Here is a 121,896-nt window from a genome sequence, read left to right as displayed (position 1 = left end):
CATCCATTTGATTTGCCCAACCTAACCCTATCTCTTTGGATGTACCACTGAATAGAAAACCTTTAATTTGTGATATCAATGATATTTTTTTATGTATTTTTTATATCACTATTTTAATTTTGTTTTCTGTTGATTTCAGTCATATGTGAAATTATTGGACAGAAATTTATACCACCAATTGCTATTGAAATTGGTGATCCATTTTCTGAGATCATTGCTCTTTTTGAGGATATAAGGAAAGTTTTACAAAATTGTAGTGAATTACATAAACTTCTTATATATTCCACTGTGACTCTGATCCTACAAGCTTTATTTGTAATAAATGGTGGTCATTCTCATAAAAGTTGCTCGGAAAACCAGAGTAATGGATGGATAAAAAAAGTGCTGCAAAAGATTTCTTCTAAAGTATCATGGTTTGTGAATTTTCTCAAAATGGATGAAACTGAGACTGAATCGTCATCGATGAAGAGAAGCCCTGAAGTAAAAAGGTATGCCTATGTTTAATTATAATAATCTGTATTTATGATTGTCCCAATTTTCACCGACAAATTGAGAACAAAATTAGTATAAATTCCAAAGAAACTGCGGGAGATGCCGCAACAGTAACTTTTAACGGAGTCATCCGCTAATGTGCATTTCAATGCAACAGTTTCAGAGTGTAAAAATCATTCGCCTTGACTGGGATTCGAACCCAGATCCCTCAATATCCAGTCGAGTGCTTTAGCCTCTTAAGCTACCGAGGCGTCCTCTTAAACTCTGAATTCGAATCCCAGTCAAGGCGAATGATTTTGACACTCTGAAACTGTTGCATTGAAAATTAGTATAGTTATGACAGGTAAATGTACATTTTGTTAAAAGGTATATAGACATGTAGCCCTTGCTTGAAAGCTCTATTTTAGTGGAGCTTCCCATATCTATTATAATTTGTGAAATACTTTAAATGTTAACCTATGAACTATTGCTTTTGTATGTAGGCTATTCCGAATCATGTCAAGCAGAGATAGGATCTTGGTACACTATGCAGATCCCAACAAGTCTTTCAGATTTCCAAAAATAACCCTTATATATAGTATTTTGTCACAAAGACATGTTTTGTGGGTTAGTGTAAAATGTGGCTATTATGTTTCAATTGCACTTATTTGCTTAGTTTTGACATCTGCTTATATTTAAAGGAAAATACTAATACAAACAACTAAGTGCCTGTCAGTATTTTTTCCTGTGATTTCTGTTTTTATGAAACCATGAGCATTAATTTAAAAGTACATATAAAAGTTAATTTAACCTCTTTACCTGGAACTACTTCAGTTTGAACTGTCATGAGGTCTTCCTTCAGTCAAGCGTCAAAAAAGTGTAGACCAAAATTTGCTGGAACATCTGACTTTGTATGTTTGAAAATTAATTTTCTAGCATCAAAAATAATTTTTGGCTGTGCTCTCTTTTTAGCTGGGTTTGACACTGATATTTAAGAGCCTTATGTAGCATAAAACAACTAAGTGCCTGTCAGTATTTTTTCCTGTGATTTCTGTTTTTATGAAACCATGAGCATTAATTTAAAAGTACATATAAAAGTTAATTTAACCTCTTTACCGGGAACTACTTCAGTTTGAACTGTCATGAGGTCTTCCTTCAGTCAAGCGTCAAAAAAGTGTAGACCAAAATTTGCTGGAACATCTGACTTTGTATGTTTGAAAATTAATTTTCTAGCATCAAAAATAATTTTTGGCTGTGCTCTCTTTTTAGCTGGGTTTGACACTGATATTTAAGAGCCTTATGTAGCATAAAATATGCATGTATCACAAAGTTTGCTTTGGGATAAAGTGAGGAAATGAGGTGTAAAAATCTGACTTCTGATTTTACAAAAAGTAGCAGAATTAGGCATCTTCAGTCATTGGTTTTGGCATGTCTTGCAAGCTGTATTGCCTAGAAGAAAATATTTTTCCTCCCACATGTCATAATCACAATGCATATGTATATTTGTTGCATAAACACAAGTATGTAAGCATAGGACATGTCTGGGTAAATAAGGGCAGAATAAAAAGGGTAGGGAAAATAGGGACCTATTACCAAAATTTATGGAAAATGAGAAATAGTTTTAGGAATTATAGATGAATAAGTGGCAAGTCATTAAATCATTAACATTTTTAACCCTCAAGTTTCAATATTTTCAAGAAATATTTAATTTTTGTTGTACTTTTCATTACATTTTTATTACACATATTTAAAAAAGGACCCTTTTAAAAAATTTCAATGCATCTATTAGCTAACTATGTGATTAATGCATGACTAAGTTCTTGCCATGCATTCCTTGAATTCATGTATGTCACTTTGCTAACTGGAAAAGTTATCGAATGTGTTCAGAATTAGCCCAGAATGTACCTAGGCCTAATCTGCGCTGACTTTGCTGTCTGTGTTACCACTAACTAATGAGTTCACTTATTTTTTGGAAGACCAGAAAAATATAATTTTGAAGACTTTTATAACAGGAGTCCTTCCTGTTGAACCTCTTCATATGTGATGTGTTTATTTTACATTTGATTTTTATAAAAACTATGCTTAATGATTCAATGTATGCTTTTAAAAAGTTAAAAGTCAAATTATGTCAGCATACATGTGCTAATAGTTGTTCAATTTTCCATTATAGTGAACCCCTTGCAATGGAAGTTGACATTGACAAGAATGTCTCTGGCCAAGAAAACCATGACAAAGATAATGTTTTAGCATCCATACCAGTATTCGCCTGCAGTGTGGTTGGTGGATGTGTAACATTGCAGGACTATAGGGATGGTGGAGTGAGAATTGATGTAAACCAGTGTCTTCTATTTACACTTTGCCTCATCCATCTGACTTTTGGTGATTCTCCTGCAAATTCAGAGGTTGTAAATGTTGGGAATGGAGCTTTCTCAAATATTTGCATAGTTGCAATATGGAAATATTTCAAAGGTTTTTTAAAATCTCTTTGAACTCAGAAATTGATTGAGCCATGCATGTTTAATTTAAATAAGAGTTAACCCTTTTCTCTTTTATTATTCAGGTTATTTGAATTTAAAGGTTGGGAAGTTGAAGGAAGCATTCGATGAAATTGAAGAAGCAGATTTTGCCAAATTTCCTGTTCATTTCAAGAGTAAGAAAGCTATTTTAACGGCCATCATTCTTTTGAAGATGAACAAACCAATGATAGCATTGACTATCTTGAATAAAGATGCTCTGGAATGTGAAGATTGTTTGCCACATTCTTTGCTGCATATTTCAGAAGCATACGAGTGTCTTGATTATGATGAATCTCTATTGGGAGTGCTTCGGCAGTTAGTCAAAGTATGTATGTAACCAGATAAGGTGATAAAATTAAAGAATACATTTTGACAAGAAAATTATATGGAATTAGCAATTTTGGCATTAGTTTGCACAGTCCCCGAAGAATTTCCTTAATATTTTGTGGAAGTGGCAGGAAATAAGTCTCAAGAAAAATATCTGTGTGCTCTGTGACCAGTAAACTCTTTATAAGCCATTAGATGTTAAAGTGTGTCCCAACGCTTCAGATGGCTGGATGTACAATATATACTCAAATATATCTGCTTCTAAAGGAAAAAGTAATAATTTTTGCCGTTCAACCTCAACGTTTTCGCCCCAAGCAAATCCACTTGAACAATTATCAAGATAGAATTATCCATGGTGTAAGCAGGAGTTGAAATCAGATAGTTTGGGTTATGCATTCAGTAACTTTGATATTATCTTCAACTTCTGGATTCTGCCTCATACTAAGGAGGCATTCATAAAATTATTTCTCTAGTCCAATATGTCACCTAGATCAAACTGGTCTTTTTTTGTACTGATTTTGTTGATGAGAATGAGATTGCCATTTTTTCAACATTTATTTTAGGTGCTGAAGCATAGAAACTATATGGAAAATTTACATGCTCATCAGCATTCCATGCTTTTAAAAACTTTGGATTTTATTCATCCACCATGTAAAGTAAACCTGCAAATGGCACTGGAAAAAATGGCATATACATTATGCAAAAATAAGGTATGTTTTGCATGCAACTTGGAATCTGAAAATATGTATAATATATTTATATAACTTATGTAATGTAAATTTCATTGAGGTATGGTAATTTAGTCTTGAAATATTGAATCACTGTTTTCTTAACATATGCTTGTCCTTAAAGTTATTATTATATTTAATTTTTGGTCAGAAATCATGAAAAAAGATTTTGGTTTTCCAAAACAGCTTTATGAAGAATCTGCAGAATACTTCCTGGATCTTCTGGCATTATTGGAAATTAATGGCCCTGCTACAGTATTTCGTTACCATCTACATAATGCAGTGGCAGTGCTTTTATTACTAAGTGAAAATTCTGACATTGACAGAACAAAAGAAGCAATTTGTCTATGTGATAAAGCTGCTAAAATTTTCCAGAATATTTCTGGTATTCAGGATATACCTAAGTTTTCATTATATGAATCTGATGAGGATGGACCAAGTGCAAATAAACGACCCAAACTAGAACTTGAAGTACAGAGCATCTTCGCAGAACTGGACAGAGAAAGAACCAATGCAGATCAGATGAATCTCACTGGAAATTTGGATAACTGTGATAGCATTAGAGTGACAAGTTTTGAAAATGATGACAGCACTGATGAATTACATTCAGATTCTATTTATGCTTCATTGATGTTTTCTGAACATGACTTAATGTCATGCATCCTACTATCAGAATGTGCTTTTAGAGAAAATGATTTCTCTAGAAGTCTGGTGCTTTTGAATAGGTAAGTAAATTATATTGACTGGTGTCGGTAAATTATATTTTAGCACTAAATATATAATTAACTAACCACTAAATTATATGTTGGATCGTTCTTAATTCTCAATTTACGATTGATGTTTGATTGGATTCCTTTTTTAATTGGCTTGGCTGCTGTATAGAAATCCTAACTTTGCTCTTCGCATTCTTCATCACAGCAGGACTTGAATTTTACTGATGGGTAATGTGCTCATTCACAGAAAAATAAATTAAAGTTGTCACAATAGAACATAATGGTCACAGGCAAGGTGAGTATTATGGCCTCCTTCCCTTTAAGGTACTCATGGAATTTACTGAGTTAGTGGTGTACAGAATCATCTCACCTGCTAGACTTCTTTTCCGAGTAGATTTGCTTAAATCATGGAAATGACAAGCAAGAACATTAAAAACAAAAGTATGGTTACTTAAGATTTTGGAAGAAATAATCATACCAATTTGGGATTTTAGATTTTTATATTTTGTAACATACGCCATACTCATAGCTGATAGAATAGTAATCACATAAAATTATCTTTTAAATTTTGTTTTATATAAGTAATCCCGATAGCATGGTAATTCAGTTTATAGTGTATACACTAAAAAGATGTGCGAGCCTGCAGCAAAGAAACTTGGTTTCATCTAATGAGTAGTGAAATAATAGTATGATGAGAGGGAAGGAACTATGCCTTTTTTCATTGGTGAGGCTACATTAGAAAAATCAGGCAAGTACATGTATGGGATCCGAGAAAGTGTTAATTAAGGATTTTAGGCTATGTTCAAAGGAATTCAAATTCATGAAAAATTGGTATGAAAAAAATGTGATGAGGTTACCATTTGATGGTAAAAACTAGGCTGGGAAATGCTCCTAACAAGAAGAGAGTAGAAATTTACATGACTACATATTGAGTACTATTGTAACACCAAGGGTAGGGGTCGAAATTATAAAAAAAACTGATAACATTTGGACAATGCTCATATTCAGATATTCCTTCCCTCTCACAACTTGTGATCTAACAGAAACTTGGTTAAGTTCTCCAGCAATCTTGCAAAACAATTATAATCGATAGTCCATGCTTTAAACTCATAATATTCAGCTGAATTTATATGGTCAAGGATGGTTTTCCAAAACCTCCTGCCCCCACAGTGGCTTGCAGGCTTAGCATGAGTATATCACAATGGATCAAAAGCAGAGGTGGCGACAGGAAGGTGGGGAACGTACCATTCAAATCCATTTTTATTGTTAAATACTTTCAATTTCAGTTCAAGTCAGAATTATGATTTGAAAGAGTGGTTCAAATCATGATGTGCAAAGTGATTGTTTAAATCATTTTCACGCCGATTTTGTCTCATGGATCGAACTGCCTCCTTGGAAACAAGGTTATATTTTCCAATGTGCCACTTAAACATACACTATCGAAGATAGTTTCAGATTAAAGAAATTTTTCATAGAAGTGCATACATGTTCCCAGTCATTTGTCAAACTAATAAATTCTCTCCCCTATTATATCTGCTTACCTTTTATCTACTTGGAGTAACGTCAACTTTTGTGCATCATGGTAATGTGTTTACCATTTGACAGTACACTTTTGACTTTTTGACCAGTCTGAACAATCTGACCACTGTCTGAGGGATTTAAGTACCTACCTATTTAATGCATTCGAATTTTGGCAACAATTATATAAAGTGTCGATAATTTGAAGAGCTTTTACCAAAATATAAATTTATGGATGATAGATAAAACTTTGAATGTTACTGTACTAAATTAATGCAACATAAGATGCCTGAAATCAAAGAATGAGCATGTTTAATTGCAAACTATGAAATTGATTTTTGTGAATTATGACCTCTGGAATGAGTAAATTTACTCAACTATGGAAATTAGCAATGGCATTCTCCAATATTTAAGATAATGTTAAGGTTCCACATCCTGCTTGGTACATTATTAGCCTTTAAGTGGAGCATTGAAATGAAGTAGAAATAATGCTGTATGATTTCTGTAGCAGTAGCTATTTCTTATTTTTTATGAATTACTAATTTTAATGTTCATAAAAATAATTGAATTAAATTAATTTTACAGGTGTCTTCAACGCATCTCCAAACATCAAGTACTGGAAAGAAGCAAAAATCCATGCAGAGATGGTTTCCTAAAAACAACTGATTTTATTTTATCCAAGCTCTGGCTTAAAAAGGCTCAAGTGCTAATGCAGAAAGAATCAGTGAGTGGCATCAATTTTAGCAGAGATATTGAGCATTGTTTCAGAAGTGCCCGCCTTAGGAATCCTGGTAAGAATACCTATAAAGTAGTTACAAGATGTCATACAACTTATTTGGACTTTCAGAATTAAACTAGGTATCTGCTTGAATGATGGACTTTGATGTAAAGACCCTACCTAGGATGCTACTGAAGACATTTTCAACCTAAAAAAAATTGTACATATGTGGTGAAACTTAATAGCAAGCAGTCTTCATTTTAAAATTGAAACTTAGTGAGAATGTCTGTATCTCAATGAAATCTAACAGAATTGAAGGATAGGGATGATAACTGGCAATGGGACTTGTCACAATTTTAGTCTGATATGAGAGTGCTGCTTAGGCGAAATATATCAATCTGTTCAGCCTCATAAATTTCCTTTCTTGGTAGCTTATAAAGCAATTGTCTTTTTTCCCTTCTATTTTTATGCCATCCTCCCCAAAGTGACCACTTGTCTTTGGGGCATTGAAACTCGGATATTTTGGTTGTTTTCAAATTTTAAGTGGTATACGTACATTGGCTCTTAAGTATTTTCATTTTTCTCTATTTTCATGTATCTTATGCCGTTTCATAAATGTATCAGAGATTGTTTTGGTATTGGACATTATGAATTTCAAAGTAATTTTATTTGATTGAAATTCCTCACAGGCATTAATGATAACAGAATGAAAATCAGTAATTTGAATAATTTCTTTCCATAGATAATGCTGATATTAAGTATCACCATATTACATACTTGATGAGATCGGAGAAGAGAGAAGAAATAGATATGAATGAAATTTTACCCATTGTGGAAGGAAAAACAAATTTTGATGGCATAAATCATATGTCAGCTCCCAACTTGGCCATTTGGTTTATATTTCGGTGCCAAGTAACAAAGGAAGAATTTGAAAATCTTAAGGATAAAGTAAAACAACTTGAGTAATTTTTAACAAATATATTTCATAATATATGAAGATGAATAAATTCACCAACACTGAACAAAATGTTTCTGTGAGTCACTTTCATTGCTGGAGCAACTGCATTGCCAATGCTTCCTCTTCTTGTAATGTCAGGCTTCTATCACCAGCTATTTCTGTCGCGAAATCCTTCTTGTGCCTTTTCCTACCACTCTTGGCCAAGTCACTAGAGAGTTTCCTTTTGTTTTGAAGATGGCTAAAGTGTGAACATGGAAATATTTTATATTAATCAACGATTATGGCCATATGGAGAGATTTTAGGTTAATCAATAATTATGGAATTATGCCCATTAGTTTTCATTCGGATATAAATACATACATAGATATAAATTGGTGAACAGTTAAATATGCACACATATATTTTATTAATATACAATACTTTAATCAGGGGTAGACTACAAAATATTTCAGACTTATAAACTATTTTTTTTTGAGCGAGTATAGGCATGACTCAAGGTTATGGAATTTTGAAATCCTGAGGAATAAGCTGGGTTATGATGTGGAATGGAGAATCCTGCTGACTGAGGGACTATCAGAAGGAGAAGGGAAAAATGATGCACGGAGAACTTTCAACATTGAAATAACAAGCTCTGCTGTATAATTACCAACTGTCAGAAGGAAATTTTTAAAGGACAATCCAAATATATCTCAAAAAGTTAAACAATTTGTTTATTGACTCAAAGTGCTGCTGCATGTTTCCATTATTTCTAAAGAGTAGGACTTGAGAATCCTGTAAATTAACTCAACCCACAGATATTGCACATAGGTACTAACCAAACATGACACATTCGTTACAGTTGAAAAATCTTAACTCTACCCAAGTTGATGTTTGAGAAAAATGCCTGGTGGAAACAAGCAGCTTAGCCTTAACCCATTGTAGGACACCAGAGAATCTGACAAGGAGACCTCAACCATCAAATGGTACAATTTCCAAAATGGGTCTTTTCTATCATTGATGTAAAATTGTTAAAGAGCTTTCCCAAAGAATGAAAACATATGATTGCACAGATAACCACCGTGATGATCGGTGGTTGAATGAGTCAAATGCAGCACATTCACTAATTGAACTGTTCCAAGAAATAATAAAACTGAAAAAGGGCCAATGAAGTGGCTCAAAATTTGATGAAAAATATCACTGAGAAAAGCTTTGCAGAAATAAAATTTCCACTTGAGCCTTGTCTCTGATGGAGTGTACCATTTCCAAAGTGAAATTTTTGCTGCAGTCAATAAACAATAAAATTTAGATTGCATTAAGTGCACTTGATTCACATCTTCCCAAACGGTTGCCAGATATATGCAATCACTCATACTTAGCATCATCACTCCACTGCTTAGCACTTATTTTGCAGACATGTTTTATACGCTATTAGTTTTCCCACCATGCTATTATGAAAAAAAGGTGTGTGAGCAATATGGCATTTCCCTTTCACCCAACATTGTCACATCAGTTACCAGGAAGTTCCCTAGGACAAAAAAGACACACGGGCAACTAATTTTTAAGGTAGTAAAAAAAGCTTGATTTCCAGAAAGGGTTTCAAGAGGTTATGGACAGCATTTTTTACTAGTGCAGACTTAGCAAGTGAGTTATGCAAAAATCAGACTAGTTTGACTAGAACAGAAGAGAACAAAATAGAACATTCCCAGTGAAAATGTATTGTACGTGAAAAAAAAATACTACTGAAGTGGTGAAGTTCTTTTTTAAAGACAATAACACAAAAAGTCCCTAAAGAATCCTATTCTGCAGCTTTCCACAAAACTAACAGCAGCAACATAAAGTATATATAAATTACAATTAATTTAAAATAAACATATCTCGGACTTTTACCTGCACACACAATCAACAATATGGATTAGTTATTAACATTCACCACTTATGGAGCTAAATAAAAGGTTTATCTTACCTGCTCAGATCTTCTTCAGGCAAACTAGAGCTTTCTGCTTCACTTCCATTGGCACTTTCATTTTCAGATTCTTCATCACCACTATTCTTCTTTCCAAACACTTTATCAGGATCAGGTAACCAAGACATATCAGGACCGTCACTCTCTGAATCACTGAATTCGTCTTCTTCTTCTTCATCAATCTTTCCCGCTTTTAACTTCCTTTCGTTCATCTTGGCCTCCTTCAGCTTCTTTTTCTGTTCTCTGAAAGACAAACATTGATATTCTCCACTAAAATTATTCAAACTCAAAAATACAATAAAAAATTAAAGAGTTGCATTTCTGCACATATGAAAAGCAGCAGTCAAAAATCATTACATGGAAATAAAATATTACTGGATTGATAAAATTAATGTATCTCCTTTTGTGTGACCCTGTGCATTTTTCTTAGCAACAGAAAAACTACAAAAGTACATTTATGAATTCCATGAGAAAACCATCCTATGCCTGTTGAGTACAAAAAGATACCTGAAAATTAATGAATTTTATCCATCCATTAAGCAAAGTGCAGGGGAGATGGATAATTTTAAAAAAGACCTGTCAAAAGGTCTGAAATACCCCCTGTGAACATGCCTCTTGTTATTCACATTGGAATTACTTTATCCATGCAATATCCCTCATTTCGAAAACAGGATTAAATGGAAAACATAACAATAAACAGTGGTAATAACCTTGATAGGTGAAGGCAGTTAAAACAATAAATGTTCTTCAAGTTCCTGCTGATGTGTTTTGCCGAGAAGATTAGAATTTCAACCAACAAAGGAAAATTAGTAAAATATAATGTGGCTCAGTAGCCTTGTAGAGCTTAATTAGTATGGAATTATTAGTTCAGCTGGTAAAAATTTGGAAGCCAATGATTGATAGTAGAGAAATTAAAAATTTAAACATGGAAATGTGATAAGAAGAGATTAGGATCTGAGAAAATTATGGTCAGGAGATCTTCAGATCACTTTGACTTGAAGACAAAATTCAAGAATGGAGTTGAAAGTGTGGTCACAAAAACAACCTATATGAATGACACCTCCTGCAAAGTAGAATGAAATCTTCACAAACTAGACATCGAGGATAAGCCTTCAGAATTATTTCAAGATAAATAACTACTTTTAGAAAACTCTTACCAAATATCTGGCAAAAAAGGTGTAGGATATTGAGATGCCATTTTCATAATACAAGATAATAGTTTCAAGAAAAAGGTTCAGTATTAACATGATGAAAGATGTTCTAAGAAGAAAGAAGTTTGTGAGGTGTAATTGACATTTAAGTCAAGCTAATATAAGACGGAGAGGAGACATTTTTTTTGTAAATCATTAGAAGACCCTGTTTTGGGTATTACATCACTGCTTGAAATGTATCACAATGACAGACATCCCGATACATGTTTAGGTGGAGCCTAGCAATGGAATATTGCAATTGCCAATGCATTCTTCCATCAAATTGGCAAAAATGAATTATGCTATAATTTCTCACCTGTGCTTGGCTTTGACCCTTTCTCGGAAGAGCTTCCTGTCAAACTGATCCTCTTCTTTCAATGCTATCTTGGCTTTCTCTATATCGATGCCTCCCTCTGGAGTCTCTTCATTTTCATATTTAAGAGCAGCTTCTGAAACTTTTTCCTTTGCATAATTCTTAATTGCCTGCAATGCAAAAGCACAATGTGTTCAGGGATTGTTAGGTTTTAAGGGAGTTTTAAGAATTAAATTAGCAGGTGGCACAATTATTATTACTAAATAAGGAGCCTAATAAGAAAAATAAACCTTAAAATTAAATTAAAGATACTCAATTTTGTGATTACATAATGCCAAATCCAAAGAGGAGGCACCACTACAGGATACTTGGGCACAGTTTGTTATCATTGGGTAGAAATTAAAAGAAAATCTACACACACACTGCATATATTCCTTATATATACACCATAAACAAAGTTATCAACCCGAAGGTTGGTTAATCCAGTACTAAGCCTGATGGTATGCAAAATTCACACATGAGATTAGGGGCAGTTCCTTTCCCTGTGCCGGTTATGGTTTCCCAGGAAAATCTAGTACCCAAAAAATCACAAAACTTAGGTGGAGCTAAGGGTGCTCAGAGAGGCTTGCTTGGGGATTGAAGCCTCAACCCTCTGGTCAGTAGTTAAACTCTCTATCCCAGGGCTACTGTGACCCCACCTTATACCATAAACCATCAAATATATCAATTTAAGAAATCACAGTGTCAAAAAATGCTGATTTTGCCTTACTATCCCAAGTCAATTATTTTAATTTCATAAATTTTACACTGTTTAATGTAAATACATATTTATCATTAACATTCACAGGGGATAAGATGCCTTTTAGCTAACCCAACTTTCTCAGATTGATGTCTTGCCTCAGACTTATATTTACTGAAATGAGGAGAGAACATGGACCATCAAAGGTATATAGAATAACAACAGAATAACAACAAAATCTGCACACATGAACTGAGTGAATACTATGCTATGAATTCTGCACATGAAATTAGCAATAATTAGTAATATTTCATGCCCAAGGCCAATAATGTAGACTGAAATGAATTTATGCTGGGATTTATACAAGTAGTATTTAGGGATGTCAAATACTGAGGTCACTTCACCAGTTAACACTCCATAAAAAACATGACCGCACCCATACTGAGGTAGGATGGAAACAAGGTTTGACAGGACCATCCACAGTTATTCACAACTTGGGAAACATAACTATCACACTAAATACTCTTGTTAATGAATTTTGCAAATAAATATATATCTCACATACACATATATATCACAAATATACTCAATATGAATAATAAAATATAACGCTAATGGCATACTTGTATCAACTGTTAAATATTAATGTATGGAGGCAGCACTTACATTCCCTTCTTCATCAAAGACAGTTTTCTTGTTGGCCACAATCCTCTTTTTCAGGACACGTTTAGCAATTGCTGCTTTGGTCAACACCTTCTTCTTTTGTTTTAGGGACAACTCTTCCTCACTTTCAATACCATTCTCTTCCTTATCATTTAAATCATTCTCTAGGTCATGATTTTTCCTTTTTACTACCAAAATATCTTCTTCACTATCACTCTCAGCTGTAAAGCAAATATTATTATTTGGCATTAGTATTAGCCACTGATGAGCTGATTAAATGTTAAATAAAATAAGTAATGCTAATGAGATGTGCAGTCCATAGAGAAAAACTTCTATTTTAGAAAGTGGTAGAGTCAAAAGATTTCGGCTTGTAACCACTGATCATCAATTTCATCGGCAAAAGCAGACTGTTGGTCTATACCACAATTATGCATCCCATTTTGTTAAGTATACACCCAAATTTATTTGACTTGGGCTAGATTTGGGATATTTAGGTACAAATATGAATTTCCTGCAGTACACTTGGCATTTTCATTTTCCAAGATGAAAGAGATAACATGTCTAGGATTTCTTCAGCAAATGTTTTTGTGGTACCTGCAACATAAATTACCCCCAAAATGATTATTTTATAAATAAATAAAAAAATAATAAATTACTAACCACTCCCAAACTTAAATGGTTTTTGAAATCTGGAAACTGGATTTTTGCATTCCATAGATTTAGTTAGAGCATCATCATCACTTTCATCCTCATCATGGCTTTGACTGGAACCATTATTTTTAGATTCATTTTCTGATGATTCTTCCTCATTCTTTACAACAGCAGCTTTTTTCCTTTCCATCCGTTGTAAAAATCTTATTCTTGGTGGTATGGCTAACCCTAAGGAACTAGAAGCAGCAAAATTATTCATTAATGATATGAAACATTATGAGGTGCATAAAAATTTTAAAGTGAACAATGCTAACAATCCATGGCAACAAATACATTTCTTAAAACTATCACCACACTGATGGAAAAATATCATATTTCCCAGCCCATAAGATGCACTTATTATACTCGAAAATGTGCTCCAAAATCAATCTGCCTCTAATGGGCCAGCAGTACACGGGTATAACCTTGACCAATAAGCGCAAGCAGATTTTCAGGAAAAATAATCATTATTCAGTACTTTTTCCAGCATCAGGCATAGAAATTGATTGCTTTGATTACAAATTTCAGTAATATCACTGTTCTGAGACAGTAATAAGCAACGGAGTTTTAATATTTTGTTGAAAGTCCTTCGTAAATAAATCACAAATGTATACAATGTAGTGCATTTAGTTTCATCTCACATGTGATGCTGCCACAAAACTCAATATGAGTAACTTTAACGGGGATCTTTCCCCTCTGTTAATACATGCATCGTATCATTTTTCCCGATAAACTCATGAGTCAACAGGCATTCAACGCTAAGTGGTATGAGAGTGTTGTAAAGGCATAGAACATATGGTCCCTTTGAACAGAAATTTCAATAATATCAAAATAATAACAGAAACTAAGCATTGAATGGAAAGTTAAAATGATAATAACCTCAGAGGATCTTAAGAGAGAAGATTGTCTTGCAGTATTGAATTTTCACTTAAATTTGTGAATTAAGTTTCAGAACATGGAAACAAGTTGACTTAAAGGCATTTTGGCCCAGTGACAATGAATTTCTGGAATTCTTTGATGAATAAAAGTTGACATAAGTGTGGCTGCTTATTTTTAAATGTAACAATTCAATTTTCTACATATTTAGTGTTAATATCAAAATACTTTGATTGTCACACTTTCTGATCCAAATATCTTATCATCATCATAACTTCATCCCTACAAATCAGGGTGCATCTTATGGGCAGGGTAATATGGTATGAATAAACAAACCACATATGTACATCTCCTTAGAACATATAATAAGTACAATTAAGTGGACCTCTAACAAGTATATGTTTAATTTTTTGCTGTTTCCATTTGAGTGCAGTTTGACTGATGAGAATACCTAACCTTTAAAATCATCGCAAAAAAGGCTTGGGATAGGCAAAATTATACTGAATGTAGAATTATTACACATATTTAGTCAACTTCACATGTTCATTTATTATAACCATATTGCCATCCAGGATATGGGTTAGATACATCCTACCCTTAGAATTTGTCATTCCACCCTGGATAGAGATTCAAAATATTTTCTCACTCACTACTATAGTTAGCACCAAAATAATATACATTTGATAATCCGTTGATAAAAATTGAAATTAAAACGTTGGAAAATTAGCCGGTAGATTGACTTAGTGTTACCCTGAGTCACTATGTATTTTAACATAGTATGCAGTGTGATAGTTTTTGTTGCCCAAATATTGTTTATGGGATTGTACCAACACATGTTGTTATTGTGGAGGACTTGTATTTTGTGAAAAAAATAAGGAAGATGAGGAAAAATAAGTCTGTGGGACCGGACAGTATATCAATTGACATTCTAAAACTGGGTGATTCCGAAATAGCTTTGTACCTGAGTCATCTATTCAAAGTAACTTTAAATAATGATGCCTTGCCCAATGATTGGAAAAAAGAAAATATTACACCAATTTTCAAGAAAGGGGATAAAACAATAGCCAACGATTATAGACCGGTAAGCATAACCTCAGTTGTTTGCAAAACAATGGAAAAAAAATCGCTGACTACATTCGGGAATGGTGGGCAAGAGATAGATGGCTATTCAAACACCAACATGGGTTTAGAACGGGATACTTGTGTGAAACGCAGCTTTTGGGATTTAGCCAATACATCGGCTATGCAATAGATGAAGGAAAGGATGTTGATGCAGTAATCGTTGATTTCTCGGCAGCTTTCGATGGAGTGCCTCACGATAAATTATTGTTAAAGTTGGATTCATTACCATTGGATTGGATCATGTAGCAGTCATTGCAAATATTTAGGCATTTACTTAACTAAGGATCTTGGGTGGGGAGTCCTAGTAGATAATGTGACAAGGAAGGCATTTAAAGTACTTCATTGGGTAATGAGAAATTTATTTCAGAAGTAGCGTAGCCACAAAAGAAAAAGCATATAAGGTAAGATATATTAAAAAAATAGAAAAAGTTCAAAGAAAGGCAGCAAGATATGTACTTGGAAGGTACAAAAGAACAGATAGTGTCACAGAAATATTAGATATACTGAAATGGAAGAGTTTGAAAAATAGAAGAAAAAGGAGTAGGTTAGGCACAATGTATAGAATTGTTAAAAATGATGAAGCGTGGGAAGATTGATGGAAAGGGACAGAAAAACCTAACTTTAAGGGAAAAAAAGACCATAGTTTCAAGATAAAAATAAGAATGCAAAAAACAAATAAGAAAAAATACTCTTTTTTAAATAGAACTATTTTTGATTGGAACCAGCTGCCTGGAGGTTTGTTTGTGCCCTTTCCATCCAATTTTAGGAGTTTTAAGAATAAATTACATGTAAAGCAGTCACTGGGTGATAAACTTCACTGTAGTAATTAAAATATTGTTTGTATGTTATGTGGACGGCATTTTGTAGGTGATGTGGAAGTGTCATTGTATGTAAGAATATTTTGTCTCCTATCTGTTTTTCTAGAGCGTGTATATATGTATGTTCGTTGTAAGAGTGATCATTGATCAAATTGACCGTTGCCACCAGGACAATTGCCTAATTGCAACGTAATTCTTAATTAATAATAATAACTGCCCATTTGAGACCATATGACAATCAATACTTCTTTCTACAAGAGAATTGACAGTTGCTTGTTCTTATATGTGATTAGAATTTGCTATGACTTCTTAAAATGATGAAAATATATATGCTCATAATTAGCAATATGTCCCTGATTCTGTTTCAAATATAGAAAGATTGTTTAGGATGATTAAAAACTATTTACACAAGCTTTTATAGAAGAAACATGAGATTTTTAGCTGGAAAACTTTAACAAAGCACAGTTAAAATGTCACGCACAACCCATGTTTTTATGCTTGATCACATCATTGATATGCTTATACCATAAATTGTAATATCCTACCACACAGTTTCAAAATCACATGTTATAGTAATAGAATTATGAGTAAATGAAAAGTATTTGACAGTAATGTTTTGTTTTAAGATGGGAGAGACTTCAGTTGAAGATGTAAACTTTACTTCTCGTAAGTCATTATTCATAGAGATATATTACTAATGATAGAATTTAAAATCACAACATTGCAATTAGTGAGTTATCTCTGACCATACTTTTGCTTGGTTATAGCATTTTGATTTGCTTTACAAATTACGGGGGAAATTACAACACATAATTCACCTATATTTCACAATGCTTTAATACTACTAAAATGGAAAATTGTAAATTTGCTATTCGCAGTTTCCCTAGAGATTTAAATGCTAGTTTCAGGTTCTTTTCCCATTCAAATTTGTTCAGAAAGGATCAATGGAATAGGGAGCATATATATCATCATAATGACAACATTCTCTTTGGAAATGGCTGAAATTTAAATACTATATCATACATATCTACATAAAGATAGGTGGTTAACGGAATTCAGTATGGTTTTATTAAGAAATTTTGCCTAGTTAAACGGATCCCCCAGAATTTCTAATAAAATTATTTATCACAACTTCAAGGTAGAAAGATCAAATTAATAAAATATACTATGCATCATACCTGGAATAAGCATCTGTCTTCAGTGAATTCACTTTGAACACTTCTTTGTCTTTCATAAGAAATACAGATTTAACATAGGCAACAAACGCTCGTTGAGCACTGGCTTTTAGTTCACAGTCTCGAGCCAGCAATGCCTCTAATTTTCTTTGCGGGGATTGAAGTTTATTGGCACTAATCCTGTAATAATACATGAAGGAATATTTTGAACATCAATTAAGGCAAATTAATAAAACGTCCATTCACATACATAATAAACTTGAATTCCACACATTACAGGATTGAACAAAAGATAAGAAGGAAAGTTTAACAGTTAACTTACTATGTATAATTTGCTTATTACAAAGGAAAATAAGTGTCGTCAACACGAAAAACTTGATTTTGTATAAAAATTGAAGTATTTCTTACATTCTAATCTTTAACATTCCCTCTCATACAAAATACATATAAAATTGCAATTGATTGTCTACCTCTGTTTGACAAAATAGAAGAAATAATCTAATAACCATCAGAAAGTTGGCATTGGTAAAAATAAGTCATGCATCAAATTAAAGTATTTACAATACTGTGTGAAAAATACTTCAAAAGGCCAACACTGATTAACTTAAAAGTGTGTTTGTCATTTAAATAAACATTCATTATCATGGGACATAGATTAGCAAGAAAAATCAATGAAAATGATACTGAATAAGCAATTACAAAAAATGAACGTTTAACTTGAGAAATATTAAATATCTTACATAATTTGATTGATGGGTACTTTGGCCGTTTCTAAATGTTTCACCATTGCATCCTTTTCTGATGGCAAAAGTACCAGCAAAGATTCTCCTCCTTTTTCATAACGAGCGGTACGGCCTGCCCGGTGAATGTATGTAGCTGCATCCTCGGGGCAGTCTAGCTGAATAACCCAATGCACAGCTGGGAAATCTAATAAAAATTAGGTCAGGATTACAAAAAAAAACCAGAATTGGAAAAGAATTAAGTTGAAACGGTTTTACATATATTTCAAAACTGACCAAGTCCTCGAGCAGCAATATCAGTGGCAAACAGAACAGCATGCTTTTTTCGACAGAAAGATTCATAAATTGCCATCCGCTTCAGTTGATGTAGGGATCCATAAAGAGCAAGGAGACTCACTCCAGGGCGTAGCCTACAAAAGGCTTCGAACATAAACTTCACCTTGGTAAAAGAATGAAGGACACAATGAGTCTCTTAAAATAAAGGTATGGTGAAGCTTTGAATACACAAGAAAATATTAATATCAGGTGAGATTGGTAAAGCACACTAGAGCGAGTTCTCTTCAGTCAGTATACTGGAAAAAGAGGAGTACGGTGGCAGGATGTCACACCCAACATTACTTTTTCCATTCATAAATTGGTTCAATGCTTAAAATTTGCTGATTTGAGCAAGATCTTATATCTCAGGCCAGTGCTGAGAGTTATATATCTAAGGTTGCCTATGGTTTTGTTGACCAATTCACAGCAAGCACAAGCAAAGTCAACCTTAGATACGCAGCTCTAGGTAAAAGACTTAGCCACTCCTCATTACTTACAATTAGGCAAAATAAAAACTTATTGAGAAGGGTGAATGGATCAAAGGAAATAATTGATCTTGATTTTTGGCTAAACATAAAATCTTTTGCATTGGTATATCTGTTAACGAGAATATCTCTAACAACAGCATGCAATAATATCAAAATTTGTAATTCCATTCAGTTATTACACTTAAATGCCAAAAGTTTAGAGAATAGCTTGTTAGTGGGTGCAATCAATTAAATTGCTACAATGAAAGATAATCTGTATTGATTTTGAACAATTATATTTTTACTCCCTCCTTAAATATGTATGCATTAAATATATGTGAAAGTATTGCATTTATAAAAAATGAGACATAGGACTTTTAAGGGAACTACAGGGAACCTGTATGTATATGTTTTGAAGTGAAAACATTTTGACCATCCTTTCTTATAGCTCTGTGAGTGCAGGTGATTAAAACTTTGTTGGTATGACAGCTCAAAAAGTATTAGTTATAGATTTTGGCTGAACATTTTAATTTAAGTAGATTGCTTAGAATTTGACAAAAACTGATTTATCAGAAATAACACTTTACCAAAGATCATTTTTATTATTTTATCAATTTTCATGGTTATAACTTCAATATCAATGCAAGGAGAGGACTTTGGTAGAACAGAATTCTTTTCAACTTGTGAAAAAATGTTGTTGAATACTGAGATTACAAAAGTATTCATCCCCATCCTACTTGTACAAAAATAACCCAGATTCCATATTAAAAAATAGATCAAAAACACTTTAATGATAAATTATATAAGACTTCATACAAAAGAATGTAATCATACATACACTGTAGAGTGCTAGAAGAAGGCACCAGCAGATAACTGAAAGTGACATTATTCTAAAAAAATATATGACAAACCTATGAAATAATGTTCATGTGCCAGACATTTCCATTTGTATTCTAGGAATGCTTTTTGAAAAGTGATCATACTGTTCCAGAAAAGCACTTCATGGAAAAAATAAGTATCCTGCATAGTCCATGAACAAGTGAACATGCATTTCCAAGTGTTCAGGGAAGGCTCAAGTCACATGAGCATTCTAAGAACAGTCTCAAGAATATAAAAAAATGGAATGTTCAGCGTGGCTTTACTTTTATGAGTATTGCTTTTGAAGAAATGTTCTTCATATATGTATCCCATAAAAAATTCAAAGAACTTAAAAAATTCAATTAAAAGAGCAACAAGGAACCTACATATCAGAAATGTAAAATGAACAGCTTATGCCTGACTACAATTGCTAGAAACCTCCATGAAGAGGGAAACAGAATTTTTCCAAAGTAACAATAAAAAGACATGAATAATATACTAAAACATTCTAATTACATAAACTATGGCAAACAGAAGCATAAAAATCACAAAATTTACCTGTTTACAGCTAGACATGAAAACAAGTATTTTGTGTTTCTTGTGGTTTCGAAGGAAAGACCATAGCATTGAAACTTTCTCTTCTAATTCCACAACAAGATAACTTTGCCTTAATCCTTCAGGTGTACTGTGTTTGGCATGCTCATGGACAGACACATACATGGGGTCCTTCAAACTAAGCCGTGCCAAATCTTTCACTGACCTGAAAATCATAATGGAAATTCCATGAAAAATCCTCAGGAGTATGAGAGAAACACTACTATGAAATTTAACATTAATTAGTTTAACCCATGGATCATATGTTCCAACATTTCCCAGGGTTAACTGAAACCTTGGATGGTGGAAAATGAACTTCTGTTCTTGTTTTCATACATGTAGTCAGTTTATCTTGGAAGGGAAGGAATCTTCCTATTACTCTTATTAATTGCCTTCTTAGAACTTCCAGCCATTTTTTTTGTTTGGGCTAATATTGAGAATATAATGGGAATGAATTAATTATTACGAGGAACTCAAGAGGTTTAGCATGCTTAATTATTATTACACAATGGGCCATAGGAGAGGCAAGAGATTTCCTTTTGCTTTCTCTTCCTGCCTCTCCATCATTTTAAGGGTAATGCAGGATAGAAGGGATACAGGGACTAGCCAGAGATGATTGGGCTTCATTTGGTTTCCTTGATGAATATAATAGGGCATCAAAACATGGGATGTCATGGGGTCTGTCTGTGCGCTGAATATCCAGAATTAACCACAAAGTTGTCACTGAACAGGCCATAAGGATGTGGTCACCTGGGGCCCCTTCTCATATGGTCCAAACCCTCTCCGAGGCCCACTGTTTTTTTTAAAGCACTCCATTTATACACTGCCTCAAAGAGCTCTGCCCAAGTTAGCTTTGAGGAAAACCCCAGGGACAACAATTTGTAGGTTATCTACAACTTCATGATGCCACATTAATTGAGGGACCTTGATCCAATTGTCCTCAAGACTGATGCTACTGATGACAAGGGAATTAGAGCAGCCTGACTTAGGGACTGTAACCAGGATAGTTGAGAACAGTTGGAGAGGGGGTGGGCTCAAAAAGGGTTGTCTACCCCTGCTTGGAGATGTGTTTCCACAACACCCTTCCAAAAAAAACCTTCTCTATGGATGAGAACTGAGGAAAATAATACCAATTATTTGTGACAGTAGTTTGGCTCAGCTACTTGAGCAGCAATGTTAGTTAACTGGTGCTGATGAAGAATGGTTTTAGAATTTTTGTCACACCACTATAAGTAGATCGACTATATACTTATGAATGTCCAAAACATAGATGAATCAAAAATAACAAAAAAATGCCATTCCTACCTTGTCTGCGTGGCAGAAAATAACAATGTTTGTCTCTCTGTGGGTAAATTTTGAATAATGCTATTCATTGTTTCTTCAAATCCCATATCTAAGCAACGGTCAGCTTCGTCAAGCACCAATATCTTGATTTAAATAAAGGAAAACATGACATTATTCTTTTTACCATTATCATTAAGAACAAGCAGCTTTGATGTTGTTTCATTAATAATTCAATTACCTGCATGTTGGAACATGTGAAGAGATAATTCTCATCCATGTGCTGCAACAGCCTTCCAGGTGTGCATATCACAATATTAACTTGGTCCATCCTCTTTCTTTCAAAGAGCCAATCTTTGCCACCTGCGGCCAGTTTAAAAATACATATTAAATGAGCAAAATTAAGTAAATTATTTGAAATATTATACAGAAGAGAAGAGACAGAATTCGCAATTACATATGCACAAACTAGACATATTACAGTGAAATAGCAACATAGGGCAATAATGAAAATATTTAAAAATTGTATTTTCCAGTTGAATGAAGTTTTTTCTGATAAATCATATACCATAATATCATTTTGTAGAGATAAATAATTTACTTTGGTATTCAGTATTGATGAATGTATAGCATCTCATACCAATTCATTTATTATTAATAAAGAATTTTGACGTAAAAAATTAATAACACTGCCAGAGTAGACAAAAACTAACTCAGTTCTCAGTATTGATGAATGTATAGCATCTCATACCAATTCATTTATTATTATAAAGAATTTTGACGTAAAAAATTAATAACACTGCCAGAGTAGACAAAAACTAACTCAAGTCAAGTCACGAGAGCCAATGGCGCTTAATGTATTTAAAATGTGGAGATATGTTAATATTTGATAGCTATAAAAATAATTTATGGATTGAGCATATTTTCCTTCAAAATTAAATTAATCGTCTATTTCCTTCCCTTACTAAGCATCTACAATAACCAAGAATTTCTAAACATACCATATCCTACACCAGGAATGAAGTACCAGGCCTCCTGGGTTGAACAACTACAAATGTTTTGCTCTTTGGCCAATGTAAACCTATAGTTATCTGAGGATATTAATCAAAATGCTGCTAAAACCAGCTCACAAATTATCAGATATCATTATTTGACCAACTATACATGCCCAGTTACACTTAAGCATTGTTCAGGTGGTGAGGAAACTAGGGCAACCGTTGTTGTTGATTGCCCTGAAGTATGCTTAAAGATTTCCTCCAAGATTACTTACATTCCATCAGTTCCCAAGCCTCTGGCAATAAATAATCCTAGTTTTTCAGTACTACTTCTGAGGCGATTGAAAATTGTGTGAAATATATGCTGAATGGCAAACAATGTTACAGCATTTAAGTGAAAGAGCTAAATGCCTCTTTCATTATAATTTTTGACAGCCAGAGTTAAAAAGTGCTCCAGACCCTGGCTAAATAACGCGAACTTGAGTTCTTTCAAATCAAGACGACCAACATGGCGGAGCTGCAGGCAATGAGTCGAATAATTCAAACCAATAACTGGAGAAAAATTGGGACGAATATAGAATGAATAAAGGACAATCTTAAGGAATTCCATTTGAGCATAAAGAGGCTACATCATAAACTGGATAGAATGCCTAGTTGCTTTGTTGACTAATGGTGACTTTTATGTAATTCGTGTCTATAAACAACGGTTAAACGAGGAGGAAGGAGTGACAGTGTTCCTAAGAGGTTTTGCCAATGCTACCATATATTGCCATTAGAATAGACAAACATGGGGGTGTCATGATATTTATTTGGAAGAATTAACAGAATAAAGGTATTTATGCATCTTGCTCTGCCTTGAACCAAACCTAGAAGCAGTAGCAATTGAACTGGTGACATATAAAACAGTCATTCCCTTTTTCTACTAATTACTTAATGGTCATGAATCCCTATTTTTGAACCCACTTAAAATTATTTTCAATTAGTTCCAATTGAACAATCATTTAAATTCATAAAAATATTGATACCCTCAAAAGTATAACTTTTGCTTCAATTAATTATGGTTTGCTATTGAAAATGGTATTTTAGTTCAAGAAAATTAGGACATGTAGTTTTAAAGGCTCAAATAAACATACTGTGCTACATATAGAGTTTAAGAAAATACTTTGACATTTTCAAAATGCAGCCAGGCATGTGGAGTTCAATGTTAGAGGTGAGGAGGTAAATAACAAAACTGGAGGAATGCTTGACTGATTCAGGAAGTATTATGAATGAAAGTAGAAAGAGCAGTAGAGGAATTTGAAGACTGTTATGGAAAAAATTTAGTTTAATAAAATATGAAATTATTATGCTCTTCTTCCTTATTGTTGGTAAAATTGTCCCTCACTTTTGTTTTAACTTTGCTCTCATGGTCAAAGTGTACTGATGTTTAGTCGATACGTAGCTCGCAGAGCTATAGGATGCTTATCGGAGAACAATCAATAAGCAAAGAAGAGTTAGAGGAGGATATTAGAATTCACAGGCAAACTGATCAATAAAGTATTGTTTTGCCATTGCCTAATGGATCTCAATCCACATGTTGAAGAATAAACAATGTGACATATTTAAAATATCCTATCACTTTTGATGCAGGATACATGATTATTTTGAACACTTGATAAGTCCCTTCACATTTTAAGAAAAATATTCATGAAAGAACAGTCTAGGCTTTAGAATGTGTATCAAATAAAAAAAACAGTTATTCTTCCACGATTTTGACAGCGCCAATATGGCAATTTCATGACAATTTACTCCTTATGATTTTGAGCCATCAATGTAAAGATTACTTTTTAAGAGCTCTCCGGAATATCCTGTTTCCTTTTAATCCCTTAATTCTCTTGTAGCGCCTCTAAGTTTCCTTCAGTAATGGTCTGCAGTAAACTCTTGTGCTTCAGGATATGCCCACACAATTCCCCTCTTCTTTTCAGTATCCTTCTCTCTTTAAAGTACATAATTCTTCAATTGTTACTGTCCATTATATTTCCAACATTATTCTGCAGCACTACATCACCATTCTCTCCTATTTTCTTCTCTCTGCTGCCCCCATCGCCCAAGTGTCACATCTGTAGAAAAATACAAGCCATCGAATTGTCTTGCTATGTTTTTGCTAGTACTGTTAGCTGTTTGCTTGTATAATATAAAACCATAGCAGCTCTTCCTATCCATTCCTGTCAACTATCTCACCCTTGATTCCTCCATTAGCCTTACTATCTAAGTAGCAAAACTCTTATGTTTGTCCCAGTGCATCTTTCCCTAACTTTTATTAGGAGATTTTCTTTCCTACTCGAATAAATTTGTTGAATTTTGTTTATCCGGAGGTTGATTTTTTTCATTCCCTTCTCCATATTTGCTAGTATACTTGAAAGGCCCTTTTCAATCTCTGCCAGCCTAGCTACGTACGTTTGCATTCCTCAGCATAGTTATCCTTTCTCGCTGAATTTGTACAACACCTCTTTTCTTTTCCTTGATCTAGTTAATTGCCTTTTAAATAGACAGATTAAATACCAATGGCGATAGTGAGCAGCCCAGTTTGACTTTTTTGACACCCACAGAAAAACAATAACAAAGGATGTACGCAAAATAAATTAAATCGCAGAGTTTTCGGAACACACACAATTAAGTGAATATTTACAAAAAATATTTTTTAAGATGAATTGACTCAAGGGTTTGACTTACTTCTTGCTTAATTGGAATGACAGCTAACATAATTGCCGAAATAAAATTTTTCAAATTGCAAAAACCAAACACATCCATTCTAAGGTTTGCTATCATGTTCGAACATAACAAAAATCACTTACCAATTATCAAACCTGCTGAGAAATCGTGATATTGTCCAACCTTTTTCAGAGCTTCAAAAATCTGGTAAGCCAGTTCTCGCGTCGGTGTTATTATCAGGGCACCTACGCCATCTAATCTCGTCCACTGACTGCAATACAGTTTTTCGAGGATCTGAAATGATTTTTTCAATTGAAAATTAGAGTAGAATGAGATGAATTATGGCACCGAAGCACAAATACTTACTGGAATTAAAAAGGCTAACGTTTTCCCACTTCCTGTTTTTGCTGCTCCAAGAATATCCATTCCTCTCAAACTTAGCATAAGACTTTCTCTTTGAATTTCGGTAGGTTTGATGAACCCATGCTCTTTTAACCCTTTAAGCGTCTTCTGAGAGAGAGGAAAATCTCGAAAAAACTTTCCAGTTGTTTCTGTGTTAACCTGAAAGTAATTAGTATTAAATTTGCTGTGATAAAAGATTCAGACAAAAAACTATGTACTTAATAATACTTTGTCATATAGGTCCGTCAACTTCTTTATTTCTTCTCTTTCGATTACACTTGTGCTGGGCTTCGCCTTGAACGCTTTAAACTTCTTTTTAGTTCTGTTAAAGTTTTTTTTATCCATTTCGATCGATGGCAAGATCTTTATCGGATTAAATGCAGAGAGAATTACATTAAATAATCGACAACAGGAACCAAAACATCAACAGCGGCGGACACAGTACGTCAATTTCTCTTGCCATGCGGTTCTTTCACGTCACTCCACTATAAACATGTGACTGAAGATAAATAGTAATCTGGGCTGCCAACATCATAAGTTTGTTTCGCTACGCTCTGTTGTTGTGGATAGGGGTACTGGAACTACGGTGTTTAATCTAATTACTTAGGGCATCTAAAATGAGTTACGTTAAAACCTATTGTTATTTTATGCTTATATATTGAATAAGTACTTCTTTTTAACGAGAGTTATGTGTTGCTGATCTAGTCTTGCGATGGCTTCGAAGCTCAGAGTGATGTTTGCTTATAGTTAGTAGGTCTTTTTGTCCTTAGTCATTTATTTTAAGTTACGAATGAATAATTATGTTTTACAAGAGTTCATGCATTGCACTTGTATGCTATTGCCAAACCCAGTTGTCATTTCAGTAACTGTCTAAATGTCATGGGAAATTAAAAGTTGACATCAGCCTTAGTCACTTTGGATTTGCTGTCTATTTAATGTGGCTCTACAACACTTATAATTCATACCCTTACATGTCGTCTTACCAATTTCGTTGGAATTCACTTTACAATTATATCTATCCATCAATTCCAGGCGGATGCTTTGGAACTTCACAATGGCAAGGCATTTCTTACTCTTGCGTCATTAGAATATAGTTTCACTCTGTATAAGATCTAATGATTCTCCTATTGGAAAACTAATTTTCCATGATGATGAAAACTCCGGTGTCAGGACACAATGTTTTACCAATGCTTAGGACCAGAGAAATAAAGGTAATGACGTTTGCCCACCCATGGCACCCCAGTTGACTAGTTTATTTGTCACACTGTTGTTTCATTTTTTTGTTTTAGGAAAATGTCTCGTACAAATTCAAGCAGTCAATGCATGTCACTGAAGATTTTGTTAATCGTTTGGGTTTGGAAAAAGAACTAGAAGGTCATTCTGGTTGTGTTAACTGTTTAGAATGGAGTGAGTCTGGAACGTAAGTATCAGGCAGAGATTGGTACTACTTCATAATTAATACTTAAGATTTAAACTGACGACTTTTATCTAGTGTTCTAGCATCGGCATCAGATGATGTCTTAGTTATACTCTGGGATCCATTCAGATATAAAAAAATCCATACAATATCAACTGGGCACCTTGGGAACATCTTCTCAGTGAAGGTGAGTAATGATTTGCTTATGCTTTGTTTCAACTCTAATTGCAATTTACAGTGTGTTAATATAGATTGCATTATTTTAAGAGCTTTCTCGTGGGTACTTTGCTTAAAAGGAAAAATAGCAATTGGTTATTGCCATGTAATGAAGCAAACCGAAGTTTTTTGTGGGAAGATTTCTTATTAGCACTTTCTACTTAGCGTAGTTTAATATGAAATATAAGATTAAGTTTACTTAAAATTTTCGATGTTAATTGTCCTTATGAAATATTTAATCGGTAATTTGCACATTTGTTATCGTAGTAATTGGTCAATACAAGAAATTTATCCTTTGCGAATGTATCTACACTTTTTATTTTAGTTTTTGCCCTCAAATGAAAACACCCTAGTAACAGGAGCTGGAGACTATCGCATTCGTGTGCATGATGTTACTGCTGGAGAAGCTACTCAGTGTCTTACATGTCATACTGCTAGGGTAAAACGTCTTGCTACTGCTCCAAACTTACCCTATATGTTTTGGAGTGCATCTGAAGATGGCACTGTTCGGTAAGTTTCTTATTCAAACCATACACATTACATTATTCTGATTTAGAGTAATAAGTGGTTTTCTGATCTATTGCCTCCTTACTGACCTCAAATCTTCTGTAGTAATCTGGTTGTCATAATAGCATGGTTTGAGTAGAGCTCTGAATGTGAGATTCCAGCAGCATTTCCAAGAGTACATGAATGAATCTCACATCATTACCCAGAATTGTTGGGCAGAGGTCATGTAATACCATGTTACTTAATGGCAGTAAAAAGATACACCATTTTGTTTACTGAATAAACATACCAGCCTGCATACATACTTGTTATTTCAAAGTGTTTTGGAATTATTTTTAATGATTCTGCTGATGGGGAAATTATACAATATGCTTGTATTTACATGAAGTAGTGTGATTAGGTAGCATTTGAAATGGTAATTCCAGCAATCCTAGAAACCTACCGTGGCACTATACTCGCAAATTTATTGGTTTGTAAGACCAATATGCAAAATAAATAAAAAAATTAACAGGTTTGGATTATATAGATTTCATATCCTGACGTCAGCACATATGTCTTGACAGTGAATTTGCATGCAATTTCAGTTTTAACACTGAATGAAATGTTTAATTCCAACCAGCATGGTAACTCAAACAGTTTTAAAAACGTGTGCCTATGCCTAATAAGTAAAAACGTTTAATATATATAATCAACAAGATGTCCCTCACGAAAAATAATACTTCTGTTGACTTTATTCTTAAATTTCCATGTCTTTAATCATTTTAAAGTGAAAATCAAACAGTAATACAAATTAGATGTAAGACACTATTTTTTGCCATTTTTCCTACCTTTGACTGGTGCAAAATTATTCAAATGACATGGTATTTAATTGCCTCGAAACTGAACCACAGTTTTCAACCCAAAGGTCCATTTGATAGGTGAGAGTGGAGCTCACCTAGTACTAAACCCAATGGTGGATGAAATTTTCACATCAGTGTTGTGGAGGACAGTTCCATTCCCTCTGCAGCATATGTTTTCCCAGGAAGTTCTAATACCTGAAAAATCACACATCTTGGATGAAGCTATGGGTGCCCAGAAGTGTGCCTAGGAATCAAACCCAGGCCCTACGGTCAGGAGTCAAATACCCAACCCCCTGGACTACCTTGGTCTTTTAATTGCCTCTGACAGAAGATGTAAATCACATCTCAGTGTATGAATCTGATACCATAAATGCCTCCTAATATTGATTGCAGTGCCAGAGTAAACCCACCATGTCAAACCATTAGGACATGACAAATACTATTTCAAAACCTATCTATGGCCAATTATTTTCTCTTAATCAACAAACATGTCATGTAGTTTGAATGGTTGTTCTAATAACGCCCTGAATCAGATGGCAGGTGGCATTTGCCTTACCTCTGCCAACGAGCCTGAGTGATAATGAATGATATTCGATAAATGCCTGATATATTGCATGCATTGTATAATTGAGGCCGATTTAGAAATTTTTTTGCCTTAGAAAAAACACAATAGAAATGACAAATGAGGCTTGGGAGGCCAGAGAACCCTTCTTGTATGCAGCGGCAACTCAAACATGTAACCATCACAGAAATGTTGTTGCCATGGGGATTCTTCCAGATATGATTGCGGCTGGTGTTGTGCCTGTCCTTGATGATATTCATGTTGTTCCACTTGGCACATTATTCCCACTTGTGCGTGACAGTCCACTTCCACGAAGTTATAACAGTTATTGAATTTGAGTTTCTAAATTCCAGCCATTTACAATTCCTTTGTCCAGTCTGCATACCAGCTGTCTGAACTGATGATCAAGTCGAAACTAAAATTCATCTTCACACCACTTTATATATGCCAACTCCTCCCTCCATCAATATAAGAAGCAAATAACTGTCACAGACATCTTGCAATTTCAAAAGATTTAGGTTCCAGTATGAATTTTAACTTTCTTGCAGCACATTGACTGATGAATTTCCAAAAATTGCATTCAACCTTCTTCTTCACATTGTGATCATTTTGATGATGTCAGTCAGCTATTAGCACACTCTTGTCTCACGGCAGATCAACAACTTCTTTTATTATGAGGTTCACTAAAGACATTAATCCCATGACTATAATATGACATACATTAAACAACACAAATTACTGTATTTTCCCATCGATATTGTGCACCTAGAACTTTGTAGTGCTCATGAATTTGTATAGATACTACGTGCCCAGGGCTTCATAGTTATCTTGAACGCGTATAGAGGCTGCACATCTGTTTATACATATATATATATATATATATATATATATATATATATATATATATATATATATATATATATATATATATATATGAGTGTAAAAATTATATATAGTGTGTGTATAAATATGTCTATGTTTGGGTTATTTCAATTTGCATTACATAATGTGCATGGTCATTTTTTCAATCATCTGGACATTTTTGTATAGATAACATGCACTTTATCGATGGGAAAATACGGTACATGAGTGAGAAGAAATGAGACACTCACTTAAATCAGACTCCATGGAGGGAATGGGTTATCACTGTGAATTCACAATGTTCTTTAAAAACTTGCCTAAATTAGTGTAACACCACATGTCTAAAGGAGTTTCTTATAGAAAACTCACACCTTTTGGAAATATTTATCACATATAATAGGAAAGGTATGTGTGACTAAGAAATGCCTTGGCCAATGTTGGTAGTTTCTTTAATACCTGAGGCACTTGTTTCAAGAACGTGATAGAGTTATCATCAATACTCTCACCAATTTATTTTACCGAATTTTTGGTGTGATACCCCTATGTTAATGATGTAACTCTAGTAAACTAAAGTTGGAGACTTATTTGCAAACAAAGCATTCATTAAACTTGTAAGACGACGTGCCCGTGTGAAAGTATAAAGAATGGATGTGGTACTGGACACAGAAACAACAAAAATGGGAATGTGAAACCGGGAGAAACATTTTGCTTCCTTGTCTTTCATTTATGAGAAGAAAAGGACATTGAGGTGCTTGCTAATCTAAATATTTTATTGATTTTATTTAAACACTATAAACATGGTTCAACTAATTTTCAACAAACAAATTTTTTTAAAGATTCTTTGTGATGATTACGGGCCATGGTGTCTTGGTAAGGAGAGCATTCTGCTACTTCTTAATATAGTCACAGAGTTAAAGTCCTTTGTAATGCTTTTGGAAAATCCTATCTAAAAATACACGCAATATTTTTTGCTATCATCATATTATAACTAAGGGAAGGATTTAGTCTCTAACCATGAATGTGGGAATTTCACTCACCTTAATGCTTTGTTCAGATTAATCTCTACCTTCACATATCAGGAAAACCTTCAGGTTGAATACAGTGGAAGAATTTTGATCAGTAGGTGGTATTTTTGTTAGTGCGTGATGGAACCAACCACAGTGATCAACCATAAGTTTTAGTAAGTGTGGGCAGAGCACAGCTTAGGTGAAGCTGAGGGTACCCAGATGGATCATCTGAAATTAAACCTGGGTCCTGTGGTCAATAGCCCAGCACTCTACCCACTGGACTACCATGTCCCATACGTAATGGTAGTGCAGCAAGGTTTTCCCAAAAAAAGTATAAATATGTTGTGGTGGTTTTAAGCACAATGTAAACGATTAAATTATAATTTAGATTGCTAAGTAATTGCTTTTGTTCCAGTTGATATTAAGGCTTGAACTTTTTTAATTTCAGTCAATTTGATCTACGCTCTCCTCAGTCATGTTCAACTCCTGATGTAGCAAATGTGTTAATAAATCTTTTGGACCATTTGGGGCACTATGCAGAAGCCAAGTGCCTCGCTGTAAATCCATTGCGCCCTGAGCTTATTGCTGTTGGTGCAAATGATCCCTATGTTCGCCTCTATGATCGTAGGATGATTAAGTTGACAAGTGTTCAGGTCAGTATCTAAATTTTAATATTCACTGGATGATCATAATGTGTTACCTAAATAATGCCCCATATTGTCATTTGACTTGCCTAATTGGAAATATCTTGTGTAACAGATAAAATTTTAGGGTTTTTGGATATTGCTAAAAAATAATTTCATTCAAGCCTCTTGAAATCAGTTTAGTTTTAATGTATGTTGACCGTGAAAGAATTTGGCTTGTCTTTCATCATTTTCTCTTTGGTATCTTAGCGGCAGTTGTAATATATTTTACTCTTAAAATTTTTGAAAGTTTATATTTCCATGTTTTCCCCCCTTTTCATCTCCCTAGACGTTTTTCCAGTCTTCTAGGATGTTAGTGGTTTCTGCTATATTTACCTCATGATTTGACTATTTTAAAAATTACTACAGAGTCTTACTTGATGGGTATATTCAATAAAGATTTATACCTAGCCCTTTTTTTTCTTTTAAGATCCTGTACTCAAAGCCGTTCCATTTACCTCAGATTGTTTTCTAATTTTAAGATTTATTTTTGGTAATTTCAAGGACGTGAAATATAGGATAAGTGCAGACTAGTACTGTACAAGTTTGTGAACCTTATTGTCGGAGTCATATTTTGGTAGAATGGTTGTTTGGACAAAAAGAAAGCTTTCATTGTAATTCAGCTGCGCGTTGCTCATCACAACAGTGTAGTTGTTACAAGGTGATCAAAAAATTAATGATGAAATCTTTCACTGTCCACTGTGTTAGAAGTAGTGGGGATGGAGTAAATATGTATCTATAGCCTAATTTATACTGACTGATGCTAACAGGTAATCATCTAGAGCAGATTGAAAACTTATGTTGGGTTGAAATAAAGGAGGATTTCAAGTAGTTAATGGTACATCTTAAGAATTAGATTCTGCTCCTGTATCAATAGGAAGGTTCTTGGGGCTACAATAAATGTATCTTTGGCATGATATCGCATTTTTAGCACAGTTTTACTCTGTGTATATAAAAATTCTTGTCAGTTTATAAAAATATTCAAGGAATGCATCAGTCATTTTTTCAAATAAATAAATGTAAAAATCATCACTTGTTAAATGACAATCCCCTGAAAATCTCTTCAAGGAATTGACAAAATTTTCAAGGGAGTTGTTGATGATTTTTTTCTTGACGCACATCAACTCCTGTCTTAAGGTATTTAGCATTACATATGGAAAGAATAATATGAGCTTGTATGTAGTTGATCGATGGTGGTGTAATTATAGAATGTGAAAAACAGATTCATAATATGCTGGCTAAAACTAGTGAGATTAGAAAGTGTTAAAAATATGAAAAAATGGAGTTTATATAAAAATGTGAAGAAAAAAATTTAGGCCTAGTGAAACCTTTAAAATTGTGAGGAAGAGCGATAATAGAAAGTGATAAAATGTGTGCAGAGATTAGGGCATGAATTATTTCATTAAGAGTGGTCTATTGGTCAAGGTAGTTTTTTGATGGGATTGGGGACTAAGCATTGCTACACTTATAAACACAATCTAACCCAAAAGTTATCTCATAACACCCTGAATGGCAGTAAACCATTTTTAAACTCTGCATACATTCCACCCAGTATGACTTATTTTTTCCTCTCCCTGCATTGCCAATGCAACATTCTCCCCTCTTCAACATTTCATTGCAGAGCAATATGTGCTGCATCCATTTTTATCTTTGGATTTATCCTAACAACCCTCTCTCTTCCTCTACCATTCCTCGAACTTGTTGATTTGTTTTCTTTTCTGTGCGTTCCACTTTTTCAATTCTTCTCCGCTCCTACATCTTAAAAGGCTACCCTCTATAATGTAATGATGTTTATCGGTTCCTAAAATATATGCTTGAGACATGTATGGAACATACCACGTTGATTGCACATATTCCACACCAACAAAATACGTTGCAATTAGAGTTTGAATTCAAAGAGTACAGCCATAAATAAAAAAGACAGTAAACAGAAGCAGTAACTGTGTAGATAAGAATAAAATAATTTATCTACTGAGAGGTACATGAATTCATCTACTGTATTGAATTGTTTCACTCAGGAACTGATAAAGTTTAGACCTAAATGACATCAAATTTTTATTTTTCCCTATAGTTTTCTAGGTTATGATTTCAGGAATTTCACACCAGCATAATAAGGGTTCTTAGCAAACATAGCCAAGTTATGCTCATCCATTTGCCTCATTGACCATGTTTCAGTGACACAAGCCCAAAACTTGGTGTGATAAATCAATTTTGTGTAATATGAAATTTCTGCCAGTATCCAAGAGATTAAATATTCATGTAAAGGAGGAATGCTAAATGTTATTTCTGGATTGTATATTATGCACTGCAATGGTGTTTGCTTTTCATATCTTCGTCCTTGTCTGATAAATAATGTATGAGTCATCAGAAGCTACTAAACTGACAAAGAATTTCAACCAAGACATCAGGTTCAACTTAACATTTATGTTAACTCACTTATACATACATACAGACACACATAACTGCCTTATCCCTGGGGGAAGGAACTGGTTAATTAAACACGTCTGCTCAAGCCAGTTTCACAAAATTGGGCAGGCAGGTGAAAGTATACATATACCACCTAATGTAGGCTAATAGTACTCAAGTAGTAAAGGTTAGCACAGTACAGTTTTCCTGTGGTCCTATTGGTTTCTGAAAGCAATCTCCTCCATATCCCAATCAAATTTAATGGATCATGGAAAATTTAATGATATTAGAAACTCAAGATTGACCCATAGTAAGTATGTTAATTTTACTGGCCTCATTTTCATCATAATAGTTCATATTTTCATTTTTGCCTTTCAGCATTGTAATTAACTAATTTGGATACAGAGAGACTGAGAGTGTAATTTTTGTCGGCTTTATTTCTAGTTTCCTCCAAGTAGTACTCCTCAGTCGAATGCTGAAACAGAAAGTGAAAATAACACTCCAGTAGTTGATAGAGAGGAAGTGGACAATCTTTCATTAGGTTGTGTTCAGTATTTTGTTGCAGGTATGTATATCATGAGGATTACAATTGTGTATTATAATACCTGGAATGCAGGCTTTCTTATAGTAATGGCACATGTGTTCCTGGAAAGCTTTTTGTGAGTTAAACATCTGAAGTGAAGCTACATTTTGCCCTTCATTCTTAGTAATTGAATTTAAAAGAACAGATTTATTAAAATATACCATTATGTTGTTATAAGGTGATCCTGATAGTTTACCTGTTTAAATATTTGGAATTATTATTACTATTGTAAATCTTTATATTAGGCTTCCACCAGAATAAATCTTTCCCACAAAACTTAATTATTTAAAAATATGAATTGCATTTGAGGGTGGTTAATAATGAAAAAAATAGCTCAGCAAACATCTGAAAAGCGATTTGGTATTTTCATTCCGAGTGTCATGTTTGCATGACATTTTTTTAAATATCTTGTTAATTTTTAAAATTGTGATTTTTTAGTATAAAATTACTCTTTGTTGTCTTTAAAATGTGTTAATTATTATTGTAGGTCATCTTCCTAAAAGACTTCAAGACTACAGAAAAAGATGTCGGAATTTGGCTGCTACGTATCTCACATTTGGCGCAGATGGAAATGAATTACTAGTTAATCTAGGTGGAGAACAAATATATCTCTTTGATATAAACAATAAAAGAAAGCCCAAGACGTATGACGGCCATATATCTGGATCATCCCTGGATGATTATCAGAAGTCTTCCCAAAGTTTGTATATTAATTGATCTATGTCCTTCTACAATAAAAGTGCATGCATTTCTTGGCTCATGATCAGGATACATTTTGAAGGCATTGAGTAAATTTGGTCTTAAGTCGGAAGTGCTATTTGCTTGGTGGCTTGTAAAATCTCTTAACTTTTGCGAAAGATCAAAGTATAAAATTAAAACAATGAAAATGATTTAACTTAAGAAATATTTTGTATTTCACATATGCATACCAATAAAAAAGAAAATGTTGCTTTTGCAATAACTGATTGAAAACAACCAGGAATGTATCAAATTTCTTTTATTATTTGAAGAGGAGCATTTTGGATGTATAATTATCATGTATTATCCCAGAAAGTGTTTGAAAGAAAATTTTATTAGCGTAGTTTTGATACTTGGGAAAGTGAATAATTATGAAAGGGAATCTCAACAAAGCTTGATGTTAAAAGTGACTTATTTGGCTATTTAAATGGAAATGAGAGTAAAAGATGAATAAGGCATGATGGGGTAAGTTTCTTGATAGAGGTAGGAGATGAAGACAATTGAGAAAGATGCTGTTCCAATAACTGCCCCAAATCATTAATTTCATTAGGTTAGGTTGCTGGATGGAATGCCACTCCCCAACTTATTCACTCCCTGGTTAGGCATTAATTTTCTGATTTTTTTTCACCAAATACTTATGCCAAAATCCCTTCTATCATAAGCATATCATTACAAAAATAAATTACTACCTTGAAAGGTCATTATGCTTGTTATGTTAACAGACAATTAAATCAGAAATGAGATATTGCTGTTCAAATTTGGAATCATGATCAAAAATAATCTTATTTTGAATTTAAATACATTAAAGTTCCATTTTTCACTCCCCTTAGTTTTGAAAATATGAGATTTTACTGTGCATTTGTTAGCATCAATTAAAGTTTGAATAATGTTAGTAAATCAAGACACTAGAATAATTACAGAGTGCTGTCGTTTGGATATTTTTCAGAGCTCATCCATTTTGAGGCAAATGGTTGCAGCCTTGGATTGAAGTTGGGTGGAGGGAAAGATGGTGGAATCTTCAATGGAGGAACTACAAAGGGGGTAGCAAATGGCACTAATGGTGTCACATTTGGTGCATCCAAAGTACCTAACAAACCTAGTTCTCTAATGCCCACCCAGTCATGTGGTCACAATATTGTCCTCAAGAAACCACCATTACCTTTCAGAGCAGAAGCTCTCAAACTCAAGGTATGATATCTTCAAAATAGACTGTTGAGGAAAGCTTTTGGACTGCCTCAGTTTTATTTGCTTCTCTGTGGGCATCTCTGGTAGTCAGTGTACTTCCGGGATCCTTGTAAGCCCTTGGCTTCTGGCCTGGTATCTCAGGGATTGAATCACCGGACAGATGGCATAATACGTATCCCTGAGGTCTCAAACTCAGAAGCCTTGGATAAGTATGTTGGTGTGTGTATTACCCAACCATCTTGATTATTATATATTTATGTTTTATAAAAATAATACTAACATTTGATTTTTCTAAAGATTTAGAATGTAAAACTGATGGCATTAAAGTAATAAATGGCAGGCAAACCAATGCTAAATTTTAAGTTATAAAGAAGGAAATTATATTTGTATCGAGAAATGTTACAACAATTACTTCTAATAGTGGAAATAAATATTTTCTCTAATGACTCAATGTTTAATGAAAACAATTTCCTCAGACAATGAATTCTGTAGCCTAATGTATGTTGTGAAGAATCCTCTAATCAGTATTCTGTAATGGTGTAATTAGAAGTAATTCTTTTTTTGTGTTGAACTTTTCTGTATGTCATCATCAAATTAAGAATTTTTGAGCTAGATATTGGTTGATTACTGCAGATTAGTTTTGCGCATCAATTGTGAGTTCACATGAAGCATCTATTTTCATTGTAAGAAATAATTAGCAGTTATAATTTATCATTTGTGGCTCTTTCCACTTTCATAATAATAGCTAAGAACTGAAACTAAAGGGGATTGAGATGGTGTGGTGGCTATCATACTGGCTTCCCACCCAGAAGGCCCGGGTTCAAATCCGGGTGGTGTTGAATATTTTTCAGTGTTATCTTGATCCCTAGTTGAGGTGCCGTGTAGAGGGCACTTTTGAGTGAGCTCTGCCGTCTGTCGGATGGGACGTTAAGCTGTGGACCCTTTGGCGTCTTTCGTAAAGAGTAGGCTAATGCTGATGACGGGTCTCTCTCCACCCTTCATCCTTTCCTGTCCATCCCCTATGGCGCAAATGACCTCAGCTGTCGGTTGCCTCCCCTTAATACTACTACTGCTGATACTAAAGAGCAAAGCCCCAAAATATCAAGTGTTCTGGCCTACTTTTTGGAAGTCTGTTATTTCAATAAAAACCATTTTTACCAAGTGGAAGACAATAACTTTAGTATGTTATTACATTTTAACTGCATTTTGTGGTTTAATCTATGTTTAAAAGTGCAATGGAAGCTTAAAATATGTTTTGAAGAGCAAGTATTCCAATAAGCATAACTAATAGTCAGGGCTTACTGTAATTTATTTTATGACATACATTGTTTTTGTGTAATTTTATTTTAGTGTAATGGTCCAAAATATTTTATTCAAGCTTCACTGCGTATTTACGTCAGAAATAGGTTTTGTCTATCAGTCCACAGATTCATATTGAGGAATCAAAATTTTCATTTAAAAAAGTTAAAGGATTTTAATGTTCAATAAAATATCTACTTGTGAATTAGTAATTATTTTGTGTCTTATATTTCAGGCAAATGATGCTTTTGAAAAGCAGCAGTATACTGTGGCCATTAACTTATATAATCAAGCCATTTCTATTTGTCCCCTGTCTGCTATACTTCATGGCAACCGAGCAGCAGCATACATGAAGAGAGGATGGTGAGTGTATTAATTACTATCGGCTTGTCTATTGTAGTTGTGTGATGGACACAGAAAAACAGCCATACAGTGTTTTGAATGCATTTCAGAATTTGAATTATGCTAGCCATGCCTGGCACCTACATGCCAAGCGTGGTTAATCTTATCTCAGTCAATATAATCTTAGTCAGATCTTAACCAAAGTTGACTGGAGATCCATGGTTTAGTTTACCTTCCAATGGGTGGTTCACTACTTAAGAAATTCCTTTAATGTTACTCTTGAATGTCTAATTATGATTAAAAAATACCAAAATAATAAGAATGATAAAAAGAGCTTTATTCAAAGAGTGCCTCATTGCTATCTAGACATTTTTCCCATCTTTCAGGCAATTTGTGGATACCACTCCAGTAAAAATCTTTCCCCTTTGCTGCGAACAATTCATCGAGCCATTGTTTCACATCTTTTTGGTGGTTTTCCATGTTTCTTGTCTCTAACTTAAAAGTCACCTATTTTGAAACGTCTAAACCAGTGTTCACGCATATCTTGCAATGGAGCATGCTCACCATAAGGCTGCTTGATGTATTCGGTATGATTCAGCAGCAGTTTTCTTGGAATGAAAACAAAAAATTAATGCTGTCTGCGAATGCTCTTTGTTTTGTGTAAATTTTGACACATTGAACACAGCAACACAACACTATCCAAACACTTTTTCAATTTATGGCTCATGCGCATCTGATACTTGTTGATGGTGCAAAAAAATAGCATAAGTGTCAAATCTTTATTCTACAAAATGCATTTGCAAACCGTCTGTTGTCTGAAATCTGCATCTCACAATTCTACACCTGGTAAAAGCAAAAATAATTTCCAGCAATGTTGTGCAGTTAATATTAATTGTTGAACAATCACTTAACTTTCATATTTATGCAATTGATTCCTGAAAACTTCATCAAAAATGTACCTCTCTATGTGACAGTTACATAAAGGACCCTTATTTGAAGCAATTAAAATAAAGTCATATGTGTGTATAGAAATCTGTTAAATATTTTTTCAGGGATGGTGACATATATTCAGCTCTCAGAGATTGCCATTTGGCTCTTCAAATTGATCCTAACCATCTAAAGGCTCATTTTAGGTAAGGAAGTCATTTGCTTATTTATTATTTAATTTAACATCAGTAAAGATGGTTATCATCAAATAATTTGTGTTTATTTATCGCATAATGGCATAACTACTATATCATTCGAGTTCGTGTAAGGCAATGCTGTGTTATATAATGCCAATTCGAATCAGCTTATAAACAGAAAATGCATGCTAAATGCTGAGAATTTATAGTTGCATATTTTTGTAATGAATTATTTGAAATTGAAGGATTCATTTATTGTATAAATTGAATCGTGAATGCCTATAAAGAGTCTCTGTGAGCATACTGCCTTCATCCATTAAGCTGCTGAGAAACATGTGGCAGGGGGTGTTAGGGTACCATCCTTGAAGGAGGGTAAGAGGTATGTTTAGAGATGTACATTTATATTTTGATACTTGTATCTATTTTAAGGGTATAAACAGTCTGAACTAAAGAATATAATAGATACATGGAATTTTAATTTCTGTTTTTCAACTTTTTCAGAACTGGGTAGTTTTTCTGTATTTTTTTTAAATTCTTGAATCAGTTATACTGAGATAGATTCATAATGTCAATGTCAATTTTGCAGTTGTTTAACCAGAAATAAATGTCTCCTTATTTTGAAATAGATTTGTTTTCCCATTAAGTGTGTGACAAATGTAGGCATAAAATATGCTTTCTACCTAGTAATGCTGTAAATATTTTATATTTATTTGCCCATATGCATCATCCTTTATGTGAGTTTCTCTAATAGCATTCATTTTGAATTCACTCAATACCACCTAATAGCACCAATGAGGATGACGGATGAATGGGATCTACTTCGTTGGCCTTGAATTTTCCATTATTTACATTCAGTTAATTTATTTAACCATTTATTTTTCTTTTGCAAAAGGCTTCAACTAATTTTAGATCTTTCTAATGGCTAATTAAGGCTAGCAAGATGCCTGCATGAACTTCAGTGGACAAAGGAAGCCTGGGAGTGCCTGTCAGCATTCCGTGATCGTTTCCCCGAGCATGCTCATAGTCATGCCTGCCGAACACTCTACCGGGACATTGTGTCAATGGCACCACCTGCGTCTCCTTCTGCATCTGACTCTGGTCTTTCCTCTAACACAGCCAATGAAACAAAGAAAAATAAAAGTTCACGAGTTAAGTACTTAAAGAAGGTTGTTCCCCCTGAATCTGGTAAGTTGATAGCAATCATTTTCTAGAAAATGTTAAAATAATAATTATAATCCTAAAAGGTGTGTAAGTTTCAATGCAACAATTTCAGAGTGTAAAAATCATTCGCCTTGACTGGGATTCGAACCCAGATCCCTCTCTGGGTTCGAATCCCAGTCAAGGCGAATGATTTTTATACTCTGAAATTGTGGCATTGAAATGCACATTAGCGGATGACTCCGTTAAAAGTTACTGTTGCGGCATCTCCCGCAGTTTCTTTGGAATTTGTAGGTGTATAAGTTTATGCCCAGAAAGTCATTTAGCTTGACTGGAGTTGTTAGCATGAACATCCTGATTTTCATTTGGATATTTAATAAATAAGAAATCTGATACAATCTGAAGTTTTTTTGCTTCAAATTTTTGTATGCAAGTTAAACCAGCTATTCTTATTTATTGAAAGTGAATATCCAAGGGAGTGTAAATGAACAGATCAGTTTTATGAGTATGTACTTAAATACATGTAGTCATAATATTATGATTGTATTTTGTAAAATTTGTAATCACCCATAATTGCATTGTGGGGTGCTTCACAAATTTGCGGCATTTGGATGTTATTCATGTTCACATACTCGTTAGTATAGGGAAGATATTTCACTATATATATGGGTTATAGCATTTAAACTATTTGCAGATGGAGAAATACTGTATTCACATTTCAAGAGCCATTCTTGTTTGAAAGCTTTTGAAAATTCAACCAAGTTCCTCTTCAAATCAGGCTCATATCTGTATGGTATTCTAATTTTACCGGAATTGAATTGATATTTCATATTTGCACCTTGTGGTTTTTATATTTCCTGCATAGATGATGCTGCAGAAGATGATGAAGATGCAGAGGATGACTCAGGAACAGGATCAGGCCCTGGAGATGTAGAAGAGCCCAGCAGAATAAATATACATCAAAGCCTGTTTTCCCAGGCTCGAGCAAAGAACACATCTGAGAAAGAGAAAGCTTGGCGGAAACTAGCATTGGACTATGAAGTTCGGTTTTGTGGTCACTGCAACACTACAACTGATATAAAAGAAGCAAATTTTTTTGGAAGGTAAGTGAATTGTTTCCGTGCTCTGTTTTCATACACTGCCACCATGTTAGGAATAATAACTCTTTAAATATTTGCAATATTTATTACTGAGGACCACAGCCTTGGAGATCAGGAACAATAACTTTAATTTGGTGAATGCATGAAATATACTTGAGAGAATTAAGGTTTGGATCGATTTAAAAATAATACATTATGGTTATTTATTCTCTTCAGGGATAGGTTAAATCTAGTAGAAGATGCCTAAATTCCATTGACTTCTAGTATAGTCAAAAATCCAAATCTGAAAACATGATGATAAAAAAATAAAAACTCTAGCTGATAAATAAATTATTAAATTTCTGTGGTTTCATGGGATGACTGCATATTTCTATGCTGTCGTGGTACAACTGGCCTAGCATCTACTTGTGCAGATATCAACCATTTTGTTTACATGATATATTTTGCTTTCCTCCCTTATCAACCTGTCTTAATACATTCTCCTAAAATCATTTTGGTCTGGGAAATGGGAATGGTAAATTAGGTAATCCAATTAGTCATGATGTAGCAAAAATAAGGCTAGAACAAAATCAACATATCTTTGCAACATGTATAAGAAATAATTAATCTGAGCCAATCTGAAGTTTTTTACTTAAAATTTTTGACTTCCTAATTCCTAAATTTTAGGGTTTGCAATGTACGTACAAAATAACGACTAGAGGAACTTTAAGGAGTATGATCTTATTCAGAAATGTCTTCCATTAAAATAATTCAAGGGACCCAAATTTATGTGTCACAATGGTACAGAGTGTAGTCACTAGCTAACATTTTGATACAATCAACTTATATATGTTTACAAAAGCAAAAATGATATACTTTATCAAATAGTACCTGATTATTTTCATTTACCTGATTTATTCTCTCCTCAGAAATAATTGAATTATAGGTTGAGGTTATAATTAATATTAACCACCAACAAACACAGTAATCAACTCCAAGATTGGTGTGAGTAGAGCTTGCCGAATACTAAGCTAAGCGGCATATGAAATTCTCCCATCAGAAAAGGTGGTGCCTGTTGCTCCTTGAAATATGTGGTACATGAAAGATCACACAGCTTGGGTGAAGCTGGGGGTACGTAGAGGCATCTCCCGGGATAAAATGAAATTTTAAGCCAAACAATATACTGTGACGCATAAAGATATAATAATAACTGTAATTATTCATTTCAATGATAATTGGATATTATTTTGTGCGCTACCCATTTTCCTACAGATTTTTGGCAATATTCATTATGGTGCACAAAAAGGTACTAATTGAACTCTTAGACTTGAGAGCACTTCTCTGAAATGGCAATTTTTAATTCACTCTAAATGGTCACTATAGCTACGGTGAAATGCCAAATTTATGCAACCTGAATTTGCATATTTTTAATGATCCAGATGCAATCGTTTCAAATAATGAAATCAAAACCTCAAATTTAGATACCTGAAAATTGGAATTTATATAAAATCCCACTGCACCTTGAAGATGACTAGCAGATTTTTATATTTTTTTCACAAGTTTCATTCGTAACTATTTTTATGCTATATTATGTGTTGGTATGCTAAAATTATTTTTCTAATAAATTTGTTGTATTATTAGTATGTTAATCAGTTTATTATATCTTCAGGGCTGGTTATTTGCCTATGCAGTAATTATATACGTGCAAAATTTGTTTATTTATAAAAGTATTTATTTATTATTTCATACAATACAAAAATTGTACAATGTAGGAAATTTTGTAATACATGTTCCAAAGAGCCTGTGACTCATAGCGGAAGAGTAAATTAAGAGATCGAATACAGCACTACAATTGTTTTTGATCAGAGATATAAAATAAAATATCAGCAAATTTGCTTATACAATGGTGCAACAAAAGAGGAAATGACACAGGTACATGTTTAAGGCAGGGCCTGAATGGTAGAAAAATAAAATAATAAGGAATGAATTATGCATTACACAATAATTTAGGACATAGTTATGACAATCCCATAGCTTGATATGTTTATATTTATTAAAAGCATTCTAAGAAAATAAATGCATTTAATGTCATAAGACAGATCATATAAGCTTTTAAAGACTGGTACCAAATGGATTCAATACAACATCTAGTTGTTTATCATGCTATGCATTTGTGTTTCCCTTGATAGGAGTCAATGACATAATTTAAAATAACAAAGCTGTTGATTGTAATTTATTGTACATGCATTTTATTGAAATATCAATTAATGTTGCTTTAAAGTCCAGGGTGTGGAGCGTTGGACTACTGACCAGAGGGTCCCGGGTTCGATTCTGGGGCAAGTCTCTTGGCACCTTCAGCTCCACCCAAGCTATGTGATTTTTCTTTTAGGTCTTCCTGGGAAACCATAACTGGCACAGGGAAAGGAACTGCCCCCCTTACCCTGATGTGTGAATTTCACACGCCATCGGGCTTAGTACTGGGTAAACTCTACTGTTACCTACCAAACCGAGCGTTGGGTAGTTACTGTGTTTATGGTTTATAATAGTTTTAAAATAGCTGAAAGAAATAAAATATTGAATATCAAGTTAATCCTGTAGGTTCTACCATGAATCATAATTAGAGCTTGGTTATCAGATTTATGATCTCAAACTGCTGTAAAGAAAAATTTAATTAAAAATGGTAATAACATGCAAAAAATGGACATGATTGTGCTGTAGATGTACCATTTTTTTCCCAAACATGAAACCCTATCTGTTTCCAAATAGTTAGAAGAAAAATGGCAACTCATTTTTCACTGACTTTTTTTAAGAGCAAAGAGTACTTATTTTTTTTTAAGTACTAGCATATGCAGTGGCAAGGATTCACCATAATCTACATACTCCACTCACACACATACTTTACTTAGTTTTTCTGTACTAGAAAATAGTTTACATGGAAATGGTGGGTATGTGCCTTTAAGGAGGTCAACACAATCCTTTTTCATCTTACTGAGTCATGTTTTGTGGAGTAAGAGTACAAATTTTAGAATTCTGTATGCTTTCTTTTTAATACGAATTTTGTGGGACCACTATCATTTCTTGGTCAATTTTAGTTGTGTTTAGTAATGTGAATTAATGCACCAGCCTTGTGTCTGCATGTTGATATTTGGTTCTGCATAACTTTTTCATTTCACATTCTTACTCATATGTAATAGAAATGAATTATCTAAGGTTTGTTCCATTATATTAAACTTAAAATAAGATAATAAATTGTAATCAAAGTACCAATAGAAAATAATAAAGTTTTCTTGAAGTAGCTAAGTGTTATTGTAGTTTAAAAGTTATCCTTTGAAATATAATTATTTTTTTATGCTCATTCATGTTTATTAAATAAAATGTTTTCTTATAGTAAAGGGCAGTATGTTGTGGCTGGTTCAGATGATGGTTCATTCTTTATTTGGGACCGAAAGACTACAAATATTGCTAAAGTGTTAAGAGGCGATGAATCTATTGTAAACTGCTTGCTGCCTCACCCGTCACAGTGCCTATTAGCCACAAGTGGAATAGATCCTGTGGTACGACTATGGAGTCCAAGGCCAGAGGTATGCCAGTTATTGGATGTTGGCATTTAGTATTACTCCCTGAATCCATGAATATTTGCACAGATATTAAATAAAAAAGTTTAAAAATGCATGTGAAGGACGAACTTCCAGTAAGAAAATAAGTTGTAAATCTCATTCCTTCAAATTAAACTATGTTAATATTACTTAGTATACCAGAATATTCTGTTATAACTGGTATTAATATCTGCTGTTCACATTCTATGTAACTTTTAATTGTATTACATTTTCTTACAGTTCTTAATTACCAATTTTCGAGTTTAACTCAATTTAGTTTTTATTCATCTCTTTGCTTTGTCTTTTCTCCATGATCGCTGTTCTTGAACTTTACAAAGTTTTACATTTGAATTCTTTTACTGGAAAAAGTCTTAATGCTGGAACTTATATTGGGGAAAGTAATAAATTTACCGTCACTCAAAATTTGTGTGGAATGAAAACTTTAGAAGTTTGTCATTGACATTTCATACTTCCTAACTTTCTAAAAATGTTAAAGTTGTTTGAATATTTTAATTGAGCTCACTTATACCTCCAAATTTGGTATTATCTTGAGAAATTTCTTGTTTGAGAAAAATTCTTTCCATCAACACAATGCACGGGTTCACACCTGCACAGTCTCAACAGAAAAAATTATGGGATCAAAGTTTGCATTATTATAGCATCCACTGTATTCATCAGATTTTGCCCCCAGTAACTTATCATTTCCAAACTTGAAAAAATGGCTTGGCAGAAAATGATTCATATTGAGCAGCAATGGCATCGCCAACACAAAGCATATTTTGAATAGCGTATAATAGCTAATAATAGAATACTTGATGACCTTCTGAAAATTCTACTTTTTGGACAGCTTTAAAAAGTTGGAAAAACATTGAGAAAAGTGTGGCAAGCTAAAAGGATTAAATTGTATATAAATAATTTTTTTAATTGACTCAAAATAATGTTTGTCTATTTTTTTCTAAGGAGTTAATGAACCACCCACTTATCACTCTAGAAGAGAGTTCTGAACCTATTATATCACAGTCAATATGAATTTGTGTAGTAGTATCTATATTAAATATCTACTGTGGATAGTTTCGACAGAATATTGTGCTTATGCCCAAGAAATCACTAAAAATCATAGAATCAGCTATGTGAATGAGTAGATCAATCTATCAATCAATAGATCGATTTGGATCTTTGTATGATCTATATTTAAGTTGCTTTAACAATTACCTTTGTCTTACAGGATGGGACTAAGAATGACAGGGAGGTAATGGATCTTGACAGAGCAGCATCAGCAAATCAAATGCGAATGAATGCTGATCCTTTTGAAGTAATGCTACTAAATATGGGTTATCGAATCTCACCTTTAAATGGAAATGATGGTGAGGGACCGGATGGTGACGCAGAGGGGTCATCAAGTGGAGCTGATGGAGGAGCTATTAACTGCCGCCCAAGCTAGTACTAAATTCCTCAGTGCCTGTTAACATTGTTAGTGATACTGTGAGTGGAACAGGGACAAATATTTGGAAAAAACTCAGGATCACGAGGTAGTGTCTCAATGCTGCAATATAAGTGAGGCCGCTTGTAATAAAGTAACAGTTCAATATTGTAGTTTTGTTTTTGCGTGTGCATAAATTTTTCAAATTCGCATAAATTCTGAAGTACCTCTATGTTTAGTAACTGTAATTTATTCTCTACATTTAAGTTAACTCAAATGTTTCTCAAGTTTTGTATCTTGTTTTCTGTATTATTTTATAGTTGTCATTGAATTTGATGCTTGTTTGTATCATAAACTTAAGGTTGATGGAAAGAAATGAAAAAGTGTTTCAAATGATTGCTTGTTGTCTATGACAACCTATTGTAAATTACATTACCTCTGTAAATTAAAAGTGCACATAGAATGATTATAGTGCCCATGGTCTCATTTGATGGAAACTTGAAAAAAAATTTAGTTTTAGTGTTATTGGGCCTTGTCATTTGTGTCTTTGAAGTATGTAATATTTCTCATGAAAAAATATTGAATATTAAAGAAAAGATCTCCATTAATGAAATTTTTTTTGAGTTTTACCTCATCATGGAATCTTGATATGTTTGGCAAATTTTTATGGGTACAGGGTACTGAATTTTTCTGTGAGTAGAAGAGATAACAAGTCCATTTATAAAGAGCCCTCAATTCGAATTCCAGTGATACTAATAATTTTTCAATCTTTGAAAATATCATTTGCTGATTTTTCTAGAATGAGACAGCAAGAAAATTTGTATCTACGGCCCAGTTATGCATTGCACCACGAGTGGCAGTAGTTTAACCAGAAAGCAATGGTGGCATAGATCCAGAAGATTGGTTGGGTTTCAACGATCACTACTGTGGGTAAGGGTGAATTCCTTAGATTTAGCTGCAGTGCTCCCGAATAGAAAGCTCTTGAAAACAGCATCTTATGTGAAAATTAGAAGGTTAACTTGGTAAACTTAGTGAAATAACGTGTTAAATATTTAGCAAGTACTTTAAGAAAGAGAAAAAGGTTACTTTCGTGTTAAGTTCTTAATATTAACAGTAATTTGTACCAACAACACCAAGGTTTTATTACACTTAATTACACACTTAATCATTCCGTTTGCAAAATTTCTTTAAGATATGCATTTCTCTATTAAGGAATTGATTTACTGATGGATAATTAATTTTGGCCTTAAAATGCGACATATGAGATCGCTATTCTGAAAATAAATAAAGAAACATATGTAATATACCCAAGAAAACAGTCAAAACTGTGCTGGGCATGCCTTGATGTGATAATTATTACATTTATCTTGCCCGATGCTTTCGGTAAAAGTTCTAATTTCTTCTCAACAATAACGATGCTGTTAAACATTTTACTTGATACTTTCACCGAGTTATTAGAACGGTCTAAGGACATTTACCAATAAAAAGGGAAGTTTAAGGTATAATTGTCTATGTTACCGGTGGTAAATTCAACATCTCGGAAGCTATAAATATTACCATACAGAAAATTTTGTAATATGAAATACAGGTTCCTATAGATCTACTGCTGTGAAGTGGAAGTCAAAAGCTGCTTTAAAAATATGGCAAAAATTACTGATGATGAAATACATATAATAAGGGAAAGTACAAGTGCAAAACATTCTTTTCTAGGAAAATTACCGGATTGAGATTAATGGGACTTCGCATTTTGCTGCTATCCCTGTACTATACACTCACTATATTAAAATATGAGGAAATCATTGAGTCGTGCTAACATCAATTTTCTATGGGTTCATGAAAAAGTAATTTGATACGTATTTAGCAAATTCCTGATTGCCTCATTCATAACTTATTAGCCAGAAACTAACAATCTTGAACATGTCATACTCCGGTTATATAAAACTCTGTCATTTCGATTAACTAGCGAAATAAGGTAAAGTGGCGGTATAAAACTTTATTTTAACAATTTACACCGTGTTACACACAATTATTAGTCACATTTTTCGCATGTCATCTGTTCATACCAGCTTGAAGAATGGGAAAATAAAATCCGAAGGGCGAAATGATAATTGAAATTTGTCCTACGTGGAAGACGTAAACAACATTTTCCCTTTATTAGATAATTGGATTAATATTCCCATTTTTAATTCACTGAAACAATGCCGACAAATCGGAGAACCAGGGAGTTACTGGCGCGAGTTAATTTTCCGCTGTATACCTTACAAATGTTGACTAGTCGACACATTCTTGTGGCTGGAGGTGGTGGTTCTTCAAAAACTGGTGTGGCGAATGGCTTTGTAAGTTCATTTGTATATTAGGATTACCAAAGATTTATAATCATTGTTCTACTTCGTATCCCAAATTTATCTATCCCGGTCCTGAGTCAATACATTGTATCATTTAACAGAATGCAAACTAATCAGGCTCTGTACTGACCGAATCTTGCCTGGCTTGTTGCATCACATTTTCTGAATTCAAGGAACATAATTATATGTTTAGAATGTTTTTTAGTCGTATGAATGTACGGCGAGCATTAATTTTTCATGTCCCAACTAAGGTGGCGAGAAATGTTTCCTCACTCTAGTTTCTTTTCATTAGGAAATATTTGAATTATCTCATGATGGGAAGCGTTTTGTCGTGGATGAGGTTGTTAGACATGAAACGGGTCTCAATGCTGTGATGAACTGTGCCACTTCGGTGGGATGTGGAAACACGATGGCTGGTCATAAAATCATGTTAGCAGCTGGTCAAGAAGGGAATTGCCAGTTGTATTCAGTTTCAATGGAATTGATGTCATCCGAAGATGAAAAGGACGATACAGGTATGGTATGCTATAATATGCTATGATACTTAACTCTCGTTCTTGGAAACCAATGTTGCATTGGTAACACTTTAAACTTCTGAGAAAGTCGATCGACTCTTGTCTGAAAAATACGTTCATGGTATGAATGGTATAGTATTAATATCTTTCATGAACTGCCTAATTGGGGTAAGAATTCTTTGGACAAGGAAGAGTCTCGCAAAGATAGAACTTTAAAAGTATGACAAAAAATGATCATTAACTATTATGATAATGGGCATGTAATTTCATTGAGGTCTTAATGCGGTAACGGACACTTTTTTATAGTGTTTTCTTCGGCTCATTTAATGTGTTTCCATTTGTCTGTGTAATGAATTTACTTGCATTGGAATCAATTTGATGAAACTTGCAAGAACATTTTTGCAAAATAGCTGAACTCTTTATGCGTATAATTAAGAATTTCTTCTTTTATTGTCAAGTTGATGAGACAATCACGAAGGAAGGAATGGTGCGCCGAAGGAGGCATGGGTCTGAGACATATTATGGAACCAATGGGCGTGGGCCAACGCTGCCATCTATGCAGACTGGAGGATCCAAAGTTGAAGAAGTAGATGACAACCGCAATACTCGTAGAAGAATCACTTTTGACATCCAGCCAAAAGAGTGTATACAGACAGATTTTAGGTGATTAAGCCTAAAAATATTTTTTATTTTTCAATAAGAAATTTTTAAGTAAATGTGGATTAAGTTACAATGCATTTCTGAGAAGGTGCTCATTAGAGTTTTAAAATTCCATTTATAATTTGCTTTTTGGAAATAATGCTTCCATTTTCACAAATTTGTGACAGATTTTGAAAAAAGTGATAGTGATCAGATGATGAATTAAAGCATTTCAACTATGTTTTCTAAGTGATGATAGTTTTATTTCCTTTGATATAGTTCTCTCTGAAAAAACATTTTCTGTGAAAAATCGCCCTTTTGAAACTCATAGTGTTGTGCAATCAAATAACTAACTCATGATACTTTTTTGCTCCTTGTAATTTTCTTTCATTGGGGACAGAGGGTGATGTCCTTAGTTTTTCATCTGTTTGATTTCAATATGAAACAATGGCATTTTTAATTAGGAAAGTGCAGTGCCTTGAAAATATCTTGGAAGATTAACTGTTGGAGCCGTCTGATATATGTGTACAATTAATATTTATTTCTTTTTAAACTGCATATTTCCTCTTGCCAAATTAAAAATTTCCACCATTGCAATCTCTTTTGGATAATTTTTTCACACAGAAGATAAATTATTTAGATGTATGTGGTATTAATGTGTTTAATCTTGTAGACATATTTTTCCTGATAGGTCTGTGTAGCTAGAAAGTAATATTTTTATTTTATAATTTAGAGATTTTGAATCTAGCATTTATCATACTCTAGTGAACTTTTGTTCCCACCAAAAATGGGTCCCATTGGTTAAATGGGACCTCTTGGTTTTGCTTATTTTTTTTTCTTACCACTTGGTTAAGTTTTTTTTTTGGATCTCTAAATAAATCTTTTGTAGGAAGCGAAGGAGGAGAGTCATGCAATTCATTGCCCACAAGGTCGTTCTTCTCCTGTGTCAACAATATTGTTTTCCGTTGCTCAAAATACAGAGTGTGCCTCTTTGTTGATACTTGTTTCAATGGTTACCTCATGACAAATTGAAAAACACCAGAAAAAAAACATTGAATAAAAGCTCATTTTTAAGGGCACGGCTTGCAAGTTAAAATCTATGAGGGAAATGGTAAAATTAAAACTGAAATATTGCATATTTTTGGTAGTTTTTCTAAATTTTAGTTGTTTTTTTGTAATTTAAACATTTTGTGTATTATTAAAACTGAAATATAATAATAATGGATTTAATTTACCCTATTATGCATTTATGTTTTAAAAATATCTCTAAATTTGATTGATAGAATGTAAAAATTAAGATCCTGCCGAGTCAAACTTAAATGCCTGGATAAATTATGGCCAGCAGGACTGTGCATGCAAATTAAAATGCCAGGGTTTCAAGGTTTTCATTTGAATTGCTTAAATAGCCCCTAGGCATATCTCTTTTGACGAAGACTAGAAAGTGCTACTCTCTTGCTGTTGTATCTTTCATGAGTCCTCATATATTTGAATAATGTTCACAATGAAAAAAGTCCAGAAAGAACAAAACTTTTTATTAACTCAATAATTAGTGTTTCCATTGTATCATGCATTATGATGTCATACTTATGAACCTATGTAAATATATTTTTTTGAAATAATAAATGATAGAAAGGATTTACACTAATTTTCAGGAATCAATATCAGAAACTTACCTCTTAACAGCAGGAATAATACATAGTCTAATGAGTGAAATAACTTTTTTTGTGTCAATTATTTATCATTAGTTTCTCTAATATGATAAACTTATGGCCATTAGCTTTAAGTACTTACAGGGTTCATCCGGAAAATAAGTGTACTGAGCTCAGGAAAAAAAATTTATTACACTTTTACATATCTTAAGCTAATATTCCTCAAAATAGGACCCTTGTGAGTCGATACACTTGTTCCAGCGGCGTTCCCATTCCTGGAACGCTTCCGTGAAGGCATCATCGGGAACCTCTCGAAGACACGTCGTCACGGCCTCTTTGACGGCGTCCAAAGTCCCATATCGCGTTCCTTTCAAACTCCTCTTTATCTTCGGGAACAGAAAGAAGTTCTCTAAAAAATGTGGATCATTTTTGCAGTGATCCGCAAGTTGTGTCGCGATTTCCAAACGATTGAGTCTTTGATCATCACTGAGCAGTTTCGGCATCAACTTTGCACAAATTTTTCGCATCTGTAAATGGTGCCTAATAATCTCGTGCACTATTGTTTTGGCACATTACACTGCTCTGCTATCATCCGAACACTAAGACAACGATCAGAGTTCAGTACATCGCGAACTTTTCGCACATTTTCGTCGGTGAGTGTCGTTGATGGGCGTCCAGGCCGTGGTTCGTCGTCGACCTCTTCTCTGCCCTCCACGAACATCTTGTGCCACCGAAAGATCATGTTTCTGGACATGGCTGACTCCCCGTAAGCCTGGTTAATCATACCGACAGTTTCGGTAGACGATTTCCCAAGCTTTACCGCAAATTTGATGGAATAACGCTGCTCCAAAAACTTCGGCATCGCGTTCCGTGACGTGGGTCGAGCGTGGAGGTTCGCGTTAACAGAGCTCCTCACTACACCACAGCTCAGAGCCGACTGCCTTTTTCAGCGTCGTTTGCCAACATACCCCCCTCCAATCGCAGCCCGTCAGAGCGGTGCTGGGCGCGCCTGGAGCGGCGGGAAAAAATCAGTACACTTATTTTCCGGACGAACCCTGTACTAAAATTGGATGTAACTGATGTGACTATATTAACAACAAGTGATAAAAAAATTTAGTAAAACTTCATCGCTGATAAATGATTCACCACAAACACCTAATCACACATTCTGCAGCTGTTGACAGGAAAGTCCATTCCTTGCCAGGGATAGCCAACGGGACCAAGGCACTCTTTGCTTTGATATTTCTTTATTCACTTTCAGCTAGGATGTTTATTTTTTCCATTTAGCCATGTTTAATATAAATATAAGTTACCTTTTAGTGTCCTAAAAATTTATAATTTATTGATTACTCTCTTTAGTTGGAGATGTCACCAATAAATAAGGATATTTCCTTTTCTTCTCTTTTAGTAAAGGTGAACCACTTCAAAGGGTAGTGAGGCTTGGGCGGAGCAGTCATCTCATGGCCACTGGTGGTACAGATGGGCATATTCGTCTGTGGAATTTTGCACCTCCTAGCAGTGCAAATAAAACAGTTCAAGCTGATGATGAGGAATTTCCCCTGCCAATCCTTCACCTTGATCTTTCAGCTCACTCCAAAGAAGTTGATGATTTGGCTCTAAGTCCTGATGACAAATGGGTAGGTTGTTGTTAATTTGAAAAAAATATTAATTTTATGATTAAATGAACGATTAGGACTCATGGCAATATTTAGTGTGTTTTATGTACTGCTGCAAACAAGTTCATAAAAATTTGAAATAGTATGGTGGTATCATTTCTTAAACTGAATATCTGCAGCGCTCGAAAAGGTTTGTAGGAGACTCAATCAGGAAACCTTCATTGCATCTCTGCAACTTTTACTGGTTTTTTACCGGTAGATATTTTTTAGTTGGTTGGTGTTTTCTTGAGTAATTGTTCAATCAATATTAATTGCTGCAATTTTATACATTGTACTACCCAGTTTTTATTTTGTACAGACATTTGTGATGGGTGTAGGGTGAGGATAAGCAAATGTAATAGTTGAACACTCCATATTTGTCATTAAGCTTTCACTTAGCACTAAATGATGGTTTTTAGGTTGAGCTTCATTTAAGGAAAATGAAACCCTTGTGCTGCCATAATTCCTCATTCAATTTTGGGGAATCTGGATGTAGATGGAAGTGTATATTGCAATTTAAAAAATTCTTTACTCAAAGTGAGCATTGTCACTTTAATGCAGCCTCAGATTTTAACTTGGCATCTAGTCTTAGGTGTTGACATGGTTAAAAATTTTTGAAGATTTTTGTCTGGCAAAGATTTATTTTTCCATCATCATTATATACTGAAAAAAAAGGATGAAATATCTGTGAAATAAATAATTAATATTGGGAGAAATTTTTATGTGTTTAATGCCAATGATTTTTTCAATACACATTGTTATTTTAAAAGGAAAAGGAATTTCCATTATTAACATACTCATGTCACGTACTGTAGATCTAATCATTATGTGCATTATTTCTATAGTAACAACCCTTTTCTCTCTATCCTCCATTTCCTCCCCCATTTTGAAGTGTTTTAAAAGTTGCGAAGCCTGTCTCAAAATTTTCTACTGTTCAGCGTCAGGGTTTTCTCTGGCTGTCATATTACAGGGTCACACCCAAAAGTGGTAGGACTGATTTTTTTACAAGAATTTTATTGGCGATATACTTACATCGACTTAATAATCTTCAAAGTATGCTCCTTGAGCTGCTACACACTTAGTATAACGTTGCTCCCATTCCCGGTACGCCCGCTGGAAATTTTCTTTGGGGATACCGTTGATGACCCTCGTCGAAGCCTCTTGAACGGCCTTTATCGAGTCAAAACGTCCTCCCTTGAGCTGTCTTTTCATCAGGGGGAAGAAGAAGAAGAAATCTGGTGGTGCCAGATCGGGAGAATAGGGCGGGTGCGGCAACGTGGCAACACCGTATTTGGCCAGGAGCTGTCTGATGACGAGCGCGCCATAGCAGAATTTTTGGCACCATCTTGGCGCACACCTTGCGCATGGCCAAATCCTGTGAAATAATGCGTTGGACGTTGGATGCAGACAGACCCAACTGGTCTGCAATTTCTTCACTGGTTAAGTGTCGGTCTGTGTTCAGCAGTGTCCTCACTCTGTCCACATTCGTGTCGGTTCTTGCCGTTGACGGCCGTCCGGAGCGATGGTCGTCTTCATCGAGCTCCCTACCCTCTTTAAACAACTTGTGCCACTCAAATACTGTGGAACAGCTTAAGGCAGTGTCCCCATAAGCCTGCTTGATCATATCGAGGGTCTCAGTGGCCGTCTTCCCGAGTTTTGTACAAAACTTCACGGAATAACGTTGCTCTAAATTCAGATTCATTTTGTTTTTCGACGCGGGCAAAAAACTTGCTTCACTAAAAACGGTGTCTTCACTCAATGACAGCCCGCAGGCGACTGAGGTTGGTGTTGGTCTGTTGCTAAGAGCCCCCTCCACCTTACTCTGCCAGGCAGACCCTCCTCCACCGCTCCGTTCGCGCCAGAGAAAAACATTCCTAGCACTTTTGGGTGTGACCCTGTAGTGTCCAAGTTTGATCCATAAGCCAGCTCTTTTTTAGTTATTCAACTATATACTTGCATTTAAATTTATCACTTTAGGTGCATTATTAGGGTATATTCGCTGCACTGACGTTGGTTTGAATCTCAAATATTTTTAGTAATCATTCACCAGTAAAGAAAAGATTTTTTTAAAGGACATTGAGACTAACCACTGCTACACTTCTAATCTCCACTTAACATGGCACTAAATGCCGTAAATCTATACTGTAATAAACCACCCTTCTCCACATACTTCCTATCTCCCTTGTTTCCATCAACCATGTCTATTATTTTTCTCCCTCTACTTCACTGACCCAACATTCTGCCATCCTGTTATCCCCTGTAATAGGATAATTTTGGTAATTCTAATGCCGGTTGGCATCTACAGGATCAATATTCCCTGCCTCATTAGAATATCTCCAAGCAACAACAATGGAAAAGCACATATCTACACTAATGAATTGCACTTCAAGAATGAAGCTTAACCCAAAACATAGAGAATTGTATTATTATGCTTCGAATATATGTAGAAATTTGTTGCTAGGGGGCCTTATTGCCTGGGTCGCCTCTTTCCCAAAAGTGCTATTCATTTTTGAAGTCCTTCAGGGTGTCCAGCAAATTGGATTTTGTTAGCATATTTGGGTAATAACCTGGAAAATGATATTTATTTCAATGTATTTGTGCTGAGTGGCTTATACCATTTTTTTGGTCTATTCTTATTCATGCTGTGGCTGATTGAACCCAATGAAGTGCTTGCTAGGTGCTACAAGTAGCATGCAATACAACCTGCTCTAGCTGTAAGACTATATTCCCCATTCCTCCTCTTTCCTCTTCCTCCCCCCTTAATTATTCCTGTTGACTGCACTGCTTCGTGTAGCATGTTGTGACTGGTGAGCTAAGATGTTGAGTGAAGGGGTAATGGTCCATCCTGGCCGGTCACTTCAAGTCACACTTCCCTCCATTATTGTGGCCAGTGTGTGTCATGGTTTTACTAGCAGTTAATAACGAAATTTGCATTTTCATGGGATATTTTAATATTTTACTCAAGAATTGACTGTTAATGTAAAAATTTACCCTGTAAAAATTAGAAAATTAAATTCTATTGTTTCAGGCTTCACTTCGTGGAAGTATTTAATATCCATACTAAAAAGAAAGACTCGTACTTTTCCACAGATAAATCTGTGGAAAAGTGCGAGTCTTTCTTTTTAGTATGGATAGAAAATTAAACTTGAAAACTCGGGGGAAAACAAAATGCAGGCTCACTGGATATTCTGTTTTTGATGCTTGTTAATTGGTAGATTTAAAATAACTCCCAAGATTCATCACATGCATATCACCGGAGATCAATTAAGAGTTTATTATATTTGCCACTGTTTTTAGAAGACTTATTGTCTCTAAGCTTTGAGGAATGGTTCCCTGGTGGTTGCAGTTGTTTTTGAAATTTAGATAATATACAACTAATAGAACTTGGCCTCCAATGGTTGGTTAATCTCAACCTTTATTTTCCCTCAGTTGGTGAGCATCTCCAAAGATGGTATGGCTATAATTTGGGATACCAAAACAGGAAAGGAATTGAGAAAATTGACATGGGAAATTCCTGAAGGAACTAAATATCTCTACAAACGTTGCAGGTAATAGAAAGCAATTTTTGCCATGCATTAATTTTCTCATTTAATTGTTATTGTGTGTTTCATATACTTTAGTTAAACCTAAGATAATGCTAAATATTCTAAAACACGAATTATAATTCATCATTTTTCAACGTGAAATTCTATTTTCCTTATTTCCATTCAAAAAGCCTAACCTTTTCTTTCTCCTACTTCACTTAGTCGGCATTCTTCCTCTATTGTATTCTTCAACAATACACTAAAGACTGTATTGAAGGGTAATTAGAGGTTGGGAGGAAAAGATTTGGCATTTTGGATGGAATGAAGGGAGATAGAGCATAAGTAGCATTTTGAGTTAAAAAAGTGGTTTATTTTAATGTTTGGTTTGAGGGTATTTAACACCATATTTTGTGAGGGTTAGGGTGTAGCTGTGTTTATTCCCAGGCTCCATTACAAATCTACGTTGACAAACTACTGTTAAGAAATAAAGTGTCATTATAAAGTCAATTTTTTATACATTTTATTTTGAGTGCAGTGTGAACTGTTGTCCTATTTCCTTGTCAATTTGAGGCAGTCCTCTTTCCGTATCTGTGTTCTTTGGTAGTTTCTTTTGGTAGGTAGTTTGGTAGGTGTTTGGTAGGTAGTTTGGTAGGTTCTTTTGGTTCTATGAATTCAATCCTCCCAACTAGTTCAAGAGATTTTTTGGGTTTGTTGATTGTATCTGAAGTGTTCACTTTTATTTTGATTTTTGTAAGTTCTGGCCAATGTGTTTTATGTTCTTCATATGAGCAATACGAGATATGTATGCAACATGCACTCATTGAAGCCTAAAAATTCACTTCCAATAATTGGGTTAGTTAATGAGGAAGTTGTTTTCAAGATGGTCACTGTGTGTGTGTGTAGCTTGAAGTATTATCTTCTCATAAATTAAAGTAATGATCTTTATTGATGGATTAGGAGGTCAAAACTCTTATCCCATGTTCATAAGAATACAATAGGTGTGTACATAATATCATCAAAAAATTCGATGTATTCAGGCCTGACTTAATGGAAATCCATTATGACTGAAGTAAAAAAAAACAATGTATCTTTCCACCAAATTTTTATTAGGTATGACTTGTTTCAACACGTAAGCTGAGGATGACGTCGATGCATTGAAACTAGCTATACCTAATAAAAAATTTTGTGGAAAGATACATTGCTTTGTTTTTTTTATTTCAGTGATCATAGAAAAAGTATGCATCATTTATATGAAACTGCAAATAGATTTTCTGCATCCCTAGTCATATATAAATAACCATTTAATATAATTTTCATACATTTATCTAGTCATTTTTGAGAAAGTAAACACCATTAAGTTACAAAAAACAACCAATCAACATACATAAGTATCACAAGGAATTCCCAATGTACGCTATGAAAAATTTAACACGTCCTTAGTTATTATTACATTGGATGATTGCATAGCATATCCTATAGGACCATGTTGTGAATACTTGGCTCTTTGTCATGGCATATAAAATAGAATTCTTTTTTGGTGTTCTGGGAGGAAGATGCAAATTTACATATTAAAAAAAACTGCAGTTTATTTCATCATTAATACAGACATTATTTGATATTTGGATCTATGTGTAGCTGATTTCATTACTGTTATGAGGATACTGCCTAGGTCTTTGTATTTATAGTGGCCATTTTCTAGTCCTGTTCTATGTGAAGAAATTCATAAAAAAATATTTTGAATTATTTCCAGCCTAAGTACAGAATATTGAGTGTAAGATGGCCAAACAACATTTCATTATTCAAGCATTGGTGTGGCCAGAGTTGACAAGCACTTTGATAATTGTTGTATTATGGAAACCTGTTGCATTAATGCTGATAAAGTCAAAAATTTTCAATGGTCTGTAACAAATATTATAAATGTGCTTTTTAAAATTAATATTTGAATGCAGTGTTACAAATAAGTCAAGAGTTATAAAGTTAATAATATAAATATAAATAAATAAAAGCAATCCATTGTCATGTAGATGTAGCTGAGAATTTATAATTATATTAAAAAATTACTTTACATTTATTCAAATTTAGTGTAAGGTAATTTAGCTAATGCCATGTAAGAAAGTGATGTAGATCTGAGTGTATTATGTTCATAGTTTGAATCATATACAAGGGTTTTGCAGTTAATGTTTATCATAAATTTTTCTTCCACAATAATTTTCATACAATAATTCCAGTTTGTTACGTTTTTAGCATAATGTTTGATGTACTCATAAATGTGGAGTTGGTTTTATTGATTTGACTCCAGTAATGCATCTGTGGGAAGTGTTTCTTCGCACTGGGGAGCAGGAAAAGTCACCAGGCTACATCTGGACTGTAGATAGAATTAGGAATACTCTTAACTTTGATTTTCATTGGATAACTACATTTTCCAGAATTCACCATGTAAAAAAACTGTCTTGTGAACCATTATCCTGTTACCAATTTTCAATATTTGTAATAGTTCTCTTAATATATTTTGGCATTCTTCTCTCACAATGGCATTGGCAGTGTTCCTTTTTACTTATGTAACAGTATTGACTAGAGCTCTGGATCCAACTTCTTCTGGAAATGTATTCACCTCTTTGAAAAACCGGCATCACCTTCTATCTCTGCTAGAAAGAAGAATAGATTCTTACTGTTGAAATCAAAATTTCAATGCAGCATTTAATGTTTGCTTTCGTTTTTGCCATAAACATTGCACAGTAAGTCAAGCAAGTAAAATAAAATTTTGCATGGTAAAGTGTGTGTATAGAAATGTATATGATCACCGATTTGTTCAATTAATTGAACAAGTCTAATATTTTTTGCATAAATGCAAGAAATTTAAATAGTTCATGTACCTGCTTACTCTTGTAATGGAGTGATAATTGTTATAAATCTAATTAATTAACAGCCTTAATATTCTGTATAGTTTGCCTAATAACTTGAAGTATTACTACTCAATAGGTTTGGTGTTAGACCAGCTGGAGAGAATGGTAACTGTCGCCTCTTCACCATTTCCAATCGAGTTGGTTGGCAGGGTGCTCGGGGTTTATGTAAAGGTGGAGTAGGGGGCTTTCTTCACCTGTGGGATCCATCACCCGATGGTGGCCCTCCATCGAAAAGCACCACTTGTGGTGAAAGCCTTTCTGCCCTGGCTGTGAGTGATGATGGACGATTTGTCTCAACAGGAACTATGTTCAGTGGGAGTGTAGATATTTTTATTGCATTCAGTTTGCAGGTGAGTTGACCATAGTCATTGGTAATGTACCACATAAGCTGAGGGAGGTTAATAAATCTCTCCATAAACAAAATTAATTTTAAGAATGAGATGAACATTTCATATGTAGGTTGTTCTTTTCCATATAATGTAGAAATTGTATGTCAGCTCACAAGAATAATGCACTAAAAGGCCAGGAATATGCTTTCATGTCTATTGGAAATTTGTTCCTTACTTGTCGATTTCTTTTCCAAACAGAAATCAGTAAAAATGTTCTCAATAGTTTTTGGTTTTATGTGCACATTCACTGGATGATAAAATTATGAGGCCTTTTTACTTTGCCAGTTTAATGATGAAGAAATTGCAACATTCATTCATCATCAAAGGATATCAATTGAAGGGTTTATTTGTTGCAGCTCTCCATACTCTCCTGTTAACTGCCAATTTCTTCATTCACTCATAGCTCCTTGCGCGAACAGTTTCCATGGCTTACTACTCATATTTTTTCTCTGGCCTTCATCAGTAATCTATCATGCCTCAGAATGTATCCAATTAGTTTCCCTCTTTCTCTTTCATATGTCCTCAATATTTCCTTGTTTCTTTCTGCACTCTTTGCAGTACTTCCCCCCTTGTTACTCTTTATCCATTTTATTGTCATTGTTATTCAGTAGCACCACAATTCTATTGCCTACAATCTTCTTTTTTCTGCACCTCCTATTGTTTAAGTCTCACATCTAGAGCAAAGAATCCTCCACATGTTTTAATGAATCACTCCCTTATGTCTGTGCTATTACTAGTTGCTGTTAGCAAGAGTTTCTTCTAATGAAAGGCCTCCTTGCCACTTTGAACGGTTACTGTTTTCCCTTTGCTTCTTCCATTCCTGGTGATATTGCTGTTTGTGCTGTTGTACTAGTGGGAAGCAGTGTAGACTATTGATATAATCCAAAAAAGCTTTTTCTCTTCTTTCATTATGTTTCCCTCCCCTGTATATTCCTAATGTTTTTCTTTCTTGGTCTTCTCCAAATGATTGAAAGGTTTTCTCCTCCCTTTGCATTTTACTTATCTTACAATGTTTGACTCATTCTTCTGATGTACATTCTCGAATGGTCTTTGCCTGGAGACTTTAATGGGATACTAGTTTACCATAAAATATTTTACTTGAGTAGGTTTAATGTCTTCTTATATTTCAATCATTAAAATTGCGTAGTGGTTATTTTGAGAGGTGATTGATGGCTGCGGTCAGCTGAACAATCAGGGAGTAATGGGTAATTTAGTAGACGTAGGATTTTCAGGGAATGCGAGGAAGAAGGGTGGAGAGACACCCAATACTGGCATTATTTTACTCTTAAAGAAAGTCACCAAGGGCTACAGAATAATGTCCCATTTGTCAGATGACATGCTCCACTTGAAGTGCTCTCCACAAAGCACCCAAGTAGAACTCTAGATACCGCTTAAATATTTTGCCACGTTCAGGATTCAAACCTAGATCTAGGGGGGGGAGAGTACAGTACTCAAGACACCAACCTGATCCCCCAAGTAAATTCATTGATAAATAAAAGAAAAAAAAAAGAATTTATGAGTGTTGCTCCTTGGGATGATAATGTGATGGTTTACTGTTACCTTCAACATTGCAGTGAAGAACCGTTATAATAATGTTTACCATGCCTGCAGTTATATGAGTGTTGCCATACCCATCACTGTGGGTCTCCAACTTCTCTTATATAAAGGAGGGCTGCTGCCCCTCCTTGCCCCCTGGTAATTGATGGCCTTTTTTTGGTGGTAACCGCTCACCAAGTGAGCCTACCAACCCTGGCAACTTCATAGAATTCTGTAGAATATTTGGTGATCTTACTAAGGATAGTCTTTTACAGGGTTTGTCTGTAAAGTAGCGAGCCCTTGGTCGGGTAAAAAGAATTTATTGTTCTGATTGGTACATGTTTTTAAATTGTTCAAAATAGTCTCCTTGGGCATTGGTACACCGTTGCCATGCTGTGATTCCCATGCTGCAAAGGCTCCCTGAAAGTCAGCTGTGGTAACCTCCTTCAGAGTCTCTATGACAGCCCGTTGGGTGGCAGGAACATCTTCGAAAGTGTGATCTTTCAGGCTTCTCTTGTGCTTTGGGAACTGGAAAAAGTCTGCCAGGCTCACTTTGGGGCTGTACAGTGGCAAGGTTGCAACCCCTATCTGGGCCAGGTAGGCCATCACCACAAAGGCAGTGTGGCCTGGAGTATATGACTTTTTCCATTTTTGATGTTTTCTGCTGTGACAAAAACTCAAACACAGCTCAAAAGCACCTCAAGTGATCCTTACTGCATGACAGAGCTCAGACCCGACTGCCTTCCGTTGTGTTTTGCTTAACTTAAACCTGTACCACATATCCCACTGCTGGTGACTAGAGTGCCACGTGACAGCCAGTCTAATTACGTTACAGACAAACCCTGCATGTTTTCCCAAGTAGATCCACATTTTGCATTACTGATGGTTAATCAGGTGCTCATACATATTTCACTGGTAACCTCTTATATCAAGGGCCAATTCAGCCCCTGCACCCGGGTAGACACTCTGAATATGTAAAGCTCTGCCAGCTAATTTCATTACACTATTAAAATCTTCTTAAGGGAAGCTTAAAAATGTATTTTATAGATAAGTTTGTATTCTCATCTGCATAATGGAATGAGCTGCATAATAGTACCAAGGTAGGGTGGCATGTTGTTCGCTGAATTTGTGATGATACTCGGTAAATGAAAACAAAATCAGAGAAACTTTGGGAGTGAGTGAATTTGCTTGAAAATGGTAGTTAAAATTAGCTTGACCCCTTTATATTATATGTTAGAAGGGACCTAAAAGGATTGAATGAAAGTGTTGTTGCAGATGTTTTTGCAAATTTTAGAATTAGAAAATACTCTATACTCTGTAGAGGAAATGCATCCATCATTGAAGCCAAGTTTATTCAAAAAAGACAATTCTTCTGATATATGTGCCCTAAAGGATGTGGTAGTTCAGTTGATAGAATCCTAGGCTACTGACTGAAGGGCCTGAGTTCGATTTTGAGCAACTCCTCTCAGGACCCTGGAGTATGTAATTTTTTGGGTACTAGATCTTCCTTGGAAACCTCAAGTGACACTAAGATTGACACGTCTCCCTACCCTAATATATGAATTTCATATGCCATTGGGGTTAGTATTAGGTGAGCTCTGTCCTCACCCATTGAACTACATTTCTATAGATTACTATGGTTATTGTCATTAAGTTACCTTCCATTTTAACTCTTCCATAAAAATTGATTCATTGTTTGGTGCATGGTGAAATCGTGATCACTGGAGTTAACACGAAGGATACATAATCAAAACGATTTCTTAATATTCTCCCTTGCACATATGCCAGGTATGTTTGCCTAATATCTATGGACATATCATGTAATTCAGGCAAAGCACAGCTAGTGACATCCACTGTACCTAGCTAATTGTATACATAAATATGTAATTTTGTTCAATGTATATTTATATTCATGTATGTGTATATGAGTGTTAGCTCAATAATATCTAAAATTCCCTGGTTTTGCGAATCCATTTTTCTCTGATTTCTTGTTCAATATTGATAAAAAGTGTGAAATATTATTTCCAGAGAGTTCTGCATGTTGAAGGGGCTCACAGTATGTTCATCACTGGTTTAGAGTTTGTTCCAACTGCTGGGGAAGGTGAGCCACCTATTACCAGTGACACTGAAGCAGCTGTTCTAAGCATTTCAGTGGACAATCAAGTTTGCATTCATAGTGTGGCCTCACGCTGTAAGTAGCATAAAAAATATTTGTGCCATAAATTATCCAGTACCTGAGTAAACATGCCCACTTGCTAACATTTGATTTTTTAAGTTACTTCCCTAAATTTAATTATTAATCAATCAAAATGTTGATAATTTGATTGTTTATTCACTTGTGCATTCATCGGAGAGAATTGGTTGTTAATGAAGTTTTATAGCACAATGCATCTTATAGACCCATATAATATCTAATAGTTTCAGTAAAGGCATTCATTATAATTTATTCTGCTGACATATTTGGAATCATCCCCAATATAGTATGTGGCAAAAGGATGAATTTGTATTGTTTTAAAGCAAGAGATGTCATAATGTCATACTTGTGGGAGTTTGGTGATATGACCTTCACTCTCTAACCTTCCTCAATATCATTAGCTCTTTGGGCTCTGAAAGATTTCCTTGATGTATGGATTGATGTGAATATAGATATGCATATTTTCCCTAAAGAAGCCTCAGTAAAATATCAATTTCTAGTATAATCAGATGGCCTGCTACATGCTTCAAATTGGCTAATAAATCTGAAGGAAAATTTCAAAATGCCATTGGATTTTGACATTCTCTAGTAACTATATCATTATTTCAAATACTCTAGACTTAAAATGTAATGATAAGAAAGGCATAATAATATCATAGGAGGGTATTTCTGAGAGGGTTAGATTATTTTGGCAGTGCACCGCAGGAAGGGAGCCAGGAAAAAGAATCTTGGCCATGGATTACTTGCATTTTCTGATTATATGTGCACCCTTCACCAGTTATTGAAATGGATAATTGTAGTTTTCAGCATATTTATCTAATGGGAGCTTTTCCATAGACTGTGGCATTGGTATCCTTTGCCATCACCAGATGAGGCTAATTTCTTTTATTTGTAAATGATTAGTTTTCTTAATTCACACTTTCTCATGATTTATTCCTCTTTCTTCTACTAAGGTGTGAAAACAGTGTCATAAAACATGTTTAATATTCATTTGAAAGAAGACTAGCATAGTTTCAATAGCATAGGTATATGTATGTTGTATAATCTCTTCATTAATAATTTTTCCACTTAAGCTAAAAATTAATGTATACTTTCTCTTCCATTTTCAGCTACCATTCCAGTTTCAGTCGCCATAGCCCTCATTGTAATTATTATGTTATGTACATTTTGCCTGTGTAGCTTCCTTGGTTTATGAGAACATAGGAAAATAGGAACTGTGACTTCTGAAATTCAAACAGTGATGCCAAATCAGTGTGGAACGAAACACAGTTTTACAACATTAGGAATGTGGAAGGTACTTCGATTTCAATGTTTTCTAGGAAAATGTTCATTTTCTTTTATTATAATATATTTCATCTTTTCAGATGTTATTGTAATATAGACTGTACAAGAGTAAGTACGCCAGAAAAAGGTGATGACAGTCAGATTATATATTGTTATTCAATTTTGTATAGTCTCTTTAAAAAAAAACTGAAAACATTACATATTCAAATTTTACTGTGCAGCTTAAATGTTGTACAGAAGTCCAGTCCATGTAAAATAGTGTCAAACTCAATGACTTTAAGATTTGTCACCATACATTTCTTGGGGAAGAATCCCTTTAAAGACAAATTGGATGTCATACTTCATTTTTGTATTTGATAATCAAGGAGTTTTATGTTGCCAGTTTGCGTGTGGTGTTCAGCATGTTTTTGGCATTTTATAACCATGAAACAAGGCTCATTTACAAAATGTATATTCAACCTTAGTTGTTGCATGGATAGATTTTTGCATAGAACATACATACAAGTCACGAAAGGAATTGCAAGTTATACTGTGATATTGGGACAAGGCTGCTGTGCAGCCCTGGTTGATTCTAACCATTCCATGATTTTAATTTTTTGCTAGATTTATTCTCATATCAGAGCATTATCTCACTCTTACTGCATAAAGCTGCAATTGCTGATTTCATCCTGAACTAAGTTAACTGCATTTTGAATGAAATGGAAGATTTTGAAATTTCACGACATTAAAATTACAGCGTTAAGTCGGCAACACGTATACACAAACATGTACCAATCAATAGTGTAAATGACTTTGGTTGATTAGTACGTAATTATACAAAAGTATTCATGCAATGATAGTATAAATATTGATTTTTAGTGCCATTTATCAAAGGCATGCTTTTTATTCCTGTACGAGAAAGTTGTACTCCTAATTCAGGTTTTTTGTATATTTTTTTTTGTCCACCCCATTTTTTTACAATGCTTTCAATCCCTTCATTAGTTTTTCATCATAGGCCATTTTTTTCCATCACATTTTTTTTTACTGCATCACCCGTACTAATTACTGTGTTTACTAGATAAGTGCTGTATGTTCAGTGTGAAAATTTTTGAGAAAAGTGACATGCCTTTTTGTTCATATTTCCGATGACATTTTGGTGTGGGTGAAAACAACTTTCAGTGACTTGAAGAGTGATCTTGCCTAATGTGTTGATATTTAATTATTTAGTATTCATGTGCAATACAAATATTCATTTGTACTACTTTTATTTATTTCCAATCATCATTGAAGGCTAAGATGATGTTGAATGTTTTACAGATGTTTTGTTACAAAATTTTTGTGAAAAATATTTAAGTCTCCGATTTTCTGAAGTGTAATTTTGAACTATTTGTTCTTATTTATTTTTCCCATTTTTATGAATTTTTAAAACAAGAAAATTTTAAAAGTGAAATAGGATGAATAATTTCTGTGGCATTGTCTCAGTTGATGCTCAAGATTATGTATGAAATATGAAACATTCTTCCTCATAAGCTCCATTAATATTATGAAAATTCATAGTTCAAATGAAATTTATCGTTATTGCATTTGTAATCCCCATATGATATGATTAAAGTTTTCTGAGTGAATGGAATGCATACATTTTAGGAAAATGTCCAAATAACTGCAGTAAATCATTTAAGGCTTTCTTTGAAATACTTTCCGCAAAATTCATGGAAAGTGAGGTATTGTGTACCTTTTTTTAATATCAATACTTTGACATCATGTGAGGCTTATGAGGTAATGTTTTGGAATTTAGGAAACCTTTGATTTTGAGCTCCTGAGCACTGCTAATTCTACCAATACTCTTCTCTCGTGTGTTTGACAATGAGGTTGTTATCGTTTTTGTTATATTTATAACAGTTAAAGTAAAATAAAAATGATTCGATTTGAAGTAGTGTTGTGATGTGATATATTTGGTTCTGATCAAAGGATGTAAAAATCCCATGATTTCATATCTTATCAATCTTACTCACTTTAGATGCCTATATCTCTTGCATGGCGAAAGAAATCTGTTGAAATGGAAGTTAATTGAGTCAATGGAAACAGGTTCAAATGGATTGATTCACCTAAATGTATCATTATGTGTGGTAAACTTATGCTATTTGAGGTAGCTATCTGTTAAACTGATCATACTGTTAGTCTGACACAGAGACTGAGATCTCCCCTGTCAATTCACCCTTTAGATTCATAGCTGTGATTTACCCATTTAAAAAATAGAAAATTATGTTAGCTATCTCCATGACTTCTGGAATGAGCATGGTGGACCACGTGTACAAGTAAGAAATGCAGATTTAAAAAAAAAATTGGAAGAATGATAAAAAAAGCTTTATTCAAAGTATGCTCCATCGCTAGTTGGAAATTTTTCCCATCTTACGGGGAATTTTTGGATACCACACCAGTAAAAATTTTTTTCTTTTGCTGTGAACCATTCATCAAACCATTTATTCACATCTTCATACAAACCAAAGTGTTGCTCAGCAAGTGCGTGACGCATTGATGCAAACTAGTGGTAATGGGAAGGAGCTAATTCTGGTGAATAAGTCACATGGGGTAGAACTTCCCAGCTGAGTGCTTCCAACGTGTCATGAACCAGTTTTGCCATACATGCATTGCATACATATTTGCATTATCATGAAGAAAAATGGCCTTGTGTTGCCTCTTTTGTTATTCTGGTCTTTTTTCAAGCAGCGAATGGTTCAAATCCAACGATTGTTGTTGGTTGCATTCAATATTAATTTTTTCACTAGGTTTTAACTGCTCATAATAGACCACATCCTTCTGGTCTCACCGTACAGAAGAGTATCGTCTTTCTGTCAAAGCGATTCGGTCTTACAGTCAATGTAGATGATGCACCTGAGTCTACCCATGATTTTTGGGCTTGGGATTCTCAAAATATATCCACTTTTCATCCCTAGTAATGATGCGATTCAAAAATCACTTCCTTTCGTATCATGGAAGCAAAATTTCCCGTGGTTTTGCACCTCTCCATCTGCTTTTCATTCAACTCCTGTGGTACCCATCTGCTGGTCTTATGAATCCCATTTCTCGTTGGTGATTGGAAATAGCTTGTTGACTGACGCTCAATTACTCTGCGAGCTGTTTTTGTGTTTGTGAATCATCTTTGCCCAACGATGCTTGCAATTCCACATCTTTGCTCCTTCTTGGGGGTTTTCCATATTCCTTGTCTGAAACATCGAAGTTACCAATTTTGAAATGCCAAAGCCATCGTTCACATCTATCTTGTGGTGGAGCTTGTTCACTGTAAGCTTATTGAAGTAATCGGTATGATTCAGCAGCAGTTTTCTCCAAATGAAAGCTAAAAATTAATGCTGTCCGCGAATGCTCTTCATTTGGTATAAATTTTGACATATTGAATGCAGCAGCATAACGCTATGCAAACACTTTTTCACTCATTTATCACTCATGTGCATCTGACACTTGTTGATGGCACAACAAAATGGCATGTGTCAAAACTTCATACCGCAAACTGCATTGGTACACCATCTGTTGTCTGAAATCCGCAATTCATACTTGTACACCTGGTAATAGTGACTGACTCTTGTGATCACCTTCCCTTTTTTTAAGTCCACTGTTTATTGCAATGGTAGATAAGCAAAATTGATTATTTCTAACAATGCTCCCTTATCCCTCCCCGCAACGATCATCCTGCCTGCTTAACTTATGAGTTGCAGAATGTACCACATGAACATCTAAATTTGTAAAATCAGATGCTTCAGATTAAAATTTATTTAGTATGAAGTTGAGTATTTATATACACACACACACATATATATATACACACACACACACACACACACACACACACATATATATATATATGTATATATATATATATATATATATATATATATATATATATATATATATATATGTATATAATATGTATATATATATATATATATATATATATATATATATATATATATATATATATATATATACATATACATATTTACATTTATATATAATATATTAATTTATTTGAGAAAGTTAGAAATGAATTTTACAATGAGTTTCAACATATTAGGGAATCATCAGGCAGACATGACGTTGTAGCATGATGAAACGTGTACCTTTCATTTCTAAAACTGCATTAAAGTCCTAATTATCATTACACACATGAATATTCCAAATTGTATACTCCCTCAAGAGTGCAATTAGTAATCTTTTTCTTCACTTTTGGGAGTCATTCTCCTATCTAATTGCAGCAAATTTCACGTTATACTTGTAAACAAATTCTTGAAGGATGTTTGTATATGGCCACAAAAAAAGAAACTTGTTACAAGGACAACAACCATTCAGTTGAAAATCAAATAGGAGGTTGAGAAGCATTGCTGCAGATTTATTGAAGAAAATATAATACATATTACACCGGTGTATAATACAGGTAATATATATTAATGAATATGTTGGCTCTTAGTGAAAGGCTATGATGAGTACTGAACGATTGAAATCTAGAGTTGAGGGGAGTTATAGCCAATAAAGCCGCTTCATTTATCATTAACTTTCATTTCCTCTGTCTCTTTCGAATTGTTGTCATTTTCTCCCTTTACAATTTTTGTTATGTTTAATATCTAATGCATAATATAGAGAAAGGGGCATGGGTTCACATTTCTAATTTAAGAATTTTTTAAAAAAGAATCCTGGTGACGGCATATATTTTTCATTGGTATCCCAGTACCTCCTTGAGGTGCTTTGGGGAGAGCACTTATGAGTGAATACACAGTCTGTCAGTTGGGATGTTAAACTGCAGACCCCTTGACACCTTTCATAAAGAGTAGGCTAATGCTGTCACTGGGTTTCTTTCCACCCTTCCTCCTTTCCCATACATCTCTAATGGTGCAAATGACCTCAGCTTTTGGTCACCTCCCCTAAAAACTATTACTATAGTAGTCATTGAAGACCGGCTACTCCTGCCTCAACTGACACAAACTCAAAGAATCACGAGGTGGACTAATCTTTACAAATCACAAATTTCTTTTCCTTGACATATACTGATTTGCTATTATGATATCTGTGTTATCTTTGTTGATTCTTGATCCCAAGTTTTTTCCTTTGTGAATCATTTACCTACTCTTTAATTTCCAAGAAGACAATTTGGCAAAAGAAATGCCGCAAGATTAATACATTATCTATTCAAAATTTATCAGATAAAGTTTTCTTCGATACCATTTTGACCTACTCACGGTATTTTTGATCCCGTTACAAATTACTCGAAAGTTTGGAAAATACGTGTCTTGCATTTATAAGGATCTTCGTCCAACTTCATGGGAGAAAGGAGTTTAAAAACCACGCGTACATGTTGGTACGTGGGTATTTAACTTACCTTCTTTTTCTCATACACCGATTCTCGATTATAAGGGGTCTCGCGTGGGTCAAAATATCTAGCGCAGGAAAGGAGGATACTTTTGACGGATAGGCTACGCTATTTTTTTGGATGGTCAGCCAGAAAACTCCCTCGATAAAATGTGGAGAGGTCAAGGAAATGGGGAGAATTAGAAGGAGGCCAGCGAGAGAATACTAAATCGGAAATGTCGGGGAAGCCTCGGTAAGGGGGTGAAGGTCATCTTTGTCGTGACCGGTGTGTGGCTTGTGCGGTTTATGAAGACAGATTTCCTGTTCTTTGTGACGGCTTTTGTGGGGAGCGTATCTCGTCAAGCGCCATAATATTACCATTTGCTCTAAAGCCATTTAACTCAGGATTTCTTGAATACGTACACATTTTATTCATCCACCGAAGCGCATCGCAAATATGCAAATGTATGTTTCTTACGTCTATATTTCAATTCTTAAATTAACCTATTACTTTTCAAACGAGATTGTCGGAAAATCGGGCTCAGCGGTATGCAAAATAATATTTTAACTCATCGATTTTCCAATCATGATGGGGAAAAGTTGAGTGAGGTTTTTTTACTGATTTAATCTGCAAGGCAATGGTGTCTAGTGTCTTATAGTTTGAATTTTTCTATAAATTCCCGCAACCCAAGAATCATGCTCAACAATTCAAAATTCTAAAGGATATACTTATACTTATAGGTTATACTTACCCGCTTACTTTTTATTTTGGACGTTTGTGTGTCCCATTTATCCGTTCTCTTTTCGGAAATCTATTTTCCTTAATGTTATAATCATTGCTTAATTTCCGGATGTGCAAAATGCTCCCAGATGGAGAATCAGCGGAATACTGTGGGATTCGTTTTGTAATTCAACTGACACGGTATATTAAGTTGAACTCATTTATATTTAGTCCATACTATCCCATAAAAATGTATCATAGTACTTTTGCCTAACATTTCTCTTGGCCTTCGACCTAATTATCTGAACTAATGGAGGCTATCCATTCTTAATGCGACTACTGCGTGTTTCATTTTCTATTAGTATGAATCCATGTTGATTGAAGCTGAATTTTTTATCATAATACACTTACGCCTAGCCTAAGTGACCCCTGCTGTCGGTTGCCTACCATAATACTATATGTTAGCATCTTGGGTATGCAAAGCCTGGTTGTTTCACCCCTTGTTTGGATCGTTTTATTTGTCACAGGCGTTCTTTCTGTTAGACCTGAACTTCATTTAACCTAATCTCGTGAAATTTAGCTCATTGTGACTCAATGTAATTTCAAGAAATATATTTTTCTGTTATCTTTGCATATGTTGATCTTCACTTCAGGACAAAACCGTATTTTCCTGTTTATCTTATGACCTTCCTTACGCATAGGATAATTAAAAATTTCTGAAATCGACTTGGGGATCCCAGAATCCGATTCCGAGATGAAAAGTTTTGATCTCAAAATATATAAGCCTATTCGAATAACATTTAAAGGTGATGATATTTGTGCCTTGAATCGAAAATCTATTTTCTAGATTAGGCACAGTGCTGCTATTCATAGCCTTTATTTGCGATTGTGAAGTTCTCCAGTGTAACGATACATTTTTTGCTCAACTCCAGTGGTGAAATTCATTAAAATTCTAGGAATGCATTAATATGTCGCATAAATACACAAATAATATTTTTTTAATTGCTTAGCATTGACGGCGAAGACATCTATAGTGACAAATTTATTTATAAAATGATTTTTTTTCCTTGGAAAGGAAATAGCTTCCTCCAAATCGGGTTTCCTCCTGAGTTTCATTAGTAATGCCACATTTTTTCTCTCCGTTTTCTATCACAGCCGAATTCACAAGGAATACTAGATCCTGAAAATATAGTCCGTCAGTTCGTGTTGGTTCGTCGTTTAAAAATACCATACCAAATACCTTTCAAACTCTCTAAGATATCTCTAAAAGTTCAGGTGTCCTTCGTGCAATATATTTGAATATTAATTTTTCAAAACAGTAGTTCTTTTTTACGTAATCATTTTGTGTAAAAAATTACGTTTTCAAAATTAAAATAAATACTTAAATAGCTCTTATTCTCGGACTTTCGGATGGGACTCGAGTGGTATAATGTGCTCGATTTCAAATACGATAGTAATTTCCCCTTTGATGGTTTGTGGAAATCTTCATTTTCCTTCAATAACAGCACCATACATTCTTTATGCCATTTGGCACGTCGAGACTGGTAAAATATGGCCGCGAGATTTGACCTGAAATGCTTCAAACGTTTCTCAGGACATTTTCTCGACAAAGTTGTCCCCGTTTCATTAACGCTTTCAGAAAGTTCGCCAAATAGAGATGTTTATATTTCTGCTAAGTGGTTACACATCGTGATGCATGCATCATTTTCTAATGATAATCGCCGCCCTCCTCTGAGAGGTGGATCTCTTTAAGGAAACAGTCTCGTATTAACTGTGTGCATCCATCGACCCGCATTCTTTGGCATATGTCAGGTTGAGAGAGAGTCATCACATCGAAGCTACTGACTGGAGGACTCAGATTGCATTTCCGGTGATTCCGGATACTCCCACGTTTCACTAGAGCTGTGTGATTTTTCGGTTACCAAATCTTGAAACAACACTGGTGGCCCACATAAAAAAGGAAATGTCCCTCCTACCCTGATGTGTGCCTTTCACACGCTGTATTTCAGCGTTCTATTAGACACTCGGTGAGCTCTAGTCGCACCGATCAAACCTATCTCCCGGTCGATCACCGTGGTTTGATTTTGAATGATCATGTAGTGATTGTCATATTTGCCGCAGTATTTTATTACTTCAATCGTGGATGGAAATAATAAATGGCTTGCACGCATGCGCCGTGAGTAGCCTTTAAATGCAATGCAGCAAAGCAATGCATAAGACCGTTGTAGTCTTAGCCTCGGTTGATACATGTATTCATCAAGAGTTTCCGTAGTTATCAATGTTTTTGACAGTACCGAAAATTACTTGTGGAAATGGATGTAAAAACTAAGCTGTGGATGAGACTATTGGGAGACATTATTTCTGTGATATGTTCAGGATCAATTCTTTTTAGATAGATACATCCATACGGAACAGTAGGTACGTATATCCATGAACTGTTTGGTGAGGATATGAATCTTCAGTTGGGAGAGCCTTCAAGCGCTGTCTTGAATAGATTGTGGTGACTGGCTAATTGTCAGTCGAGCAGATTTTTATCAAGGCCGTCGCAATGAGTAAGCGCAAGGGACTCTTTTGTGTCTCGTGTTGGAAGAAGCGTTGTCAAAACAAACCCCCTTGACAACAGTTACATATGACAGGGCCAACAGGTGGTCCTGCTGCGGCGCACAGTGTTGCGGATATGGGAAAAGTCGAGCGAGACTCGATGTTTGGAATTCGTTCCAGCATTATTAGGAGACGGCATCTACTGCTCGTGTGATAGAATACCTAGAGCGTCGTATGAAACGCTGAAGCATAGGACCTAGGATCTGTGACGAAGCTGAGTGTGAGACTAGAAAGTCACGCTATAGTGTATTTGAATCAAATATATATATTTTTGCTGCATTACATACTGGTTAATGGGCAAAATTAACGTAACGTAACTTCGTAAATTGATTTAATTATAAGAAAAGACGAACTACTGTTGATTAATTTAAGTTTTCCTCTTAGGAGCTTGAATAACGGATAATATTTCAAAGAAGTTGATTGTGGATGTTATGGAGTTAAATTAAAAGTGCCTCGGGTTTCTGCGGTGATCATGACAGCTGTGGCTTCGAGTTTAAGAAAGTTTAATGATTTGAAGATTATCTTCCAGATCTTGCAGTTGCGAAAAATAAAAAAAAAAGTTCTTGGCCAAATTTAAGAGGATGGGACTGACTCAAAATTTTAATACAGGAAAGACATGGTGAAGTTGAAAAGTTGTTCTTTTTATGTATTTATTATTATTATTTCGGATTCTAATAACTATTTTTGTCACCCTCAGAAGTTCTGTGAACTGAAAACCTTTTTTTTTATAAATTGAGATCAATGATACCGGTGTTTATAGTTCCCTCCTAAAAGTAATTTAAAGTTTTGTGAATAATCCGTTGAAGTCTCAATCAGTCATACTTAATATATTCCGACTTGAGTGTATAGTCTTAACAAGTGGATATTGTATGCTTCTGTGGTATGTAATTCCATTAGGCGACCTGTTTGGAGAAAGTGCCTAGTTGTGAAACTAAGACTTGTGGAAATTCCGTTAATACTACACTGGGAAAACTTCCGGACTCCATGCAAAATGGGATGCTTTCTGGAGACACCTTGCGAGCACCGTGAGCGAGCTAGTGAGTGAGTTTTGTGTTGAGGTGGAATGGCCCCGTGGTGTGGGAAACTTTTGTCGCAGGGTGTTCGTGACGGATTTAAAAGAACTCGAGGAAAGAGTTGGACTTGGTCGGATCTGATAAAGAGAAACTTGAGGCTGGAATTCAACGTCCCAAATAGGATAAATTATGTAAATATGTTACTTATCCGAATTCTAAACAATTTTGCACTCGTGTAATAAATCATTATTTTTATTTTTAGTGTTATAAATATATATAAGTTAATTCTGTTTACGCCGCGTTTCTATATATTTATTGTATTAATTTTACCATAATATTTAATTTAATTATTAATTATACTCTACCGATCGACGGCTGTTTCTATGTAGACTCCAATGTCTGTGATATGTAAGAGTATTTTTGCGTTTAAAGATGTCAATGCTTTGAGTAAAAATTTCGCGCTGAAGTACCAAAAAACAAATTAATATCGACGAAAGAAATTCAACAGTAGCGTGGACTCCTGTACATGCATACTCCAAGATTCACCCAGAAACGTACGAGCAAGGTTGCGAATGCCAATGGGGAACAGAAAAAGATTTCCGGGGGATTAGATTAAGACTGGACAGCTTTAGGAATAAGTCATGGGATCTTCGCTTTTTTTCTCTGATATTTTTTTGTTGTCTCATCAGAATTTATAGATTAGGTTTCGATTGAACTTCAGTAGTGAATCCACATGTTCCTAATAATTTACAATCGTTCTATCTATTTCGGAAATTCGGAACGGATTACTCCCAAATATTATATCTCTGTCGAAAAACCAATCGTAACATGCTAGAAATAATTACTACAACACCGTAAGAGGATTAACTGCTCATAACTCACCTTATATGGCGTTTGTTGTTTGTGGTCATGTCACAGTTTTGTTAGTTCCAGAGTGACCGGTGATTTGGAAAAAAAACGATTTGCAGAGTGGCGGTGGTTGCGCTGACGTTCAATGATAGGATATTCATGTCGAATTTCAGAATATTTGAAAAAAATATTTACCTCAATACGCTCCTCTTGCTTTCGATTTTTGACAAAAAATAATTATAAAACTGTACCTATTGGACCGAAAAGCGAAAGGGCTTAATTTTTTTGCAGTGTAAAAATTAATTTTTATTTATGTGTTCACCGCGTGGAACGAGAATGGAGAAATGACAAGAGCCTCCCAGATCAGAACTGACGCATCGAGATTGGATGATACTTGTGCAGCTGATTCGTGTCAATCACTTCTTTTAGCTAATGCGTGCGATAGGAGCTGAAATTGGTCTTGCAGCGAGTTTATTTCTCATGATTGAAGACTATGGGTGTTAAATAAACTGCAGATATTTGATAGTTATATTTACCGATTATAAAATTAGCAACGTAGAGGCCTTACAAGAAGGAAGTCACTTCTAAAGCACGGTGCATTATTGAATGAGATTTGCATTCCATTATTTCACTCCTCAGCTGCACATACTCTCTCTATGTCGTTATTCCGTCTGTAATTCTCATTCCCCCCTCTAACTCACTCGTTTACCCAACATTTTCCTCCTCTATCATGGCATGTTACATTCAATTACCTGAGTATATCCTGCATCCACTTTTTTGCTTTATTTGAACACCTCTAGACAACTTCCTCTCTTTTCTTACCGTGCCTTCGTTTAGCTTCCTTACCGTCCATCTTTTTTTCTTGCCCCATATCCACAGCTCAAGAGTCTTAAATCTTCTTTTCTCAGAGACCAGATTTTAGAACCATAAGAGCTCCGCACTCACAGATGTGCCATTATCTTATAATTATGTTTTTAGTTAAATTTCCTGCCATAACTTCCATTCTCCCTGTAAATGCTTCTTTCGCTGATTTAATTCTTCTACTTAATGTCTCTGTTGCTATGTCTATTTCCGTCTAAAGTGCTACACAGATAAGCACCATCTGCTTTAATGGATAGCTTCATGCTGTTGAGGTTTTACTATGCCTTCTTTTATCTTGAGAAACTCATTCCTTTCGTCTTCCTACTGTTTATTTTCATTAATGTGTGACTGTCCAATTAAAGCTTAGTCATCCGAAAATATGACTAAGATGGTTATCTTCACCCCATTTTCAATTTTATCCTATTGTTTTTCTTGTGTATAATGTAAAAAAACCTCAGCAAAAACGGAGAACCCTGTCTCATGTCTAAACCTATTATTGTCCATCCAGGTTGCAGATCTACCACCTCTCCTTAGTACGGTTTAGTGAAGTAGAGATTTAGAAAATGAGGATTATTCTGAAGTATACCAAACAGACTCCTCTTCCTCATAACATCAGGGAAAAACTAATGGGAACCTCCATTTTGTCCAACATCTCCAGGTAGTTTTCAAGGATATTATCTATATCAACTCAATTGTTCTCCTTCTTCCAATAGTGCATTTTCTATCCATTATGGGATAAAGTTAAACTCATCTACGTCAGATGCCCAGTAATTTCTACCTTTGAAATAAAATTTTGCCTTAATATTCCTCACCTTGGTTTAATCTCTTTCTGGTTTCCACCATCCATGTTGCCTTTGTCCGATTGTTACTTTATTTTACTTTATTATTAAATTCATTATACTCTCTTCCCTTAATCCCTTCTTAGAATATGATCAATTGGACTTGGGTGTCCCTTTCTAAGCGACATCAAAGAAAATTAAACCTTTTCTGAACCAATTCTTTTAATTACATAGTACCCTTTCGCAACCTTCTTACCTTTTGATCTTCTTAAATTTTAAGTCACGCTCCCATTGCTAATTAAATTAGGATTAGATTTTTATGAATGGGCTTAAATCTTTTTTTTCCCCTTTAAAAGCACTTTTTGGAAGTAAATCCTTCCCTGACTCACAAATTGCGTTGCACGATTAATAAGTGGATATCCTGCCACGAATATAAGTGACGGTCCACAGCGAGAGATATATTGACTGCAAATAGACTTAATTGGAAAATCACAGCCAGTCCGCGCAAGTTAATTGCCCTACATGAGATTTGATACCAAGAGCTTTGAGATAAACGGCGACTTATAGTATTATCCTAGAGACTAATTCGATGGAACCCGTACTCTTATTCGCAAATTCAGTGTAAGTTACTGATAGGCCTCTGGTTCACGATGATTATATTCTTTGTGGCCGACTTTAGTCGTATAAACGCGATCATACTAAACGCTAGAGGATTACTTTAATACTATCAGTGACGCTTCACATCTGAATTTCCACTCGGCGTGCTCCAAGAAGTAAAACCTTTCTGGTAATATTAGACGAGTTCCTCCCCGGTACTCCCACTCTAAAAAGATAACATCACCAAGTATGGTAAGTTCAGTGGTAGTGGCAGAATTTTGCAAAATACCGCGGCGAGTCCTAGGTATTTTTTTGGGTTCCCTCTTGCGACTAGGGGAGGGATGGGCACACTCCGCCCGAGGGAGTTTATCTGAAAAGAAAGTGGTCCGATACATTATACAGACAAGATTTTGATCTTCGATCGATTCAGGAACTGTTGTGGTGGGCGAATCACATGGTGGCCAAAGAGCAGGGATTATTGATCCTTTATTTCCATCGTCGATCCATCACGTTCGAGGGGTTTTCAGTTTTTCACCGTGCTCTCATATTGGGCTATTTTTTTTCTTCTGCTGTGTGCACGGAATGAATTCTTTGGTAATTGTAAATTGTATTCCGAATGATCTGTGCACCTCAGCACTATAGTTTTCAGTCTATAGTTTCATTCATTCATTATATTTATCTCCCCTCTGCTCGCATTCACTGATTTAGCATCCTTGGGAAGTTTAGAACGTTTTATGAACGTCATTATCCTTCTTCCATCTACGCTCTTCGTATGTTCTTCCACAATCCAAGCATTTTTTTAGTTCCCATTCATCACATTTTCACTCTGTCACAAAAATTGACATTAGAAACTCGAAATTTCCTGATTAATTCGCATGTATTTTCCTAAGAGCCCGTTTTGCATTTGATGGATGATAATTATTTTGTGAGTGTTAATTCAAATAGCAGGACGATGAGGAAGTAAACAGCTGATAGCTCCGTTTTTGTTACCTTGGAAACTTTTGTATGTGGCGAAATAAAAACTGACATAATTTTGCAATGAAGGATAAAATCATTGTCATCTGTTATAATGAGTTAAAAATTACGATTTTTTATAGATTACTTGTTATGCGCTTATTATTTGACCACGATTGGTTGCTAAAATATGTTTTTAACTTATGTGGCAGTATGAAGGGGTAACCTAGTTGATAAAGCATTCGGATTAATACAAGGTCCTAATCCCCAACGTTGCCTTTGAACAACTCCACATAAAAGCGATAGGATTTTATGGGAATTCGTGGCATATTGTTTCCATAACTCGATATGCACATACACCTAGGGTACGAGGTTGAGCTCTACTCCTTAGATACGAGCACGATCCTCACCTATCAAAAAGCAACCTTCGGATTGATTACTTAGGTGGAAGTAAAACTTTTTATGGCAACTTTCTAATTTGACAACACCAAGATATCTTAAGAGTAAAGTCGTGTTCCATTGATCGTACTTAAGGTTTCAGTTGATGGAACCAATTGACAATAAAAATTCAGCTAAGTATGTATTACGATGTTATTGCGATTTAATCGTTTATATAACTAGGATAAAGTTGTCAAAAATTGTCTATTAATTAAAAATTGCCAATTTTTAATTAATTATGATATTCCACCATATCACACCTGAAACGTCTCTTTTTAAAAATGGTCTATTCAGCGTTGGTCTGGAACCACATCGGTTTGATAGAAGAAAGTGAATGTTTCATATGTCATATATGAGATTCGTATGTATATGTCCAATCAAAACCTACCGTAAATGGTATAATATCAATAACAATAATATGAGATTTGACAAAATGAGTAGCTTCAGGCGTAATGTGGTGGAAGTCGAACATAATAAATAACTGATCGTAGTACTTTTCCACTTAATATCAAGTGGGAAAGTGACACGATCAGTTATTCATTATGAGATTTAACGATAGATGGAACAGCATAGAAATTAAATTAAAAATAGTTATACCAATATCTTTTTATTCTATACTATTTTGTTTTCGCGTTGAATTTTTTCTTTTTAGAATACTCGGAAGATAAAATTTTCATTAGGATATGTCGCAGAGTCTGAGATAATTGTGCCTGACGTTTTGATATGATTCAGTGCTCCTATTATAAACGATTCATTGGAAAGTATTAGTTTGCATTGACCTCATGAGGTAAAACTCCGCTTTGGTCAAGCCAATTTGTCCATATCGCCATAGAATTTTTAGATTTTAGTCAATGATTCTTTTCGAGGAATGTTTATACAGCACATTGTAATAAATGTGCTGAATAGACTTCAAGCAATCTTGTCAACTCCGAGAATATGTCAAAGAAAGGACTTCGTTTACTTGAATAAAAACGGCATACACACTCGTATGTTTCGCGTGGCAGTTAAGTATACATGTTGTATTGTATTTACATGTATTTATCATCCACTTAGAGACGATTTTAAGTGCTTCTGAGGATAAAGTAGACATTTAATGTAAATTGACAATTGAAGAGCCCCGAGAATCGAGCCTTGTCGGTTGTCGTATACGTTGAAGAGAAAGGTCGAAAACCATTCTTTCACCGTTTCATGGGATACGAGGAAAACAAAAGTGGTAGCAATGAGCGAACACTTCAGCTCACTCATCCAAACGAGCGACCAACCAAAATAACATGACAGCCGTCGAGGGCTTTGCTGAAGTGAAACGGGACGGGAGGAAATTTTATCAGACACTCCAATGTTACATTTTGCTTTATGAAAACTGACGGAATGATTGCCATGTTTTGCTCGAATTTCCGACGGAAATACATCGGGCACATGCAAGTACATGTCCTGTACATGTGCTGGAAAAGTGTTTTATGGGTGGCATTGAGTTCGAGCTTCTTGAAAGCTCACAAAAGAGAACGTAGAATATATGTAGATTGACGGCAGTAAGATATCATTGAAGAACAATCGCATTTCAGATTGGATCAAATGATGATATACTTCCAAAATTAAGGTAAATCATACTTCATCGCGAAAAAAATACACATAAACCAAAATAATGTGCGCTATTTTTGGTGAAATGATTTTGTGTTTCAGGAATACCTTCGAATTCCACAACTGTGGCGCTGAGACTTCATTTATGAATGCATGGCGTCAGAAATGAATTGTTATAAGGTAATATTTGAAAATGAGATTTTTTGAGTTTTTTAGACTTCAAATCCTTATCTTGTTCGGCTCTCATCGAGACCAAGCCGGGAATGCTCAATCAATGAATAAAAGATTTAGGTAATCGCACTATTACCGGTTAAGAAAACTAAGATACGTCGAATAAGTTCATGTAGGTATTATTCAAGGAGTTTTGGGTTTAATTCGTCATCGTGGCATTTATTATTCACTATCATTTCCTATTTCAGAGAGGAAATTATTGCTCGTTTTACCGGTCTTCTCCTTTCATCAGATATAAGTAGTTTATGTTCACGACCTGACCCATTTTTTTATTCGTCTTCAAAAAAATCATTTAATTTCCTACCCTACGATTGTTCAACTACTGTTCATTTTTTCCCTAGTTTTTCTCGCCATATTTCATGATAAAGAGTGCTTTATGTAGTTCGCTTCGTGGAGTACTTTTCCTCGCCGTAGAGGAAATTAATAATAATAAAAAAATTCCAGGAGAGTGATATACGTTGGATATGCGCTGAGTCAACCGAACGCCATGCTCTTGAGGTGTAAATCGTGATATGCAAAACCCGAAAAAAAAGGTGGCAAAAAACGCAGCCTCATAGATGATAGCTAAAAATTACTCTGGAGTGAGAAATAGTTCAATCGTGGGGTTATTGAGAAGTGTAAGATTGAAATTTTTCGAAATTCAATGGAAATCCGTAAGACTCCAACGGAAAATCTTTCATCAAAACTTCCAGGGAAGTCTCAAAACTTACGGGATTAAAACTTTAGCGGACCTCTTACCCAGGTGACTCTCATAACTAGATAGTTATGAATTCTTCTCCTTGCGTGAAGTGCGAGTGGGAGGTGTGTTACGTAAGTAAAAAAGTTTAAGCGTGCGAATAAATCTCTTCGGGACGAGAGTAACGTTCATTGGCTGTACAGCGTCTGAAGAATGGTCATTCGCCATTCAAAATTTCCGGATGCCTTGCTATGGAGGTTATGAACAGGGATCCAAGATATGTGAACATACATCTAAGATCATTAAAAAATTTTCCCTCTAGAAAAAATGGTAAAATAGAAAAAAATCATGAACAACTGGTTCACAGAACAAAAGTATTCTTAAACGCTCCAAAGAAGGTATAACAATTGAAAAATCCCAAGACAGGGAAAAGGACCCCTCGTATCAAAACTTGAGGGTATTGTTTTCACGACGATTAAATCGATATCGATAATTGTAAGGAACGGCTATATCCAGGAGGGATGATAACCATCGATATGAGGAGGCTGTTGTCGATATGAACGATATTGCCGTTGTGGAAGATGTGGTTGAAATGGCGATACATAAAATGGTCAATATGAAGTGAAGACGATTAATTCAATTAAATATGCGGAAAATTTTGTCGAATGTTGTTAGATACACCCGATCATCATCACCGTCTCGATATATCGTCGCAATTACGAAATTTGTTAAATGTTGACAGGCGATTTTGGAAAATGAAAATATCAGAACCCTAGTTATAGGACCAATAAAGGGTTTTTATTTTTATGACTATTCGGCTGGCCGACGTTTTACAGCCGTGGCCGATCTCTGGACTGCCCTAGGTGTCGAGCCAGAGCAATGCATAAAATAAAAAGAATGGATCAATTAGACGGGAGCCGAGCAGCGTGCACAGAGCTTGCTCTCGAGTAAAAAAAAATATAAAAAAATAAACAGAACAAAAATCTCCACGCTTCCTCCCTCCCACTCCATCTCTCTCTCTCTCTCTCTCACACACACATACACGCACACATTCACGGGACTGGAACACACACACACTATCTCTGAAGGGGTTTCGCAGGCACTAACCTTGCTTTTGCGACACGTCATAGCCGCAGTGCAGAACCCCCTCAACTCGATACGCTACCGTTCGGGGGAAGTGGAGAGGGGGAGGTGGGACGGAGAGCGGAGTGGGAGGTAGGAGAAAGAGAGAGAGAGTCGAGGAAGAAAGGAGATTCACAGGTCGATGACTCCCTCTCTCTTTCTCTACCCCCCTCCCTTTTTTTGCCTCCCTCTCTTCCTCCCTCTCTTCCTCCCTCTCTCTCTCCTCATTTTTCCCGCTCCCTGCTCTGTCCTCCTCTCAGTCAATTCTTGACCTTGATCCGGACCGCTCACTCGTCCCGCCGCTTCGCTCCTTGGTGGTCCTACCGCACGCCCGGCTCTTCTGCGTGGCGGCTCGCCGTCTTCCCAGGGGGGCGGGAAGAGTCTGCGAGCCGCCCGCCGCTACCCCGTCTACCCTCATCCCCGGCCGATCTCCCGGCGGGCCCGCAGCGGTCGACGTGCTCTCCTTCCCCTTCCGCATCCACCACCCATCAACCTTCCCGCCCGCCGCATTTATTAGCGTCCTCGTCGGGGATTATGACTCCAGCCATCCTTGTTGCAAATATCTCCTCCTCTCCCCTTCCTCCGTCCACCACGCCCAAGATCCTTCGGAGCACGCCAAAGGAATCGCAAAAGTACTTATCCAAGAGGAAGGAGGGTTGGTCGCTCCATCCTGGGAAATTTGATCTCCGATCTCTTCTCCTTGCCGGCAAGAGATCGGAGGGAAAAATATATTGATATATACCGCCTTCGATCGAACAGCATTGTCTTTCCGGGTCGATTTGACCACGATCTCCGGGGACTCTGGTCTGGGGCAGGTGGTTTCTAGAGGGTGGAGGGGATAGGGGAGAGAGAGAGAGAAGGGCCGCGCCACCCCTACAACAGCGGAATGGCGCACAAAAACCATGCATGAGGCGAATGGAGGCAAAGAGAAACCCTCGGAAAAACTTTGCGTACGTTTTGAGAGAAGGAATGCCTTTGGCGGCCCCATAAAATATTCACGCAAGGTTTCCTTCCCCGTCTGTTCGTGCGGGGAAGAGAATTTACGTCCTCCCGCTCGAGGCCCGGTCGGTGAAAATAAAATGATCTCCCTTCCTTCAGATATCAGTCGACTGGAAGCGACCTTTTGCGTCGAAAACTGGATCGGGGAAAACTGAAGTCGAGTAGCACATCGAAGCGGACGGGATGGAAAAAATAATTATTTTTTGAATGGGTCGGACGTTGAGAGCATTCGATTAGTCCCCTGCTTTCTCCGTTCCTTGTGAACTGAGTTGTCGAGAGGAAAATGTTATTTCTTAAAAAATAAATAAAAAACTAATGCTAAAAAACCAATTTTGGTCCCGTGCCACAAGCCTCGCCAGCACTTAAGTCACGACGGGATGAATAATTTAGGGATCCAATGAAGAGGCGAGAAAATCCGAGAGCCAAGAGTCGTCGTTTTCCTTTCCATGTTCGCTCAGACGGTCAATAGCCAAAATGTTTTGTGGAGTAGTGAAGGGACCCTTCGGAAGTTAAAGAGGCACGAGCATTTAGAGTATCCCCGGACGGCAGGAGTCTGTGCCACCTACACGAGAAGCACTGCTGATGCCTTTTGTCGCATCGCTAAGGAGCAAACCTTGAGTTGAACCTGAAATCTGCGTTTGGAAAAAAATTGTAATTTCATGAAAGCATTAAAAGCCAGGCAATCATCTACATGAAATATGACTCTTAAAATTGAGAAGTGCAGGAAGAGCGGGTGGAAAGAACTGAATACTCAGGATGTTCAAGTTCACAGCTGGACTGTTATATTTTCCTTGGAATTTTTCCAAGTAAATGCCTCGATTGGAGGCATAAATTACGTTAACTTCGCATAGAAAAACCTCTTCTTTTCACGGGAACTAACGAATATGGAGGTAACTAAGAGGACTGGCATAGGTATATTACACCATGCCGATGTTTTCTCCTGTGAATGATGAAATTCACGGTTTAAATTATCCAAAAACATGATATTTCTAATGCGGCTGTTTTTCGAAAACCTAAAACATATGCAGTTGAATCTCCGTTCACATTACACACTTTTATCATCGTGACGGACCTGCTAGTTCCCTAATAATTGATCATTTTAGGGTTCGTTGTCGGCTTAAAGTGATTCATTTTCAGGGTTCGTTGTCTGCTTGAAGTAATTACGATAACTGAGAAAATAACACAGACACTGATTGAAACTAGTACATTGCGAGATAATCGCACATTCGAAGAAAGACGTATAATAAATTGAAACGTTTTCAAAATGCGAACGTCAAAATCTTGGGGCAAACCTCCAGACCAGGTTAAGAAAAATAATATCGAAAATGAACATCCAATTTTTTAATAAATTAACATCTGAAATCAATGCCTTTAATGGATAACTTCTTGTTGAACTCAAATTGCCACTCATACGATTAATGCAGAAAAAACCTTTATGTAAAACTTTCACCTCATAAATTATTTTCCGTTTGTTAGTGATTATAGGAGTAAATTAGGGAATGATCTGCTTTCTTTTAGGGAAAACTTTTTCATGATAACATGTGATAAATGAACATGATTAGTTTTCTAGTTGTGTGATTGGGTCAAAATATAATTTGATTCTTATCTTACTACGTGCTACACTCTTAATCAACAGTTAATACTTTTGGAAAGAATAATTTAATCGACAGTTAGATGTTACACCGCATTTTGGAAAACACGCTGGATTTGGCTTTGCGTTTTGAGTTGCCATGATCTTCATCACCGTGTTTGTCAGTCGTTGCATCGCATTCTTTTTGATTTCCCTTAGAGATAGAGCAGTAAAGGGTTTCTGATGCATATCTTTTTACACTTTTCGTGTATAACTTGATGAAAAAATACGCTATTTCCCTAACATAAGATATAGTATGTTAGCTTATATGTATGCTTATTTCCTACCTGATCATCACTTTGAAATTTCGTTCATTTTACAGAGCCATGGTTTTCATTTTCAACTCCATCCCTTCTTCCCAATTTCGACTTCACATTTGCCGACATCCCTAGGCATTACAGTCCCCATATCTCACCCCTATTCTCGTCGCTAATAATTACTTCCTTCCATAATCTTCAATCACATCTTTATTTCTTCTTCATATTAACTCCCTTGCTTTATGCATTTCGTCTAGGAAATTATTTTCGGAATCTTAGCAATGAATATTCCAAAAAAAAAGGGAGCTGATCTCAAAAGTGCCGAAAATTGCTTATTACTCCTTATTTATTCGTCAAACTCTATTTTTTTTAATTTTATCGACATTTCATCTCATCATTGCACATGAAAATATGCACCTGGCTCTGTAAAACTGAAGTTAAGTAGTACTGAAATAGGCATGAAACTTAATATACTATGTGTTTGTAATGCCTTCATTCTGCAGTGGTTCAGATCCGGATTTCCATCTCTTTCTCTCTGCCACTCATTTCCTCCTCGCCGCCACACCCATCTTGCTCGTTTCCATCTCAGGAGAAACGTTCGTCTCTCGACTACTCTTAGTCTCATTTAAGTTTACTCGAGTCCGCATGGCCCTTTAAAACGGTTGGGGGTGGTGGGGAAAGGGGGGTCTCACTTCCGGATCCTTCGGTGATAATCAATATCGTCGTGGCGGCAGAGGCCGGAGAAGTTTAATAAAAAAAATGCTCTTAAGATCCTGTTTTGCCCGACTTAATCGTGACAATCAAGCACATTATCACTCACGACTGAGCTTTACGGAAAGAAGGATCACGATCGTCCGGAAACTCGGTTAAAAACCGCTTAAGTGAAACGGAGATAGATCGTCGGGAGATGTGACTTTTCATTGGTCATCGCTAATGGCGTCTACGCATTATTCTGGACGGAGGGACACTATTCCGCCAATTGTGGTCGTTTTAGATTCGACACTTTTATATTTCCCGCACAGCAAAAGTAGAGGGTGCGGCAACATAACTTCCTCTTTTGAAAGCGTTGTGCGTTCGATAAAAGGAAGTTATGTCGCCGCGCCATGTATTACTAATAATCATTAATGATAGTGCCAATAAGAGAGAAAATAGCCACTTACTTGATGACAAATTAGGTTTTAAAAAGGGAAATGGAGAGTGAGCCTATAAAATGGAATGCAATACCAATAGAAAGGATATCAATGTTTGATCTGTGGATTGTGGAGTTCGACCAATTTTATTGCGTAGGCACATTAACTTTTACAATCCTTCCATCGCTCAGTAATCATTGATGCTAGATCACGACATATTGTTGGTGCTGAACGTTACCATCAATTATCCATAGAAAAAAAGGCAGTTAATTCTCTAGCAGCATGGAAAAAGAGTGAGATAGAGATAAATACGTACAGAGGCTTTCCTATCGCCGATCTTAATCTATAAACAAAAATGGTACAAACAGTTTTTTTCCTTTGCACCGTGCTTACTATATTTGAGGGTTGTATTGTTGGGTCAAGATGGAGAAGGTTTACCTTTGGAATATCCCAAAAAAAAACAGTATGCTGTCGGTCAATATTCTCATTTTAAGGACCTTAATTAGAATTTTTTTGAAATTTGTCGAGTTTTTTAGTCGATTTCGTTTATATTGAGCAGTATTTAGAAATAATGCATGAGCAAATTCACAGGCACCTCGATAATGATATATCTACTTTGAAACGAAGGCTTGAAATTGTGTCTCCTTTCACAAGACATATATTTCACCTTAAATACGAAGTGTTACCCTAATGAAGCTGGCATTAAGCCTACGATTTGTTTACTCATGCGTTTCAACAGTCAACCCATATGAATCTAATACTAAAATTTTTTTTAGTTCAGTATATTTTATTTTGTTTAGACCTTTACCATATTAACGTGCGCAAAATATTTTAGTGATATAATTGTCCATAGTCTATCTCTTTTTCATTGCGTATTAACTAAATATTGCTGAGAAGATGATATGAACGGTAGTAAGACGTCGTGGGGAAAGACGGACAACTGGGTGAAATCAATGAAATTCTTTTTCCTTGTGACTCATTAGGAATTACCAAGAAGCACGCACTCTGGCGACATGGTGGCGATCTCCGGGACCGATTAACTGATGTTAACTCTGAATACACACTCATCCGGGGGAAATTGGGACAGTCAAGGAAAACTTTGAAACGGTCATCTGTTAAAAAAAAGAAAATTCACGGTTTTATACTTTTGCTAGAGCTTAAAATCAATATCAGCATTAAAAAATCAAATTCAATATTTATCCTTCGTGAGAAAAACTGGATATCTTATTATCGGGATATCATGACTATAAGGTATATGAAAACTCGCGTAAATCTAGGAGCTTATTTCACGTATGTTTTCATTGAACTAATTTTTTTGTACTAATAGTCTCGGGTAACTATTACGATTATTAAAGTATTCCAAGAAAAATTCTTAATTATAGGGTATCGTGTTAATAATTGCAAAGCGATCTTACCCATATATTCGAGAGTATTAAATTTAACCAACATTCATACCATTTGTTTATTCCTAGAAAGGAATTCACTGCTGTACTTAGGGCCGTATGAAATGACCCCAATTTATTCAATAGGGAAACGTTATGAATTGAACTATTGCCTCTAACTAATAGATAAGGCTATATGGAGGCTAATCATGGGTCGTAACAGTTCTCTGTTCTCTTTGTTTAGCGTTTTATTTTGTATAGAGTTTTTAACGATGTAATTCATCTCCTCGAGTTGTAACAAGTTAACCATGAGAATTTTTTTCATAATGGTAACGTCTCAACTGTTATGTTACACCCGACCTAATTTATTCTGTTCCACTTAATTATTCAATTTTATCTCCCATTTCATGACATTGCTTTCATTTTCTCACGATTTACCTTCGTCCCATGCCTCGAAGCGTCATCACAGAAATCATCCCGAAGGTTGGTTTGATTAGCAAGGGTAGGACTCACCCCGAAAGCACAAAGCACTTAGGCGTGTAACATTGAAACTTTAAGGGTAGGTGAGGGGAGTTTATTACTGAGCCACCATTAGGTGTCCCACCATGTTCTATTAACCGAAAAATCAGAATGATGTGTTCATCTAGTTAGCTATTTTCTCTGTTATTAGCACTTGCATTGATGATTATTGGTAGTCTCTTTGCTGCCCTAGAAATTGAGTGTAGTTTTCATATGCTTCTCCGCTCTTTTCCAGTACAAGGATTGACACTGACCCAACCAAGTCTTCTGGCTGAACTCTTCCCTCATAAATGTCACAAGTCCAAAAAGGGCCTTCCTTCCTTCTATTACTTTGAATGACGCTGAGCGTATACTGACTATTCTAGCTGCTTTGCTCGTCTTTATTTGCCATGGCTCTTTTTTCTACCTCCCCATTTATTGTTCCTGGATCCAAGATACCCTCATCTTCGTCAAATTACGATATTTTATGTGAGCCAGTTAACCCTTTTTTACCAGTATGTTTTCCCACTTATTCTTTCCGATTCCCTTGAATTTATTGCAGTTCCATGAATAACTTCCTGTTATTATCTCGTATATTTACCTTGGTTACCATGCTGCTGATTTGTTAACTTTTCTTATTTTATTGCCTCCACCTTTCCTTGTCTTTGAAATTTCTTCAACGTGACTCATCAATGTACGCTTTCCACCTCATTTCTTTCGCCCTATTGGTCTCTCGATTGTTCTGAGGTTTTTATTTAATTCTCTTCCTTTCGATTCGATCTTCCCTCTCTTTCATTTCGTCTCCCATCAATATTCCTAATAATCTCTTCTGTAACCTATGGTTTCTTCATTCTTATCTCGCTAGCTGTTGGCTCGTCTTCCTGTTGTTTCCTCTGAAGTTCTTCTTATCCCTTTTTTAAGGCCTTCATATGTTCCTCTATGATTTCCAATCCGTTATCCTCAATTCGGATCTCATTAATTATTTCTTGGATTCTATTTTGCTCGTATCAAAGCTTCTAAAGTGCCTTTTCACACTCCTGCTTTTTTAATCCGTTTGAGTTTTATGATAAAATCCATAAACACGCAATGGTGATCCAAATCTTCAGACACCCCCAAAAGGCTGAGTGATTTTATCACACTGTTCCTAAATTTATTCCTGAAGAATACAGTCAGACTGGTGCTTTCCTGTCTCTCTAGGCATTTTTCAAGCGTGCGTACAATATGGACGATGTCTGAATCTGAAAGGAATCATTGCTAAATACATTCTCGAGCAAAACTCAGTTTCTCACCACATATTTAACATTTTTCCACATTTTTCTTATCCCTCAACCATTCTCCCATACCTCACTTCCCGATTTCTATATTTTATCATTTATTAGCCGAATAGTCAGCAGTAAAATTGCTGGTTTTCAATAGTCTCACCATATCAAGTTGAATCGCTTCTCCCACGCAATAGAATACTCAGTGATTTTCGCTCCTGTAAATATCTTTTCATCTCATTCTTACACCCCTACAACTTAATTTCTCTATTTTCTGTTCGATGCTTTATGGCCACCCTGCCCTCGAAATCGTCTCAATATTCGATCACCCCCTTTCCTAAAAGTCACGACCCTCTTCTGGGTATTCTTTCCATTGCTGTCAAACGGAGACCTTGCCATCTCCACTGTGGGTTAAATGGAAGAGGGGACCATTAGGTCTCAATTTCACCCAAATAAAGACCTCTATCTATCTATCTATCGGTCACGAAACCCGCTGCGGCGTGCCGAGTCCTGTAGCTGTCAGGATTTATTACTCTAATGTTTCGCACCATCAAGATATCACGGGAGAAATAATTTAGGTGGCTTCCTTTTTCCTTCCTCATTAGTGTTTTTAACGTGATCCTATCGCTTAAAATGTTCAATCCACTGGGTTGAGGCGATTTAGAAACCTCCCCACGGAGTTACAGTCGCTGCGCGGATTAAACTTCGTCTGGCTTCTATTCTTCAACTTATCTACCAGGAACGTTCTTCAGCGCTCTCGCCAGTAAAGCTTTGGGGATCATCGGTACATGTAAGCCATTCCACCACGTGAAGGCTGTAATCCATGATGAATAAATTAGAAGATATGCATCAACATATTCAAGCCTATCAAGTTACGTTATGGTTGAAAGCGATAAATCAGTACCGTTATTTAGACAAATAGAATAATTACCACAAAAAAACATCATGAAAGCTTAAGTCTTACTCGGACTAGGAACAAGGAATTTTAGTTTATTGCTGCTTGTATCCTTAGCTTAGATCCTTTTTAACTACTAATTTTTTACGATTTTAAACTTACCCGAAGAATGAAGATGTCACCATTTATATTATTGTTGAATTCATAACAGTTTTATCATTCCCAGCAAATGAAAGATGCAGCTGAAAATGCAGCCTGATTTAGAAAAATCCCTTGGTTATAATTAGGCACATTTAGTTAATGTAGATCGAATCCTAGGAAATATGCATCCTTATCGTAAGATCTTACATGAACGTAACATTCAAATAAGTCTATAAAACAGGGCGAGGTGCCAAATTAAAAAAATATATTAAAAGTCAAAAAGCATCAGGGACAGAGAGAAAAAAGAATGTGAAGCGCAGTAGCTAGAATTCAAGTAAGCCGATTTTCTCTTTAAGTCATTCTGCTTCGTTCGACTGTTCGCCATCATTCTTTTTAATGGTAATATTCATTTACTTTGGTAGTCTCTTTTATCATTACTTCATGCTCAAAGAAAATACTTATCCCATCCATCTTGAGTTTATTTTTTGCATCCTTTACTTTTCCTGTCTTGCTTTTCCTGTTTGTTCTACCCGCCATGTAGAATGACATTTTACTGATTATATGCCACTTTGTGGCATATTTGTGGCTCGATTTTCAAAATCTACATAGTTATAATTCATTTGCAGAAGGAAGAGTTATTTTGGATTTTATGACAGTCTAGGCCACATCACTACACAAAGTTTAAATTTCATATTTATCGTATACCAGAAAAACATTCATGCTATTGAAGGAGTGTCTAGTTATCCTTCCTAAATCGAAATGTGTGTAGGTTACCTAAAGAACTAATTCTTTTAGTTTCTTTAATTTAATTTTCTTTAATTTCTACAATTTAATGAAGACATTAATTCTGAAAAAGTCACCAAAGAGTATTAGGCCATTAGATGAATATGCACGTAACAACGGGAGTAATAAAATATAAACTAAAGCACGTATTTGATGTGTGAATTAAACATACAATTTCGATAGGCTGCGGCTGATATGAAGAAGGAAAATATATTTTGACTGGGCATTCGAGTGAAATGTGATATATCTTGAATAGTTTCTTGCGTGCACGTGAAGAGGCTATTTGGGGGAGGGAGGGATGGGGGTTTGGGGGAAGATGACAGAGAGAGAGAGGCGGGCTGCGGGAAACCAATCCTTGGATCGGTAACTTCTGCTGGCGTATCTGGTGATGATGATGATGGATGCTCGTGTAACATGTGATTCTTTCCATGTTCCTCCCTTTCGTGGCGCGTGCGTCGAATGGCGAGAGCGCTAGGCTACCATGCCGTCGTCAAAATCCACCCCATGCGTCGTGATGCCCCTCGTCAATCCAATATCGTCGAGACACTCCTCGTGGTGCGATCCCCTCCTTCCCCCCCCTCGCGACCCTCTCCCGTTTACGACCACCGCCCGCCCCCCCCCATTCCCTGAACTACCTCCATCCCCTCCCAAATCCCTCCCTCCGTCTCCCCAACCCTCTTCGCCTTCCTTCAACTTCACCCTCCCTCCTTGTGAGTGCTAGCACCACACCTAAGACGGGGGGGGGCATCCCGCTCCCTCCTTTCACCGCCCTCAATTTTGGCCTGCTCCCCCCCCCGCTAACCCCTCAAGCAGACTTTGACCCCTCCCATCGCCCCTCCCCCCCTCCCCACTGCAGTGGCATCGCGGCGACTTCTTTGAGGAACCCTGAGGAACCCAGAAAACCCCCGCATGCATCGATCTCCCCCACGGTCCCCGCCGACTTTTTTCGGGAGCCCCGCAAAATGTTCAAGGGATGAGCAACAAAATCGCCGCCCACTTAGCTATTCCCTTACACGTGCGTGAAGGTTTCGAAGGGAACGGTCGGGCATCCTCGGGAAAACGTCCCCAAAGGATGGATGGAAGATGAGTGCCATACTTTGCTCGGCGGAATTAAATATTGAGCATTCCCTAATCGGTTGACGTCGTAGCCCAGTGAATAGACTAGTTTATTGAAATTATTTCAATTAAACTTAGTTTATTGTCTCCTTGTTGCTAACAGCTCTTCTTGCTTGCATAGAGAATTATTTTACACTTCTTGGGTACCGTAGAGAACGTAACTTTGGTTAATATCATCTCCATTAAAAACTTATTTTATAAATTTATTACTGACTAGCAATTAGGACAGACTTAATTTTAGGCGTGGCATGCCTGGATTTGGATCACCCCCTGCCATACACCCTAGCGGTGGATTGTAGGGTACCATGTGGATGAAGGTGTGTGACGTTCTGGCTGCAAAATTTTCTGGGAAGCCGAATAATGACACAAGAAAAGAAACTGGCCCCCGCTTCCCCAACCCCATTTAACATGAGAATTTCGCATGCGGTTGGGGTTAGCAAGGAGTGGGTTCTATCCCTGACTATCTAAAAAAAACCTACTGGGCTGATTACTCCTAAGTGGCTAAGATTATCCAGTCGACTCCAATGCTATGTATCTTTCCATAGCCTCTTATCTGCCAGCTTAATTGATTCTTAAACGGGGAACACCACGTAGGGAAGATCCGCATCGTTCAACAGGCAGAAGCATTAAAGGAGATGGAAGCTTGTAGCTGATACAGTAAACTCTCGATTATCCGCAGTACTGAAGAACTGGGCATTCTCTTTCCGTCATAAGTGCTTGGAGGAGTACACCTGTTATATAACAAGCAATGTTAATTTACAATATTGCGTAAAAAAATATTTAGGTACACTGCTCACTCAATTATCTGAATTGTACGTATTATGGGATCAGAGGCGTAAATAGGACAACTTAACAAAGATTATCTAAAGCGTTGCGGTCCACGGTGTCGTTTCACTCCAGAGGAACGGTAAAGCGGGGCAGTCGATCTGCGGTGGATCAAATGGTGTAGTTTGAAAACGAAAGAATGTTGTATTAATAATAACGTAGTAGTTTTCATTCCTCGGCTCGACCATTGCTCCACTGCCTCTTGGGAAAGGTAGGGCCTATTATTAATCCTTGCACAACGAGTCAAAGGTTTCACCTCCAATAATAATATCAGGAAGCTGGGAATGCGATAACGAGACTGCAGTTCCTTCTGTACTTAAGAACTCATCCATTATCAACTTGCAGTGTTCTGATTTAAAGACAACTTTCTCAAATCTTGTTTTTTTTTGTTTTCGTTAGGTAGTGTGGGAGGACAAAAATAAATATGTTCATAGTGCCAGATATCTTTTAATGATAGATACTTTGAAATTGTGCTGGTTGTGAGAATACTCTGTACTGAGTTTCGAATGAGCAAGTGCTTTCTGCAGTCCGGAATTTTTATAGGGTATAAAATGGGCATATTTAACACGACATATAATGATGCTCCGTTCACGATTGGTATATGATTATTTTGCACTTCACGATGTTTCCATTCCACTTGAAGGTTTATTGAGCATAATATTCGCCTGGTGGGTAATTCGCCCTCTACACTAAAAGTCTCATTATATAAATTTACTTAGTGTTGATGATTCGTAAAACCCAGCCATTGGAGCAGTGAACGACTAAACTGCAGTTGAGTTTCTCGGGCAATTGTTTTATTTCTGTGCCCATTCTGCGACGGGGAACTCATTCGAATATGGAGATTTGGGGTAGAATTTCTTTTGTTGCGCTAATCACCGTGCATCAACGCATGTGGTAAATATCGTGAGAACAACCTTTTGACCATTTTTTGACTCGCGGGAAAAATTTTTTACACTACGTTCCCTCAGATTGTTTGTTTTATCCGATAAAGTAACGATGTTCAGGAATTAGGGCCCATGCCAATCTTAATAACGTGCATCAATGTCGAAAACTATCCCTGGATGATGAATCTACCCATTCAAAATGTCAGATATAATAAATTAATATTTTTTTGCATTCATGTAAATATTTCATGCAATGACAATATGCAGTTGTTAAAGCTAAATTTCACTTTGAACATATTATTTAGGTAGTATATTCATATTACCTCTTATCGTCCGATGAGAATAAAAGGGATTTACAGCGTTCATTTGGAGAACGGAAGTCTACCGATCAAAGGTATGGAACATTGGAAACTTGAGCCACCGAAAAAGAAAAGCGTTTGAGACACCGTCCTGAATGCTGCAGATTAAATGGACTGACAAAGGAAGGAAGGAGGGATTAAACAGGAGGTCAGAAACGGGAACACCATATGGAGAACACAATGGCAAAGAAGAACTAGATGGATTGGACACACCTTTTGGCTCAATGAATTTTTTAGAAATATAATAAAGGGAATAATGAAGGGAATAATCCGCGAGACAAGTACCCAGAGCATAGAGAAAAGTGCATGGGAAAAATTACTGAGGACGTACAGAACCTTTTTCGGAACAGAGAAGCTATCATCTGGAGAGGGAATTAACTCTGGATAGAAAAGAAAGCAGGGCTGCAGTAAACCAATCCTAGGATTGAAATACTGATGATGATGTCAGGATACATGCTAAATTTGTTCAATTTCGAAAGATATATATATATATATATATATATATATATATATATATATATATATAATGAGAAAAATCTAGTCTTAGCATCCAACCCACCTGGTGGCAAAGGAAACTAATGAAATAATATAATGGATATTTCACTTTCCAGGGTTATAATGGAGGATCGTGCGCCTCCACATTCTGGAGGACATTCGATCCTCCCCCTAGCCATTGGTGAACAAGGGAATTGCTTGTTGTATAGACATATATCATTTTTACTGCTTCATTATTCTTGGAAGGGAAAATAGTCCACTGCGTATCCCATAGCATCTTGCCGTACATTCATGTTGGCGCGTAGGAAATCAATGACCCAGGGAGAGTGGGCGAAACCCGAGGGCGCGTTGGATATACAACATGAGGTCGTCGTTAGTTAACTACTAGTTCTACACGAACTACGAAACACTGGTAAGCAAATTTTAGCAATTACTGTGAACAAAAGAATTCACCCTAACAGGCGTTAATTTATGGGGCAGGGTGACGAAATTAAAATATTAAAATACCATTTGTTCGGATCCACAGGTCAATTTAATAAATGAGTACAGCTAGTTTCTTCCCCGTTATAGCAGCATTAGGTACAATAGCATCGTAACCAAACTCCGAGCAGCTACACGTATATATATATATATATATATATATATATATATATATATATATATATATATATATATCGAGGGGGACTTAGAATACAGTTTAGAACAGCAGTCTGAGAACTTTGTGTTTCATATGTATTTCATTTCAAGTTCCTCATATGCTACTTCATGTACAAACTCAGTCGCAATATAAATGAACCTTCGGAGATGATTGTCCTTGTTACTTATTTGGATGCAATCGATTTCCACAGTCCAATGGGCTCTCTTTTGTGAGATTATTGCATTGGTTACTGGAAATAAGGTCTTCGGGTCTATGCTTCCTGTTTCTTAAAACTGGTTCCCTGGCAGGTGTCTGAGAGACACACGTAATGAGTCACGGGAAACGCCTCTGACACGGAAAAGGGGCCTTTTGGTAGCATACCGACTTTATGTTGGCAAAATCGATAGTGCCTACTGAATTGCGGCTACTGGTCCAGCGTTCACCACGGACTCTCTACTCTCTCGTTGTGGAAAAAATATTCTCTTCACGAAAATGTATCGTATATATACTATATATATATATATATATATATATATATATATATATATATATATATATATATATATATATGTATATATATATATATGTAAACATATGCATATATGATATATTTTGCGCTTGAAAGTAATGGGGTTTTCTATTGTTTTGAGGGAAAATAAAAATAATAGATTTCCGCTCACTTAAATGGAAAATTATATGTAAATATATGGGTATTGATTACTCATTTAAACGCACAGTGTCAAAATTAATATTTAAAATGTATTCAGATTGATGAGGAAGAAAGAGAAGATTTTGTGAATACCACTCCGTATTTTCGGTGCAACGTAGGTTTCGAACTAACGTCACCTTCAGGTGAAAAACATTTTTAGGGTTCTTTATATGCCTCACACCCACCTTCAAAACCAAGTTTTTATATAGAGACTCGAAAATAAATTCTATCCTTTAAGAAGATCATATATCGCAAATGAAGTCGCCTTAATAAAAATTGCAAAGTGGAGTTTTACAAGACGTTTTATCATTGCTCGCGAAATCAAATGATGAGTCAGTTTGTTCCTTAGACATTTTAAAAAGTTTTGTCAGTTTTATTATCAGTTTGATAATACGTTAAATGTTGATTGACCACTTAGTATTTCAGATATATATCGCTCTCAACCTTAATTGGCATTACTTGAGATCGATTGTATATTTTATATCGTGATAAAGTGCTCGGGGCAAAAAACATTTATCATAATCTATCATACTAATGGCTTGTGGTAGAAGTAAATATATTGTACTAATTGGTTTATGCGACAGGCCATTAATATCCAGCCTCTTCGGGGTATTTTCATGTTTAAAACGCAATTCAAAGACATCAAGTGCTATCCCTGAATTCCACACGGTACAAAGATCTTCGGGTTAGCCAGTGACTAAGCTTTAATCGTGTAGACAAAATGGGCTACTTAAGATGTGTGAGAGTACACCTCGGTTTTATTCACAGGGAACTGAAGATTTAAGGAATCGATTCCGATTGGAACTTGATAAAACTCCAGGACGAAATTATCCGGTCAGGTGTTTCCTTCATAAAATTGGCCTCTGTTGGTCGCGGTGGCATTGAAGATAAACAACACGCAAAGTATATAGTAAACACTCCCTATCGGGCATCGAAGGGCTATTACTGTACTATGAATGTTGATGGCTTCGGCACGCCAAGGAAAACAATGGAATTTCTAAAGGTTGTGTTTTTTATTTGCCATTACACATTGATATAATAAAGTGCCGAATGAATACCATTTGTTCGTCCATCGTGTACTCCGTAGCAATCCGATTTAATTAGCACGTTTAAGTGTGAAAATAGTAAACATCACTAAACGCTACTATTAGAATTAGGGACAGAATTGGTTACTTCTAGTGGAATGGCTCGCTGAAAATCAATTCCCTCTAATTTAAAAGCTATTCCTTTAAGGTTTAACACTTACGCTCCCTCTAAAAGGAGACTCTCGTTAAAAAAATTCTTTTCTCATATTTTCCTCGAACAAGCATGTAAATTTGGTGCGACTAAAATTTTTCCATGATGATCAACTGTTTGAACAATTGACGTTGCAATGTACAGCAGACGTTCCGACGGGCTTGCCTGTTCTATTTTTGGAAATAGTTTTCTGCATTTTCCTAAAACGAATGAGTAATGTGACGCAGGCACGAGGTTATGAAACACAACTGTGATGGTGTTATTGATTTTATGTTATAAAATAGAGTGCTGTTAATGATAGAAAAAATCAGCAAAATTCAAAATACTATTGGTCTCTGCTGCTAACTGGGCGGTAACCGAACTTTCTCAGTCCAATGCGTGGCGAGTTTTAAAATGAGATGCATTTGGTATCATTCCAGCTTTTATACGTAACAACCATCACCACGGTTTTCAACACGGAGGTTGGATTGATGGGTGAGGATAAATGTGAATACGGTGACTGAAATTCGCACGTCCAGTTTAGGGAGTCCTATTCCATCCCCTGTGCCGCCTGTGGTTTTCTAGGAAGATATGGCATATCAAGGTATGTATACACACATCCAGATACGTCATCGTCATTCCCACTGCCTGCTCGCATTATCTCCGTCCATTACAAATTTTATCATATAATAATATTTTTTATAAATATTGTATCGCAAATATATACTTTTTAAGTAATGCAAATTTTTATATGACATTCATTTAATGCCATTATTACTCGACAAGAGTAAGAAATTGCTCGCGTCTCCAGCATTGGTTAAGATGCCGCTTAGATTGGAGTTCCTGAATCGTGAATAAAATATTCTACACATCTGAGAAGTTCTTGTAAATTATTACGCTTTCCTTTTGCGTAAAATTAGCAAATCATAGATTATCCTACGCCTTGCTAATAACGATTATCGAGATAATTCATTGGTTGAAAAAAGTGTGGATTCTGCACTTATTATGACGGGACACTATAAGCCCGAGGTCAAAGATCCAAGCCTTGAAGTGAAGTTTTGACCTTGCTTGGCCAATGAGTTATCCAGAAAAAGAAAAGCTTGTCCACCACATTTTCAACTAAGAATATTTTGTAAGGAGTCTAAAGGGTTTTATGTGCATTGAACTTCTGCCATTAATTCTATGCTATGTGTGGATTGGCCTTACCTCCCCCCCCCCCTCTCTCTTCTTTCTGCTTCTTCCTTGTCCTCGGTCCATGAATTACTGACTTAAGATGTGAGTTTTAAATTTCCTCGTGAAACGGAATGCTGGGGAGACTCAATTCTGTTAATGGCTGGACAGAATGAACATTACAAGTCGTTTTTATGGCGTATATTGTAGAAAAGAGTGCGCACGTTTTTTCCTTAACGGACCCAGAGCTTTTGCCAGTTACACCACCGAGTCACTGTGCCTTTCTAAGGTCTTTTAATGGAACAAATTGATCAAAGATCCAATTTCGATATATATTCGAGTGATTTTTTCCACACTGATATTTCTCCCTTCTGTGCGCATTGTAGTGGGCGACTCCGTCAAAGTTGTCACCGTGGAATTTTCAGCATAAAAAAATTGCAATTCCATTTATCTGAGGCTTGAGCCCATTAAAATTTAATCTCTGGTGTATCAGGCGGTAGTTATGCTTGTGATAATACGTGGTTCGTTTTACTCTGAAAGGAATCACCGGACATTGTCAATATCGGAATGCACGGGCCCTTGAGTTGTGCTCCTCGGTTTCGGAATGGAAACCAATTGGTGCTCCGCGAATTATTTTCTCATAGCCTATAGAAAGGTGAAATCAATATGAACATGCTCTCAGTCCCTTAGACTAAAATGCGCCCATCAAAATCCTCGACATTAACCAAGATGTAGGAAATACTATTCTTTCTTATTGCCTATCCCTTTCAATTCACGATGTGATAGGCGCAATCAATGGGTAGGGCATTAGAGTCGTCGTTATTCCCTGTGCATGCTCACATTATCTCGCGTCGATGATTTTGCAATAAGAATTCCTCACGATCATGTGCCATTTCATTCACGTCAGAGGTTTGCCTAACTTCAGGCCATTTTACACGCGCCTACAAGGTTTGTATAAAAAGCATCGGTAACAATTTTCCCGTCACATGTGCGTGAAGTGCTGAATTCAGACCGTCGGTTAAGTGTGCCCACGATCGCAGATCGTATTGGCATTGATTTATAAGAAGAAAGTATACACCATTATCACTGGAAATTTGGCAATGCGAAAGATCTTCACTAAACTCATCTCGAAGGTCCTGACGGATGACCAAGAACAGGAATATCTTCTGCAACGCGTTGAATTCCCAAAAGTCAAATCCTTCCTCCAAGTACACCACCATGGGACACTCAGTGCTTTCGAAGAAGCCTCCACGAGTACCCTTAAGGACCTTCCGGAATCTGCCAATCAGGGAGCTTTCGGGTCGTAGAAAAACCGATGGCAAAAGTCAATCGAATCTGAAGGTTGTGCTTTGAAGAATTTTGAGGCAATGTAGCAATATCTGAAATAAATCTATTTTTTCCGAAACCTTTCCCGATACTTTTTATACAGATGATGTATGCGGGGTTTTTCAGGGATTTGATGTTCAAGGGCAAAAATGCAGTTTAGAATTCACTAAATATGATTTTTTTTATTTAATGAAAGAATTATGGGAATAAAAACCGCGAACGCATATCAGCCAATGTCTAGGCTAAGACAAAGTCGGCATTAGTTGGAAAACAGTTCATATACGTGATGACACGTACGAATGGATATCATTGGCAAAATAATTTTAAGGTTAAAATACATGTTTAAATCGAAAAATTGCGTTAAATCAAATCGATATACTTGTGAAATATATGGTTACTTTCTTCATTCTCTCTTAAACAAAAGAGTGGGCATCATGGGAAGCCAAAGTTGATGCAGCCTTTGTAGTAATTGTGACGAAATCAATTTCTGTATTTATAGTTCAAATCTAATTAATGCTATATAGGGATTCTTGATGCCGCAATCCCCAGTTATATAATACTGTGGAACAGACTTGGGATCTCATAAAGGTACATCCAATTAGCGTGTTCGTGACCGTAGCATATTATTTTCGCTCTTGCCTTCAGACCTCGTTGATAATGGTAATAATATTTTCATCCTGAGCACCAGAAACGAAATTTTGTTTTAAATCGTTTGAAATTCAGCCTCCAACAATATTTCGATAGAAATCCAACTTTTATGCGCGTAACAGTTTCCTCTTTTCTTTAATCAAGAGGGTATCTTCTGGACACATAAAAGGTTCCATAAGCTATCGAAAATGGCCGTAAAGTATGAAACAATAAACAGAAGCCCGAGGAAACGAAAGTGGAAATTTTGAAGGCTTGGACTTTGAAAACAGAGAGTAAAAACACCCTCCTCTTTTTTTCCACCATTTCAGATTTTTCAATAAGAAATATATCCGATTTATTTCTATTTTTTCCAACCACATTATTTTTGTCGAACGTGACTCACATTTTCAGGCTACGAGCAAAACAGCTGACCTAAACGTCGCATTAGCAAACGATCGATGGCTTTGGAATGTATATTTTCAAGGCCATAGATGGACACGAAACCCCCACCGGCACGCTCCGTCAGCATGCCATTAATCGCAGGGTGTGAAAAAACTCCTTTTTTTCTAAATGTCCCTGAGAGAATAGAGTTAAAAACCTTGTGTAGTATTTACTCTTCCCCATTTAACGTCCACGCCCCTAAAGGAGTTTCCGACGTGATTCTCGTTGGATTCGAGGACTCAGGGGCACGCTTGAATACCGCTGCGAAAGTGAAACGAATCTGAAGATTCCGTGGAGATATATTATTCCCCTCCCCCCACCCGCAAGTGCTGGTAAGCATGGGTGTTTTGACAGAGACAAATGTGATTCACCCACTGACCCCCTCAAGCCTTGCGTTCGCATGAGCAAGTCTTAAAGCGGAAGAAAGAAACCCACTGGATGGATTAAGAATCTACGGGAAATCGAGGAAAATCCGAGGGAGAAGGTCGGGAAGAAGACAAAGAGGCAAGGGTTCTCTCCTGGAATGGCGTGGGAGGGCAGGAAGAGAGGGCAAAGGGTATTTGGGGGCGGGTTGGTAATGGGGGTCGGAGGGGTGGAGGTGGGGCCAAGGCCGTAAGCGGCCGGGGAAACTTTCTGCAGGAGGTTGATCACGAAATACTTGGGGCGGAGAATGTTGGCGTGGGTGTGGGGGCGGGCTGTGTGGCTTTCTTTCCGAAGGAATGAAAGAGTGGGAGGCGCATCGCATGGAACCCCGTCTCGGTTACCATGGTGACGCAGAATGGCCCACCGAGCGAGTCGCTCCACCTCCGACCAAGACTCAAACCCATCATTTGTTTTATCCGTCTCTTTCCTCAATATTTGTCATCCCTCTTCTTGCCGTATTCCTCTTAAGGTTCCCTGGTGCTTCACAACCATTCTCCATCGGGAGTTAACTTCAAAAATAGTTGAACGTGACGTCTGTAATATCGTAGTCATCAGTTTTAATGCCCCGCGGACAAAGGGGATTAGTTCGAGCATCTCGACACTGCCTTTGGGGACGGAATTCGGACCTTTGAGGGAGGGGATCGGGTTGCGCTGGCGGCTTGCTGGCTTCCCACTCCGAGAGCTTTGGTTCGAAAGTTGTTGGTGTAAGAATTTTTCATATTTCTCGTTCCCTACTCGGGCGTCATGTGGAGAGAGCTTCAAGCGGGGTATGCCGGCCGTCGGATGGGAAGTTTAAATTGTATACCCCTTTAGCGTCTTTCCTTAATGGTAGGCTAAAGAAATGATAGGCCTTCCCTGAAAATCCTACTATCTCTACAAAAACTACTGACGCATTTCTAATGGCGTAAATGATATCAGCTGTCAGTTGCCTCCCCTAATAACTACGCTGACGTCTGAAACCTATGACGGAATGGAATGGGAACAGGACACTCATTATATTGATCTTTAATCCAATCCATAGACATGTCCATAGAGTTCATCCAGCCATATCATTTCCACGTAGCAGGCTTTGAATTATCCTTTTCTTTTCGCGTTGATTCGATTTTTCCTCAAGAACCCCTATTCTCACATCAAACTGAACTTTCCTTAAGCGATTGTTCGTCTATCTTCCCCTTGAAGGTTTTCTTTCAATTTTTCCTGCCATAATACTCCCCAGGTATTACTCATAATGCCCCTTGGAATGCCAACTATTTTTCTTCTATACCAATGCAGTGTCCTATTTCGTACTTTGGGGAATGATTTAGTGGGTTATATAAATGGAAAGACTTTTCCTCTAGTTAAAAATGTATTACCAACCAGATTTTGATGCAGTACAACTGGAGGCGATCTTGAAGATGGTTCATCTGAAGATGACTTAGCACATATGTATATTCGATGTTTTCAGGCTTAACACTGGAAATTCATTATCACTGAATTAAAAAAAACAATGTATCTCAACACCAATCACATCGAAACCTGTTAGGTAATGCATTTTTAACTGGAGGAAAATTGCTCCTATTTGGTCTAAGATATATCTCATTGTGTATTTTTTTCTCGTTAGCTATTCATTTTTGTCTGTTTACTTCATTTTTCACTGATGGAAATGAAATTAACAGACAAAATCATCATCTCCATTACAAATTTCGAAATATTTCTTTTTTTATCCACTTTTACAATTTTCATGCTCCTGGTCCATATGGTAAGTGCCACATGCCGCATATTTATTTTCAGACTCAATTGTTTGGAAAAATTAGTCGTACATTTTCATTATAAACCCCTTATTTGCTTAGGATAAGCCTCACTTAGCTGACGAACTTTTAATCCTCTTTTTACATTCTCCAACATATCTCCGATTTGAATATCACAATATATCATAGATATTCACTTAGGAATTCTTTAGCCTTCCTAATATCATAATTTTACGTTTGAAAGAATTAGCATTTTTTCACAATCCTATATTGCACAAGATGAATAGAAAAATGGAAAATTTGACGCGTACACTTAAATGAAATAGAATTGCTGAGGTTCTCTGTACAGTACTGATCATAAATAAATGTTGTAACCGCGTCGGAAAATCATTTATTTAATGCATACGAAATCTCGAGGGAAACGTTTGTGAAAACTTGACGGAACGGAACTTGTGATCCTGGGCAACCCGAATGGGACAATGTGTATCACTATGGGATATGAAACAGTTTGTGCAGCCAGCGGAAAAAAATCTTATGCATAAAGCATTGGGTACGGACAAAGAAAAATTCAGAGTGAAAAATTCCGGCTTTCCGGTGGAAAGCTGATAGGAGTCGGAAAAAGTTATGGCAAGCGGAGAATTTCAACCCCCAACAATCCTGGTTACTAATGAAAGAAGCCCATTACGCAAATTACTGTTGGAATGAAATCAAGTTTCAAAATAATATAGAAACGACGAGTGCTCCGGCTGGGCAATACGTGGGGAATGATCGATAGCGGTTTCGAAGACGGCTTCGGGCATATTTCCCGAGCAAGCATGGCAGTGATACGGCTATGAGGAATTTGAAAAATCGAGGGTGACATATTGAACATACTTTCACTGAATTTCCATCTACCGCTATGAAATAAGAATATTTTTGCTATCGAAAAAATAAATCTAATTAAATTTGAAAAAAGACCAAACTAATTCATATTTGAAATAGAAACACCCCTACCATGAATTTTAGGCAGGGAAATGGAGTGGTTGGGAACATATTAACAGCTTACAGGTACATACATTTCATTTTAGATTTGTCAAATCTGGCAGTTTTTTGTTTGACAAATTGCCTGTGAAGCAGCAGCGGAAAATGGATGCTGACATAAATAGTATGTTATCATAACAGTCAGTTTTTCTACTAGTATTTTTTCAATCGAATTATTTTAAAAGAATTGAAACCTGTAATATGTGTTCCTATCCCTTTTTATCTATTTCCATGTAAATGAAAATAAATAAATAAATAAATATATATATATAAACATATATATATAACATATATATATATATATATATATATATATATATATATATATATAAACACAGTAATCAACCCGAAGATCGGTTTAGTAGGTGATGGTAGAGTTCACCCAGTACTAAGCCCTATACGGCGTGTGAAAATTCACACATCAGGGTAGGGGGGCCAGTTCCTTTCCCTGTGCCGGTTATGGTTTCCCAGGAAGACCTGGTACCCGAAAAATCACAAAGCTTGGGTGGAGCTGCAGGTGCCCAGAGTGCCTTGCCCGGGAATCGAACCCGGGACCCTCCGGTCAGCAGTCCAACACTCTACCCACTGGACTACCGCGACCCACACACACATATATATATATATATATATATATATATATATATATATATATATATATATATATATATATATATATATATATATATATATATATATATAAACACAGTAATCAACCCGAAGATCGGTTTAGTAGGTGATGGTAGAGTTCACCCAGTACTAAGCCCTATACGGCGTGTGAAAATTCACACATCAGGGTAGGGGGGCCAGTTCCTTTCCCTGTGCCGGTTATGGTTTCCCAGGAAGACCTGGTACCCGAAAAATCACAAAGCTTGGGTGGAGCTGCAGGTGCCCAGAGTGCCTTGCCCGGGAATCGAACCCGGGACCCTCCGGTCAGCAGTCCAACACTCTACCCACTGGACTACCGCGACCCACACACACATATATATATATATATATATATATATATATATATATATATATATATATATATATATATATATATATATATATATATATATATATATAAACACAGTAATCAACCCGAAGATCGGTTTAGTAGGTGATGGTAGAGTTCACCCAGTACTAAGCCCTATACGGCGTGTGAAAATTCACACATCAGGGTAGGGGGGCCAGTTCCTTTCCCTATATATATATATATATATATATATATATATATATATGTCTGTGTGTATGCACGAGGCGGAAACCTCGAACAGTGACAATACCTGATACATATGCTTATACCATGAAAAGAGAAAAAATGACACTCGCGGAAATATTGTACATTTCAGGTCATGCCACCTTCATTGAGTGAAGGCGAATCTATTCTTCGAATTGATTTGAATTATGCCACGAATCTGCTTGCGCTTCGACGGAATGACTGAGGAAACGTTAAAATTTTCTGTGAGTATCCTTGTTCATTTGAGTCTATATTTTAATAGTGCATATACATGCAATATTTACTATGTAATATGGCGCTCGGTAGCTATTTCCCGCATGAATATATTTTCGCGGTTCAGGGGATTTTCGTATTTGAATGTGTATTTGGCCAATACAACTCATTTCCTTTTTCTGGCTCTATGTGCATTTAAACGCGCTGTATCTTCTTTCAAATGCACTCTCTCGTCTCTTCATGACATTGTTTGACTGATTTCCCTGTTTTGCGTTTTCGTTCATTCCTCCCCTTTGTGTTTTCGTCCATTACTCTGGCAGTTTGTGAAATAGCTCCCGAACGCCTTCTTCTAGCCGAAGAATCGGGGCTGCATAGTAAATCCACACCGATTGCAGTGTAAATTACGGTTTATCGATAGCTTAATTGCTTAATATCGATAAAAAATCATAGGTCCGTGGTCCAAAACTAGACAGGCAGTCACACGCATTAGTTGTGGAAGAGAGAAGCTGAAGGCAGATATCAAAATTCGAGTAGGAAGCTAGAGCAAGTGGAATCCTTCATCCACCTTGGCGGAGGTATAATTTGAGCTGTAAGGCTTTCGATTGACACTAAGCGAACAAATAGCTCAAGCTAAGAAGGCGTTCTCTGAGGATTGATCACTCCCACGTTGAAAGAACTGAAGGTTTCAAATCAAGGAAACAGTTTGTCGAAAGGTTTGTATGGAGGAACGAGGAAGTACATAAAAGAACAGAAGAGAAAAGTGCCATGAGGAGAAATCTGCTGCAAAGAAGAACTGAATGAATTGAATCCACTTTGAGGAGAAATGGATTAGTTGCAAACTTAATAGAATGTAAAAGTGAAGGGAAGACCCCGCGAGGGATACCAGGAGACAAGTGCATGGGACAAATTATAAGGACATAAAACAGAGGAGATAGCAGGGGGATAGCAAGAAATTAACGCTGAATAGAGAAGAAAGGAGGGCTGCAATAAACCAATCTTAGGACTGAAATGTTAATTACACTCGTACTGGTGTCAATACTGATGAGTAAGTATGTGGGTGTGTTTGTATGAACTATAGTACTAAGTACTTGAGATGTTTGTGTGGATTAAGTCTCATCAGTTTCTTCAATTATTTTACATAATGAGGGTCAACATAATAACGTGTTGGAGAACATGCGCTGAGATGCCATGTCACGGTCTCCTCGATAACCATTAATATTTCCTGAAGTAGACGAACACCGAAGGCCCGTTTTGGTCCTCCTGAAACCTGTTTTTTGAGACTTTTGTTTGAAGTATCCTTGAGTTCTTTGTACCTGGCCATTATGTCGCTTCAAAATGGTAAAGCCGTTACGGTAGGATGGCCACTTGTTAAATTGGGAAGCTTATCACACTCCGTTTCGTTTCGGCGAGAATATAACATCTAACGGAAGAACAAGCAAGGTAATTAAAACCAAAACCAAAAGTTCAGTGACATGGCACGTGGAAAGATAAATTGATTTGAACGCGAGAGTGATTCTGAAGTCGAAACAAATCCTCTGAGATGTGTGTGTAAAAGGAAAAAGTGAATCGTTGTCCGTAATTTTGTTCCTTTTTGAGGATTTAATCACTTTGCCATTTTCCTTGGATTACGTTGACTGTGTAAGATTATTTAGCACGTCTTCGACAAAAATTTCTTGAAATAGCTGATTACTATAATTTTACACTTAAAAATAGAATTCGGGCCCGCGGTCTTCAGCTGATTCAAGCGAGGTGCTTTTACCAAGGACACCTTTCATGACAGATAACAGTTGATTTTAATAACAAAATAACAGTTTAAGCAAGTAGAAAAGTCAAAGGTGTTGAAAATAAAAACTTTTCCTGCATGAACTTTTCAGAATGATAATGAATTACCTACCTGTTGCATTGTTCTCTTTATCTACTTTGGCAAAGGTTTAGAAGCTTGACAATCATTAATAAATTTAATTTAAAAAATGCATGGGAAACTTAAAACGTGTCGAGTCAAATACCAAGACAACGATTTCTTCGAATAGTGTTTCACATATAAGGACAGATTTTGGAAGTCTTTAGCAAAATTCATCGGTATTAATATTCGAATTTGTTGTCCAAATGCTTTTTAATGTCTTCTTTCGTAAGTGTATATTTGAGGATTCATGGAGAGCCCACTAAAATTAATGGTAATTTAATTAAATAATTTGCGTTCCATTCCGATATGAATTAAAGTTTATTTATTGAAAGAGGAATCCCTAAAATATTAACAAATATTGAATAATTTCTACGCACTAAGTTGTACTGAAATAGATTAAATGTCTTAGGATGAGAGTAAAAAAGGAAATGAGTATTCTCTTCAAAGTACGGGGTTCTGAATGTATGTAATTTTACTCCATATGCTGTGGGACATCACATGCGCGTGAGACGGTCAATCAGTTTACATACCACGTTTACATCAATGACTTGTATCGCCTTTAAAATGTATGTATTATGTTTAAGTTCTTACCAATAAAGGTATGCGTCCAAGAGTCACTAAAAAATAGAGTACGTATATATTTGTCACAGAGATATAGTACCAACACTTAGAGGCTTTGATGATAGGAATTATTACTCTTAGTTATTGAGATGACTTTTATATCGATAACGTTTATAAGCTCAGGATAGTCAACGATACTTTTCCAAATATTGACTGTATTGCCAGTTATGTGCAGGTCTTGAAATTGCTATCAATATTGACGATGTGAGCCAAATTTTATTGTCCAGTGAAAAATACGAAGAAAAATACCTACATTTTGGACGTAATTTCTCTTCTGAAATTGTCCATTTATACCTTGCTTTCTATTTCTTCGTTATTGTTGGATTACTTTTATAAAATAGCTTATTCCTTACTTATGGACTTTGTTATATTATTTAAGTCAAAAAAATTTAAAAAAGTGCTACTTATCCAATAAGAGAACCCTCAGAATAATTTTAATTAACATCGTCGATGTACTCGTGTTGTTTTTAGCAAATAAAACGACAGAATTAGCCTTGTGCAAAAATGTTATAATTAATTTTTTATTGAGAAAATAAAGCTGCATATTCGATAATGTGTTATTATTAATTTTGCCTTGAAATATCTCTAAATCTTAAAATTCTTGATGTAATATAAAGCAAGAGTTGCGATTCTTCAGAACTTTATTTGATGCGTAATCCTCCTATTGATTAAATATTAACACTAAATGAAAATTGACCCCGGAGTCCTTTTCTGGAAGCAAATAAGAGGCAAATGCATTAGTTTCAGTAACTCGCTAGCATTTGTTATTTGGGCATTTTTCGTCAAAATGTTGATAATATCATCGTCATATATATATAAAGACTATTTAAGTATATTTTTGGGTAGGAATCCATTCTGTTTCGGCCTGGAGTGAGATTCATACTCCTGGAAATAGATGGATTTCTTTCGAAGTAAATCAGTGTTTCTGCATCAGTCTTAGCTTACAGGTATTATTATTTTGCTTGTGTCAATTTCGGAAGAAATGGGCACCATTTGGCCCCGATTCGAGTGAAAAGAACGGGTGGTCTTTAGTTAGGTTCATCATTCGAGAGAAAATAATATTACGCTGCTGGGTTTTTCGCGGCGAGTGAGGGAATGCGAGGAGCTCCTACAAGCTCTTTTATTATCACCATTACCTTGGGAGCGACCGTTTGCTTGCGTCTGTGATTACAAGACGTGAGGTTTCGCTCGGAGCGGTGGGAGCAAGGGCTGTGGGGGGGGGGGGAATGAGGTTTAAGGTTCGTAGGCGGCGGCATCGATCCACCCACCGGAAGTGTTCACCTTCTGCCTGCTGCATTGTCTCCGGAGAGGAGAGCCAATCTGGACTCCACAATCCCTCCCATTTCTTCGCTCGGGTCTCTTCTCCGCGTTGACTGCGCCCGCCTTCCCGCCTTGAGAGAGGGGTTCAACGAGATGGAGCAGATTCAGAGCGTGCCTAAAGGGTAAAGAGGCGGCCCTAGCGGAATTCATTGCGCACCCCCCCCACACACCATCCCTCCCTCCGTTTCTTAATTCCACCAATAACTCAAGAAATCTTGTACATTTTCTTCTCATGTTGCGGCCAGTTTTTGTAATTAATTGGTATTATAATTTGAGCCTGCTCGAAGATCTTTTTATGCACGACATGCGTTGAAAATTTTCAAGGAGAGATTTTGAGAAGAGAAAAAAAGTATTTTTTTTATCTTTAACCCTCCGCAAAACAGCGGTATTTGGTTTATCACAATTGTCAGGCGAGAATATATTGTTTTTGTCATTCCCATGTTCCTCATTAGTTTTTAATCCTAAGTTTAAACTGAAGTTCTCAATTTCTTCTTCTGCAATTCATTTGCAATCCGTTGACTCGTTTTACTCATATTCTCATTATTTTATTCAGAGCGTTCCTCCACACGCCTTACTTGATGTAATCTTCCATTCCATTTTGCCTGCAATACGGAAACCACGTACTAAGTAAGACACACGTACCCATTCGATATCTCCCATCGTTTTCGCGTTGCATTCCATAGTTACTTCCACTCGAATGCCTCCGCACATGCACTTAACCAGTCCAGGTCGCTTTTATCAGTCGTTTCCTGCTCCTTGTTTTTTAAGTCTATTGATTTTTATGGTCTGATTTGCTATTTTCCACATTTATGAGTACCAAGGGCTTTTAGCTTAGTTACTTGGCAACATTTGTTCAGCTCGTTATTCCGAAAAGTGCACTTGAGCTATTTGATGACGGGCTGATATTGCCTTAATTAAAAAAACATTGTAATAAGTATGTAATGTAAATATTCCTCCTCATCATATTTAAAGATACGTCTGTAGAAGATTGTCACATACAAATAATAGTCTGATTTATTTAGATTTTAAATCGTAGTTGCTGCTATAAATCACTTACTGTCATTAATGGTATTTCTACCGTTTAATGTAGGTTTTGGGTGGACACAGGCTGATCATCGCTCCACGTTTCACTTCCGTTTAACAAGACACGACCTGACATCTTAAAATAAAATAAAAAATTTTTCAATTCTGTGCACTTTCTTCTTCCCTTCATATAGTCCAACGTGCATATTCTTTTCCTCCCTCTACTGCCATTACATTGCGTTATCCCCTCTATCACAGTCTTCAACGCATCATGGGCAATTGAAATGCTTTGGATCCACTTGAATTGCCTCCTTTGATTTTCGCCCGAGATCTCTCCTCGCAACGTGTCCAGCACTTTTCCGTTTATTTTTCTTTCGGTCCATTTCACCTTTTCTATCCTTCTCCACATGCTTATTTCTATAACCTCCAACCTATGCCTTTTTAATCACCGTATGTAGTCGAAGGTCCTGGTCCCATATACTGCCCAATATCACTAAAAAGGAATACAAATAAAAAACTGACACGAACTACGACTCTCGTGACATAAAGGGAGTGGAGCGTTTAGCATTTTATTTTTATTTCCTCCTCAAAAATAGTAATTACAGTTGCATGGTGTTTACCGAGGAATAAGGCCATCAATCATCCATGTCGTATTTGTAATTTAAACTCGTAGCTATCGTCTACCCTGACATCCGTAACTACTAGACCAGACCCGTCTTCCGAACAAAAGGTACCCTGACTGCTGCCTCGATTTTATTCAAAGTGCATAAAACTTCGATCAGGATTTACGGATAATAAAACCGTGGGAAATCGGCTTTCTCTTAAAGTGTTGTATGCACCGCGTAGTTTCACTATCTGAGGATAATTTGGTATTCCAAAATCTAAATTTAAGGGAAAATTAAACATCTGCTGATCTCAAGCAGACATGCAAAATAGAAAAAAAGATTCTCGAGCGATACCGCTGGCATGCTATGCATCGAGTGCACGCACGCATATTCCCATTCGCGACCCCAAGCGAATATTTTCGTTCTCATTAATAAAAGGAAATAAATGTCAATGTAAACTCGGGTCGGGAGTTTTGTGGTTCGTTACGCATGAGAGGAAATAGAGAAAGACCCACTTGAAAGGGCATTTCCACTTGACATACGATACAACGTATCTCATCACTATTCTCTTTGAAGTTTTGTCGTTAATTGATGGACACATTTGATTTGTAATTAATAATTCTTCCTCTTTATGTAAGTTCTTGCTCCTCCGCTAGAAAGTACCACGAGTCTAAATTGGTAATTGTACATTAATTATGTATTAAATGAGGTCAAATATGCACTTCTAATAAGTTAAATCCAGTAAAACACATCATGTTAAATACAGTCACGTATGAAGTGAAATCCAAAATTCCTCATCTTTGTGGTGAACATTTGTTGGTTATTATAATAAATAGATAGGAAAACGCGATTATTTACTGGGTTTAAACCATTAAATGGTTTACATATAAATATCAACCACCGTGGTTTCAGCATAGTATTTCGTCATTTAGGGTATCTATATAAAGGGCCTAAATAATGTCACAATGCGTTAAAATTACGGTCGGAATAATTTTTATGTTTGAAAATTGATTTGTTTTATCATTTTATTACCATGGAACCAAAATATTTACACACATTGACGCTGGAGAGACTATTTCTACAGCATTTTTTAGTTATTTTTTTCGGCGCACAGACGAAAGAAGTAATTTTCATTGACATTAACAAATTCATGTCAATAATTTCAAGTGTACGGGTGAAATTAAAAACTAGTGCGACTCCTTTGAGCTGCCGACGACTGTACTCAGCCCAAATGCCGGTTTTGATAGTTGAGGCCACCTCGACCACCTACTTCCACTCACAGTTCTCTTTGGTACGTAAGTAAACCTGATAGTGTGAAAAATTCGCATATCGAGGCGCCGTTTCTCTTATCCATGCCATTTTGGGTTTCTCTCGAAGTTATGGTATCCGAAAGAATTCGCGCAGCTTAAATTTTGGGTGGGATTGTTCGAAGACATCACCCGGGATATGAACCTGGGGAACTACGGACGCAGTGACCTTAAGAACGCTACGATCCCCGCTAGGCTACCGCGCCGCATTCATTTGGGGGATAGTCGGGGGTAAATCTCGAGAGGGCACCCGGGCGTGTATGGAGAGAGCACGAAGGGACGAAAAAAGAAATGAATAATAGCGCCCGTGGTTAAAGGCGCTGCCCCTCGGGAAATGCGGAATGTTACGCGATATTCCGCCACGCGAATAGAAGTGGGTCAATGCCATACAGCTTCGAAGTCGGTCCTGTCGCAGGCGTGACACGCATACCATCCATTGTCATTCCGAATAGTTAGGCAGTAGAAAAGGTTAACCAGAATTCTCCTTGCATTAAGGGTCCCGGCACGCAACAGATCTGATGTTGCCTTGGATATGCAACGACGAAGAAAAGATGTTTTAAATAAATTATTTTTTTTGACACGGGGCAGGTGGCGCTAGAAATTTAATAAATTAAATTAATCTTCATGCATTTAATATTCTCATTTGCTCATGTCGTGTTTTTGAGTCATTACGATGATTTATAAAGATTAAGTGCGGTTTTTCTAAATTTTCAATGAGAAAATGATCAGCTGTTGTTTTTCCCTAGGAGCGATAAATGTGCAGCAATAGAAGCCAAAAAGCTTTGAGGATATGTATTCACTTTGAGAAACGTTATTTCCCTTCACTTCTTGTGAAACGAAATGCGCAACATTCACCTCTAATATTTTTAGGGTGGGAAGAAAGTTGTGGTGGTGCCATCTGTCAACGACGTGGGAAACAACCAACGTCTACCACTTCGTCTCAAAATTGAAATGTTAATTCTTGTGCATGATGCAACAATTATCTGAGCCCCTAATTCCGCGTAAGTGCGAATATAGAGATCTTATAATGCACGCACAGGATTTTGTCAATAGTCTCAAGGCTCACCTCTTGCAAAGTCACGCCTGTCGGCGAGACCGCCGGGAAGTCGAAGCAGTCCAATCAGAGGGTCACTAGGAGGGGGAATGATCCCATTAGCGTCTTATTTTTACAAAAACTCTGGGCACAAAAGACACATTAAAATATGAAAACATATGGTCATACTGCCGGGTTATCTGCGTGAAGTATGCAGCAGCGGACTAATAATTAAGTCGTCTCTCGTTTGCGATCCCAGTAGCTGGCAGCTTAGGAATTCGAAAGAATGTCTTCCTTTGACGCTGGTTATACCCTATTCATTGACCGGTCCCATCCCTGTTTCATAATTCTTGTGGGAATATGAAATGTTTATCAAACGATAAACTCCTGTAGGCACGCACGTTGTCGGTTTAACGAGGTGAGTCACAATGTTCGACCCGTTTACTGTCCTTGTTTCCCACGTAAAATATTGCGTTGGTGACCCCTTCATTTTGCAGAAGGAAACACCTCATTTTACGATTCTCAAATGCCACGGAGTCTAATATTATATGGCATGAAATTTCCACTTTATTTTACATATGCGATATTCATCTCATTCCCTTTGCTTCTTAAAACATTCTTCTTACAGCACACTTTTGCCTGGCTACTCCGACGCACACTTTCATTTGAGTGAATAGTATTCCAAGCAAATTTACGTACCAAAAGCCTGATTTGATTGAATCAAATTAATGGAGTGCGGTGTGACTTAGTGGTATGGTGGATGCAGGAATCTATGCAAAAATGGTAACGTTCTGCTATTTTAGTAAGCATTTCGACGCCATGCAGTATACATTGTACAAGGATAAGCTTAAGGATAGCGAAACACTGTTCTACCATCATTACATTTTGGAAAACTGTGGTTTTTTTAACGAACTAATTTTATAGGTGAATCGGGTCCCTCCCTCTTTTCTGTCTCGTCTTATCCACCCCACGCTTCATTCTGCCTCTTTCTTTTATTGGCGAGTCAATATGTCCACTCAGTTCGTATATCGGACATACTTCTCGAGTCAATTTTTATGAAAGTAAGGGGAAATTCGAAGAAATTTAGCGACGGAAAGGAAGGATGATTATTTATTCCAGATCATAAGGACAGAATGGCATCATGCAAAGTGCATTTTCCTGTCACCTCGAGCTCTATTTAAAAGAAACAATGATTTTGATGAGATATGGGGCACTATCTACAGAAATAACAAAATATTTGTCATACCGAATATAATTGAACCATAAAAACCTAGATGATTTCCACTAATGTTTCCTGCTAGCGTATTAATACGAATATTACCAAGCATTGATGATATTCGATCAGTTACCCCCCCAAATGAAATTTTGAACACGCTTCGGGGTGAACGGTCATTCGCTTGTCTGTAAATAATGTCGAAGAGGCCAGGCAAGGATTCTCTTGGATTTGATTTTGTATAGAATAAAATAAAATATACCCCGTTCAAGTTCTTCTGATACAAAATCTAAGCCCTGACTCAATCAGAAAATCGACTGGCTAGGTTAATTGACGTGTTTCCCTGGTCTTTCCAGTTTTTCTGTATCAGCGTGCCAGCGTATATGGTCGAACGAAAGGAATCTTCCGATTCCTAAACATACGGATGTGACAAAATAAGAAAATGGTGGTGATTCCTGGTTCGAAGTCTATGAGAGTGATCTCTCGTACCTTTTACCAAGGCATCCATCCGGCGCACACGCAAGCCGTATTTTTCCGCGGAGGACAGTGCAGTGAGTGGGGCAATGCTCCACCCGGGGCGGCAGAGGCAATGCGCCTGACTCGAGGCTTCGCCCTCTTTGAGAATTCCCCAAGACCGGTCGCTCGCATTACTCTCCTCGGATGGGCGGCGGAAGAATTGCATTAACCCCCTTTGGACCTTGCCGGGACGTCTTACCTCCGCTTCCGTTCCTCTCGTCTTTACCCATCGGATGGCGTTTCGAGGGAGACATATATATACACATCACCACTCTAATACCTCTCTCTGTACGAAAGCGTGCCCCACAAGGAGCCGCCCACCTTTGCACGGGCGGGGGTACAGGAACAGCGGAAGGAAATTGGGGGTTGGGAAGGTTTTTCACTGAATGTGAAATGTACTTAATTGACCGTATATTATTCTTCTAGTGTTGGTCGTTCTCTGGCATGAGAGGGCACGTTAAGTCTTGGATTTTCTTTTAGTTTCTGTGAAAATAAACACGGAAAAACCATTTTTTATGAATGCAACTAAAAACATTCATTTTGTATGTTATCTGTGTATTAAATGTTACATTAAAACTGCGCAAAATTTTTCCTTGCAAATACACGTTGAGAAAGCGTGTAATAAAATATTTTACCCTGCCTAAAATGTATAAAAAACGTACATTTGTTTCTAATACAAAGTTTCTCTCAAATTCTATTCATTCATGTCCTCGATCATATTAGAGCTTACTTCTCATCTAAAAAATTCTTATTGAATTGTTTAAAGTTTACCCCAGTCGTATTCATAGGAATTGTTATAACATTCCACACAAACAAAATGGCGTGTTTCAGGAACGGCATTTTCTGTGTAAGGACGAATTAAAACGGAATGAACTTTAGCGGTTAATCCTCTGACTTGAATTTGTTCATTGATTCCAGTTGAACGTTAAGATTTATCTTTCTTCAATTATTTCCGACAAGCCAAGGTTTCAGTTATTTTAGGGACACCCTTCGCATTCATCATCATCATCATGTAGTATTAAAAGAAAATCCTCGTAAATGCAACCATTCTTCTCTTTTCTCTGTCAATCTATTCACTTACTTCTGGTCCCTGAACTCTCTTCACGCTCTTGAGTTCGTCAAAATACGATTTCCGCTTCTTCCTTTGCCTCTCTTACCTCATACTCTTCATCCAAAAACATTTGTGAAGAACTTATCGTATCCCAACAGGTGGCCCACGAGTTTTAATTCTCTTTTTTTCCACCTCTTTAATGGGTACTCGTATCTCATTCAATCCTTTTCAAAACTTGATTGTTCGATTTCCCATCAGTACAGCCTATTCTGGTGATCATCCCCCAGATCCTTATCACCACTGCCGGTAGCCGAGCGCTCTTCTCCTTCCCAAAATTTCCAGTTCACACATCAATACAGTAGCGTAGACCAAACGGGGACTTTGCAAAAGCCTTCCTTGTCTCTAAGCCCATATGGCTGCTGGTTAAGACACCTTTCTTGTTCTGGAAACCATGTTTAGCCAGTAGTTCCTTTTATTTCCCCTATAATCCTCAAGAGATAAATTTTATTTCGGAATTAGATCGAGTCCAGCGGAGGGGGGCTGGATTTGTGAAAAATTGTTATGACCAACGCAGTAGCGTAACCACTTTGCTAGAAAATTTAGGCTGGGATTCCCTTACACAGCGGCGTTTACAATATAGATTAAACTTATTAAAAACATTTAAAGATGGGTCCTTTTCCGATGGCATCAAGAACATAATACGAACCCCAACGTATTAAGGGTGGAGGGATCACGAATGTAAGATTAGAGAGATATACTGCTAGACTGATAGGTTTGAATGGTCATTTTTTCCAAGAACAATAAGAGACCAGAATTCTTGTAATCGAAATCCCCTATCATCTTAATCGTGCCGTGCGCCTCTTCAGCTCATCAGATTGCCCTTGGTGCGGTATCCTCACGCAAGCCACACCCGAGCGTTATATTGCCATCTCTCCCCTTTCGCATTTCCCCGGCTCTCTAACGACTGAAAACTCCCGTCAAACTGGTGTTCGGGAACGGAGGGAAATAATCACCGGTCATTTATTTAACAACAAATCGTGTGAAAACGAGCGGTTTTTTTCGGAATATCAGTTATTAGCGTTTTTTTTCTTAAAAAATGTCGATCATAGCTTTTTTTATTTCAGTAGGATTTCTTTAGGACAGTAAGAAATTTAGAAATCCCAAGCATGTGCCTCTCCTATTAAATAATATCATATCGATCCTCATACTTCAGTTGCTTATGAAAAAAATCTGTGGCGCCTGAATTAAGTAGCAAGTAATTCCCGGTTGAATTGGACACCTGGTCATGTTAATGATTTTTAGGAAATATCGAATGGACGATTTGGTCGTCTTCATGTTACCAGCTATTAAACTTTTTCATCAATATGCCAAGGAAGGTTCCATTATTGCCCAAGTGGAAATCAACAGTTTGAATTATCCAACTGATTTCGATCTTTTACTAGGAACTAATGGGAATGATTATTTCCTGCATAAATATTTCACCAACCCAATTTGGTTTTCAGAGATATTATTTTAAAATGCAAAATGCAATATTTGTGGAGAATTTCGTCGACATCCCTATATCTTGAGGATACTTCATTTGCGTTCACTAGTATGTGAGAATTGGAGAGGCTTCCGACATACTGGTCGGCGGGCAGAAATTCGTGAGCATGTATTTTTGAACTTCATTTGAAACTTTCGTGAAACCTCGAGCTTTCCCCGAGGTTTCACTCCCTTCACTCTCTAGTATGGGCTCAAATTAACTAGGAAAAACTATCAAAATGTCTTTTTTTCATTCATCGTGATACGAAAAAAGAACAGGACATCGCGTGTAAAATCCGGCCTGACCCATGGAAACGTACGAATTTCATGGTTATCTCTCCAGTTTCCAAATTCGCGCATGCCAAACATGTTGCATTGCCACGTGCATGGGAGCAACCCTCTTGTTGTTCTCCACTCCCCGTTTGGCCTTCGCCGAGCCCCGCCTCTCGTCACTTGACTGCCTCCTTTCCCTCCGGGGCCATTTCCTTCGGCCGCTCGGGGCCTGCCGCCTCATGTCTTCCGCGTCTGCTCTCTCTCTCCTCTTTCCATCCCCCGCTCTCTTCCTTCATCCCCTCTCCCCACCCCGTCCTCTGGTTTTCATTCCTCTCCCCACATTCTCCCCGTCCTCCCCTCTCCCCACCCCCCAGCCCGAATGTTTTGACGGTCCTTTCTTCGGGGGGGGGGGAGGAGGGTCCTCGGACGGGGGGTAGTGGCTCCTATTCTCCAAGGGAGGGGGTCCCTCCGCCCCCCGCTCGCCTGCCTCCCTCCCTCTCTTCTTCCGCACTCCCTCTCGCCACCCTCTGGCCGCCCCCCGTTTCCAAACTCCGCACCATCCATTCTACCCTGCACGGACCCCTGCGATGCTCGAATTGTTAGCATCGCAATGCGATTGAAATCTAATATCGAGCAGGTGTCCATTCAGCGAAATTACGGATTGGGTGGAAAAGACGTTTCCTTTGTACTTTAAAGCACAAACCCACCCGGCGTGTTTAGTTGGCATCAGAAGTTTTTATAAATTACTACACTGTGTCGGTGCATTTTCTTTTTTTAAAAAAATGGCCATCGGATATTTAATGAAGAGATGTGACAAAAGTTACTCCTGCTGCTCACGATTTGTACTCCACTCCTCGTTCAATCGCTGAATCGTGAGAAATAACGAAGATGCCGATATTACGTAATAAATGAGGCCTGCGTCCTCACAAAAAATTGATATTTTTCGGCACATTTACGTTGGACGAAGACAATTGAGCATCGCTAATGCCAACAATTATATCTCTTATTCTCAAGCAGATTCGAAACAAACACGCATCTCCCGTAAACATCGCAGCGCAGTATTTCATGGGCATCGCAAGATTGGTATGCATCTAGTCGGTACATCGCAATATTGCAAAGCCCCAACCCGTCCTGCCCTCCTCCGTTCCCGCACCGAAAGCAACGGCGCATCCTCCCTTCCCCCCAATCCCACCCTTCCGACCCCGCGACTAGAAGGGAACCAACCCTCCGCCTTGGCTGTACATCGTGAGCAGACTCCTTAATACCGGGGAAGGGAGAGGGGCGCAGGAGAGGGGGCTGGGGTGGTCGGGGGAGGGCAGTGAGGCTCTGAGGCGTTGTCGGAGAGGGTGAGGCCGGGATGGGGCGGGGGTTTGCGCGAGATATTTTTTGGTGGGACCGGGGGCGAGGAGATGGGGAGGGGAGGGAGGGATTTGTGGTACGGGAGGGGGGATCGGAGCATGGGGGTGGGCAGCAAAAGCGGAAGAGAGAGGAGGCAGACCGGTGGGGTGGGGCACCGGGGGTGCGAGCAAAATGAAAGAATTCTTCTCCTTTTCCCCCTCGGTTTTTATTCTAGGGTGTCGAGCGAGTGAGGCCCTACCAAAAAAAACACCGGCCCCGTTTCTCTTTCTTTCTTTCTTTTCCTCTCTCTCTCTCTCTCTCTCTCTCGCTCTGACGATAAATGGTGCAGGCTCTTCGTTCAGGCGGTTTGTGTGCCCGGAGAGTTCTCTTCGAAAGCGTGAAAGCATTGACTGAGCGCGTTCTTTAAGTAATTAAAAGTGATCGACGCTTGGAGGGGGGGGAGGCGTTTGGTGGATTTCACGCGTGACGGGTGACACCGGCACGGGGCCACGACGCGTGCCTGTGGGAGGAGAGTGAGGGAGAGAGGGCTCTGTGGAGATCGGAAGCCGAAGAGATTGGGGGAGGAGAGGAGAGCGAGGGGAAGAGATGAATGAAGCGGAGGAGGAAGGCGGCGGTGGCGTTTGTGGAGGACTGACGGAGAGGAAAGAGGGGTGCGGACGGATAAGGAAACCGGAACGCGGTTGGTGGCATTCAGTGGCGTTGGCCACTGAGTGTTGTTGACTCCATTGAGTTCTTATTTCTGTAAAATGTCAGGACATCACTTTATATTGCGTAGGATCCTTGGAAAAAAGTCAATAAATGCCATCATCGTCTTAATCAACGATATCACTCTCAGAGACTTGAGAGCTGCAGCACTACGAGGTATTCTAATTCCCTGACATCCTTTCATTCCTTCATAGATATTTCCTTCCGCTGACAATGTTTCTCATGCGTCATCCATGGCTTCTCTCTGTGCTGATTTTTATCCTCTACGATTCCTTCGGTCGTGGTCTTCAGTGAACTTTTTCAGGATGTATTCAGATCAAGTCTACTCTTCATCCTTTTTCATCCGTAGCCGTGAAGAGATGTTCAACTTAATCTCTCCATTTAATGTTATCATTATTTTGTAACACTACACTTAAATTGCAAATGAATAATTTTCAGCTCCCTCTTCCATCTCCAATGTCTCAAAACTGTAGATAAGTATGAGGGCTTTCCAGAAAGTAACCTCTGTTGTGCTATAAAAAAATACACTGGAATAGATTCAGAGAATTTATAATTTTCATCTCATAACTACATATCTTTACTATTTTAGACATTTTCGCCGAACAGATTTAAAAATTTGTCGACTGTTAATGGAGGGGAGAATGTTAGGGAAACGAGTAAAGGGATGGAACAGGATAGGGATGTTGGACGGGATGAAGGGAGGAAGGAAGTACTCAGAGATGAAGAGGGGCCTGATGTAGAATAGGATGCTGGATTTTGTGTTTTGTTTGGAGTCACAAAGTATTTATTTAGTATTTGTGTCAATCCAAAAACCTACCTTAACCGGTAGATTACGC

At 36.5% G+C, this 121,896-nt stretch overlaps 5 protein-coding genes across 7 annotated transcripts; 4 read left to right on the top strand and 1 right to left on the bottom strand.

The window, feature by feature from the left end:
• Positions 1-270: 270 nt before the first annotated feature.
• LOC139690858 (uncharacterized) lies at positions 271-3,324 on the top strand. Its single transcript, XM_071588500.1, has 3 exons — positions 271-488; positions 2,642-2,940; positions 3,032-3,324. The coding sequence occupies exons 1-3, from the start codon at positions 433-435 to the stop codon at positions 3,322-3,324; spliced, it is 648 nt and encodes a 215-aa protein (XP_071444601.1). The 5' UTR covers positions 271-432.
• Positions 3,325-3,790: 466 nt separating this feature from the next.
• On the top strand, positions 3,791-8,182 carry LOC139694451 (uncharacterized). The gene is made up of 4 exons (XM_071593045.1): positions 3,791-4,024; positions 4,229-4,767; positions 6,859-7,064; positions 7,734-8,182. Exons 1-4 carry the CDS (start codon positions 3,899-3,901, stop codon positions 7,955-7,957), a joined length of 1,095 nt encoding a protein of 364 aa, XP_071449146.1. The 5' UTR covers positions 3,791-3,898; the 3' UTR covers positions 7,958-8,182.
• Positions 7,955-26,296, bottom strand: LOC139694430 (probable ATP-dependent RNA helicase DDX10). Its single transcript, XM_071593002.1, has 14 exons — positions 26,050-26,296; positions 25,786-25,980; positions 25,563-25,713; positions 21,975-22,096; positions 21,758-21,879; positions 20,417-20,618; positions 18,495-18,657; positions 18,219-18,405; positions 17,482-17,658; positions 13,458-13,684; positions 12,801-13,018; positions 11,399-11,565; positions 9,893-10,135; positions 7,955-8,187 (listed from the first exon to the last, which is right to left on the bottom strand). The coding sequence occupies exons 1-14, from the start codon at positions 26,164-26,166 to the stop codon at positions 8,037-8,039; spliced, it is 2,442 nt and encodes an 813-aa protein (XP_071449103.1). The 5' UTR covers positions 26,167-26,296; the 3' UTR covers positions 7,955-8,036.
• Positions 26,297-26,335: 39 nt separating this feature from the next.
• Positions 26,336-47,439, top strand: LOC139694434 (WD and tetratricopeptide repeats protein 1-like). Of its 3 annotated transcripts, none has more exons than XM_071593034.1 (15): positions 26,336-26,442; positions 26,854-27,032; positions 27,111-27,241; positions 27,314-27,425; positions 27,780-27,964; positions 31,679-31,883; positions 34,764-34,884; positions 35,390-35,602; positions 36,587-36,828; positions 38,360-38,487; positions 39,519-39,599; positions 40,522-40,775; positions 41,614-41,851; positions 45,216-45,408; positions 46,649-47,439. In XM_071593034.1, the coding sequence occupies exons 2-15, from the start codon at positions 26,967-26,969 to the stop codon at positions 46,862-46,864; spliced, it is 2,385 nt and encodes a 794-aa protein (XP_071449135.1). In that variant the 5' UTR covers positions 26,336-26,442; positions 26,854-26,966; the 3' UTR covers positions 46,865-47,439. The 3 variants fall into 3 exon arrangements, with proteins under 3 accessions (XP_071449135.1, XP_071449117.1, XP_071449127.1); XM_071593016.1 differs by having other exon boundaries at positions 26,390-26,567; XM_071593026.1 differs by having other exon boundaries at positions 26,390-26,571.
• Positions 47,440-48,946: 1,507 nt separating this feature from the next.
• Positions 48,947-67,385, top strand: LOC139694429 (guanine nucleotide-exchange factor SEC12). Its single transcript, XM_071592986.1, has 8 exons — positions 48,947-49,179; positions 49,481-49,703; positions 50,162-50,366; positions 53,400-53,628; positions 57,076-57,194; positions 60,150-60,423; positions 64,027-64,189; positions 65,302-67,385. Exons 1-8 carry the CDS (start codon positions 49,042-49,044, stop codon positions 65,385-65,387), a joined length of 1,437 nt encoding a protein of 478 aa, XP_071449087.1. The 5' UTR covers positions 48,947-49,041; the 3' UTR covers positions 65,388-67,385.
• The last annotated feature ends 54,511 nt before the right edge of the window (positions 67,386-121,896 follow it).

Source organism: Hetaerina americana, unplaced genomic scaffold, assembly GCF_022747635.1.
Source record: "Hetaerina americana unplaced genomic scaffold, ioHetAmer1.1.p SCAF_1, whole genome shotgun sequence".
Taxonomy (NCBI): Eukaryota; Metazoa; Arthropoda; class Insecta; order Odonata; family Calopterygidae; genus Hetaerina; species Hetaerina americana.
The sequence above is the reverse complement of the archived record's forward strand: the minus strand, read 5'-3'. Positions and strand labels throughout refer to the sequence as shown.

What these genes read in the sequence shown, in the direction of transcription:
- LOC139690858 (XM_071588500.1), top strand. Translation starts at nt 433, where the DNA reads ATGGATGAAACTGAGACTGAATCGTCATCGATGAAGAGAAGCCCTGAA. An exon ending in AGAAGCCCTGAAGTAAAAAG is followed by an intron (nt 489 to 2,641) that starts GTATGCCTATGT and finishes TTTCCATTATAG; the next exon opens with TGAACCCCTTGCAATGGAAG. An exon ending in AATATGGAAATATTTCAAAG is followed by an intron (nt 2,941 to 3,031) that starts GTTTTTTAAAAT and finishes TTTATTATTCAG; the next exon opens with GTTATTTGAATTTAAAGGTT.
- LOC139694451 (XM_071593045.1), top strand. Translation starts at nt 3,899, where the DNA reads ATGGAAAATTTACATGCTCATCAGCATTCCATGCTTTTAAAAACTTTG. An exon ending in AGTCTGGTGCTTTTGAATAG is followed by an intron (nt 4,768 to 6,858) that starts GTAAGTAAATTA and finishes TTAATTTTACAG; the next exon opens with GTGTCTTCAACGCATCTCCA. An exon ending in TGCCCGCCTTAGGAATCCTG is followed by an intron (nt 7,065 to 7,733) that starts GTAAGAATACCT and finishes TTCTTTCCATAG; the next exon opens with ATAATGCTGATATTAAGTAT.
- LOC139694430 (XM_071593002.1), bottom strand. Translation starts at nt 26,166, where the DNA reads ATGGATAAAAAAAACTTTAACAGAACTAAAAAGAAGTTTAAAGCGTTC. An exon ending in CTCAGCAGGTTTGATAATTG is followed by an intron (nt 22,097 to 25,562) that starts GTAAGTGATTTT and finishes AACTGGCCGCAG; the next exon opens with GTGGCAAAGATTGGCTCTTT. An exon ending in AAGACAGATGCTTATTCCAG is followed by an intron (nt 13,685 to 17,481) that starts GTATGATGCATA and finishes TGCTGCTTCTAG; the next exon opens with TTCCTTAGGGTTAGCCATAC.
- LOC139694434 (XM_071593034.1), top strand. Translation starts at nt 26,967, where the DNA reads ATGATGATGAAAACTCCGGTGTCAGGACACAATGTTTTACCAATGCTT. An exon ending in TTATCAGAAGTCTTCCCAAA is followed by an intron (nt 35,603 to 36,586) that starts GTTTGTATATTA and finishes GATATTTTTCAG; the next exon opens with AGCTCATCCATTTTGAGGCA. An exon ending in GCATACATGAAGAGAGGATG is followed by an intron (nt 38,488 to 39,518) that starts GTGAGTGTATTA and finishes ATATTTTTTCAG; the next exon opens with GGATGGTGACATATATTCAG.
- LOC139694429 (XM_071592986.1), top strand. Translation starts at nt 49,042, where the DNA reads ATGCCGACAAATCGGAGAACCAGGGAGTTACTGGCGCGAGTTAATTTT. An exon ending in CTGGTGTGGCGAATGGCTTT is followed by an intron (nt 49,180 to 49,480) that starts GTAAGTTCATTT and finishes TCTTTTCATTAG; the next exon opens with GAAATATTTGAATTATCTCA. An exon ending in TCATAGTGTGGCCTCACGCT is followed by an intron (nt 64,190 to 65,301) that starts GTAAGTAGCATA and finishes TTCCATTTTCAG; the next exon opens with CTACCATTCCAGTTTCAGTC.